At 39.1% G+C, this 113,950-nt stretch overlaps 3 protein-coding genes across 5 annotated transcripts; 2 read left to right on the top strand and 1 right to left on the bottom strand.

Moving 5' to 3' along the window:
• Positions 1-13,295: 13,295 nt before the first annotated feature.
• Positions 13,296-75,038, bottom strand: NCKAP1 (NCK associated protein 1). 3 transcript variants are annotated; one of them, XM_064452084.1, is made up of 31 exons: positions 74,817-75,038; positions 62,295-62,405; positions 51,786-51,878; positions 51,552-51,608; positions 50,429-50,571; positions 50,255-50,345; positions 47,944-48,081; positions 47,156-47,204; positions 46,539-46,695; positions 45,872-45,928; positions 45,255-45,351; positions 44,918-45,024; positions 43,665-43,797; positions 42,112-42,193; positions 41,605-41,663; positions 40,679-40,824; positions 40,057-40,189; positions 38,197-38,316; positions 37,751-37,890; positions 36,408-36,539; positions 33,604-33,822; positions 33,161-33,291; positions 32,665-32,762; positions 28,721-28,814; positions 27,920-28,002; positions 27,393-27,473; positions 23,325-23,418; positions 21,689-21,805; positions 17,773-17,882; positions 14,996-15,085; positions 13,296-14,369 (listed from the first exon to the last, which is right to left on the bottom strand). In XM_064452084.1, exons 1-31 carry the CDS (start codon positions 74,922-74,924, stop codon positions 14,253-14,255), a joined length of 3,387 nt encoding a protein of 1,128 aa, XP_064308154.1. In that variant the 5' UTR covers positions 74,925-75,038; the 3' UTR covers positions 13,296-14,252. The 3 variants fall into 3 exon arrangements, with proteins under 3 accessions (XP_064308154.1, XP_064308155.1, XP_064308156.1); XM_064452085.1 differs by having other exon boundaries at positions 51,786-51,872; XM_064452086.1 differs by lacking the exon at positions 74,817-75,038 and adding an exon at positions 74,183-74,197.
• Positions 75,039-91,461: 16,423 nt separating this feature from the next.
• Positions 91,462-98,341, top strand: DUSP19 (dual specificity phosphatase 19). Its single transcript, XM_064452053.1, has 4 exons — positions 91,462-91,748; positions 91,871-91,917; positions 93,278-93,430; positions 97,680-98,341. The coding sequence occupies exons 1-4, from the start codon at positions 91,523-91,525 to the stop codon at positions 97,899-97,901; spliced, it is 648 nt and encodes a 215-aa protein (XP_064308123.1). The 5' UTR covers positions 91,462-91,522; the 3' UTR covers positions 97,902-98,341.
• Positions 98,342-100,314: 1,973 nt separating this feature from the next.
• NUP35 (nucleoporin 35) lies at positions 100,315-111,392 on the top strand. The gene is made up of 9 exons (XM_064452051.1): positions 100,315-100,473; positions 101,154-101,324; positions 103,894-104,021; positions 105,702-105,762; positions 106,362-106,503; positions 106,883-106,952; positions 107,043-107,171; positions 109,239-109,406; positions 109,762-111,392. Exons 1-9 carry the CDS (start codon positions 100,440-100,442, stop codon positions 109,837-109,839), a joined length of 981 nt encoding a protein of 326 aa, XP_064308121.1. The 5' UTR covers positions 100,315-100,439; the 3' UTR covers positions 109,840-111,392.
• The last annotated feature ends 2,558 nt before the right edge of the window (positions 111,393-113,950 follow it).

Here is a 113,950-nt window from a genome sequence, read left to right as displayed (position 1 = left end):
GCGGTGCAATAGCGGGAGGAGAAGGGGTATGTGCGAGAAGTCGCCTTCAAATGGTCATGGGTGAAGCCTGTAAGAATGCCGAGAGGCTTCAAAAAAGAAGATTAATTCAGCTGGGCTGCTAGAGGTACTTCCCCTTCATCAGGTTAAAAGAAAAACCCAACCATACACTGATGTTTCAGAAGCTCGCAGAGCAATGGCACGACCAAAAGTGTCCTCGCTGAGCTGAAGACAGAGCCTTGACGTAAACGAACTAACATTTATTAACTGAATAAATTCTTCCAAGTTACAAAGGTATCAAGCAACTGCTTGATCATGTGTTTGGTTTGGGTTTACTGAAGCATTAGCGGGTTTATTATTTCAGTTTCTACCACTAATTCAAACCTGGGGGTAGACAGACACCTGCCAGAAGCCAGAGCTTGGAAACCAGTCCAAAAATCAGAAAGGGTTATGAAAGCAACCACGGATACAGACTCAGAAACACAGGGTCCTCAGCCTGGGAAGGCTTTTTTGCATTTTTTAACTTTATCACTGCAGATGAAACCTTGATCCCTTTAACTCAGCTGCAAAAGTCCTGTGAAGCTCCAGCGAAGGCACACACCAAGGGAACGGGGAGCTGTGATAAAGCCCACGGACTGGAAGTACCGTGTGCCTGTTTCAGCATCTCTGCACAAGCAGTCAGCCTTTTATTTGCCCACCTCCACAGTCAGGTGCTAATTTAAAGGACTGAATTGTTCCCCGTGCTTCCAGAAAAAAACTTTGGGCCCCAGAGACAAGTAGACACATCCACGCATGTGTGACAGCCTCAGGAGCCTTCAGCCTCAGCCCGCGCCCCTGAGCCTGCATCCGGGTTTGCAAAATAGCCACGAGGGTAAGCAACGGGGAGCCTGTTCATCTGCAGGGGGAATTAGAGAGATCTGGTTTGACTCACCCGCTCAGCTCCTCAAATTAAGTCATAGCAAAGTCTGAGGCTTGAATTTCCTCTTGTAGTGTAAGATACGTGTTTAAAAAGTATGCGGTGTAATAAAAACCTTACCCAGCTGGTTGGGAACTGGGTACGGTGGCTTCCTCTGCGGGACCTTACCTGGGAGCAGTGATGGGTGTGGGAGCGGCGCATCCTGGGGTATCCGAGTTGAGTGAGATGAGCCAGAGCGATGCAGAGAACCAGCAACGTGAATGACCTCTAGGTCCTATTTTTCCTCTTCAGCATGAAATTTTCTGACCTCTGTGTTTTATTTCTGGAAATAATCTTTCAGATATCTCCAATCTGTTTTAGAATCCATACTTAGACAGAACAGCTTTAAAATAATTTCCTATGCTTTGGAGGAAAAAGCATCGATGTGTTGAACATTTCTATGTGTGCTATAAGGCTACCACTCAAATACGTTTAATTTTTTAACCCCAAGTCATGATCTACATGAGATGAGCTTGCACATCTTTTTTTTAAACAGTAAAAATACTGCAGCTACCTTCTCAGTACAGCAAATGCTGACATCCCACAAACCCACAAGCACTAACACACATTCCCATGAGATTTGGCTTTAGAACTTCCAGCGTCGGTGTGAAGGTACCTCCTATGCATTTAGCTGGCAGAGGATCACCCAGCGCCCTGCTCCACTGGCAAGCCCTTTGTGCTGTTGCACTGGGGGAAGCAGCCAGTGCCAGTGCCCAGGCAAGGGTGCAGGCTGGCCCGGCTGTCAGCGTTAATTACCCCTCAGCATTTCTAGTACAAATCAGCTTCTATCTGGTGGCAAAAATTCACCTTGGCTGAAACTTGGCAAAGGCAATCTGGTCACTGCCCTGAAACACTGTGATTTTTACAGAACATCTATACCCCAAGGTCAGCTATACAGAAGCAACAGCCCCATTTGCGCTATAGCCAGTCTCAACACCTTTGGAGGAAGAGAGCAAAGCAACAACCTGCTCTCTGTCTTTACATGTGGTTGCTGCAAAACACTGAGACTGCTAATTGAAACTAAAGTACATGTGCGTACTTAAACTGAGGAAGGTGGAGTTCATATGTTAGCTGAACAAAGTAAGCACTGTGGTATCTAGAATTTGCCACCATCCTCAAAGTACGGTATAAGAGAGGTTGAAACCATCACGCAGAGGGAGGACCGCGATGGGAGAGGCGGACAAGATCTGCTCACCCCTCCCCAGGCTGTCTGTGCTCGCACCACGCAGCCCCGAGGGTGCACGCTTCCCAGATGACAATGCTGAAAGGGCTTAGTCAAATTACTGTATGATCGGTGTATCAGCTTGATGTCACAGATGACTGGCAGGAATTTCTTTATAAAAGCGTGCCCAGGCAGCAGTCTGGGATCACCACTGCCTGCCCGTGAGTCTCCTGGTGGGCTTTGAGGGGTTGGTACAGACTTAGAAGTCTAAAGAACAACACTACAGCTCAAAGTATCACCCAAAGTAATTCCCTAGAATAAGTAAGCCCTCAGTGGGGCTGAGGCCTAAGGTGAGGATTTGCTCCTGGAGTAGCTCATATGAAAGTTACAGAAAAAAAATTGTTATTGTTATTACACCCTGCAAGAATCACAGTAACCCACAACAGTGCAAAATGCAGCCCAAGGCCAGACTGCCCTCAGTTACTCTTTTTTTTTTAAAATGGGATCATAGATACCTTGGTGGCCTTGTGGTGCCGTGAGGATGGATTTCAGCGGGAGGCAGCTGGATAACCCTCACAGCTCCAGGGATGGCGGAGTGACTTTATTTGGGTACAGAAATGTAGCAGCACGAGGAGGGCTGCAGAGAACATGAAAAGGGATTGAGGGCTTTGTTCCTCCACACTTCCCCAAAAGGAAGCTGAGTAAGGAACTGCTTCCAGACGGCTGGCATTAATTTATTCCTTTGTTGGTTCTTTCCTTACATAGTGTCTATTCCCTCCTCCCCACTCCCACCCTCCCCCAGCTTGTTTTTTTCTCGTGGGAGTCAGATAAACAGCAATGGGCTTAAGAAGCAAGAGCTGGCTTTCTGAGGTGCTCTGATGTCCAGCTCAGCTCTCAGGCCTGTACAATAGCAAAACTTCATGGCTAAAAATATGTAAACGTACATACTTTAAGTTTAAGCTGGAAGAACTAAATTATTGAATAGAAATATTACCTTATTAAAAATAAAACTGAAGTTCAAAGCCTTCTTTGCAAGAGTAAGAAATGCATAGGGGTTTGGCCAAGATGGACAGGTTGTAGCCAAGGCACTCCTGAGTGCATTTGTTAGCATCAGTTCTATCCTAAAGTGCTATAGTCTCCCTTTAGGTATAGAAAACATCCCCGTACATACATCCCAGCAGCTTACCTTTATGAGGCAGGGGGTGTTTATAGGCCAGAGGAGGCACAAGGAGGACAAGAGCCCAGCTCAAACTGGGTAGCGTCTACTCTGGCTTGGGGCAGAGTTCAGCAGATCAACTGTCCTGGTTTCAGCCAGGATAGAGTTTATTTTCTTCGTAGCAGCTAGTGTGGGGCTATGCTTTGGATTTGTGCTGGAAACAGTGGTGATAATGTGGAGATGTTTTAGTTGTTGCCAAGCAGCGCTTACACTGGTGTTTCCATTTCTAAGATGAATGATATTAAATAAATACCATGGATGCAAATAACTCCATGGTCTTTTACAACCTGTTGAGAAATGAGTACCTGTCTAAAACTAACATGGAAGAGGTGAAATTCAGGAAGGGAAAATTAGAACAAAGATCACGAAAAAATGCAGAACAGAGGTGTCATTTTTCCCGGTCTGACAACTACCCTGATGATGACGGGCCCGTGTTGTATGGCACATTTATATTTTAGACCCCATAAACCCCACTGGCACTGTAGGGAACAGCTTGTGCCGGGCTGTATGCTATAGGTGACATGATTATAAGTCACCTTTTCCCTTTCAGTTTGCATGTTCTGCCAGACCCTTCAGACCAGCAACCTGTGACAGCGTTCTCAGAGAAGACAAGGCCAACCCGCTGCTTGGTGGGCTTCCCATTGTCATACTGGTTCAGGCTGCCCAAGTGCCCAGTGGGCTAATGTTTTATGTAGGTACTATGTTTTATGGTCTGCTTCTGCCCATTCCAGCTGGAAAAAAGTGCAAGCATGACCGTGCCTACTCAGGTTGTTCCTAAGAAGAAAACTAGCTGAGAGAAAAACTTTTTCGGAACAGTTTTTGCTTTCCTGAACCTTTCTATAGCAATCTCAGGGTTACATACACTTTAATTTGCTTATAGCCACTGCCTTGAAAAAACAAACACAAAATCACAAAGCAGAAACAATCAAGAAACTCACCAAAACCAAACCCCTAAAATACTTCTTACATGGTTGTTACTAAAACCATAAAATCATTGACTTACAGAGTCATAAAAACAGGATTTATTGTACATTTCCTGTTCCAGCCAGGGTCTTGTTTCAGCTCCCTCAGGTAGACAAAACACAAGGGACTGTTAACTTATTTTAATAAACTTTCAAGCCTCTACATAGATGACTTGGATGTAGCGAGGAAGAAGAAAAGGTTCTTTTAATGCAGTCTCTTTCAGACTTGTAATTTTGGGGGCTGTTTTTATTAGAGAGCTCATTATTAACTATCCCATGCCCTCAGGGTCTGCATGCCTCTTAGAATAAATTTCTTCATATTAATATTTGCTCACATTACCTGTCTTCCTGAGGTCCCAGCAAAAAAACCCTGTTCACCCCGTGTTTTGCATCCTATGGTATTGGTAAAATTAATAGTAGAGCTAGAAAAATATGCTGCTTTATCTTTAAACCCCAAGAAGCCCAACTAACATGCATGTCAAAGACAAAATGATGCCAATAGCAATTCTGTTTAATATTGCCTACTGTATGCTTTCAGTCTATCAACATAGACACACGCTCATATACCTCTCCCATAGAAGTCTCATTTTGCAGGGTGATTTTGTTTGCTGCTTGGGATTTTCCCAGATTTTTGTAGCCATGTCAGGGCTTACATCTTCTTGATAATGAAGTTTGCTACCTGCAATGCTGATTTTCCACCTGGACAGTGTTCCTGCAGAAAAAGCACAGCCAGATTTATTGCAAGTAATTTATCGCTTTTCAAAGCACGCAGCCACACTGAAGAGACTTCGAGCAGAAGACAAAAAGCTGAACCTCCTGACGTGGCTTTGCAATCCTCCTCTGACAATCCTCCCAGCTCATTTTAAGTGTAATAGTAGATATATCGTGCAAATCTGAGCACAAGAGGTGTCAGTGGAAAGATAAATGCTCCTGTTTCTTGTTTAGCTGGAATTGTGATGCCCACAGCTTTCCTCATCCCCGGGTTGTGCATGCATTAAGTGCACACTCAAGTAAAGCAGTGGATGGAATGTCCATGCTTTCCTTTGGGAGAGCACATCTTAAATTCAGAGGCAATAAATGCTATAATCTAGAGCTGCTCAAATCTGTGTCCATGACCACTGCACAAAACCTAAAATTAGTATCAGAGTGCTTTTTGTTGTTCCTAATCTTTAAAGTTATCCAAATATAATTTCCACTGTAATTCTCTCTTCTTTGTAGAAGAATTGCCTAAAGCCTGTGATCACATTCAGAACAATGTTTTCACATTTCAGAATAGAGAAAAGCAGAAGTACTTCTTCTGATGCATCACCATACATACAGCACTCAGTTTCCATTGAAGAGCTCATACGAAGATACCTGAATGTTTTCTCGGTCACGCAAGTTTATCACCAAAAGTATAGGAAAATAAGCCAAAACTGTCGGACAGGTAGTAAGAAATGTGAGAAGAGCCTATTTTTCACATGCATTAAGAACAGAAACATAGTCCCCAGTTCCACAAACGTCCGCCTTCAGATAACAGATAGCAGTACTGCGAGTGCTATAAGACTACCATGTTTGTCTAAATACTTGCAAAATCAACTTAGGTTGTGGAAAATATTAAGAAAGCAGAAGAAGGGAGCTGAGCTGATCACACGCCCAAAGCACAGTTGGCTTGGATAGCACTCAGGCTTGTAGACTTAAGACTGGGAAAGCATTTGTCTGCATTTTGGAGCAAAGTAGTTTCTGTTCCACTGTTCCTCATCAGTCTGTGTTAATACAGCAATTGCCCAATGCAAAGATGAAGAACAATCATCTATGGTCACTTAACTGTACTGACTGAAACATAGTTAGTGTCCTGAAGGCAGTTCTTACTTCGGTGGTGGAAACCTGCTGCTGCACCAGAGGTGACACCAGGGAGGATGCTCCTGTGCTTCATTTCCCAGCATACAGATTTTTCTTTATTTTTAAACTATTGCTGAAGTATTTATGAATGCCTGCTAACCTCTGTGGTAGTATTAGGTACAGACGTTCAGTTTAAATATGCATTGAGTTCATTATTCTAATGCGACAAATTACTATACCCTATTACGATGACCACACAGATAATGAAAGTTACATCCTTCCCTCTCACTGTGGCCATTCTAGAGACACAACAGAATCCGCTGAACGCTCTCTGAGTTATAATCGCCTTCAGATGGAGCATTTAAGGCACAAAAACCTGCAAAGCTCTGTAATACCACATACATTACGCAGCATTTCTAGTCTGGCCCCTGCAGAAATAATTTGAGATGCCTAGCTTAACAGCCCTAACAACTCAGAATTTAATTTCGTTAAACCATAAATTTACTATTTCAGATTTACAGCCTCTCCGCTTGCACAGCCTGAGCCTGCCTCTGCTCCTGCTTGCCCAGATTTATTAGCAGCACCCAGCAGCATTAAGTACCAAAATCACACCCGTGCCTAAAAATAAGCCCTGCACAAACAGTTGAGTTTTACAGTAACAGCCTAATATTGCCAGGTGTTGAAACAGACTCACCGCTGATTTCAGTGGGAGCAGATTGGGTTTGACATACCCTAGGATCAAGTATGACCTATAAATAGAAGCCAACAGAGTTTGTGTGTATTTTACTCATGTTTTTAGCAGTTACTGGTGGGATGACAAAGGGCTTTGTGTGGGAACCTCAGCAAGTTTAGGGAAAGAAACATCACTTTTCCTGAGAGCTTTTACTAACACACCTGCGAGCCACACAAACAGCAGATGCTCTAAAAGCCAAAAACTATGACACCTAATCCTGTAAAACCAATTTCATTTTAGGAAGGCAACCCATGTGCACAGAAGTTTTTAACTCTACCAGCTTAAGATCCCCAGTTCCCTCACATGCGAGCCTCGATTGCACCCTTGCTCCAACAGACCCCTTACAGCAGCAAGCATGCACAGCCGGCGATGCTTTCCAGATGAGTAGCTCCTCAATGCTTATTTTTAACTTTACCACTCAGTTTCTTGTCCCATTTCTGATTTACTGAGAAGCTTTAAAATTGGCAGAGGTGTTGGGGCTGCAGGCGCTGCTGCGACTTCGCAAGGGTGTGCATGTTTTGCCACTTCGCTGTTACTTCTGTGAAAGACGGTAATGAAGGTAGAAAAAAAAGGTATAGGAAGATTCACAAAAATTAAGGAAGAGCTGGTGGTCTGTAAGTGCAAAGACCACAATGTTATTTAAGTGTGAAACATACTTCAGGCTAGGCTGGGGATTAAGCACCCACTCTTATATTTCTGCAGAACCTTTTTCTTCCTCACCAGACCTTTTAGCCCTTTGCAGCAGTCCTCCGCGTTCAGCACCTCCAGTGATTTACGATCATTTCAAAGTATGCACTGGGCCATGCTAGAGCTCTCCCTCCTCAAAAAAAAAAAAAAAAGAATGATTTGGAGGATATTTTGGGAACTTTGGGAATTTCAGATCATAGTTCTTAATCCCACGCATACTTTGGGGGTGGCAGAATAAAAATCACGCCTAGGAAATTATTAACATGTTTCTTAATATCAGGCAACTGGAAGAAGATAATGGTTTTTTTAACTAAAAAATAATAATTTAAAAAAAAAAGGTGAAATAATGGCGTGACAGTGTTGGTTACTAAATGTTTTAAAGTTATTTCTCTACTCAAACTTCCATAGTTCAACTAATACCAAGGGAAAAAACTAGTGGCATTTTTCCAGAAAATATTTATAGATTTTAAGTGTGGCCATTTCGCTATGCCTCCCCTAGTAATTCTTTAACAAGAGCCATAAAACTAACCGCCCAACAAGCTTTTCTCAGGCTAGGGTCGTCCCCCACCCCCCACCCCATTTATAGACTGTTCATCCAACAATGCTGCTTTTTCCTCTCCCCGAAGCCACAGGCTTGCTTGCTAAAATTGGAAACACTAATCCTTTTTTAGCAGTATAGCTCACAAGCATACACACAAATATTCACCAGTTTAACTGGACAGGAATAAACTTGATCAAGGTTTTGGACTTAGAAAAGCTTGCGTATTTTACCTGCTTGCTAAGGACTAATTAGATACCTGATGAGCCCATCCTTTATTCGCAGGGCTGTCGGTCACCATGCTGGAATCATTAGAATACAAGTTTAGAAGACAATATTTTCCAATACCACAGGATTTTTATTGGTAGCTTTCCTTAGGGAGAAGGCAGCAGGGGTTTCGCCTGCTTTACATCTCAGCTCAAATGCTTTGGCACACTAACCACACTCTCACAGCCCTGTCCCACTTGGTTCAAGCAGTGTATATGGGGGTTTTAAAATGGTCCTCAGCGGTGATCACCGGTGTTAATTTCATTCTGCCCCTCACACTAGGGTCACTGGGTGCTTAACAGCATGTAGACTTAGGAGTTGAGGCCCAGGTACCTCAACGTCATGCTGGAGGCTGTGTCCTTCTTCACTGTTCTCCATCACCATCACCTGCCTGCAAAACTATAATATTGATATGCAATGTTTTTTGCTGCTTGGCTCTTCTGCCACTAACTGGGATTTTGAGAAGCTCCAAGGTGATGTTGGTTTGAAATGCTCCAGGATCTTTCTTTAAAGGCATGCGATACCTATTCCAACTATGCCAAGTGTCAGCTCGGCCAACAAAACCCATGAGACGGTGTCCATTTCCACCAGCTGAAGAGACCATTATGTAAACCCAAGTGAACTGTGATTCCACGCACCCCTTCGCAAAAGATTGTGACCACTTTCAACCGGTGCCTGTGCCACCACGAATTAGCCAGCAAACAATTAGTATTATATGATAAGATTCCAATGCATATATATTACTGTCGTGCTGCTACGGGTTCCCTCTGAGCTTCTACTAGATAGAAGCTTACATATTTTTTTGGCATTCAAACAAAAATCGTTATGAAAATAGTGGTGCAATTATTTCCCTGCTAAAGTTGCCTCTAAAGCAAGCGTCACAGGCTCAGCCCGTTTTCTCAGCTGCTTTTTGGCCCTTTGAAGTGCTCTCTTACCCAAAAAAATAACCTGCCGAGATGAACTCTCTCACTTACCTGATCTCATTGTAACACTAAACATCATTCCTGACATCTTCCACTTTAAAGACATAAACGGAACTAAATCCAAACAGCACAGACTGTCTTTAGTGTTTCACTGTAACAGACGTAAGAGAACGTTCGTACCCAGTTCTGCTGTCTTGGGCTTGGCAAACACACGCTCATACTAAGATGACTCCGAGTTTTATACTTTCAAGCAGCCTTTATTTACAAATGATCCTAAAGCTGGACAGGTTTGCATCATGTACAGAGTGGAAAACACATGACACCACAGTTGAGGTTTTTAAATACAATTCTGAAGTCGGAGACACACAATCTAGCCTTAATCCATGAAGCATCAAATAAGACTTGAGTTACAAAATGAACTCGAGTAACTGAGCAACATCTTTCCCAACTTCTCTGACCACTCTGTGATCACCGCTTTCAACTCGCCTCTTACCTCAGTTTTCTTTTCACTCCTCCTATCATCATAATTAGCATAAGATCAATTTACACTGCATTCTTAGTTTTACTTTTCTTTTGTGTGCCTGTGCAAGGAATGGTTTCATTGTTCTTGGTATTGTCTCCTTGCTGTTACTGAACAGATTATAATTTAATTTATTTAAATTATGTAGAAATAACACTGTTCTTGCCAAACGCAAATCTTCTGTTCTCTGCACTTGCTGCCCATTGAGTTTACCTCAAATTTAGCCAAACTCAGAGGCTAATGACAAGGGCCAAGAGGGCAAAAGCAGGGGAGTTTGAGGCGACCTGTGATAACACCTTCCCCATCTTCCGGTCACAACCTGAAGTGAGTGCTGACAAGATACGAAATTATGTTGTTAACGGACGAAGAACTGGATTTACTAGCATCAGGGTTTTAAACATTAAGCTGTAATAGTTCTGCAGCTTGCATGTCTACTTACACAGGTGTCAGTATGATTTTTTTATTATTTACCTTCATTATTTGTGAGAAGGCACTTCTTCAGATTACAGTTATCGTGAACAAGGCAATAGCCTGAAAGACTACACGAGAATCTCGTCAAATCCCCTTGCTTTATGCTAAGCTCAACATACGCTTTTCATTCTGATTTTAAAACCAACATTTTCTATTACTGAATTGTATAAGACACACTGACACTATATCCAGTGAGCAGGTCGTTTTGACCTAGTAGTGCTAGAAACAGCATGACTAATAGCAAATTAGATACGGTTTTGGACACAGGTCAGGGGGCCGTTTTGATTTTGTTATGTGTTAGTACAAATATTTACAGACTTTATAACATGACAAATAGCAAAAGCATACCAGGAGTGGTCAATTCAAGTAGAAAACTTTTGTCATTTCAGGGGAAGATTTACCTTTATCATGAAAATGATTCAAAGATTGCACTTGAAAAAAAAAAAACCCAGACACAACTTCAAAAAAACACCAAACCCAAACCAGTTATTTGACAACACTGAAAACAGTGGTCCTCATCCATGAAACCAAATTGAATGTGTGTAGCTGTCATTTAAATTGCTTTGCTTTGCACAGCCAGCTGTGTCAGTGTTTCAGGGCCAGCCACAAGGATTGAAATGAAAGCAGTTTCCCTGTATTCACTCAGTCCTTAATTTATCAGCCAAGTTTAGTAGTGAATACAACTACAAGAAATTACTTCTATAATATCCAAAATGTGTTAGAGTTAAAAGATGCTTGAATTTGAACATAAAAACAATTTGAGGCCTATGTCTAAAAAACTCCTTTATTGATTGATTCAGTGGCGTAATCAGCTACACCTATAAACCTGGCTCTGAGTTTGGTGTAGCTTGACAGAGCAGTTCACCTAAAAAAATGTTACAGCATTAGTTCAGACATAGCCGTACTTACAGTATTTATGTTACTGGTAAGTAACTGGAGTTCACGCTCTAGTATGAATCACAATGCTGAACCCCAGGACCGGGGAAACTTCTGGCAAAAATACAGTTTAGAGGCAAGGCATATTTACTTATGGTCGAGAATTCTTGAATCTGGAATGAATAAGCTCTGAAGTCATACCAGCCCATGATGACCTGCTGAAGGCAGCTGATATCTTTCCTCAAATCACCGGCCTCATTTCAACATTTTCTGGGGAGAATGCCATGATAGTTTTGATGCACTGGAGAATACCCCAAGTGTCAAGTTTGCTTACCAATTCCTTTTCCTATCTAGAAAACCAATTGCTACGGCAAGAAAGGTTCAACAGTAGCCCTTGTTATCAACGGTAATCTTTTATCCTGATGGACACATCTTTAAGTTATAAAAATAGTTTTCTGGGCAGCAACAGGACATTCCTCTTCATGCTCTCTCTCATACGAGGCGGAGCCCTCCCCCGCAGATTAGACATTTGATCCAAATGGGCTCCATGTGGGACCAGCTCAGCCGTCTGTGCTTCACGCTCCAGGAATTACAACCACTTCTGGAAATGCACAAAAGGCCACCTGAGATGACTCAATATACAATGTCAAGAGTTGAACTTACTACGGTGTGGACACGGTGTTGCCGGCTCCAGAAGAACAATTCCTTCTCTGCCTTCTTCCCCAACAAACTCTGTTCGACAGACTTACTACAGTTTGTCTAATGCCTGGACACAGGTTGCCTTGAGGACTATGCTTGATGTGCTCTGCCTTCCACGAGCAGGCTGAACCCTAAATAGTGTTGCCGTAGCTCAGCTGAAACCAGAAGTAATAGAAATACAGCAAGCAAGAACAAAGCAAGGACTCCCTCCCACCCCCCATCCAAAACCCCTCCAAAACCCAACCAATACATGGATGAGGCCACATAATTCTTGCCCAGTTTCCCTGTTCTTTGGTTTGGTTCTGAGCTTGCTCTGGGTTCTTGCAGGAAGGGTAGTTAAAAAGACATCATCTCAGGCATTTGCATGCCAGACAGCACAGCACACTCATGTAAGGGCGCCCACAGAAACTACCGAGTCTAAAGGGTTCATGACAACCTAACGCAACCGTGTCAGAAGCAGCTTCTTGCAGAGATACTGCACTCGTTATCTGTTTGTCAGATATTACCTATTTTCTAGGCCTGGTTCAGTAACACATCAGACAGTGGAAAGCTGACAGGGATCCGAGGTAAACAACCAAATACAATTGCTTTGTACTTAAAAAGATTAAAGACACAAAATAGGTTATTTCTTAAATTTGAGTTTTTCAAGAGTCAGTCTTGAAAACAGGCATTATTTTTTCTACAAAAGGCTACATTACAATCAAAATCTTAATTAAAATCAAGACATTTGAATGTATTAGCTTATAAATATTACAGAATAGAACTCTAAGTCTCGTGTTTGACCTAACTTCTTTATGAACAAACTTATTCACTATGGTACTAAATTATCAATTTAAAAACAGTTCCATGGTTATAACATGAAATGCGTAATTAGAAAAAATATAGATGTACTGTCTTACTTCCTTAGGACAATTTTATTCCAGTACTTTTTTCCTCTGGACAGAGGAAGCTATTGTAACTGAGCACACAACAGCTCTTTCATAATAGAAAAAGTTACCAGCATGCACATAAGTTGCATCAAGAACAGGGGCTCTATACAATGTCCAGAGCCTGTTGAGAAACACATAGCTTTTATATGCTGTGGATTAAAGAGCACAACCATCTGGTCAGCTTTCAGGCTAAATGAGCCAACGCTATCCTGCATGCCAATTTGCACGATTGATTAAAAAGGCCTATTATACATCTGTCTCAGTAATGTCTGATGTTACGGTTTTCGCAACACTCCTGTTTTATGATTATTTCAAGTTTTATACTTTAACAATACACTTATTTCTATGGGTACAACCGGCTTTGCTATGTGCTATATAAATGCTTTTCTCGCTTTATTAGGTAAAATTAAGATTTAAAGGATAATGGCACTAAACTGACACTTTTTACATTGTTTTTAATTCCTTTTTCCAACTTTTTACAAGATTCACTATCGCAGAACCAAGAGGTGAAGGATTGAAAGAAGTCTTCACATAAAAGCTCTAAGGATTGATATTTAATGAACTGTGAGATGTAAATCAATGCACAACAGCACAGTTTAAGCTTAAAATACCAGGATAACATTTATATTAAAAATAATTCACCTACAGATAATACAGTCTAGTGTTTATTGTATGTTATGGAAGGTACACTTGAATTTCAAAAATTTAAAACATATAAAAAGTGGTTAAGGGCTAACATTTTATCAACATGTGATAAATGTGTAAGAATGTTTATTATACAGCAGGGTACGATGGTAGTGTTAATGCCAACAGGGCACCACAGAAGTTAGTTTAAAAAAAATTTCCACTATGCTTTATACAAACAACACCACTTGCTGTTGTTTAAGGGTATCGGGAGAGGATCGCTCTCTGAAGGGTAAGCAGTCCTATAACATTTTTAATGTTAGATAGTGTCATAGTACATAGATCGGTGAACGTTTCTTCCAAAATAAAACTAGAAATGCTGTAATTACTTCACAGAAATGCACATCCAATATTTGTTTTCAATAAGAACAATAGGTACAAGATTATAACTCTCCCTATATGAAATAATTTACACACAGATGAAAGCTACACTATCTAAAATAATCACTAAATACATTTTTCTTCTGGGAAATAAACAAGCAGTTTTTGTTTTGCATGATCAATATCAAAAAACATATAGCAGAAGTAGTATTTTTTTTAAACATAACTGATGCTCTAAAGTAAAACAAAAAGGAAAAAAAAGAAATGAGAAAAAAGAGATTTTCCATGAATGTGCAACCTAAAATCAACCAAGCTTATATTTGTAGTACAACCATATTAAGAAACCACTGATCAGAAATACAACTTTATGGAAAAAGTTTATAATCCACAAAACTGTTCATCAGGCCATAAAGTAAAATAGCTCCACAGTTTACAGATAAAACTGAGGCCACATAGATGCGTGCTATGTCTTATCTCCAGTAAGTAGATACTTAGGCAGAGGATGTGACACTTTGTTTGTAGACAGCATGGTATGCATTTCTCAGCAAGACGTAAGGGAAACAAGACTCCAAGAGATCCATTGTCAGGAATGGGGACTCTTGCACAATCTGAAAAATACCAGAAACACAAAGTTTTGCAGAACACCTCCTACTGCCTGCTGCTGCTAATCTATTTCACGGAGATAATTCTGGTCTGTACCACACCACCTCTCACATATTTCATTGCAAAAAGAAAAAATACAAAGTATAAACGTTGGGAAGAAACATCTTGCCCTAAACTCACCACTTCTCAAAGCTAGTCATTTAGCTTTCAGATAGGTAGATAGATACAGTCATATAGCACTCCTGCCACTTCCAAAAGATACAGAATACTGCAAGGAAAACCTCTGAGCAGAGAGGATTTTCCCACACACACTCTGAACAGGGCTTCTTAAATGTAAAATTTCATTTTAATATTGTATATACTAAATGATCAATGAAAATCATCTGAACAATGCTATACAATGTTGTAGGCAACAAAGGGCAAGGGCAAAAATATGTGTGTGTGTGTGTTGGGGGAATGAAAAAAAGTTTCCAACATTAGAATGCCAGGAAGAATAAAAAAAAATAAAAATTATTTCCACTGGTTGATGAGCTACACCATGCAAAGGTGCCACCCAAAACCCCTCTGTTGAATGATGTAACATGGAATCTATTCCTTAAGTTAGTAACACATAAAATAAACAAAAGCTTACCATGTCTAGTAGTAGGTAAACAGATTCTCTGTTCCTTGTAGTAGTTTTGTCCGTCTCCTGGCCAATCTTCAGTAGACTAGACGATGCAAGCTACATAAAAATGAGTATTTCAAAGCAATAAATAAAACAATGCGTTGATCGACTTCTGCTATTTTGCTACACACACACACACACACACACACACACACACACACACACAAAACCTTTCTGAAAGAATCAGTATCCTAGCCGACAGACACTGTGGTGTACTAACAACTACAAAGTAGATAATCCTGAATACAGGAACCATTGCTGGGCTTTAGTCTCCGTGAGCCAGTTCTGTTTATTTCTAGCAGTGTTTAATAAGCAAAATGTGCTATTTTTAATCAAAAAGTGAATTAATTAATTGCAAATAACTTTTGGTTGTAATTATTGCTTCACCATTATGAAGTCTACTGAAACTAATGACAGGGCTTCCATGGGATAAAGATCTCACTTTCTCTGTCCTTCACAAAATGCAGATAAACTTATTGCATTTCGGTAAAATTTAAAGTGATTGGAGTTTTTATTGTTTGAACTCATACCCATTTTGCAACACAAGGACAAATTAAGTTTTACTTCCAATTAAAAATATAATTTAGGAGAAATGTCATCCTAAATGTAGGTTAATAATATTCTATGAGACCACGAGCAACCCTACAATACTAGTTTTAAAAAATATACTAGGAACTTGTAACACCTATTTAGGTATTCACAAGCTCAGGATGACAGAATACAGTAAAATACTTAATTTGCAGGTGTATCGATAACCGATGTTATCATGCCTTACAGAAATCTGAAAAAACCTTTTCAACTTTCAGATAGACAATCATCAGCTGTGCCCTCACAACAAGCAGTGGCAATGTGCCCAAACCACTTGTTTACCAGAAACGGATTGTAACTTCAAATATTAACTTTAAAATCTAAATCAAGACTCCTCTTGAACAAATTCCGTCATTAATCAATTTCCACTATAAACTGAATGGGCATACTTCAAAATAATCTCAGTGCATACTTGTCAGTATTAAATAACCTAAGTAAGTTTTTTTCATATTTAACTAACTTTGACAGGAAAGCAGATCATCCCCAGCAGTACATTTTCTTCTTAAGAGAAATGTTTTTCTTTCAGACTAACAGTAAGTGATATATAAAAGGTGTTAGAAAAGAAAGATTATAAGAATATCTGAACCATCAAGTCATGGTCTGTGCAGTAAAAGCAGTGGTCTGAAACCAGTTCATCAACACTGAAAAAAATGCAAACCTCATACCAAAAGTGTTTTTATCACATGAAACTATACTGGTTTCCTTCACTTGTCAAATGCATGCAACTTGACACAACCATTTCTCTTTCATCTTTTACAGCCAGCAGTTGCATTAGACAAGGTCAGTGGCCAAAGTTTTTTTCTGCTTTACAAAATGCAATGAACTTCCAGAAATGAAACGTCCTTTTAAGGAAAAAATAAAATAAAATAGTTTCTGTGGACTTCTAATTACAGAAAGTTACCATTATCCCAGCCCCGTAAGTATGGCACCTAAAATAAGGGGGGAAGAAGTATTTTTTCATAATTCAAGGACAAAGAGGAAAAAAATTATCAAGAACCACTCCAGATCAGTAGTAATTTTTAAAAATTAAAGTGAAGTGTCTCTTTTAGCCTTTAGTTTTCCTTCAAGTGTCAGCTAATTAAGAGACACTTCAAAATTCTATTTCTACTTGGGCTGCACACCAAAACGTATTTAAAATGCATCACCGCCACCTAAGGGCTTTTGATTTTTTTTCTAAGCATCACTAAGGATTTCAGAAGCTTTGATCTTCAACCTACTCTGAAGCATAAAAAATCCCCTTGCCACATATCCCTGGAACATACTGCTATCAGACAGTTACTGTTTAAAAAGGGCAAACATGTCAAAAGGTACAACTCAAAAGCAACTCTGCAGTTACCCTCTCTGAAAAATTGGAATAAATCAGACAGTCCAATACGTCACGGGGAAAATCTGCTAGGCAGAATCTTGATTTTATGTGCACTGCTCATTTCTTTTTCTAGTCATGGGCCACACCACGTAGGAGATGGTATATGCTAAAATACTAAAGATTATACTGAGAAAAAAAATTTATGATGCTTGCACTGATTTGCTATTGTTCCTTTCCAACACCTCACACAGCTGACTACTGCTAAAAGAGTACTACTAAATTTAATCTACATATCTAGACTTGCATTAACAATATGCTTTTCTCTCTTGTGCACCAAAACCAGGTTTATATGAGATCCATTGCATTGCATCCCAACTTAATATTACATTTTCCACCTGAATTTGAAAAAAAAACTTCCTGAAGTCAGTAGATACTTTTCTTGTCAAGGCACAAATTTTAACCTATTACTAGACTTCAGAAAGTAACTTACCCATACCTGGTTTTCTCCTTATCAAAATCAACACTCTATTATACAATAACTTTAGTTTCTCTGCAGTCTATAATTAAACGAAAATAGATAACACTGCAAGCAATATTGCTTTTGGAATAAATGGTGGTTAATCAATACTCATCCATACTAATCTAAATCTTTATAATGTGCCCTTGTGATTAAGATTACTCATGGCTGATTGCTGCTGTAAAGGTAACACTTGCAATGACGAACACATTAATAATTTAATGACAGCACTGCACAAGCTAGACTATGTATAAAAACGGACTGAGGGGCATTAGGGGGTGAGAGCTCCCCTCTTTTCAGAGGAGCTAGCTCTAGAAATGAGGTTATACATACGGCCAAAAATTCTTTAAGACGGTCTTCAATGCTTCCCTTGTGGATGGTAAATAAAGCTGCAGCAATCTGGTTGATAGCTTTTGCCAAGCAATGAATGTTGTTGCAATGCCCTAAATGAAAACATATACAAATTACCTCAGCATCATCCTTGAAAATATGACAGTATTCTTTGGAAAATATCACCAAAGAGTAAACAGACTTGTCACAATGAAAGCCCAACTTCTAGCATCTTACACAATGGGAGCGAAGTACTGGTACTTTCAACTTGGCATAAGGAAAGACACACCAGAAGAACAGATCTCCCTTTTGAATGCTGTAATGGTGACAACAACCTGACAAAGATCCCCATGGATTTTTGAAATAAGGAAAAATAATATACTGGAAGTTTATTTGGCTTCTACAAAACTTGAGTATTACCAGGTGACTACGCTAAAAACACACATGTAAACAGGACATTTTCAAGCTAATTGGCTATTTTCCTTTCCTCTGTGTAAATGAACAAGTCGTCATGCCCAGACGGCGTTCACCCGAGAGATCTACAGGAACTCAAGAACAAAACTGTCAAATTGCTAATTGGTGTACATAACATCTTGCCTAAAATTCACCCAGGCTTCAGAGGCCTGGAGGGTGATTAAATGACACCAGTTTTCAGAGAGAACAGAAGAACTGCTCCTCAGTATGCCTGTTATTTCTTCTAGGCAAATTAAGTCAAATCTACCACTTGAGAACAAAACCTGGGCAAACATGTTGGGAAGAAGTAGCATATGAAAAGCAGGTGGTCTTTGAAGGAGCTAAGAAGTATACAAGCATGCAAACACTACTGATTCTTATCAATTCTTTTTGGCCATTGCTGAGCACTGAGCTCATTCTTTCATTCAGTCTATTTATCATAACTCCCAGATCATGCCTGAATGCTAAGGTCAGCTAGACCCCATCACTCCACATGAGAAAAAATAAAATTTTCCCCCTATGCATATCACTAGTCTTACTTAAAATGAATGTTATCTGTCATTTTATTGCATAATTTAGTCAGTGTCATAGTATCTATCTGTAGCTCTTTACTCCTCTAATATCCTCAATAACTTCACATGGTATGAAAATTTTCTCACCTCACTCTTCACCTTCCTTCTGGGTGGTCTATGAATATGCTGACAAAGATCCTTGTGGATCTTCACCAGCAGGCCCTCCAGAGTTGAGACGCCTACTTTGTCTCCTATTTTTTAGCCAAATATTGCTGCATGAATCTGCTAGTCCAAAAAAAGAATGGATCACCATTTTCCTTAAACATCAGTCAAGAACATCTGTTCTGCTTAATTCTGCTGATTTGAGGTTGGTTTTGAAGTGGCTTGATTTTTTGAAGTGATTTCATTTTTATGTCTCAGAGAATATAGAAAAAGCATCAGCAAAGGAATTCAGCTGATGAATTGTTGTCTTCCAACCTGCGACAAATTCCAAGTTTTTAGAAAAGAATGTGTCTCTTGCAGACCAGGGTTCTATTCTAGCTGCTAGATGACAAATTAGTCCTGTAGGCTGGTATTTGACTAACAGTTCAGATTTCTTACTGGGAACAAAAGTAAAGGTCTGTTAGAGTCTGAGCCTTTATCTGGAGCTAGTGGAAGAAACAGGCTTGACCTTGAAGTAGGCAGAGAGAACGCAGACATTCCTAAAGCTGCCCAAGAACTGTCTGTATTTGGGAGGTATGTCTTGCCAGATTAGAAAGCTGACATTCTTTCAAATCTGTGACTTGTTGATGGATAAATTCAGGATTTGTCCAGAGAATTTACTTCATAAAAAAGCAGCATTTATTAAATTCTCATTCTGGAAATAGCATCTCTATTAAGTGTCTAAAGCCAGATGTTTTACAATAAGGACAGAACACAGGAAAAAGTAATATTATGCAAGGAAGGCAGAACTGACAAAGTCGATTCTGTTTATTCAGTTATTTTTGTAGGGTGAACACATTTTATGTACTCCTTTTGCCGGACTCTTTTCCTCTCAATAAAAAAGACCCCCACTCAGTAAAGAATTACATAATACAGAGGCCACATCTCATAAAATCAGTAGCAACTCCTAATACGGGCTTATTTGTGTTCTAGATGTAACTTCTCTCCAGTCAGTTTTATGAGGTCTTATTACTGAACTTACTTTAAGAACCCACTTAAAAAAAAAGAAACAGGCTTTGTGTGACTTCATGTTAAGAGTTACTGAATGTAAATGAATTCACAGGAACTGGAATATTTAAGCTACATGATATAAAACAGGCAGAAGACAGAATTATCTGTTGTTTCATCCTGCTAAGACCCTGAGGACTAAGAGAGTCTTTGGAAGAGAGGGGAGTGTGCGGAAGGCAAACCTGCATGAGCTCTACCCTGCTAGAGAAACTCTAGCCAGCCTGACTCACGTTCTTAGAAATAAATTTACAGAGGGGTGAATATGAATATAACAACTGTTAAAAACTTTTAATACTACCCCCCTGGCAAGCAGTACAAAGTTTTGAGATTCCACAGCAGGTATGGTGCTTTCGAATGAGACAGGGCTTCCAGAGGGTTTCTTTTACAAAACTAGAAGCAAGTAGTGTTTAAGAGATGTGGTCTTAAACACGCATAAGCAAGTTCATTTGGACTGAGTTAAAAGAAGCAGCTTGATTGTCCTGCAACAAGGAAGTTTCTACTCGTGCCCCTCACCAATCACATTTGATATTCCCTGCTCTTGCCAATATTCTCTGCAGGTTACAGATTGTTCTCCCTATTCATCAGAAAAAGCTGTTAACTTTAAAATCTATAACTTTTCAAATCAATGTTCAAGTTCTACTCATTGCGTTAGAGATTTATCCAACTTTTTCACAACTGGCCAAAGGGTACGCTATCTGTTTAAAAGGAAACTAGAGTTAACAAATCCTTAATCTCTCAAAACTGAAGAAAACATTAATTAACCCAATTTAAAACAACAATCTCAGGTCTCAAAAAATGTGATCTGCATACTATACTAAGTGATACAGAAGGCTTTCAGAATTTTTAGTCTTTTCCTAGTACTTTAAGTTTTCAGAAGTCAGTTTAGACATTCTTTGTGAGTTAAATTTTCCCAGGTTAAAAATAAGGCAACTTAAAAAAAAAAAAGAAAAAAGAAAAAACCACACTGTACCCTGTAAATGGATGCAGAATCATAAAAGTTGGAAAAGACCTCTAGGATTATCAAGTCCAACTGTCAACTGAATAAATGTGGTCTTTTATGTGAGCCATGCTACACATGTCAAAGGAAATAGCTTGAACAACTGAAAGGTGACTTTTGTGTGTGTTGGGACAGTTTTGTCAAGTCTTTTTTATTTTTTCAACTTAACTGTCTGAAAGAGAACTTTTTTTTCTTTGTGGATTACATGCAAAGAATTTCCTTGAAGCAAAGATTTTGATAACTTATTTTAAAAAAAAGAAAACTACTGCATAGGATTTAATTCTGTTCACAGCTGACACCTTCCAGACTCTGTTTTCAAAATTTTATGCTTAGTGATATTAACAGCATATTAAATATAGAAAACACACTTTGTATGAGTGGCCCAAAGCCAATGTAAAGATTACCAAAACATCTATACAATTACATACTGAGTCTCACACTAATTAATGCAGAATGTGTGCTCTGGCAATTCCACATACTAGGACGAGACTGCCCCCTACAGTACCCAAACTTCTCCTAAAATACTCAAGTAGAAGACACATTTTTCACAGCAAAATTTATCTCAAACAGGAGTTAAGTAAATGCTGTCTAAAGTAACTTTCAGAAGAACGTTCCTGGATTAGGGCTGTTTTTTAATTTTGTTCCCTGCAAAACATAAATTACTATTTAAAGCAAAAGTATTACAGAAACTACCAGGACTATTATGAAGAAAGCATTCACAGCAAATGTTTAGCTGACTTTACGTTACCTTCAATGGCGGGGCTATACTGAGACATCACATTACTAGCCAAAGTCGGCAAGGAGACTGCCACGAAGACCATGAGAAGGCAGGCAATTTTATATTCTTCTTCTGGACTAATGTTTTCTAAAAACAAAGCCAATATTCTTTAATTAAAGAAGTAATCTTAAAATATTTCCTTTCAACTGCAGGTAGCTTCAAATATGAAATGTTTGACCAAACTGAAATTTAAACCCAACAACAAACTCAATGTTCATATCGTGACAGGAGGAACACTATGTCAGTCTTGCCAAAAGACACAGGGTGTAGTTTCAAAACACCCAGTTTGTTATCTACAAGAATGAAGGCAAGCCGCTGCCACCCTATCACTTCCAACCATTTAGTTCTTAAGAATTCAATATGCTGAGCAGAATAGTATTTTTACATGCTGGTGAAAATCCAGTTATTGCTCTGAGGTGAGGAGAGCTTCTCTTGCACTCAAAAATAGCAGCATCACCACACATTAGCATGAGATTAGTTTAAAAAAAGACAACAGTCAGTGAAATACAGTACTTACCTGAATTACAAACTGAATTACTAAAAGGAAAATATTTCAAACTGCAAAGGTAAGAATCAAAATACAAGATCCTAACCAACCATGAAAATATAAGGAATTCTCTGTTTTGTTCACCAAGCTTAAATATTTCACATCTGCACCCCAATGAGAAGAATCTATTTAAAATGCCATTTCAGATACTAGCTATCTTCCAAAGAGATACCTACATATATTATACACATAATGGATGTAAAACAAATGCCCTTTTTAATTTTTTTAAGGTATACAAAGAAATCACGGTTGACACTTAAGTTTGAATATTAAAATGCACCTTGGAATTAGTTGTATTTTCCCCTCCCAAGCTAACTACTATTAAAGCAAGAAAAACCAACATGGGTAGCATTTAAAATACTAGTGATCTGATTATAACTTTAACTGTCCATTACACACAGGCTAAAAAAGCAATAAAATGCTCAGTAAGGAAAATGAGGAACAAAACTGAAGACTGGCAAAAAGCACTTGAGTCTTAATTCATGCCTTCAAACCTGCCAGTGCAAACAAAACTGAAACACTTAAGACAGTGGTGCTGCAAATAAGAGGAAACACTATACATGTTAGAACATTAACATGTTTATTTTACATGTTTCCCCTTGGAAGCTCCACGTTAACACTTGTATAACACACCAGTAACACAATGTTGTGAAATTCACAAAGTGCATTCAGCTGGTGTGTCAGCTCCAAACGCCTACTTACGTGACACAGATTTGTTACGGACCTGTACAACTGAACTGATCATGTCTGTAGTTGTTCACAACAGAGTCCTACTTTCATTGTCCTCAAATTACAGCAGTTTTCACCATTAGCCATTAAACTCCTCCAACATCTACTCGTTACCCTTTTCTAGGTCAACAACTTAATTCATATGTGGTTGAAAAGATCTCAAGCCAATACATCAGTAGGCAGCAGGCACAAATAATTCGTGTTCTTATGCCATTTAGGAAGTTCATCGAACTCCTAGCACCTTAAACACTTCCATGCCTGGTTGCATTTCTTCTTTTGCTCACCTATTTTCTTATTTTCACTTGTATCTTTTAAGTTATAACTTCCTACCTGATTTTTGGGAAGACAGTGCTACGACCAAGGCAGGATCAATCTCACAAGGCAATCCAGCAGCTGATGACAGTTCATATACATTCATTGCCACCTGATGACCACAAGAAAGATAATTACAACAAAAGACAACAATGAATGCTTTTTGTGAAAACAAGATGAAGCACAGTTTTGCTGTCACGTTTAAAATGTTCGTATTAGAGTCTAAAGCACTAAGGAATTTCAGAGACTTGGCTCAAACAAGATAAAGAGACTCTAGATTTTTGTTTGTTTCTAACCTACATTGAACAGCTGGGTCAGTACTTTGTGTGCTAGATTATAATTTCTTTTTGTCCAGCCAAACAAAGCTTGTATACTTTTCTACATTACCTCCAAAGCAAACATCCTGACTTCCAATTAGCTGTTTCTACATCTTTCTTTACTGTTCAAAAGAAACTAACAGATTTTCTCTACCATATCTAAAGTAACAGCTATGATACTTATCCATATGCATACCTACATATGCATATGCAAATATAGCATTTCAAAATAAAAGCCAAAAGTGACGATCTGGTGAAATACTAGAGTAAGGCAGAAAAGAAATCTTACATCCGTCAAATTTGATATAGATTCAATGACCAGTGATTCCAAGTGCCAAGAATTAGGCTCTAAGTAGCCCTAACACTTGGAGGAACTAAGAACATCTTGAAAGGTATTCCATTTTCCATCCTGTCCCAGGCTGTATCTTTTATTGCCATTAGCAAACTTTCAACACTGTCCAAAATGTAAACTGGGGAAAGATAAGAACTAAGTATCTGAAGCTGTAGTTCAGATGCATCTCTGCAAAAGCAGGTTTATACCAGACATAAAGGGCCACTGGAAATGCCAGCAACGTGTCTTACTGCTATTAACATTTGAGAAGTGTTATACTTTGCCCATAAATTCTCACACATAGTTGCCCAGCTGCAAGCCAGGGATGTTGTGCAGATTATCCTTATTCACGTGCTCCAGCCTGGCTACCTCAGGGCAAGTTCTGATACGAAAAGCATACAATTTTCTTCACACCAAGCTATGTGAGTGGAAATGGCCTCAAGCTGCGCCAGGGGAAGTTTAGGTTGGACATTAGGAAAAACTTCTTCAACCAAAGGGTTGTCAGGCATTGGAACAGGCTGCCCAGGGAGGTAGTTGACTCTCCATCCCTGGAGGTATTTAAAAGAAGGGTGGATGTGGTGCTCGAGGATATTTTTTAGTGGTGGACTTGGCAGTGATAGGTTAGCGGTTGGACTCGATGATATTAAGGGTCTTTTCCAACCTTAACGATTCTGTGATTCTATGCTGTCAGCAGGACATATGATATTCATTTGAATACAGTCCTGCATCAGAAGGATTACCAGAGTATCTGGATGGGAGCTGGTTCACAATACATTGGTTAAGGTGCAACAGTGGAAGAAATGCAAGCTTGTTTCTAAAATCCTGTATACACATCCCAACAATTTAATATTTTAAAAAAACAACCAACCAAATAAAAGGAGAACAAACCCCCGTTTTGCCAGTCACCCCAAATCATAAGTTTCATGGATACTAAAATAACATTTCATAACAAGTACTTATTTCATCAACAGCTTTAAAGCTATTTATGCTTTGTTTGGTAAATTCTGTACATAGGAAATTACTATGTTGTTCTATCCTAAAATATGCCCAATTGGACAACTGTCCCAACCAGTTGTACAAAGCCATGTAAAGATCTGTCGACATGCCTTCATTTGAGAAAAAGTAGTCTGCTTTATTGTCCAGAAGAAGCCTTTTTTGTCTGCCATTGCACTGCCGTATGTGACACGGCCAGGAGAAAGCTCAGACAGCAAGCTGCTGATTGTCCACAGGGCTTATTTGTTAGCAGGCTCATAGCACAAGTTCTGGCCCTTCCAACAAGTTGTTTTCAAGACAAAGCTCTGGCAGAGTTACAGGTAGCACATGTCAGAGTTCCCAGTATTCCCAGCAGGCACTATGGACAAGACTACACAGGTCTGGCTCCTTCTCCATGCACAGACCTCCAACGTTATCCAGGCAAGCTATGTACTCTCAAGCAAGCCTACATGGCATCACGCCACACCACAAAACGCAACGTCTGCAGTTGGTATCACGCAAACACCAGCCTGATGGACTGTACCACAGCACTCAGTTTATTTTAGACGCTTTGAACTAGAAAAAAAGACACACACAAAATAGGTGTATTTAAGAATCACAGCAGAACTACAGCGGGAGCAACCAAATATTAGGCAACTAGGTGCTACATGGCATGAGCCAGAGAACAGTCCTCAGCATCGTTTTATTTAGCAGTAGATAGTTTTTTTCTTGCCATCCAATTATTCCAGGAACTCCAAATTACTCCAGTGACTTCCAGAAGAGAAGCAGCAAGTACTATGCTTTCTTGTACCTGCTGACACAAATGAGTTCAGTGATGTCTTTAGAGATCCACTGAGATGTTTAAAATGATCTGTTATCATCAGCTTAAAAATATCAATCGTAAAATACTGTCTTCAATGATTACTGTTGCAGCCTTAAGACTACCCTATTTTTTCAGGACCCCTTTGATACCAGGGGCTGTAAGATGCTTTCTGAAAAGGTCAGGCAAAGTAAGCAGTGAACTTCCCTTCTCATGTCTCCTGTATGCCGATACCTCAAGTTCAATAATCATAGAATCATAGAATGGTTTAGGTTGGAAGGGACCTGTCTCCTGTATGCCGATTCCTCAAGTTCAATAATCATAGAATGGTTTAGGTTGGAAGGGACCTTTAAAGGTCATCGAGTCCAACACCCAATGGAACATGATACTTTGGTGATCGATGATTGTCTCTGTAACTATAGGTGAGAATTTTAGAAAGGCTCTTCTTGAGAGGTGCAAAGGGAACTTGCATCATTTCAATGTAATTTATCATAAGCCAGTATCCTTGAAGGTAATTTTCCATAGCATTTTCACAGAACTCCCCCTATTGTGGTATCAATTTCAAAGTTTTCTGGGACATCAAACATTCATGTCTGGTTTATCAGCATTGCAAGTTGCAGAGAGCGTATGATTATACTTTGCAGCGAAATAGCATACTTGTGAAATTTCAGTAATTTATCATATCCTTCATGCAATCTCTGACTCATTTTCAGACAGACTGCTACACTGTCTTCTGAAATCATGAGGCCCACCATAATGGACTCTGAACTGTTCTTCTAATATACTTCTAAAAAGGAAAAGGATTTTTTTTTAATTTAGTGAATCTTCATAGACAACAGAACTTAAGTTTCTTTCCTCAAGAGTAAATGGCAAAATGTAAACATCAAGTTCAGGAATAACAAAGTATTCCGGCCCTCAAAACCCATACTTCGCTCAAGAGCAAATTCCTAAGAATTGTTTCTGCAACAGTGAAGAGTTGCACAACGTATATCTCACTACGAATTTTCTGCAAATCAAATTGCCACAATACCATTAAGAAGACTGCAAACCTTTGTAGGCTCCAAGCTGCAATGAGAGACTAAAAAAACCACCTAGGCTGCAGCTGCTGTGCGTTTGTGTCCAGAAACCACGTGATATACTGACAAGGGTTTTTGGATAGAAACATACTACCATTCAGAAGCAAGGCACCCTATTTAAGCTGCTAACTTTTTTCCCAAGCATTTCAGACACTGGGTTCACAAGAATTTTCAATTTAAGGTCAAAATCAGACCTGTAGCTATTACATGCATAGAACTCCAACTATGTACACAGAGAAATATTTTGTTTTCACTCTATGAGGCAGCTCAATATTCATCCCTTTATTTCTTAGCCATGTTTTAACACTTGATCAAAATTTTGTTCTTAATTCTTTCCATGAAAATTCTCAAATGTGACCACTGGCAGATAGACACTTATGCTTATCCTATCAGTTGTCTGGGTTTTTTTCTTCAGTACATTAGGAGGCTGCCAATGCACAACTGTTTAGCTCTTCAGAAAAAAATGGTGTTTGATACTGGATTCTTCACACTAAGCATGAATGTCTTGCCTCTTACATATTTTCAGTAAGCTCCAAAAATGACTCCATCACCCGTTGGGACAAACATTACCTTCATGTCAGTCTCTCTTGGAATGTGATCTTTAAAGTCCTCGATGGAACTTACAAGGAAAGGAATGTGGTAGGATAAGACCTAAGAGACAGAAACACATACAAAATGAGAGAAAATACTTGCCATGTTTATGATCACTTAGACGCTACTATTATTTCACTGGACTTATTTTTTTTAGAATAAATTTTTATTCTATGCATATGAATTACAGCCTAATAAACTGAAAATCCAGCTGCTTGCAAACAAAGTGAAATGAAAGCTTTCAAAAATGTACTGAACAGAAAACATTGAGAGGCACGCTCAAACTAAAACCTGTATGTTTTAGTAAAACATTTCTCTGAACAGTACTTAAAAAGCCGATCCCCCACCAACTTGCAATTCAAACTTCAGTTATGACTGAGTATTGCCATTTTACCCACATGCCAACCTTTTAAGAGGTAGCACTTCTAAACAGTGAAGCTTCAAATACCATATAATCCCATTAAATTAAATAAAAATTATTTGGAAGATATTCGGTTATTTCTTACATCTCTAAGTGCTTCCTGGGCCAAGGACCGAAAAGACAAGATAACACCAATAATCGTCATTCTCTTCAAAACACTGTCAACAGCTGAAGAGAAACAAAAACATAGTGAACAAGAACCTGTTGATATTTATAAGCTCAATTCTTTAAAAAAGAGAAAACTTTAACAAAATACTGAAAAACACAAGACACAAACAATGGCATTCCTTAGAAGAGCCAAAATAAACACTGCTTAAGCAGGTTTTTATAGCTGAGTTGACAACGGGTTTTCAGTAGAAAACATATCCTGTTAACCACTTCGTGAAATTAACCCCATTAACACCGCTGACAAATCTGGATGCTAACACTAGTTCTGTGTTTTCCTGAGGCCAAAAATGTCTCTTTATAATAATGATTTTTTTGAAAATAATTACCTACGTTAGTCACATGTAAAAATCCTTCCCAAGAATGCATATAACTTACACTGTGATGGAATCAAATCAGAAACGTGTGAAACACCTGTGTTTTCTTTTCTACAGCTACGCACCTGGTTGTTATAGCTATGCGTTATCATCCCTGAAGAGAAAAGATGCTCAAAGCCTTTCAATACTATAGTGCCCATGCAGTAATTAACACTGAAATCTCATTTTGCCCATACATGAGAAGACTGGAAAATTTATTTTGAAAAGGTGCATCAGTTTATACGAGCTCAAATACATCTTGCTGCTTCTGTATACTTAATACAGAGAAATTATTTTTTCTCATTTTCTTTACAAAGATTAAGATAAAATTGTGTATATTTAGTAGGACTTTGCTAGTTACCCACATGATAATCTTTTAAACAGTGCTGCCATCTGGTCTGGCTTGTCAAAGCTGGTCCTCATTTGTGTTAGAACTTCAACGTTCTCCACCACAAGTTTCTAAAAAGAAGCAAGGATTCAGGTCAGCTATAGATTTCTGTATGTTAATAGGATAAATGCACAGTTTAGGATATTTCAGTCTGGCAGAGAGGGAACTAAACTTATGGAATACAGATATATCCACTTTTTTCTTAATGAAACTACAATATCAGTGTTACCAGCAGGCACCACTCCACACAAAGACTAGCTCTGAATGAAAAAGCAGAAGATGAGGTACCCCTTGGAACGTGCTTCTTATATTCAGCAATGTGTATAACTTCTTAAAACAAGGGAATGAAACTCAGTAGAAACCAGACAGTAGCTCTTCATGCTATTCAGCTCTTTATAAGAAAAGTATACACATATCAATAAAAATGTAGATTCACAAAGTAATCCATTATTTTTGGTTGCTCCTTTCGTTAGTTATGCTGTAAGGATTAGAAATTAAATGTTGGTAAAGTTGAAAAATAGAATGAAGAGTGTAAGAGTCAGATTGTTAAATCTTAGTGCAGTTTACTTGAAATTTTCTTCCATTATAATATAAAATAAAAACATTCGTTCAAGTCCCAACACCTTAGCCTGAGACAGTTAAACTCAAGTGCAATATTTTTCATGTCAGTTTGACCAAAAGAAGAGAAAATGTGTGTCTGTTTCTAATTTGTAACAGCTCTCAAACATGCAACTTGTAGCATTAGGGTAAAAGTAATAACTTTCCTGAAATCATTCTCCAAATATGTATCAGATTTAAATTTAAATTACAGAGATTGCATAATCACATCTATAAAATGTCAGATCCAAAAAAGGTTTCTTGCTAGCTGAGGAACTTATGTTGTGCCAAGTAGTATTTTTAAACTCTCTTCAAGCAAGAAATAGGTACTTCTTACAAAAAATATTTTTGCTGTTTGAATGCAAAGTCGCCTATTTCAGAAATGGAAAACATGAGTGTCTCTCTTTACGTAGAGGATAACCAGCGGCTAAGAAAATTTAGGTATCTTGCGTGCTTGTGCACATAAATGAAGAAAGCATTTCCCTTCTTTTAAAAAAAGACTTAATTTAGTGTTTTGTATACTAAACAGTATCAAGGTAGGAAAGAACTGAAAGATGGAGGAATAAAACAAGATATTCTGGATTGGGGGTGGTCTTCCAAAATGATTATTAACAGTTCTATTTCTCAAGTGGATGCATCCCAATCCCCCTTATTTACTAGGCAGCACAGACACAAGGAGCAACGAGGAGAGACCAGGAAAAATTACTATTTATCAAAGACATAGGCCATTACAAGCCTCGAACGTAATTTAAGATATATCATATAAAATCTAAGAAGAGACATACCTGCAGGAACCTACTGCTAAGGATTCGGGAACATTTCACCTGTTGACAGTTCTGCTAACTACTTTAATAGTTCAACCCACACTGAAAACAGGACAAAATGTTGCAGCTGGCAAGCAGGGAAATTAAATTTCAGAGTAAATATTCCTGTGCCCACAGGAGGAGGAAAAAAACCAACACAAATTAAACTATAATGCTGCTATGAAATAAATGGTGGTTGGTGTTTACTCCCACCCAGCTAAGGAACCTGTGCAAAGCAAATCTGTCCAACAGCTTAGACCTCTCAGATTCAAATTACATTGTGTCATGGTCCTGCTTTTTCCATAACCTCAAGTCTATCCATAATCCACTCAGTCTTCTCACTTTCATTCTTATCTTCAGTGAGAAGCAAGGAAAGAAAGAAGCTATATAAGATGTAGCAAACTAACAACCTCCAAGAACATCCGCACATGTGCACGCACACAGACACACGAGATGTACTTCTATGCTGAAAGCCAAAGCAAGACTGGTTTGCACTGAAATAAAGATGGGCAATTTTAAACCAACCGATGTATCAGAACTTGGCAGATGTGTAACATTTTAATTTAAATCCCTCAAAGCTCTCCAGAATGCAAGATTGAAGGCAATAGCCCACGCACATTGTTACTGAGTCAAGCTTTCAGCTCTACAAAAAATAATGAGCATATTAATTTAATATTTAAAAGGAACAGGCTGGAATACAGTTCAAATAGTTATTTCAATGAGGCAAACTTCCCCTCCTTGCCCCAGCCTTAAACTTCAGATATAAAACCAACACCTGGTCCCACTGCGGGAAGCAAAGCAAGCATGTTGAACCCTACTCTTAATAATTTCCCCATTCTATCCCTCTTGTTGCTTACTTCCCCCAAGCACAGATGTTTCTCAGGGCTCTCTTACTAAGCCAACTGCACCTCAGCCAAAGAGACGAACATTTTATTACTTTATTTTTTTCCTCCAAATATGTGGCCATGTGCATGTGGACCTACATTATGTTCTGCTTATCCTTAGCAGTATCAGAAAACAACAGATCTCAGAGACAATTTAAAGTTGCTTTTTAAAAAAATACAGACCTACAGTATCAACCATGCTGACTTTGAGGAAGTACAACAACGCCACAGTAAGTGGACAAAGACAGCAGCAACCAACAAACACCTGCCCTACAGCTGTGTTTTACTTGAAATGTAACAGATGTCACTTTGTGCATAGCCAGGAGTTACATAAATTTAACCTTAAAACCATAGCATTCTCACCTAGAAAGTCTCATCCTAAAACTCAAAAATTGGAATGGGCATAAGGAATCAACTACACCCTCTGGCTGGTCACTCAGGCCAGGGTTGCTTCATGCTCTTGTGTCAGCTGGGAAAGCATGAGCGGCCCCTCTCCTTAAGCTGTGACACTGAATAAAAGGCTTCAAATCTTTTAGGATATCATACATCCTAGCAACTTGGCAGCGCCGAAATTCACAGTGTTTACAGGGAGAACAAGACCTTCCCAATTGTAATATAGGACATATCAACACACACTTTTAAAGGCCTGGCATGCTAATAATAATAAATTGTTGTTAAAAAAACCATGAAAGTTCCTTAGGTCTCTTAAGTATTCATGCGCATTTTTAAGAACACAACATGCGTGAATAGTTACAAAAGAATCCTTATTGTAATTAGCAATTAAATATATTGAAGATGATGTAATAACAACTTGGAATTAAATCTGGAAGTGACACTAAAAGAGTAAGTCATAGGAAAAGCAAATATATGCCAATTAGTGGCATTTTAATAGTATGACTATCCTGGGAAAGAGTACACATTATTAAATTTCTTAAAACCTCCTTCCAGAAAGAGTTAATTACATAGGCACCGAGTGCTTCCCCTGTCATTGTTCACTGTTTTGAATATACATGCAGCTAGCTTCCTTGAGATGCCCATATTTCCAACCTATTTCACAGCACCAACTTTGTTTGTGTTGCTGTAGGTAGTGGGTTTATTTATCAGAATACAGACATTTATAATAAATGGATACTGTTCAGCCAGAGAGAAAGATATGTCTAAAACCAAGGCACACTAACAAAGAAAAAGGACCTGAAGTCTCCCATCCCTGTAAACTGAACAATAGATGCTAACACAAGTTAAATCCTTACAGGCAACTAAGATACACTTGAGATTTTCATGTTAAGTTTTGAGAGTCAGACTTGGGTTAGCACTTTGCAAGCACCTGGAGATCTTGAAAAACATTCCTCCCATTGATGATAAAAAGAGACTTGACTCCTAACTTAGGGTATCTAACATCAAAATCAACAAAGCCTGCATAAAGTCGTGCCCATTCAGATATTGAAGCATGTGGGATACACATGTACTACATGTGCAGATGTACTACAAAATAAGAGTAAATTTCACAGTTTTGTCAGTTAGTTTGATGCAATCATTTCAAGAAGATGGCATGCAGAAGCACAGCTATTAAATATCCTAAAGGAAGCTTGAACAGAAAACAACCCCCGCCTTCCCACCCACCAGTTTCCCAAGGTTACCTTAAGCTCAGCAACCTGTGAAGAAATGTGCCACATCAGACTTTCACTTAGGAACTTCATGCCATATGGTCCCAGAAGTTCAGAAAGGGCTCTCATTTCTGAGAAATAAAACAAACTGTTCTACTTCAAACATTCCTTCTTCAGTTATTTGATGCCCATCATGTATCTAGCAGTAGCATTTTAATTGCAAAAATATTTTACCACAAAATAGAATTTTAGATATGAGAACCTGTATCGTAATAGAACTGAAGCAGCACTCACCAACACATTACACTCCTTCTGTAGCTTAAATGCAACAACCCTGCTTTGACCAAAAATAGGAAAAACAAGCCCTTTCAAGGCATAGAAGCAGCACAAATAACAAGTACGTGAAATACTACTGAGGGTTAACAAATGCTGTCTTTAGTAGAACACTCTAAAAGTTGCTGTTACTCCAATTACTTAAGCATACAATAACTATTCCTCACAAACATTCAGCAGAAACATCAAAGTTTACCTGATATGTCAGAGTACTCCTCAGCATTAAATGTCAATTCATTTTCTGTAGGCAAATTCACAAATGCCTTCATGGCTGGAAAATAGGCTATGTGACCATTGCTGACTTGCCGTAGCAAAGTTTCCAAATACCTTATCAGAAAGGGGAAAAAAATTAGATTAAAAGACAGTGTCATAGATACTCTATGCAGATGAAGTATACTTGTGTGACAAAGGGCAGCAAAGCTTGTTGTAGTTCAACTGATATCTGTATCTTCTTATAAGTCTCTCCCCATAAAAAGTGAATTTCACAATAGGCAAACTTTAAAGTGCTCTTAACAGGTACTATTAAACTTGCAAAGTTGGAAACTTACAAAAAATTTCAAACACTTCTCCAATTCCAGATTTTTAATTAAATAAAAAAATATTTAAAAAATTGTAACAAGTGTTAATTCAATTACTTACCAATTTGTATACAGACTGGTAATGGTTGGCTCACCATGACTATCTAAATGCTGGGTTTGCTGAAGCAGAACATTGTTAAATACTCGTGTAATGTCGATCTGTACATAATTTTCTATTGACTGGAGGACTGTCATATAGGCTCTTACACTGGTTAACAGCTCTGAAGGCTTTGCAATCTCTTGCGTTGCTTGATTATACATAGTCATTCCAACAATTGACCTTTTAGAAACAAACAACATTGGAAACAAATAAATTGCATTTATTAGTAAAGAGACAAAGAAGCTATAAAAATAACTTGATATTCAAAGCTTTTCTCTGAATACTTTTCCAATCTGCAAGTGTAAAACTCTAATCGATGGATATACTACACCAGCACTTTTAAAAGTAGTTCTAGATGCCAATGACAACTGTGTTCATGGTTCCAGAGAACTTTCATTAGACTGTAAGAATACTCACTGACTATTTTTAAAATAAAGCTTCCCCTCCTGCTATATATAAGGGCAATCCACAATGTGGACGACTTGCATCACAACTACTTTGGTAGATAAATTAGTCTCTTAAAATGTAAAACTCCTGGGAAATGCAAGAGCAATGATGTATTAAAGTGTTCAAAGCATATTAACTACAGCAAAAATTTTTGACCAAAGTGCTGTCAGTTTTAGTTTGAAATATCTATAAAAAATCATGTAGCTATAATTAAGTATTAATCTAAATTATTCAAAGCAAAACTATTTTGTGTTGCTTTGCTTAAAGGCACATCTGATTACCTCGTGATATTAACTATGCCAACTGTATTTGAGTGCATAAATTTTGCAAGACACAGACCATACCACTTAATCGCTCTTCCTTCTACCACAGCTCATGCAGTAATAAAATCTCAAAGTTATCTTGAAAGATCTAATCTCTTTTGCAATATATATTAAAAATAAAGTATGCTCTAAGAAAACTGACACTTCAACTGTTTTAAATAAATTTTCAAGAAAGTTATCAGAAGGTCTGCCTTCAACAGCTACTGCCTCTCAACAACCACCTCGTACGCAGATGAAAGTATATGTTTTTACATCATTTGGTAGGCAAGCTTCAGTTATATTTGTATATACAATTTTAAAAATTTGTGTAGATGTTAAGTAAATAAATAGGAATCTTATTCATTAAAAAATTGTCTTTGTCACAGTGATGTCTATCTTTAATCAAAAAGTAAAGAAATTGTAAGACATGCTTTGACTTGTCCAAATTCTCACTATAAATAAAACTAGGCTTCTAATAATGGATGTCCTATACATCAGGCTAGTTTCCAAGCTAGATCAGAACTGCACAAAGGACTGTATATTCCCTTTTAACAGGGAATATATAATTAATAAATGGACATGAACTTTACCCAGTATCTCACTGAAACCAGGCCCTCAAGCAAACTGTACCAGGGTGCCCTTAAAGCAAACAAAGTCTTCTTAGTAAACAAACACTTGTTGTAAGTTTTTGAGTGGTATGTACTTTTCAAAGGCAGAAAAACAAAACAAAACAAAAGGGTAAGAAATCAGTAGATTACTACCTTCATCAGAGGTAAATGGGATGGGTTATTCTGGAGAACATCAGCTTGTTTAAGTAACATTTTTGTTGTTGCTTGCAAATGTGCAAATAAGCCTATTTTCACAGGTTTACTTGTGAGACAGTCTCTTGTTTTAAAACCAATTCAAAATTTGTATTATTACAAGGTTAAGTGGCATAGTAATAATAAGGTCTAGTCCAATCATACATGAAACAGAACAGGTTAAAACAGTAAACAAAAAACCTAACACAAACACTAACACTCTATTTAAAGGTAAACTGAAAACCTCTGGAAAAAATGCCACTTAAATATCTGAGAAATAATGAAAAATTGAACATTTATTCTGTTTGGTGAACAAGTCGCATTTCTTTCATGAGGCAAGAAAAAGGAAAGTAGACTCTGAAAGACATCTGCCTGTGGCTTCAGCCCCAGCCCACAAGCCAACCCTCCCCAAAGTTTATAAACAAACAAACAAGAGAGGCAAGCATGTCCTGCACTGGTCTAGGATAATAAACCTGAAGATTACAGTTCACTTCTTATAAAGTCATGAAGTATTCTTTACTTTTATGCCACCTTGTCTTACTTTAGAGACGGAGGGCTCTAGAGACCTAGTATTGTGTCTTGATGAGTAAAAGTCTTTTATCTTGTATGGAATGTATAATTAGTAATCATTAGCATAAAATACAACCAGGATAGCTGGCTGTTTTAATTCAATGTCCGCTCCAGAAGTTGCCATTTGCCTATTTCTGTAAACAATGATGGGAAGATCAAGGTAGGAACAGACAGGAATATCAAGTGGCAATTCTTAATATTTTAAGAAAGAAGCTAATTAAAGTATCTTTTTAGTTGGCTTTGTCAGGTCGTGAGTTCTTATTTTTAGATTTCCCTTTCAGCAAGCCAATGAACTCAAACAGTTGAGAACAATCCAGCACTGCGCAGAAGAATGGGAAGAGTCTTTATAAATGCCTAAAAACAGGCGTCATCGACTCCTACAAAATACACAGGACTAGGAATGCAGGATCAGGCTGTTAAATAGGTGATACTCATTTCAATATATTTTTGTTTTAAAATAGGAACTAACAATTGTGTATGTCTCCACATATAACTTAATTGTCATTTTAGTCAGAATTTGACTTACAAATTTTGCAATCTGCCTTTAAAAACTAGTTTTATGTAGTAAGGATACAATATTTCCAATACCAAATCAGCAAAGACTTATCTTGTATATGGATACTTCTAACTTTACAATATTTCTTACTTGGTGAAGCGGATTTCCAGGTGAGACGTTAAATATTCTCTTGGGGTAAACGTGTGTTCCCAAACCACCATGTTGGGTACATAATTGATTGAGAAGCAGAGCTCAGAAAGTGCAGTGTGCAGTTTGTCCAGGCTTTAAGAACAGTCAACAAGAAATTAAAAAAAAAACATTTAATGCAACATAAGGATGTATTATCATGGAAAGCACGCACTGGATGGAATACGCCTCCTGAGCAGGTACAGCTCTAATTCTTCCTTTCATCATCTTTTTCTGCTTTGAGGCACTTTTCTCGCTTATTTAAAAACAGTATTCTGGGTAAGAACACATCCTACAACTGCATACTGATCTGCATCACACGCAGCTATGTGAGAGCTATACATATTTTTACATATACATAATTTTTTTCCTCCTCGAGAAGAACACTCTTTTAAGGTGATTCTTTACTGACGGAACTAAGCAACTTAAGTAATGCATGCTACGAGCTGGTACTAAAAATCTAAAAATACTGGGGAAGGGAATCGTAAGCTACAGGTAAAGTTCTCCCTCAACTTCTTTAGTCTTTACAGTTCTCTGATGTTTGGTTGTTGCAACTGTCACAAAACAACTTTCCTTTCAGCAGTGTTTGTGTTTAGCCACTCCCAGCCACAACACTAAACATGTATTGTTTCCTTTTCTTAGCTTCCTTCCTCTTCATACTTTTATCACTCTACCATCTTGTCCTGTGACCTTTCCTAACAATTATCTTCTACCTTTTTCTCCCTTATCATCTCTTATACCCCAAACTGTATTTATTAGTCTTTGTTTTCCTCTTTCAAGTGAGGTTTTTTACTTATTTATTTGCTGTCGCTTTCGATTTTTCTGTAGCCACTGACAAGGAAACCTTCCTAGGTTGGTACAGGCACTGAAGCCTCAACTCTGTCCCAGTAGCTGCAGGCAGCAAACAGCCCTTCGACAGCAAGAACTTCCAGTCCAGCCTGTACTTCCCCTAGTTAACAGTGTTAAAGGCAGGCAGAATCGAAGATGCCACCTACTCCTTGGACTCCCACTTCCATAACAATTAAGATGACTACACAGGAAACCTAGCTACAGCACAGGGATCCTTTCCGCTCAGGGAAGGAAACAGCCGAGGGGGTAAGTTCAAGAGATACACATTCCTATTGCTCTACGTAACAGAATTCAGTCTCTATACAAGCCACAGAAGTATTACATGCTCACAAACTACAAAGCTGTCATATTTACAATCAGTTAAACCTACTCAGATAAATTAAGCATGAAGCATTCAATATGTGAAACACATGTGTTTTGACTTAGGATTCTAGGTGAAAGGAATAGAAGAGGCTTACTTTGTCACAACCAATCTGTTTTTCCTCATGCTTTCTACTCCTGGTTTCTCCCTTTCAGGTTCTCCTTTCTTTCCAGTCTGTTTTTTTGACTTTTTGTTCACTGCTTGACTGATGGTTTTGGCACAATGCTTTGGCAGCAACTAGTAGAGGAAAAAAATAGCCTCCCAGATTAAAATCCAACTTCTCAGCAGCCATGAGATACAAAATCATTTTATGGTCCAGGTGGAGACTTCATCACACAAATAACACAGTCTTCCTTTAACTACTAACCACACAATTCTAATATAAAAAGTTTTCCTCAAACCACATTCCATTTTATAAACAGAAAACTTCACCAAAACAGGTGAAAAAAGGTAAACAGAAAATAGAATCATAAAAATTCAGAAAGTTGAACAACCTACAAAATCTCGAAGGAGAAATAAAAGAATAGACACAACCACACTCACCTGATCACTCAGCGTACACTGTTCTGTGCAAATGTCTGTGATAAGATTTCGAGCTTGCTTAGCCATTTCATCCAAGAACATGTTACACAAGGAAAGACTACGATCTCCAATATGATGTCGCTGTTAAAAAGGAGAATAAAGGAAGTATTATTTTCAGTTTCCTGTTAGTCCTACAATATTCAGACAACACACATGCTGTACTGAAGTTAATGGTTCACTAAGTCATAGTACTGGGGTACAAGAGATCAAAATTCTTTAGTCCTTAATAGTCTCAGCTCCAGGATTTTATTTTTTGTTGGAAACAACCTGAACCATGAAGTGTTTGAAGTCAAAATGGCATATTAACATTAAAAATATTTTGCTTACTATATTTTGCAAAACATTTTCTGTAGGAGTCAAAGTAAATATTGAAAATTAGATTTTCATGTTTAATTTTGGAACGAATCTACCTAAAAGCATCCAATGCTCAAGGTTTCTGTGAATCTCCTCTTGATTAATTTGTACCAGTACTAAATCTAAGAGGGGAAAAAAGCACACAACTCAAGCTATAGAGAAAGCACAGTGTCATTCATACCGCTGAAAAAGTCAACAGTGAAGCTCTACTGCATTAATTTCTGGATTCAGTTCCTTTGTCACTGGATCTGCACAAGCATAGCCTTCTGTCTCAATGAAATCATTCTTTCACCACTAATGTTTACTTTCTAACAGCCACACTACCACACATTGTACACAGTACAGCAAAGATTATTTTTCCAAAATTATAATAGTTACCAAGTCATACAATTCAGATATTGAATTCAGTGTTCTGCTGGCTGTGGCAAAATGTGCTTGCTGCAGCTGAATTCACAGTAAGTAGTGCACAGTGAACACTGGCTACTGATTCCTTACTGTTACTATAATTGTCCTGAAAGACATCTCTTATCCTGAAAGAAAGCTTTCCTGGAAGCTTTATAGTGGTTGTCTAGTATAAATAGAGTTTGCAGCTGTTTAAAGCAAAGTATACAGGGAAAATAATGATATAGATATATATTGAGATGAAGTTCAGCAGAAGAGGATTTAATGTTTAAGTAAGAAAAACCGACATGGTGCATATTACAATACATCTTATCTAATTGTTTCAGATGAGTACTGTTAAGAATGAAAATCCACTTTCATAAACACTACACAAAATTGGCTAAGTTAATCCCCAGAGTAATTCCAAAGTCAATGGACACACAGGAAAGGAAATGTACTAAAGGATTTATTATTTCATTACAACAAAAAGAGAAAGAATTTCCTCAGAATCAAACTACTTCCATTAACAAAGGATCCATTTCTTTAAGCAACATTCTGCATTTTTTAATTTCTAATTCTAACCAAAGAGGGCTTGCATTACCCAGTTCTGACCAAAACAAATGCTAGCATTTCACTGTGTATCACTTAGGATTTTCTTTTTTAATCTTACTGAAGAACCACTGTTTAGAGCAAATCATACAGAACTGCCAACTTCCTATTTCCTTTTTCTAACTATGAAATTATAAACTATTTGAAAGAAATACTGTTGCTTGTAAATTTTAATAAGCATACAGGATTTATTAGCATCTAAGCCTGAATGACCCCAGAAAAGTAATCTAATATTTGTACCTTAGTTTAACATCTCTTTAGACCAAAGATAATACTACTCACTTCAGAAGATGATTTTGGGATCTATGGGTGAAGAAGCACATCAGAAGGTTCCTACTTGTTTTACTTCCCTTTTTACTACTCTCCTTCCTTCAATCTTATATTGCTATAGACAAAAGCCTTCTTGCAGTGTTGAGCTCTAGTCCTCACTACTTTAAATTAGATGAAGATAACTAAGACAATATATTTAAAAATTACCTCTTCTGGGCATAGTTCATGGGTGCAGCTCATAAAATGAGTACAAAGCAGTGGGAATGCAATTGAGTATCTTGACTGAGAGGGAAGCTCCAAACACTGCTGAAACATCTTCTCAAAAGCACGACTATAAAAACTGATCAGAAATAGACATTTAAATGGAATACATACATACTTTTGCCGCAAATAAACTCTACCTCACACAAATAAAATATGCTATTAGTGTTAGATTTGTAGTTAATTTATACAAAAAATTGCATCATGTTTTCAAAGTTGTTTATCTTCTGCATTCACTCCTTATGGATTTTATTTGCATCTCTCGTTATTATTACTACCATATTTTTATTCTGATGTCTGCCACATAGGCACTGCAAAAACTTACACCTTTTGCAAAAATGTAACAAGGAAGAATTTGCAAATGGACCCAGATCAATTATTTGACTGCTTGAAGAATATGACAGATCTTCAGAAATAACTTTATCTAATTCTGATGGAAACCAGAAATTCCAATTGATTCTCATACTAGCCTATCTTCCTAAAAAGTTTGCTATTTAAAAATTACACCTGCAAGGGCAAACCCAACAATAAATAATAAACAGCTCCTACAGTCAGGTTAGTAACATACCAAAATATAGAAAGATCCGAGGTTTCGACCAACATCTCCACCAAAGAATCTACCATTTTTGTGTGGAAAATTATTGTATTCATCATTTTTCCTAGTTCTCTATGGTCTGCAAGACTAAGTGAAGCTTTAGAAACACTGGTGTATGCCTGAAAAGACACAAGCAAAGTTTTACATTATATCTACAACTGCTTTTTTGCAAAAGCCATTGCTATTCCCCAGTATAAAGATTAAATACTGATTACGCTACGTGTAGGACCTGTGTAAATACCGCGGATAGACTATTTTATCTTTCCACTATAGCTTAAGAAAAGTGCCTTTCAATAAAGCTTCCAAATATCATTTGAATATGACACCAATTCACAGATAAACTGCAGACCAAATGTATTGAACAAAACACACAAATACACTTGTAAGCCCCCCTTTAACAATCAGGTTTTGGAAAGCAAGAAAAAGAATGCATATTAGGAAAATATCAAAACAACATGTCTACCTAATCTTGAGACAATTGATTTACAGTCTAAACAGTACTCCCCTTTTTATTAAGTCAATTGAAGATACTATCATTGCAATGCACAGGAGTGATCTCGCTGAACCTGATTTCCTCTCTGAACAGTCTCTGCCTTCTCTTGGCTGGGCAGGCTGAATCACACTGCACAGCCACCAACAAACTGCTCATCCTCAACACATTCTATTTCTGAACTGTTATAAACACCCCAAAGAATGATTTGCAAAAAGCGTGCAATGCAAAGTTACATCAAAACGTAGCAAATTTTTTGCTTGAGTATTTGTTTGATTTTAAGAAAGCACGTTATTCTTAGATAGCCTGTCATCCACTTGCAGTGTAAGAATAACCTAGAAGACCAGCAATTTATTAAACATTTTGGTTCTCAGTTAGTAAAGTGTCATGCATATTTTCAAAGTCTTACCTGCAATCTAAACCAATCTAATCTCATTCCTCTGAAGTCAAATACCTCTCCGTCTTCAACTGTACAGGGAAAAATACAGAACATAAAACCTTTAGGAAAACGACTATGAATTCAGATATACTATGTCAGACCTCCTAAAAAACCCCAAAGTACTCAAGAATTAGTTGGGTACTGAACCTCATGCTTTTACTGAAGAATTTCAATCCAGCACAGCCACACTAATAGGAATTAAAATATCTAGATGAAAATGTGCCTAATATACTTTCTAAACTGAAAGGTAGGATTATGTCCCAATAGTATTCCTCAAAAGCTCGATCTGTATAGAGCTGCCCTGGAAAATGGACACACAACAAGAAGCAGATACTGTAATGAAAGAGAAACAAGGGAACAAATTCAGTTTCTGCAAGTAATCTGCTTCTACTGACTGCATGAAACAAAAAGTGATGAAGCTTTCCAGAGGAATCCATACCATTCTGTCACAATTTTTCCAAGTTCATTTAAACTTACCTTGTTTCACACTTAGTGAAGTCATCGTGTTTACAAAAGAGGACATGATGATTGATTCATCCTCTGGGCACACTGAAAGATTCTAAAATGAATGTTGTTGCTATTATTATTTCAAACTTGGTTTAAGAAACAATGTCAATACTCATGCCCAATTTTCAGCTATACTCTGAAATGTACAAGAATTTACAAAAGCTAACTTAATCAAAGGAATATTTCTAGGCGTTATTTAACAATTTTCACTTTTTAATTCATTGGTTGATGACAAATGCCTAGAGAAGCTTGCTTGCAAACCAACAACTGCTCAAAACGAAAAAATCTGTCAGTAAATGTGGCCATGCGTTTTCAGGCTGTAGTCATCTACAAAATTAACACCAAACGTTTTCCTGTTATACAACAGACATCCAACATTTTTCTGACCTGATCTATCTGCACAGAAAATCTGGCCATGACAGGATATAATGGCGCCTACATCAGCATCGCTTTGCTTCCCATAAAACCCTCCCTCAACAGGTTTTTTGGGTTTGTTTTGTTTTTTTTTTACTAATATTGATTTGAGTGATTTATAGCACCCAAAAGACACACTATCAAGTTTTCAAATTTTACAAAATGCAACGGTTCATGAAAAAGCAGTTTCAGCCACTGATTAAGATCATGTTTCTACTAAATAATACAATACAGAAGTTTCTTATAATTCCAGCTATGACTGACGTACATTTTAACCCTAAGTCTGAAAAACCCTACCACTCAACTGTTTGTCTAGTCTTGTGCTTGATACCTGTTATAAATTTAAAAAATTTGGCTTGATTTTTAGTTGTAATAATCTTATTTCAGTTTTACCCTAAGGATTATCCTATCTAAACACAGAACATTCATGCCATTTGTACAGCATTTAGAAGTCATTCACCAAATCTAGGAAATCATCTCCCATGAATCGATGATAGATCTCAAAAATATTTCATTCTGTCACACTAACAAATCTGTTAATGTGTAAGTATATAGAGTTATAAGCAAGGATTACCACAACAGTGATATGAACTGATATTTACACTATTTAAATAGTTAATTTAAATAAAAAGTAAAGGATGTCAGTTCTGCCTTTGGGTAACTGACATAATACTTGAAGTGTGAAGGTAATTTCTGAAAACAAAACAAAACAAAAGCTTAAAATACAAACATGTCAAGTTTTAGTAGCTGACCTACTCACAAAATTTGGGCTCCATCTAGTGGTCACTAGGGAATAAAACCAAAACAGTTCAGAAAGCCTATCATTTCTTTGTCAGCCTAAATAAGGAAAATAATTTCAACAATGCTCCTTCAGTGGCAGTACCCGTTTCATTGACTCCAAACATAACATTGTTTAATAACATTTAAGTATTCATATAGCAACCAAAAGTAAAACACTAAATCCCAGAATTAAACAGCAACTTAAGTTGCCTTATTCCATCATGTTCTTCAAACTCCATGAACCAGGATGCACTTCATAAAGTCATTTTGGACAAAAATCCCTTTTTAAAGTGTACGTTTGAGAACCCAAAACCACACTCTTGCCATACCTGAACAAGCTCGTTTAAGACCACTGCATCAAAGCCAGAGAGATACTGTACATAGTATCTCTGCATCACAGGTCCATATTTTCTCACATGTGCTCTGAGCTCTTCCATGTAGAATATTAGCTCAGCTATGTGTCTAGGCAAGAAGACAAGGAAAATCTTACAAATATGAAACACCCAAAATATTAAATCTCATTTCTATCAGTGGAATGCTTCTCAAGGGGATTTCCTCCTATAAATTGCTTTTAGAACTATTGTTAACAGGCAATTTCTGCATGAAAATATTTGTTCACATTGTAAAATGAGTTTACACAGATAATTTTCTCTGCAAGGTAAAATCCACTCAACAGGAGATAAATTAGGATGCCCTCACAGTAATCCTCAAAGGCTTGCATACCTATCCACTTGTTTTTTGAAGAAGCATTATAATTGAGCAATTAAAAAAAAAATTCTCAGAAAGTGGTTATATCTGAAAAAATACACGTGCAATAACTGCTTCTTTGTTAGGTTAGCTTTGGTTGGTTTGTTTGGTTTTTTTAAAACCACGAGGATGGATGAATACTTGCACAGGTTGTTTCAGAGAGGCTATAGGACCTCCTTCCCTAGCACCTAGTACAGTGAAAAAAACGCAAGGTCTTCCTACTCCAGCTGTAGAAATAGGAGTGTCATTGTCACCTGTTGTTTAAACTCCTGTATTGACACAGACTTTCAGTTCAATCTTGTGTTCAATAACCTTGAGAACAACTCAAAGACAACTAGTGCCTTTTTGCCTATCCGTATTCACAAGTCTCTTAAACCCTTTTCTTATTTTTCCCTTGTTCATGACGACACCAATGCTGTATTATATAAATAAATATTATCTGATTTAAAAGACAGCGTTGCTACAATACAGCAGAAATTCTACAGATCTACAGATCAAGCTTTTTGACAGTTTCCTTCCCCCTGCCACTAATTTGTTCAATGCAAATCAGTAACACTGAAAGCGCATGATAAATCTTTTTTTGGTTTGCTTTCTCAAAGGAAAAAGATGCATAAAACTCTTATAAAATATGTTTATTTTATAAATACGTTTGCTAGAGAGAACAAACTTTCACCGATGTGCTTCAGTTTCTGGGATTCCCAGGTAAAGATTTTCTGAACTGTCCCAATGCTTCCATATAGCCATCATTTCCCAAGATTCCCTTGCCCTTAAATGCATTTCATCTGTGAAATTCCCATAAATATTTAAGGTATCACATTAAGAACTGTTAACATACTTATCTATGAAATCATCTGCACTCTTCTTTGGCATATTATCTGCATGACGAAGAAGCCAAATAATTTCATCACGAGCAAAGGATAATGCCATAAATACAAAAAGTGCCTGAAAAAGAATTGTTCACAAGCCTGTAGATATATACCAGTTGGACACCTTGTGCATACTAAGAGGCAACTAGTCTCTAAAACCAAAGAATCTTAAAATCTAAGTAGGTTTTCTCTCAGAATAAAGTGTGGGCTTCCCCCCCACCCCCCACTCCCCCAACAAGCCAGATGTCAGATTATCACTGAGAAACAAAAAGTTGCATAAATGCAAAACATAAGAACTGTAATTACCTTGGGACCCAATAGGCCTGGCTGATCAGACAGGACAGTAGCCAGTTCTTTGAGTGCAGAACGTAAAAACTTGCGCCTCTCTCTATGCATCGAGCCACTGCATCAAAAGAACAAACTGAATCATCATCCACTATGCTAACCACAGTACATTTGATTTTTCCTAACACTTAAGTCCAAGCGTAGGCAGCTCATATCATACCAACTTCAGCATCTCAAAGTATGTCGTTCAATTAAAACTGGCATCCCCATGACCAATGCTGTGTATTGCTGAAGTACAGTTAAATTTAAAACCCAAGTTCTCTGACCCTGCTCTGTGATTTGCATGACTCCACTGAAACATTTATATTTAATTTGTAATCACGTTAAGTAATTAGACAAAGAGAAACCAGAGTGTAAACTAAATGCTTCCATCCTGAAAATCTGAAAAATAATCTAAAACTTGGGAAGTTAAATTGATAATCGCATTAAGCAAATTCAGATCTAAAAGAACAGTCAGTACCTCATCTCATTTGAATATGCACAACTAATTCAGGATTCACCAAATCCTGTTTGTAGTCTTTATAACTTTAAGGAAAACAACACTAAAATCTGTCAGGAAAACTTTGAAAGAGACTTACGCATGTGAAACAGCAGCTTCTTTGCACTCTCTGATGTCATTAATACGCTTATTGTAGCTGCAAAGTGACAAACAATTGAATATGGTAAGTAGCAGCACAATTCAGCAAAAACTGAGTGGGACTTGAGAGGAGCTGCAATGCCGTAGCAAGCAGGATACAGTAAAAAGCTCACAGAAGGCTCATTTCCCTGATCAGAGCTAAATGTTAAAACTGGATACCCAAACTGGAAATACTGTCTACTGAAGTGCTCCCGGTGTTCACCAGTAGACATCTCAACTTTGTTTCTGCCTGTGTTTTCATATGATATATTGCAGAAACAGTGGCAGACACGCAATTTTTCCAGCAAACTCTGCATTCATGACATCATTTCTCTTCACTAGACTAAGATTTGTGGGCGAGATCATTGATTTTACCTTTTGCAATTTTAGAGACTGATTCATCAGACTTTTTCAGAACCAAGATAAAAATGGCGTGGATGGTTATGAAATCAGGTTTCTGCAAGTTATGCATTGAAGAAACATTCAAGATATTAAGCAAAAATGTTTGTGTACTGACTATCCTCAAGCAGAACTTATATGAAGTAGAAGTAACATTTTCCGAAACAGTTCTTCAAGAAATTATACTTTAAGACAGGTTCTGAAAGGAGAAAAAGAGAACAAAAACTTACCCTCGTATGTTTACAAACAAGTCTTCTGCAGCTTTGTGAATATGGAATACTTCATCTCGAAACAGAGCCAAACAAGAGCTGCTTTGAAGTGCAAGTTTCCAAAGGCTCAAAGCTGCAGCATCACTATTTAGGATTCCATGGCACAAAATAAATCCAACTTCAAATGTTTACATTGATGCATGTCACAAACAAGATGCACAAAGACAGTAAGAGACAGTGAGGTCATTATGCGTTTTCTCTTAAGTAGTTCACTGATAAACTCTTTAATAGATAACATAATTTTATATCTAAAAAAACCCCCACACCATTCTAGTGGAGGTATTTTCTGTAATGTGAATTCCTTAATCCTGATACTACTCAGCTATTTTCATCGGAATTACTAAACCCCTCATTTTTAGTCAAAGTCTGGAATAAATTGATGACAACTCCACCCAGCATATGTTGAATTCCAACTTCACTGTAGGTAAAAGTATGATACCTACATATGAGATTTAACAAGGTCTTCAGAATCTAATTTGAATACAACAGCTTTTATACTGTACGGAAAAACAAGCAGTCTTTTAAGCTTTAACTTTTTTTTAATACAATCATGAGCTGTTTCAGAAAATTTTACTCACAAATGATCCATTTTTCCATTGCATCCAGAGAGAGGTATTCACACGGCATCTGTTGAAAAAAACAGTAATTTGTAGCAAACTAATTATATAAAAGACAATACATTTCAGGAGAAGTACTTTTTAGAAAAAAGGTACAAATAAAGCCTTAAACTCTGATGAATCATGGAAGACTGCTTCTAGTTACTAACAGGGCATTGTTTCATCCCTCTAGAAACCGAGGGTTTGAACATTAAATGAGCTTCCATACCCTCTGATACCTTGAACAAACCAGTGAGCAATTTTTGACAAACATTTAGCTTCAACAAAAATTGTATTTAAGAATATTAAAGACGTAAGGCTTTTGATGTATACTAATTGCAACCTGACAGATGTTAATGCTTGAATTTTTTCAGAAAGATGACCATTCATATCACAACTGAGAGAGCAAATGCAAATAGTAAAATTTTTAAAGGTAGTATCAGTTCTGATTTTCAGTCTGTTGGCCCACAAACATCTGAGGCAGTACACAGGATTCCTTCCTTCTATGCTGCAGACATTAACATTGCTTCACTTCATCTTTTGATTATCAAATACTGGAAATGAAGGCATGAGCTAACCAACAGAAGCTTTAATTAATATAAGAACTCCTCTTCCCCCGTACTAAAGTATTCAGCTCTTGCAATTAACCTATTTATCTATCTGATTAAAAGCCACATAAAGGTAACCAAATAGAAAACAAAACATCCCTACATTATTTTATGGAAAACCTCGCTTAACTTTATCATATAAGGCACATTAAAATGCCATACTGTGTCAGACTGTGCAGGATTAAGCATTGTACTGGGGGCACTGATGAGGCTCAGTAGTTGTGCGTTTCTCCACTGGTCAGCTGAGAGATTTCTTCGAGGATAGACCATCTGGAGTGAAATCAGAGCATCTGAAAGGGACTAAAAATGAGACCAGTGATTAGCTTGAAAATGTCCTCAAGGTTGAGTCTTGAGTAAATAACCAAATTCTTTACTTCATGTTATGAACTGTGTATTGACACTGCCGTACTCCAAGCCTGAGAGACATTAAGTACTATTTCATCAGTAGTGCTGTTTTCTCAGCATTATTACTAACAGCAATGAGAACATCTTGCTGAACTAGTCCTGAAATTAAACTTGAGGTTAAAACCAACTGCATCTAGTTTATCTCACATATAAAAGACTATTCCAGGCTAAGGGAGGGATTAAGCAAAGCAGAAGGTTTTGTTTTGGGGTTTTTGGGTTGTTTTTTAATCTATTATTTTTAGAGTTATAAAACTCTGTGTTCAGAGTTCGAGGAGGTAGAAAAAAAATCAACAGGGGACCACAAATCTGTCATGTACAACTGAAAGCTGTTCATTATTTATTCAAGCATCCTAACTACTGCGTTATTCCCTTCTCTGCCACTTCATTTAGTATGTCTTTCCCTCTTCACTAGCAAATTATGATTATTTTGAGCAGATACTATCTACAGGAGCATCTTCATAGCAGATTAAGCTTATCCATTAAGATGATGTCTTTTGCATCAATACTGGTGCTTGTATGAGGCCTCAAGAGCCAGGTCTAAGTGTTACACCAGCAAAGAAGGTCACTGGGGCAGTGGGGGGTGGGGTGGGGAAGTAATATGAAGCTAATTTAAAGGACTAAACAACTGTCAGGTTTACTGCAAGCAGTGAGATGATGGAAGGACAACTTAAGTGTGCAGTTCCACGACAGCGTAATGTAAGTATCTGTTTCTATAGCATGGTGCCTGAAGGGATCCCTGACCCCAATTTATACCTCTAGTACCAAATAAGCAGAAGAGCAAAAAAATCAGACCGGAAAATGGCTTTACAAAACATTAAGGGAAAGGATTTGCCCACTATTAAATACTAAAGCATAAACAAAAATAATACTGAAAAGTAAAACACCTTTCCTAAAATGTGTACAAGAAAAGATTAGTTGCAAATGAGATCCCTAGCTAAGCAAGTCTTAACCATACAGGAATCGGGCAGAAGAAAATATAATAAAAATAAGATCACAGATTATTTAGACAAATGAGAAGTATTCAAAACTATTTAACTTCAGAGCACTTAGAGAAGTAGCTGAAAAACTCTCTGAGCTTCTAGTGACTATCTTCAAAAGTTTAAGTAAATAAAAAAAAACTCTCAAGAGGACTAGAAGGGAAACACACACAGTACCTAGACTTCAAAACAGGGAAAAAAACCCAAACCTTAAAAATGTCAGGTAATAACTTAGTATTTAACTTAAATTCCTGCCAAAGATTCCAAAATAAGTTGTTAGGCAATGAATTTGCAAGCACCTAGAAAATAACACCTTTAAAATTACAGCCGGTCAGTACCGATCAAACAAATCTAGTTTCCTTTGATGGAGGAGCTAGCTTAGTTGACAAACAGGAAGTGATAAACAGGATATACATTGACTTTGGTGAGGCTTTTGTCACTTTTCCATGGTATTCTTACATGAAAATACAGCCTAGATAAATCATCACAGATCTGCAGCACAACCAGCTTTGTAAAAATAAGAGCTTAAAAGCATTTGTACAGAAAAGGCTAAAGGACTTGGGTTCATTTAACTTAGCGAAGTCAACTGAACAGGGTATACAATGTCAGCTTTTGAGTATAGAAGATATTACTGAAGAGGCAAAGGTGATTTCCAGCATCCCCATTTAAGGGCAATCCAAAGGAAAAACCCTTGGTTACAAAATAGAAAACCCCATTCATCTAGGATGGTCGGGATGCTGGAATGAAACCAGCAAAAAAATGGTTCCATAGAAACATTAGTAATCTCAATTTCAAGCTGCAAACCAAAACAAAACACAGGCGTAGCTATTCTCAGATGAACTACAACTGATTTTTAATCAATTTCTAATCCTTAGTGAATAAAATGGAGCCTTACGAATGGGTCCTCACATTCCTGTAGGTTCTGTTATCGAATAGACTATCAACCCCCAGCCCCAGACATCTACTCTAAGTAATATCTCCTGTAAAATTTGTACCTAGTGGCTTTTGACAAAACAAACGCTTGCATATATACTTTATCTCTGCTTCTCTCTATTAAGGTTACTGTGTTCCTGTGAGAAGTAGTTACATACTTTACTGTGAGGTACAAATTCCTCCATCATTTTCTTTAAAGGATTTTCATAATCCACAATCATCTGGCCAAGGCGTGGATATTCTCTGTCACTAAAAGCAACAAACAAACAATTCACTCAGGTGTAGTTGATGTTGTTATTATTATGCACACTTCCTACACAACTGATTTTTACCTTGCTCCATGTGTCATTTCATGGGCATAGTTATACAATCCAATGATGGCCTTCCTTTCTTCAATTCGAGACAGCAATATCATTAGAGTTGTGTAGGTTATAATCAAATCTAGGTAGTTCTTTGTTAAATCGAAGTTTACAGTCTAGAGATTAAAAACAGTAAATTATATTTCTAAAACTTCCAGAAACAAGTATAAAACTTTTTCCTTAACTTTCCACCCGTTTTCAACTTTGTTTAAATACAATGGACTATCTGGATCAAAGTTTTTGTTCTAGTTGCATGCAGAGTTCGTACAATCTTAATTTGTTCACTCAAATCCCCAGAACCATTTGTATTCATGAAAGCAAGCATGCAAATAAATCTTTCCAGGCTCAAGTGTCACAGGTTAACTGACAGATAGGAAAACTTTTCTTGGATGTTACTAAGCAGTCAGCAAGTGCCTTTGGCCTAATGAATTATATTTTAATAAGACCCTGTAATGTAAAAAAATCCAGCACATATCCCACTGGCCTGGTGAGATCGTTCCACAGACTATATACCTGCTCCTCTTTCATAGTATGAAACTAAGTTAGCCAAAATTTAGAATAATGACTAAAACTAGTAAGTGACATCATGAACATTAGAAAAGAAAGCTGAAACCAAAAAGAAAATGTATCTGAGTTGTGGTTTTTTGTGTTTTGGTGTTGTTTTTTTTAACGTAACACTTTTAACTACTTTTGTACTTGCTTTAGCCAACACCAGAAGTGACCTCCTCACATATCTCTTAGGTGGACAGCATTAATATTCCTGTTTTGTAAGCCTAACCAGCTTAAGTAAGTAGACAACAGTAAACCTCTAAGAATAAACTTGCAGATACAATAAAGCAAAAATTACAGAAAGATTTTTATGTCTGGTAACGGACAATGCTGTCCATAAGTAGCCTGCTTAAAATGCTCTATCTTCTGATTTCAAGCTATTTGTAAAAAGTTAAAGATCTGACAATTACAGTGTTTTTATTTCTCTTGCATTTATAACTAGAGATCTCATGTTTCTTGGGCTAACATAAGCAAGTCATAATTCTCCGCACAGAACTATCAGAAACATTTTTAAGTGGCATTTGAAAATTTAAACCCATAAACTTACAATATCAAAGAAGACTTGGCAAACATCGATAGTGTTCAGCAGCTCACAAACATGGTCCTTGAAAAAACAAACAAATAACTTCAGTTTAAAAAGATGTAAGTAAATCTCTTTACTATGCTTAGTGGTGGAGATGGCTGGTGTTTTAAAGGACAGAGCTACAAGTTCAGCTATTTCATTATATAGCGTTATTTCATAATTGGAAGGACAGAACAACTGACGTTTTCAATACCTTACCTTAAATTCCATAACATCAACAAATGTGAAGTAGTATAATGCCAGGTTCTTCAGAATCTCTGATTTTTCTTTCTGGAGCTGAGCAAGCTGTTGCTAAAAAAGAAACATAAACATGCACACTGTTCTTAGAAGATCTTGAGAAGACTGCTGAAAAATAATACCTGTGAAGTGCAGAGTAATCACCAGGCTATGCAAAGAAGCCTTAACATGGTTTTCTAAGACTGAGGTTCTGTGTGTCTCAAACACACACAGAGTTCTCAGTTTAACAGCTGCCGACTATACTTTGAAGATAAAAGTCAAGTTAGTACACATTAGTACCAAAGTCATATTGTTTAGCTCAGCTAGAGATGAAAATGGGTAATTAGGAAAAGTGTTATCATATCTAAGTTAGCAAAAGCAGAACAGTATGTGAGCACAAATCAGTATGACAAAAAAATAATGACGTTACTTGAGGTGGGAGAAAAGCAGGTGGCAGGTTACAAACTTTACTACAGAAAAACATTATGCTTTTAAATTCTGAACTTACCAAAAAGAATATCCAGGCAAAGCCACGTTAAGCATGCAAAATAAAATGTAGATACAAACATAAAATACAGTAACGGTTCTTTGACCAGTTCCATATAAACACAATAATACATTCAAACAAAAACAACAAAATAAAGAAACAAAAAAAGAAGCAAAACACTAGCTTTAGACACTGGTGGATAAAATGGAAGAGGCAAATGTGAATACAAAGGCCTGAAATAGTTCACATGGATTTTATTTATTTATTTATTTTTAAACAGTGAAATGTCATTTATTTTCTGCCTTTTTCAAAATGTTTCTGGAGGAACCAGACCAATCACCTAATTACAATTAAGAACACACAAAAAAGCAGTTGTTACTGAACAGCCACTCTGTTTATCTCACAGTCTCACAGAACTGCAAGAATCCAATTATTTACCTTGCAATATCCAGCTACTAATTAAGTCTCTTTACTGATACATGAATTGAAATTAAAGCAGTCATAACACTCAATATGAAAAAGTGCCTTCCAAAAAGCTGCATGATTATAAAGACTGATCAAGTTAAATAGGATTTTCTTCTCAGCAAGAGCAATCAATTATAAGAAAGATTAAATAAAGTGTTTCAAATTGGTTAGCTTATTTTCATAGGAGAGGTTAGAACTGAATACACTTCATGTCCCTCTTTACAGAGCTGTGCTCTGTGTTCTTCGTTTTATGTAAAGCACTAAAATTCCTCTAAATTAAAAAAATAGACTGCCTGGACCACTCCTGGACCACTGTATCATATATAAGATAATTTTTGTTTCATTCCTCTTAATTTTTAAAGGTGATTTTGATTTTTAGAAGAAGCCTCGAGCCATTAAGACTTCCATTATAGCCAAGGAAGACAGGCATGGAATGGCTACATTATAAAATACTCCTGCCTGCTCTTACACCAAAGCAAAGGATTTAACTTCGATGGTCTGACTTTGAATGCCTGCCCTATATAATAGTTAAGTTTCTTTCACATAGTCATCAGCTGGGACTTAAATCAAAAATGGGTGCAAGTACATGTGTTTATTCTCTAACTTCTCCTGATCGTCTCATGCACTAGGAAATAAGTTATTTCCATGTAAACAGCTGCTGTACAACATCTGTTTTCAAGTGTAAGTCCTACGAGTTGTATTTTGAACCTCAGCCTGAATTTGCCACTACCTTCACCAGTGTATACACCTTAAACTTTAGCTGCCTTGTGCTCAGAGAGCAAAGCATCCAGCATCACCACACGTGGAGTCTGGAGCTCGTGCAGGTCTGCACAGCTCCAGTACACCTTCAGGCCAACTTGCATCTATACTCAGGACCTCCCCAGAGGAAAGAGTGCTTTGTACTTTCAGGGCTGCTTCATCAGTCAACAGTTCTTACACAATGAACAATGATCACCTAAGATGCATGGTTTTAGTCTTCATCCTGACCCTGTCATTTAAGCTATTTTTTCCAAATGATTTGTTTTTAGAACACCAAGCAGAAGTAGGCTTTGTTTCTGTGCAACTAACACAAGCATGAACTGGATGAATTTGAGGAGCTGTTGCATGATTTTTCAGGAATAGACCACATGCTATTGCTCAGATGTAGGAATAATTCTAGTGCAGAAAGACAACAAAACCAAAACTAGCATTACAACGGCTCATACGCTTTAACTGCAATCCTAACTCACACTAAACAAGGTGCAATGCTAAGGTAAACTATCAAGATGATAGGCTGTTGTACACAACAACTATGTTTGGTATAAGAAATAGCAACTGAGTGTCCATTTCTGGAAGACACGACCATTTCAAAGCCACAGCACATCTGGGCCACAATACATGAAGTGGGGAGATACGGCAAAAAGGGAGATGGTGCTGAGAACTATGCCTGCAAATTAATTTTTTTTTTTCAGAGATTCTGTGAAGCTGTATTTTAAATATGGGGATATAGGGAGGTATTCAGTACACTCAACCAAGAACTAGGGAATCACTGCTGTACACTGTTAACTAGTCATCTGTACCCCCAGAAATACTTAAATGATGCTAAAGCTTTCTTACAGAGTTAAGGAGATCATTCTGTGAACTCCAAGTGTTGAGGGTGCAAGCAAACTTTTATTTAAAATACTAGTATCAAAGTAAAACAATATATCAACTGCAATCACTGTTAAATCAGTATTGTGCAAACAGTTCAATTCATAGAGCACAGTCTGATCAGTGATGTTTAAGAGTACAGCTCACAGCATGTAGGGTCTTGGATGTTTAGATACATTTTTGTCACTCAGGAATGTGGGTGTAGCTCTTTCCACGCCCATTGCAACAAAATTTTCCATTACTAATTTCCTAACAGCTGTTAAGAAATAGCTGATGCTACACTGTTTTGTATTTGGTTTGAGGCTTTTTTTCCTTAGCCTGCAATTCCATTTATCAGCAAACGCTTGCTTGCAATATTCAATGTAAGTCTTAAAATAGGATAAGCAGAAGTAACAACTCTTAAAACATTACTAGCATTGAAAGATTATTTTCAGTATAGCTAACCATGCCTTGTTAATTGGTTAGACGTGTTTTATTTATTCTTAAAGAATTTGAAGTACAAATTATATGAACAAGGACAGCAGTATTTTTGTCGAAGCAGTTGAATTAGATTTAAGACATATGAAAAGCTGTAGAAAGTTTAGCATAATAAATGGTTTCAGTTTTTTTGATCTTGCTATATCTGAAATAACTTCTTTTGTCTATTAGCAAAATACCACATCTCCAATCATATTTTAATATTATTTATAAATCGGGATTTTAAATACCAGAGAGTGAAGCTGACACTTTGTCGAGTACACTATCCACAAGAGAAGGAACTGATCTTTACCAAGGTGTCTTGTGCTTTTTCCTTCTTCATATTAAACACCCAAAATCCTTACACAACTGATTATTTACACAGAAAAAGCACATTAAAAGAAGTGAAAAACAAATCAGGAAGTGCAAGGAGACAGCCTCATTTAAAGCTCACATGAACACAATGGCTCAGAGACAAGAAAGTAATGACACAGATGCTGGCACATTAACAATGTGAATAAATACAAATTTAATATGAAGGCAAAAGAAAAACACGAGACAACTAGAAAAGTTTGTTCCAAGAGTTTTAAGTGTGGAAAACCCGAGGATAACTGTAGTTCTGTAACTATTTTGTCATATTTATTTGACTGGTAGCAGTAGTAGGTGAATAAATGTCTTAATTCACAACCCATGAACAGACACTAGGTAAAGGAATTTTCCCCTTCTTATATCAGTGTGGTATTTTTCCTGCAAGTATGACCATTAAACACTTGTATTTTTTTTTCTACAAATTGACACCACAGATATTACAACGTCCTCAGACAAAACACCATCAACTTAATCTTACCAGCTGGAATATAAGCCCCAAAAAGAAGTATTACAAATTCTGACAGTTAAAATTCTGGGGATGGGGGTAAATAATCACTGTCAGTATTCTTACTGCCATTTATTATGCTCATTATGCTTGCCACCTCTAGAGTCTTTAGATGAAGATTTTAAAAATTCAACTTGTAAACAAAGTTGTGTGTCTACAAAACCCATAGCAGAATGGTGGGGAGAGACAGAGGATCTAATCAGATAAAGAACATTAGTTTTAAATTCTATACATTAACTGTAAAATTATGGATGTGTCCTTGGTTTTGTTATTTCCAATTAAAAGCAGCCTCTGAAGTGATACACTCCATATAGAAAGATGCAATAGAATATTTATCATGTTTACTAACTAATGTTTCTTCTGCAAGATCTATTTTTGGTTTGTTTTCAAGCCTCTAGCACTAAGTTAACTCTTCTGTAAAGGAAATAGCCACCATGACCATCCACAACTGTTGCCATCCCCAGGGTTGACCATTTTATTAATAAAGTCACACAATCAGAGCAGTGAGGCTCCTCTTTAAAAACTGATCTACCTGTCAGTCATAAGGAATCGTTTGCCCCATTTTCTCAGTTTCTTTTACATAAATTCATATAGTAATTCCTACACTAGGCTTATTACATGTTATTGTTTCATACAAGCTTTGGCCACAGGTCTTGACTTCTCCAAGGCAATTATTTACAGAATAAAAGTCTCATCTGTGCTATTCTGTGATAAAAATGTTTTGGACGTATGCCTCTAGCTGCCTGTGTACTTAGATTTACGTCATGAAATCATGAAAGAACTATTAATTTAAAATGCATGAAAACTAATTACAGAATGCCATCTCAGTAACACTGCTTAACTAAAATACCGTTTAGGTATTAATGAGGGGGTTTGGTTTCTTTGGTTTTTAATGGCCAAGCCCTTACGTTGTCAATCATCAAATCAAAAGAGGATTTCAGTTTTAATGGATGAAGAAAACAGGTTAAGCATTACCAACATTCACTCCTTTGCAGTTATTGCATACACTACTAAGCGACAAGAGCAAGTACGTGACTAGTTTGTCTACCTTGGCAAGTGACTCCTATGGACTATTTGACTTACAGCAGTGTACTACAATAATTATTACAAATAATGATAAAAATTATATTGGTTTTGGATGCTATTCCATCTCGAATTCATGTACAATCAAGGGTAATGCTATAAATATAAACATTGCCGCTGATAGCGCTTACGATTTTGAAAAGAGTTAAGTTACATTACAACTGTTCTGTTTGGTGAAACATTTTAAAGATATTTCAAGTTTTCACATTATCTTTTGGAATTGCTATGAAAAATGCTCACCTTCAAAAAACTTTTAATCTGAAAAGTTTTACATATTATTCTCTGATTATATTATAGAATAAGTAATTTAAAGCCGTGAAGTCACTCTTATGCAGGCAACAACTGAAGACAGCAGACATGCTACTGCATACGAAACCAGAGCAGTAGGTATGGTTGTATGGCAGTAGCAGAGCAATTTTAATTCTGACTGATTTTTAGTAAAAATGTAGATAAAATTTATTTGTTGCAGATATTTTGCAGATTCTTCTGAAATAAACTTAGTACATCCCATTCTCAAGCATAAGAAATCTCAACTGCTTGTACAAAGGTGAACAGAGACTGGTTACTCATCGGCTGGCTTTACTCATGCAGCGGGATCTCCCATAAACTACCACCCCGGTGAGTTTTGGAAAACCAATCTTATCTGCAACCCCTTCAGCATTTTAAGTTCCTTAAGCAGCAGTGAGCAGAGTTGAACAGGCAGGTGTGTAAAGAAAGCATGGCACCCTTTTAGCTGGAAAATATTTCAGTCTTCATGGCCAGGAACCCAGTTAGCTTTATGGTGGAATATAGTGAGTTGGGTATATTAACTCCCCTAAGTTACTATTCCTTAAGTAAGCAATCAGGTGTCTGAAAAATCGAGTCTGCCAGACAAGAGATCCAGAACTCCAAAAAGCTGGGGAAAAATATTTAAGTTTAGTGAATTTGGGGATTTAAGTTAGTTTGCTTAAGTTAACCTTAAGAAATCAGTGGTCGTAGGTGTTAAGTTACCCTATCATTTTGAAAAAAGAATTATCATTACATGAGGCAGCATGGCTGAGACACCGATTCTTCCTTGGGAGAGAATTTCTAAATTACCTTCACTAGCACTGTGCAAACTACAATATTAAAAGCTTCATTAAAAACAAGCAAACGAATGACATTTCCCTTTTGGCACTGTACCCCTTACAGGCGCTGCAAGGAGTACTTCAAAAAGCAAATTATTATTTGTATTTAGTTAAGTGTTTTGAAAAAGACTAATTACTAGAAGCACCTATCACAACTTAAAAATCAAGATCGGTTATGAAGAGCGTATTTCAATAATTTTATTATAGAAGAAAGCATTTAGTAAAAGCATGCATTAATGTCTTCTAATAAGCTTTGGCCAAGGAGGTCTAGCCACACTGTGCCCACAACACCTCTCCCACATCCAGCTAATTTGCCATGCAACCAGCTCACTATGAAGTGAAACTGTGAAAGGCACAGTAAGCAGGCCAAACATATATATTGGGATCTAAAAGAAAAAAGCCAACACACCCATGAAGAAGTAGTAAATAAAATGTAAAGTGAACTAATTTGTATCTACAGATCCTAACCCAGGCAGGCTGGAAATGCTCGTGCCACTTGTACTCTACTCTCATATGATCTTATTTCTAGTCCCTGCTGACATAATACAGCAGAAAATTATTACAAGTCGATCAGGGAAATAACCTCCCAAAATACTATCTCTTAAGAAACTGAAAGTGTAGTCAATACAAAACACAATGGACTGATACGAACAATACTGGGAAGGTAGCTACTAAAAGATGAAGATTAGCAGTATGTGGAAAACAGACATTTCTCCCACTAACTATACACTTACAAACCTCTGAGTAACGTTGCACTGGTCTGCTTACGGCTAAGCAATGACTAAGCCTCAGCTTCTCCAGCAGACATTAAAAATATGGGAAGTTTTTCTACAGGAAAATTGCTGAGGAGCAATCTGAGTAAAAGAAAAACATATGTTCAAGAAAGAAGGCAGATATTGTCACCACTTCACATATGTGGTGTTCTGGAAAGCAGAAAGAAGGCTGGCTCCATCACACAGAAACACAGAGCTTTACCTGTGCAGGCAGCAGATTTTTCAGACCCCATCCACAATCTATGGAAAATCTACATCTTTTCTTCCTGCGCCTCCAGTTCCCCATCATGAAGTATTTTCTTCTGGTTTTACAATGGCATTAAATGTTAGCATTGACTGAGAAAAAGAGTAATTTTTGGGTCCTACTACATTTCTTGGGAGTTTGGTATATTCTCTTTCGATGTCTCGGTGGTAAGAACCTTGCCTGCATGCCTTGTAAGAGGATGAAGTCTAAAAAACCTTCAGAAAGATCAGGCTGCTTCTGCACTCCTTACTTTGGAACTTTTTTTCTGAAGCAAGTCAAGGAAATTTAGTAAAAATAAATGCTACCCTGAGTCAATACTAGCACAATCAGATCACTGATCTGACCAAGAATGATGGTGCTAATAAAGCTTTTTGGAAGGCTTCTCCAATTTAGAAGTCTTTCAAAGGAAAGCTTTAGTCAATTTAAAAGTAAATACTAAGGTTTCCCAATCACAAAAGATAGATACTTTTTATTATTATATAGTTTCCTTTTCAAGTAGGACTCTAAAATGTTTGTTTCTCACTTTGTTAACCCTTCAAATTTTTTGTTTACGTACACTCCCTCCCTTGCAGGTATTTAATACACAATTAAACAGTACTACATTGCTGGCCAAGATCCTTAACAGTTCATTTAAGAGCTCAGCCTTCAAACTGCACATTTTCAAGATTATGTGGCTCACAGTGGTGACTGGAGAAGACAGGGCAAGTGTAAGAGATCACAGGGACTGCCCTTGGGCAATGGGACAGAGTGAATTATGAACTGATGAGGTCCAGAGCTATCTATAATCCATCCTTTGGAAGATGAACTACTCTTATTTTTCAGCCTGGTCAGCACAGATTCATTAGGCATTTCATTTTTTGTTTGAACTGCTCATAAACTTTCACTCTTGCTACAATGCTGAAAATCAGCAACTGTCGGACATCACTCTAGCCTGACTCAGCATGTCAAACACTGAAGGAGGAATTAAAGCAGGAGCTGTATTTTTTGTGAATAAAGATGTAAAAGCTATCAGTAGCAAACGTAACATAATCACTTGTTTCCAAAAAGACTAAAGACGCAGACTTTTCAAGACCAGGCGCTTATCTGATTACAGCAGAGACTGTTCATACTCTTAAATAAAATGTGTTGTTGACCTCTGAGGCACAAAACACTAAATGATGGTACACAAGAAGAATAAACTAGCAGCTAAGAATAGGTCAAAAAAACCAAACAGCAGACACCACTGCTTCTCTCACTGAATGCAAGCAACATTAGAGTTAGTAATACCTATTGACGTGTCAGTAGGTAGAGATGCACAATGCTAAGCTATGGCAACTGTTGCAGTTCAACACAAAATCCAAAACGCCTTTGTTAAAGGCTGTCCTGGAATATTCACTGCAAGGAGGAAGCACAGGTTACGATTTCTCAACTACTTCTCCTGCAATAATCCTTCCTAAATATTTCATTAATTGATGTGTCCTTGTTCCAATCAGCTTTTTGCCCTTTTAAATCTCTGATCACCTGTTTCCCTGCCAAAGGAACTCACACATGGTGAGCTCGTTGTCAGCCAGCTCCCAGGAGGGAGACAAAGAAAGAGCAAGGATGGGAACATCCTCCTGACCAGGATGTAGATGCTTATGCCTTTTTGAAGCTAACGTTCATAAACAAAAATTTGTCTTACATCAAACTGGAAGTTTCTCTGCACATGACACAGCTTTTGTCTCATTAGGTATCTGTTATGGGAAAAGGTTTCTTTTGGGAGATACAACACTCTACAGGAAAACATCTGTAAATAACTAAGACAAGCAAACTGCCATCAGCTCTGACTGCAGGGAGGGAAACCCCAGCTGTCTATCACTAGAACTCAAAATCCCTACTTCAAACTGGGCTCATACATAGAGAGGGTAGGCTTTTGATAACTATGCTTAAACACAGGCCTGGTTGGCTTATGGTAAACAAACACAAGGCAATGACAAAACATCAAGAGCATGTCCTGTTTTAGAAACCACGATTGTCAAAATATGTCAAGTTAGCTTTGATCTCTTTCCATAAACTGCACCGTATCAAATTCTTAAATATCTATTATCAGTTAAGCTCCAAATGCATAGCCCACAGCCGGAAGACATATATAGCATACATACAACTGCATTAAACAAATTCCACGTATGTAATCTTTTACTTTTAATAGTAGATCTGCCACTAAAGTTTAAAGCATACAGAGGCATTGACCAAACATGGTTTACAGTGTTTACTATTTTTACGTAACTTTGATAAAGAACTTGCCATATTGGTTACTAACACAATCAAATTCAATACAAAGATGAGCAATATTAAACAGTACAAAATATGTACAAATTTTAAAGTGAGAAAGCATTGTTACTAACATAGTTTCCTCCACAAGGGAAAGTTTTTCTGATTTTTTTTTCCATTGGTATTACTGGAGACATTACATAGAAATTCTAGATGGCATTGTAAAAAGAAACTCATTATTCCCACTGCTATTACCAATACCATTCTGCAGAACCCTGAATGCTTGTAGCAAGCCTAAACCTCTCAAGCACACATGCAAGTAGTTGCATGCAGGGAACATGCAAACCCAACACCTACCTCCACTTTCCACCTTTGGAAAGAAGTCTAAGCAGGCAAAATAAAAATCCTTCCCTTGACTTTCAAATTGAAACAGTGAAACAAGTCTACATCACCTGCCAAAAAGCCTACCTGTAATCTGAATTATCTCTAGAATGCTACAAAGTCAAATTCAGCAATAATGGATCACTCAGAAGGGTGTAAAATAATTTCCTACTGCAACTGAACTCACTACACCTGAAGAGAAAACAATTATATTTCTGTATTTTTGTACTTCACAAGGTTTCCCCTTACATACTAAAGCATTCTTTATTCCCGCAGGGACTGACCCCATAGGCAAGGGCACCTGTAAGGTATGAGCACCTGTAAAGTACAAACACATTTTCCCACTCTGCAGTCAGGTGCCTCTTATTCACCTGCTGGTCAGGTCTCATCACAAAGTTATGCAAATTCCACCGTCTGCAATCAGTCTGGTCACCAAGAATTTCTGCTGTCAAAGGCAGGCGTGTTTGTTTTGAGCATTACTTCCCATTGGCAATTCTTTGAAATGGAAGAGAAGAGAGTAGGCAAAGAGAAAACCAGAAAGTGCCCTAGCCCAACAAAACCAATTGAGAATTAAAGTCTGATACTCTCTCTTTGGAGACAGTTCTTTCTAAAGCATCCTGCCAGACATTTCAATCAACAACTATATTCCAATTGCAACCGTCCGCATCAGATGCTTTATAGGAACACATAAAACCTCACAGATTTGAGCAACAAGTGCTGAAGGGTATTGAGAAAAACACTTATATAGCCATTTAGTTACTTACATTGTTGTTGCGTGTTTCTACTGCTGGAAACTTCCTGACTATGAATTTGACGGCAGATTCCAGGTTTTTGTCAATAAGATAGGATGGTTTGGCTTTTGGGTCACCGCATGCCTATAAAAAAAATACAATAAAAAAATGAAGTAAAAACACAATCATCCATCTAAAGCTAAGTGACAGTTGCAAATCTGACGACAAAGTAGAAAGATTCTTTTTTTGTTTGTTTGTTTTTAGTGAGCAGGTGATAAAATGAAAGGCAAAGTGCAGGGACTGTCACAGCTGAAATATGCAATGGGAACAGTACAGAGATGCTCTTCTACTGAAAAAGATGCATGGAAGTATCAAAGCAGTTAGTGCAGAACAGCAGTGAGGGGGGGAAAAAATCAGTCCTAAAAGGAGAAAAAAAATTGTTTCCTTTTAATGCTATTCCTGGTTTGAGGTAGTGTTGTATTCATCTGGAGTTAATAAACTGTTAGAAAATTCAATCATGTCATCATCTGTGGAGGACAGTGCTGGGTACATTAAATGATTAAACTACCCTTTGTGAAACAAAACTAAAAGCCCCACCACCAATCTGCATTTAATTTTTCTTTAAATTGTTAACTGCAAGACAGTTTTCCATCCCGCAATATAACCACCAGTACTTGCCTGAAGTATCCTATTTCCTTAGATTAAGGACTCAAGTTTTGCTCATTTTCTTTACTCCTACAGTAGCATAGGCTGTGCTTTAAAAGCAGCAATCAAGAAATTTCATTAAATTTTGGTTTGAACAGAAGTCACAACTAAGTGTTAAGTCTCTTAAATAACTTACATAGACATATCAGAACAGCTTCTGTGGACAAACGACTGACGAAGCACCTACTTTTGCCAGCTACAGTGCATGCTGTCAGACACATTACTTCTCAACTACTCTGACTAGCGAGCCATGCTATACCATTTAGTTTGGAGAAACACACTAAAAGCAGCATTATTTACATGACAAAATTTGTGCTCAAATTGTATTTTCTCTCAAATATTCATTTAGTTTTACAGTCCTCATACGGATTTGCAAAGGAATTTCGTGTCTCATGCAAAACTAAATTACATGCTAGGCGTTTCTACGCAACATAGTGAACTCAAATGACAGCTCATTTAAAAAAACTTTTCCACATTGATTTCTATGACTGAGTTGTGGACTGTAGAGACAAAAGTCATGGAGTATGAGACCGATTCTGAAAGCGGGCAAGCGGGCAAAGGGAAGGTGAAAAGCTTTGCAAACCTTCCAAACTTGTCCTTGCTGGGAAAGCAGTGTAATAAAAAGAGAGAGAAATTACATATAAACAAATTACTCTTAAAGTCTAAAATACATTACATTTAAGTGAAGTAATATACTATTACCTACATCCAAGAGAACATTACGATCATCTGTTACTCTAGGCAGCATACTTTCTACTGGATGATGATTATTCTAATACTCACAAACAGCTTTACATGTACTTACTAGAATTTTACTACTGTGCAAAGTGCTGCTTATATGCTGAAACATGTAACTTCTAATAGTATTTCCAAACTAAGTTCAGGTAGGGAGAGGAAGAAAAAGGAGTTAACAAACATCACATGCAACTACAGGGAAAAAAAAGGAGAGAAACTCAGTGAAGTTTTACATACCTGAAAAAGAAACGGTAGCCAAGAAAAAAAAACAACAAAAGAGTCATTATTGTAAGTTTCTAAAACTCCTACCAGCAGTACATAACCATCATGATGTATGCTAATGTACTACTCTTATACCAAAACTCTTATTTTTCCACAAAAATACTAAGTTTTATTAAAATATCACATCTATAATACTCCAAGAGGAATTTATAATGAAAATAAATGCAGCAACATCCACATTATCAATTAGATATTAAATAGTTGCTTTGATATTCTTACAGCAGCAAACATGTGCCACAGAAGATCTATTCTATATACATGAGTCTTTACACAATTTCAAAAGTAAAAATTATGCTGTAAATAGGCGTCAAAAAAGTAAACAATGCACTTCAAATTTACAAAGTCTTAACTAACCAGATGCCATATGTTTGTCAAAATCTGTGTCAGGCTGTTTCAATTTTCTGTCCTTGCCACACATTATACAAAACTTTCTCTACTGAAATAAGAATTGCAAGCTACAAAAACAGCTTAATGGACAACATGCATTTGTGGCCTGTTAAAATCTATTATGGTTGCTCTTATATAGCAGATATCTACCACCACTGACTTCCTGATGTTTTTGTTCTGAATTGAAACATCACTTCCACATACACTCCTTATTCTTCCTAGCAACAGATGTTTTTCCTCCAATAAATCAGCTCTCCAAAATGTTTACTAAAAATTATGTTCTACCCAAGCCCTTACACACAGATCATACACATGGAAACAGACATCTGAAAACACTAACATGCACATCCTCACGTGGCTTCAGAAATTCACTTCCCAGAGATGATGAATATTATACTCAGTCCAACTGGCTATGCTCTCAATATATCTGAATATACAAGAGAGCTTTGCTCCTTCCCATTGCTGGTTTGCCAACATCACACTTAAAGCAACTGTAATTCTTCCTACTCATAAACTACACAAGACTGAAGCATAGATAAGAAAGAAAATTGCTGCTAGATATAAAAGGTTAAAGGTATCCTTCATACATTTCAAAATTCCAGCTTCTGAAGAGCTGTACAAGCCAACCTATGTGGACTGAATAGGAAGTGTACAGCAGACACTACCAAACAAGGGGGGTCACACCTTTTCCTTCCAACTCCCATATCCCACAGCAGCTCAGCTCCTTTCTAAGAACCGATATTATTTGATTTTAGCTTTTGTTGCATTAATACAGTTTTCATCCATATTGTTACCTTCATTCAACATCACATGTAAAACAGCCTACATAAGCTAAACCTCTCCTAAAATGGCACATAGACCTATGAAGTTCAAGCTCACTACAGTTTACTCTAAAAAACATAAAAGAATGAAAATACAAACGCAAATCCTAGCATTTCTGCACAAGTGTGAAAGTGTGGTAAGGTAGTTAACCAGTTTTGCACTGTAGAAAGAACAAAGGCATTGAGGGCAATGGCCTTAGAATATAGGTAAGAAAGGTAGCTTTCGCTTTTAATAGTTGTGTTAGTCAATGCAAAATCTCTTGTTAGTACTGTAATAGGCAGCAACATCGAGGTACAACATACAAAGATCACTTTGCCATATACAGCCCTTCGGCATTCAAATAGAATTTTGAGAATTAGCCAAATGCAGTAGCCCTTTCTCATCAGCCTCAGATAGAACTTTTTCTTTTAGTGGGCTGCGATAACCTTTTTTTTAAAAACAAAACAAAAACAAAAACACCAAATCAAAACAAAAAACCCAAAACACCAGAATGGCTACATCTTTTGAGCATTAAAAAGAAATCCAAGGATTTAAAATGTTCTTACTCATGCAGCATTCATGGAACACAGCTCTGAAGCTATGGGATTCCAGCTGCTTCAGCCCCGAAATATTATACTGAAAGAATCTCCCAGCAGTCATCTCTAAATTCCTTTGTACATTACTAAACAGCTGTCAAGCAGTTATGCTGAAAAAGATGATGCAAAGCTACCATTAGAAACTAATCTAAAGGACTTAGACACTGGATTTCTATTAAGTTACATAGCATTTCTGTCCACAGCCCTTTAGAATGGTACCCTGCTATAAGCTCTCAACTAACTGAGCATATTTTCCTGATCTGACTCTGTGCATCCAACTCTATCGAGAACAACATGATTTCTGTAGCTAGGAGACTCATTATTCAGAATATACCTTTGCTGTTATATGCACAGGCCATCAAACTTCAGATAAGACAGATCAGACTACATGTACTGTTTAGAGATGCTTCACTATGCCATACGTTTTGAATTAAAGCAGCATTTTCCTACCTACCCTAATAACCTAGATTATTAAATGAAAATCAGAAATTCAGGCTATTCTTCACTTGGTGGTTTTAGGTTCTTCTATACTACTTCCACTTCGAAAATGAAGAATACTGCAGAGCTTCACTTTCTAGGTTGTACTCACTGAGAAGCAGCCATTCAGAGGCAGCCAACAATAAAATATCTAACAACAAAAACCTGCTTAAGGTCTACACTTAAGATAAGTAGTTTCTAAAGAAGAACACAGAATCCAGTACAACTGCCTTTGGCCCAGAGTACACCAACATTAAGAGGTACAGTAAAGAGACCCTCTACCCAAATGTAGTTACAGCTATCACTGCAAAAGTCGAAGCCTAACGTTTTACTTCCTACTTGAGGACAGAGGATGTTGGGTGAGAACAAAACAAAAATAAAATCCATAAAAATTACTGCATATATCCAGCTGATGTGACATGAATAAAGAGAAGTTTATGTTCAGTTACAATCATTGTCAAAAGCCAGAGCCACAGCACAGTATACACAGGGTGCAAAGCCGCATTTAGAAAACCTAAACTTCACTTGTGCTTTTTACCTAAACCTGTCAAGTGTCCTTGAATAAGAACATTGGCATGTATTACTTGAGTTACATGGTGTAGGATGATTAAAAAAGCCTAAATATATTACTGTATTACGGAAATACCTTTTATATCCTCCTGTTTGATGCTAAGCCAAACCTATTCCAAACAATTACTAGGGCTGTTTCCCAATAGACAAGAAACAGCACCTTTTGAATCAATAATTTCCTATTTTCATACAGAAGATGATAATAATAAAACCAAGTCATATTTTGCAATAATTTTACATGTTTTTATTACTTAAGAGATCTTGATTTACTGTTACTGCAGACTTGAGATAAAACACTGCTGAGCACAGTTCCACTGGACTGTGACAAAATACACTGAAAGAAATATTAGTAAACAAATCACCTCACCTTCAAGTTTCATTTACAAATAAATCTGCACTAAAAAACTCTGATTTTAATGAACAAATAGATAGAATTTCAATAACAGCAAAAAAAAAGCGCCATCCCCTGAGCTAGTAACTTTCATTAGTAAATGGATATATGCTAAGATTTATTAGTTATTTCAAAAAATGGGAAAAACTCCTGTACCTATCATTTACAGTTTACTACAGCACATTCTCCTGACACACAAGAAAGGCATGCACAGGAAAACTGTTGTTCTTCCTTTGTAATAGCTGCTGACATTGAAGACTTCACCCTAAAAGGTTATCTTCAAGTTTGAATGCCTGGTTTGCAGCTATGCATCCTATAAATTACACTAAATAATATACGGCAAGGAAACACTTAGGGAGAAACATTCATCATTAACTCTAGATTTCTGTAGGATAAAAATTATTATTTGTTCTTTGTTTCTGTCATGCATTTAAAATAATAAGATTACAAATTTACAATCTCTAATTGTGAAAAAGCAAAACTCCTGAGAAGAGAGGGGTGAATAATCAGTAAAGCGCTGCTTTGAATGGTGAATACATAAGGAAACAGTTCACACTACATATGCCTTAATATCTCTGATGAAGCCTACCGCAACTCCTTTGCTGTGGTTTTAGGTTTTGTGGAAGCCTAAGTTTATTTTCAAACAGGCTGGCCCCAGATAAGCTTTGTGAATGAAGCCTTGTCCCTTTCAAGAGCAACGAACACAGATGCAAAAATTAGTCGCGCATGGACAAATTAAGAGTATAGTTTAATACTTTTGATGGCTAAATTTTAACTGTCCTACACCAGTAACACTAGGATAATCTCATACCAAGTAAATTACATTACTGATGTTTGCAGTTACATAAATGATCCTTATACAAAAGGTAAACCTGTATTTTTTACATATATCAGCTATGCTAATAGATTCAAGCAGAACTGTAGTGTTCCCATTATCCAGTCAGGATCTGGAATCAGAAGAAAGTCTCTAGTTAACTGATTTTTGGACAGTCTCTGTAAGCCTCAGACATATCCAAAATATGGCTCAAAAAAAATTAAATAGCTATTGTACTTTTCATGCACAGCTGTTCAGAAGTTTGAAACTTCTGTATCAATTCAAAATTACAATTAAAGGTGTTAAAAGTCAGTCCAATTTTTCCTAGAGCTAAGTGTCCTCCCCACCATTATTCATTATTTAGTGTGTCCTGAACCCCAAAGTATATACTTCATTTTAAATCCTACTGTAACTCTACTCGGAGAGCCAACCCATTAAAATGTAAACTCACAGGAAATCAGAAGAAAAGGCTAGAACAGACCTTGAGAAATTGCCTACCCTACTTTCCTGTTCCAAAGCAGGATCAACTCTTTCTACATTGCTCCTGGGAGATGTCTGCCAAATCTTTACTTACAGGTCTCCAACAGGCTACATTCAAAAACATTCTCATAGTCTTTTCCGATATTTAACGATCTTTTTCATTGGAAAGTTCTAAGATCTAAACTGAACTTCTCTCGCTACAATTTAATCTGTTACTTCTTGATCTCTGTGGCCATGTTGAATTGCACAAACTATTTTGCTTCTCTCTACAGCAGTCCTAAAAAAAATGTGTATTGCTTATTAATTTTCTTTTTTAAAAAAATCTTTCCATTTTCCAAACGGGTGAAATTTTCTACACCACTGGTCTTTCTTATTATTCTGCTCTGGATTTCTGCCATTTTGCCCACATCCTTCTTGAAAAACGTGCCGAATCGGATACATTTTGGATGAGTCTCAATGTAGAGCAGAAGGATTACTTCCTTTGTTTTCAGACTATCTTGCTCACACATTTATAAAACCTTATGTTGTCCCTGACTTTTTGCAGCGAAACTTAGTTGGCTCACGTTTGCCCTGGCATGTCCCTAACCCCTCCTGTCTATTTCCTGCAGACCTGCTGTCTCGTTACCTTTCATTTTGTATTTTAAATTTCACTAAGTACAAAGTAGCTTACAATCACACTCGCTCAGCCACCTCCAAGTTTGTTAGACCATACCTACAATTTATTAAGTGCAAACTGAATTCCAATTAGGTTATTCATTATTTCTGTAGCTTCTCCCAGTTTTCTACTGACAAATTTATTGAGCACACTGTAGTCATTATCTAGCTTGCTAATACAAAGAGTGACTGGAAACAGAGGTAAGATGCATCCCAACGAGACCCTGCTGAACCGCAGTCTGACAAGATCTTCATAACTGTTCCCTAATATGGTTATCCATCTGCCTTCATCATTACAATTTCATCCAGACTGTACTTCCTTAGACTGTTCTTGAGAACAATCGGATGAGGTAATGTCAGCAACCTTCCTAAGGTCACTATGTAAAACCTCTACAAGCTGTCCATACTAGAGCAACCTGTCACCTCGCCGATGAAAGTAGTATGCTTGGTTTGACACTATCTGTACAGTGATAAATTCACATTGTCCTCTTGTGTTTGTAGCACCTGTTTAAGTAAGCACTTGGTTCTATTAATCAAATATGGGGCAGGTGAAACACAAAGGAAAGAAAGTGAAGTTTCACTGCCACAAAACTTTCCCTAAATGTAATTTATAAAGTAACATCCTAATAAAAGAAAGCAAGGCAATGGGAACACCCTGTCTATTCTAAAATCTAAAACGTGCACTGTCAAGACTTTATCTGAATCTCCTCTGCACACTATCTTAAAAATCTCTTGCAGCTAAAACTGGATTTGTTTTTTTGTCCTGCCATGGCAGGACAAATGAACAGGAATTGGGGGGGCAAGTAATTCACATATGTAAACAAGGACACAATGCAAGATAATTCTGGGTGTCTTGACTTGATGCAAATGGATAAATCCACCTGCCTTTCTGTATATTTTAGAAGATATCACGGGGTATTTTTATATCGTATTAGAAAGTCTCATTGTTTCTTTACAAAATAAGTTGCTTTTCTGAGTTAAAAAAACCCAACGTGACATGGTATCATCAGTTTGTGTTTGCTTCCTGATCAAAGGAATTTATTTTTTTGAATTGCCAGCACTAACTGTAAGTTTGTTAGGGATTTCCTCCTCTTCTTATCAGTGGGACAGTATTCTGAGCCATTCCTCCACGATGACAGACACAAATAGACGAACATATACTGTGATCTTAACCTCTGAAGAGCTGCTGACATCTATCAAGCACTGGAAGCAATACTGCTCCACCCTAAGACACTTCCTCATGACCTGAAGATATTATCTGTTCTTTCCAATACCAAACTTAGAATTCAAAAGAAGGTAATTTGTGAGCTTTTTCCTTTGAGCTCAAAGCTCTGCACTCCAGTACAGAGCTCAAAAGGGTGATCTAATCCTACACCCTTCCAAATTTCAGACTGGAAACTTCTCCATGTCCTGCCAGTTCCTAAAACCTGTCCTACATTTTCCTGAAGAACTGCCCTAGGGCCCAAGCAAAACAGTACACTATCAACTGACTTTCACAACTGTCCCCTGCAACGTTTAGACTTGCCAAGTCCTCTCCAGTCCAGTTCCGGAGCCTTTGGGATCTTTTTCTTCACCACAATCTCACAAGTGGCCTAAAAGCCTGATGAAGTAAGATTTAACCTCTATTCAGTCTTGGCTGATCTGGTCAACTTGTAATCATTTTACCACAGAAGGCTTGATGCAGTCCTCCTCCTTCCCTTACAGCATAAGCCTTCTCTTGCTCTTTTGAAAAGATTACATGCTTTGCTGCAGAAGAGAAAATAAATACTCAGTCTTTAAAATGGTTAAAAATTAACATGCTCAATACAGGTAAAAAACCAATATTCCCACTATTGCATCTTTAAAAAACTGGCAATTAATCACCTGCTAAATGATTTTAAATCTGGCTTCATACTAAGCTATGTGGTGCTCACAATAGGACTGGGTCCACGTTTTTAGTCTGGAACTGCGAAGTCAGCTAAAGCCCCTGCAAATATTTATTCTGTTCCTTATCTATGACTTCAGTTTGCTTATGCAGTTAATATCTAAGAATTGGTTTAAGATTCTAATTTTTCAGATGCTATGTAATCATCAGGGTTGTGAAAGTCAAAAGACTTTGTTTTGTTAATGACATTTTAAGAAAAAAATTTGCACATAAACGTAAAACCTGTACCGTGAAGAACAACAGAACATTGCTAGCAAAGCAATTAATGCTGAAAAACAGACTCATCATGTCTGAATAGCATATACTCTAAATAATTCAAAACCTTAACTTTTATCCCTAGCAGTTCTGTTGGCAGAAGCACTGCTTTGACATCCATCAAATCCACTTGATTTGCTCTGGCTAAAGCTATACTTCAGGTATTTTAAGATGAAATCTCTTATTGCAAATACCTCCTGGTATCCAAGGGCTTTATAAACAAACAAAAGACAGGCCCACAGGAAACAAGATTATTTCTCTGCCACCACTCTTGAACAATACACTTATTTGACAGTACTGGCAGCATTACAGAAAGCTTACCAACAGAGTCTTGGCCTGCTCTGAAAGGTAACCACAAAATCCAAGCTTCACCTGAGCAAGGATGGCATGAAAAACACCCTGCTGTCTCTGATTTATAGAGGTTTAGTTGTAGGCAATTAGTAACAAGAGAGTTAAACGGAAAACAATAATACAATTGCTAAGATAATTGAGGATAAGTTCTTAAAAAGTAGAAGGAACAAGCCAGGAAAGAAACCATAACAGCAGCAAAGGGTCATCCCTCAGGATAACAGCAACACAAAAATCCACCTCTGTACAGCTCAAATGCAAGTTTGTCTCATCATCCACTAATACCTTAGCAACTTCACTTTTGACATCTTCTGTGACATTCTTAGAGGCAAAAAACCCCATACATTCACATATTCTACCTTAAAACCAACAAGCTTTAAACTATTCAGAAGACAACAGCAGCACAGGTGGTCAGTAAAAAGGAAACAATGAAAAATTAACAGCTATACATGCAAGGACATCAAAGCTGAAATTTATGTAAGAAGATATAGTATAAATATCAAAATCAAACTGCTAAATATCAAAATCTAACTTCTCTAATTCCTTGGGAAGTAAAGTTTTCCTCCTTTGTTTCTAACGAACAAAGAGAAAATTCTTAATCCTTTAACATCTCTACTCCCTAGACAGCATCTACAGCAATCTGTAAGGCAGCTACGGATACTTCACCTCTCACTTCCTCTTATTAAAAAAAGTCTTAACCATTTCCTTTAACCGCAATACCACACATTGTGTGGTTATGTCTAATAACTCAAGTTTCGATATTCCTTTAACAGAGGAAGCTATGAGAATCTTAAACAGCAGTTTTGGAATCGACTGTTTTCAGAGAGGGAAAAAGTAAAAAAAGGGGGAGGGGGGGAGAGAGAAAGAAACACAGTGTTCCAAGCAGCCAGCTATGCTGCAGCTGGGCTGAAAAGAGATCCACAATAAAACACAGTAATCAATCCCCAGACTTCTGGCGCTCACCATCAAAGCTAGCCAGTTACCACTGTCAAGCAGCACTGACTGCAGCTTAAGAAAACAACTATTTGAATCACAGATCACTATATGAATATACAGAGTTGTGTCTGGGACGTCTCCAGATTTGCACAACTACACGTCACACAATAATCAAGCCACTCGGTCATGCCTCCTCTCTCTGTGTAAGACCTATGCGATTTTGGACTCAGTTCATGGCATTTGCAGGAAAAACTGGTGTCACCTCTACTGCTGATGCTCCCCTACCGAGAACCTAGCCATTTGTACGATTTCACTAACACGAGTAACGGCAGAAGCTACCACCATATGGGCAAACATGCCCAAGGCTCTGCCATCTAAACATGCCAGCAGAAACCTGTCTGTAGGCACTGGACCGCTTAACATGGATAAGTGTCCCCAAATCAGAACACCAGTAATGAAAACTGAGTCCGCGCTCACAGGGGTTAAGGCATAGCTGTATGTCAAGACAAGGTTTAATTTTTCCTGTCTCATTTCCTGCCTTCTCCCCCCAAAGCAGAGCTATGGTCAGGCGAAATTCCCCTAGCCTATTTGTCACCTGGTATATTTCTCTCAAAGCATAACAAGCTCACGCACAAATGACTTCCCCATTTTGAGGCTTTCCCCCATAGCAGGGAATTTCTGTTCTGTGTTAGAAGTGTGATTATATTGTTACAATTATTATTTTGAAGCACTTTTCCAATGTACAAAACTTCAAACTAAAAGAAACCTCATTTCTATTTCGGAAAGATCGGAATCCACAGTAATTTAGTTAGAATGCTTTATTTATGTCAGTGAAGATTTCCAGAAACACTCAAGTGTGCATCAACTACTGCCGTTGCTTTGGATCAGCATCAACTTCTGAATACTTCAGTCATTCAGGTTTTTTTCCGTGGAAACACCACCTTAATTAGAATCAGCGCTGTACTTGGTATAGCCAAGTAGCCCTTACTACTTCTGGAGTACAAGTCTCCCACATGAGCAAAACGATTTGACAAAATACATCCTTTAGCTCAGATCTGAGACGCAGGATCGCTCCTGACAGAAACCAGGACTCAGAAGTCGGAGTGATTGAGTAAGCACCTAAAACCCTCTAACTCCCTCTGTTATTGCTGCAGCACAGGCCAGCCGAACGCAGCATGCAAAGGCACAGACATTTTAACATGCTAAACGTGCAAAGACAAGCTCATCGCTTGAACGTAGTAACTAAGATTTCCTTTGAAATAAGAAAAAAAACCTCTCAGAAAGAACTATGTTCAAAGCAAAACAATAAAATCCTAACTAATATTTGTTACTGGAAGTGGATTGAGCAGCCATACATGTTCAGATGATGTATCGCACGGTAGGAAAATTGAAGCTGGTAAGGATACGGGAAGCACCCGGAGCAGGGGATGGCCGTGAACTACGTTCTTCCATACAGGAAAGCAAAGCGATTTCTCCAGAAGAGAAGCTAACCAAGGAGAGAGGCGTAACCCATCCTTTCCCTCAACACCGAGACCTGCAGCTCCCTGCCCCGCCGCACCACCTCACCTATGCCAACACCGATTTGTTCCGTGCCGGGAAGGCGGGGTGCAGCCCCGGCACCCTCGGCGGCTCCAAACATCTCCTCCATCTCACGCCGGGAGCTGCTAAGCAACCGTACGCCTCGAACTTATTGAAATTAAAACTTACTAATTTTACCCCAAACCCTTCTTTTCAGTAACGATGGGTTTCGCAACTCGGCGTGGGAAAAGCTCTGGGTTAGAGCAGCCCACTCCCGGCTCCCGTGACTCACTCACGCACACGGCGGGGCGGGAGCGGCTGCGGGCGGTACCGGCTGCAGCGGGGGCCTCGCCGGGCCTAGGCCCCGTGGCGGGGGGCGCCGGGCCTTCGGCGACCGACCCACCGACGGGTAAGCGGGGCCGGGGGGCGGCGGGGGAGCCGGGGCTGCCCGGAGGGCAGCCGCCGCCCGAGCAGCCCCGGCCCCCGCCTCCCCCGGGCCGGAGCTCCCGCCGCCTCCCCTGACCCGCAGCTAGGCCGCAGCGCGGCCCGGTGAGCCGCACACCGAGGGGCGGAGCGGGCGCGGCCCGGTGGGACGAGGCGGCGGGGATCGCGCCGGGGCGGTTCCTCTCACACCCCCCCCTCCCCCCCGCCGCCACCGCCTCCCCGCCGGGGCCCCCCGCACCTTCTTGATGTTGTAAAGCCGGGTGAGCATGCCGACGCCCCGGTCGTTAAGGATGGTGAGCTTCTCCGCCAGCTTCTGCTGGCTCGGCTGCAGCACCGACCGCGACATCCTGCCCCGCTGCCGCCCACCGGACCGGGCCCCGCCACTCGCCGCACCGCGGCCGCCGCCGCCGGCCTCGCTCGCTGCTGCCTCCGCGGGGCGTGGCCACGGCGGCGCGGAGCGGCGCGGCACGGCGTCACGTGGGGCGGCGCTCGGCCGCCCCCTGCCGGCCGGCGGGCGGGGCTCGGGGCTGAGGTGAGAGCCGGGCTGCAGCGCTGCGTCCGGCGCTCGGGTCCTCGGCACAAGGACGCGGACCTGCTGGGGCGGGTCCAGAGGCGGCCACAAAAATGGTCCGAGGGCTGGAGCACCTCTGCTACAAGGACAGGCTGAGAGATCTGGGGTTGTTCAGTCTGGAGAAGCGAAGGCTGCGGGGAGACCTTATTGCAGCCTTTCAGTACTTGAAGGGGGACTATAGGAAAGATGGGGGCAACCTCTTCAGCAAAGCCTGCTGTGACAGGACAAGGGGTAATGGTTTTAAACTAGAAGCGGATAGATTCAGACTAGATATAAAGAAGTGATTTTTTACAGTGAGGGTGGTGAAACACTGGCATGGGTTGCCCAGGGAGGTGGTGGATGCCCCGTCCCTGGAAACATCCAAGGCCAGTTTGGGCAGGGCTCTGAGCAACCTGATCTAGCTGAAGATGTCCCTGCTCACTGCAGGGGGGTTGGACTGGATGACCTCTAAAGGTCCCTTCCAACCCAAACCATTCTATGATTCATTTTTCTTCAAGGTTTATAACAAAACCTGCTATTCTTTTTACTTAATGGACTGAAATCAAGAACAGAAGCTCAGAAAAGCATCACACAGCGTGTATTGACACAACTACCATCCCCGGTGACCCCGACTTTCTGAGGGTGCTTCTGTTGGCAGCACAGAGCCCCACCTGCGACGGGATGCGGGAAGCAGAAGGAGCCGGGGACGTCCAGGAGCGGGGCTGTGAGGAGCCAGCGGCCCCTGCCACTGCGGAGGCCGCCCCTGCTGCCCTGGGCCGCTGCTCTACCCGACCTACAGCACATTCAGAGAAATACCGTTTCACCAATTAGATGAGTCACATCACCACTACTTTTTTCTCTTGTAGCCACGGGAATTAAAAGCATATATTTTTAAGGTACTGTGAGATTTCCACGCTGTGAATGTCAACGAGAGGCTTCCATGGAGCTATCTCTTACCGCAACCTGCTGCTGAGGCGGCTGCACTGCTGGGCAGGAGCACGGCCAGCTGGGATGCAGGGCTCCCGAGGCTGCTTAACGGGAGGCAGGCTTAAGAGTTAACCTTCTAATATAGTTTTTTTTATAACGGCTCCACCATCTGTGCCTTTTTTGCGTATTAATACTGCTATTTAATTTTCAGTTTGCATTTTCACATTAGAAATCAGAATCAGACGATCTCGGTTTTAAACTAATTAGCGGTTTTAAACTAATAGATTTTTAGAAAGCATAGAAATGAATGTGAGAAGCCCAAATGTAATTAAATTGTTACTGACCTCCTTCTTCACTTTAGCAGTTACAGGATAACTTATGATTCAGAATGAAACCAGGAAGCAAGAACTTAGAGTTCCAATCTTAAGTCTGCTACTGACTCATTCTTTGGCCTTTATCAGATGGTTTTCTGCCTCAGCTTTGTGTCCAAGAGTCGGGAATACCTAGCAACAATGTTGTAATGATTAATTACGTTAGACCTGACCTTTCACTACTGGAGTCTGTGGAAAACATCAGAAATATTCAAATCTGTGTTTAAATATGTAAAGAATAAAATGCTATGTAATTTCAAAGTATTTAATGGATAATATCTATAGTAATATTTCTACACAAAGCATCTTCCTTCCGTAATTAATTTCTTTAAAAATCAAATATAATATTTCTAGTTGCAATAAAGATGTTTCCCATGTAGTAAGAACAAATACTATTGCTGTGAGCAATTCTTTTGTTTCTCACCTGCAGTTAAAACAGCAGTAGCCAATTTTTAATTCCGTATTCAGTTATTTCTCAGCCACATTTAGTCTTCTGAAAGTTTCAGACATTAACAATCTCATAACTTGTAATTTATATATAGCCAAGCAAGCGGAATGATAGCAACATCGTGACAGTTCGTTGGGAGGTTTTGTGCGTTATATTGAATCTTCTATGGTCTAATATTACAACCTTTCTTCCTCTGGAATTAGTAGAAAAACTGTGGATTACCATGGAGTCGAAGACACTTGGTTTTGATAAAGCTTGCTCTTGTAGAGCTTGCTGGAGAGCTTTCAAGCTCTCTGTAACTACTAATGTAGTTTTCAACATGAGAGCAATCACAGTTGCTCCCCACACTGCACAGGTAACAGGTTGAGGCACAGCAGGGAAAAAGGACTGACTCTTCCTCCTTTGTAGTAATGGCAGAGCATCCTGGTTTGAAACTCCCACAGTGCTCATGAGGCTGTTTACAAGACCCTATTATAAGGAGCACCTCCAGTTGCTATGAATTTCTTTAAAGCAAATGGTGCTGAGTTAGCTGCATTTCTTGAACACAAACTGAGTGTTGGAATAGGGAAGGATCAATATCAGTTGCTCGTATTCATATGAACATGAACAAGATATGAATTCCTGTTCATAACAACATGAACAAGAACTGATACAAGGAATTTTCACTGCGATGCAGCCAAACAGACCTAATATCCAATAGATTATCTGAATTATCACTGTAACGTGATTAGTCACAGACTTCTAACAATATTCTTCTAGCATCCAAGCAGATACATTAAAATGAAAAAATAATCTCCCCTTTAAGTAAAGCCTGACAGAGTAGACTAGATGTTTTCAACTACAGAGTGTCCATTACCACCCTCCACAAAATGGGGGCTTTTCAGCAAAGGTATCAGCAAAGTGCCAAGATCTGATTAGGAAAAGGTGTACCATATCTCAAGACAGAAAATTACATGAAAGGCAGGTTCAAACCTCAGAGACAGAAGATGATACTGCCCACGCAGACACAAGATGGTGCTGATCACATAATTGGCAGCATCTTCCTAACCTGAGTGTCAGGACTGGTGTCAAGGTTGGAACCTCAAAGCATGCATTTTGTTCCTCTTGCTTTTAAACATTTACTGCTTATTAGAAGGACAAGATGTGCACATGTAGGGAAGATACGGTATAGCTGAAAAGGTAGGATTCATAGAAACCACATCAAAAAAACTTTGAAACCTTTGCTATGTGTGAATGGAGGATTCACAATAACAGAAAGCAGATGTCACCAGGATCAAGCTTGGTTAATGTGAATGCATGTACTTCAGTCAACAGTTTTTCATCGCTTTTAATGGCGGCAGGGTAAAGCCCACGGTGTCGTACTACTTTCGCTGCAACTTTTTGTAGAAACTGCAGGAATATGTATAGGTTTTTGGAAGGAAGTTTTATTGCATAGAAGGCTATAAAAATGTCTGCACTGTACAATCTGGGTTCACCAGTCTAACAGCAAGCATAACAATAAAGTGGAAATACAAGCTTTGTCAGTAACAGCGTTAGCTCTCACAGGTGTGGCAAAATGAAATGAAGGAACGAATAAGGCTAACAATTGTTTTTAAAACACACAACTATGATTTGCTTGATGATTTCTTAATTATTAACATTTAAACAGCTTTCTATATTTTTTCCAAAATTACAAGTTTAGGGCAAGTTTCAAACAGCACTTTAGATTTGGCTTGGGCTCAGCTCTGGTCCTTTTAAAGTAAACTTTCTGTTCAGTTCAGGGTTTAATTGTGCTATTCACGGTGGGTCTTTCAGACAGTAATGAAAGCATTGTTTGAGAAGCTTCAGAAGAATAATCACCAAGTAACTCCATAGCTACCAACTCCACCTGGTGTTCAGTGAAGCATGTAAATGATACGTATACTTTTCTAGCATTGCTACCTTAAAACATGTAACGGACAATTTACTGCTGCAGAGTAGACTGTATTGACACCTAAGTCTTTTCTACATTTCTGTAGAAGTATTTATATATATATATATATATATTTCCTTTCCTGTCTGCATTTTTTTTCCTTGGTTTCACTTCTTCTGACTTGGGGACTATTCACAACTCTGTGTTGCGGAGTTTCAATGAAATGGTAGCCATCATTCTCCCCATGAGCAATCTGGCATGGTCCACTGCATGACTTCTGCCCATTTGGCCACCAGAAGCCAATAAGCAATTTTTACAGACTCATTTCATTCAATATTTCCTTTTCAGGTAGAAACACTTCAAAACACAAAGCCAAACTGTTATTTGAACAGACCAGAATTTTAAAATGGTCATCATCCTCCCAGTTATTTGGGTCATGCCACAGTATTTATTTGTTAAAAATACATAAATATTTATTACATTGTTAAATTTGTATTTAAAGGCACACAAGCTGAAAACTTTACCATACAAAGACTATACAATTTTTTAGATAACCTATAGAAATAATAAATAACATTGAACAAACAGTTGCCTTTATCAGACAGACTTTTAATCTTATTGGAAGGAGCAACAAGTTCAAAAGACCTATCGTCCTCACTAAAGCAAGCTGAAAGATTAATTATATTTTAGTCTACAATTTTCTTGATAAATCCAAACCTTTTTCATTTTTTAATCTGTCACAAAGCCAACATGTCTGCAATCTCCCATGTTCTCTTTTCTTTCCTCTCTCTAAAGGTATTTGGGCATTATTTTAGTCTATTCTCTCATTAACATGCAAGCCTGTATGTGTGCCAGCTCCCTGTTCAGTTTTGTGCATGTCCTCCTAGCTGGGGTTGTATGTGACATACAGCAGCTGCTCAGAGATACCAGGTCTTTGAACTTAAAATAAAAGAACATGAACATTGGATGGGGGGGGGTATAAAAGAGGTGTGCAAAGCCAGTTTCAAACAGATGATGAATACTATAGCAGCTGCAGAAACCTGCCAGTTTGAGAATACATGAGTACTTGTGCTCATACTGGAGGGACAAGTATGATGAGCCTGCTCTAGAACTTCTAGTCTGATGCTATGCAAACGAGCCTTAATCGGCAGAGAAGCAGGTTGTTATCAACATTTGAGAGGTAGCTTTCTCAGCGTGTCCCGGGTCCATGACTAACCAGTAATGCTTAACTGGCAAATCAAACATCACCTGGTGGCTATGGAAGTTTGTGACAGCAGGAGGAAAATCAGTTACGTGTGAGCTATCAGCATGGCTGAACAGAATGACCTTAGAAAGTATTGGTGGGCTAAGATTTGACTTGTTTCAGCCTGAAGCACTGATGACTTTTGCAACAGAGGTGGAATCGAGATGGTAGGTTAGATCCAACTGTGCAGTTTCAGAGTTAGGATTACAGTTAACTCTTGCAGCAACCATTGGGCAAATGGATTAAACAGTTTTCTCACTGGCTATCAAACAAAGCTTAGGAGGGCTGTCAGAGCGAGTCACCAAACTAAAGGTCTTGAACTGATGTGGGCGTAGACCTTAACTTAGGTTTCTAGGCAGGGGTTACATCACCAGCTTTAAAAACATCCTGGTAACTACTGAAATCAGAAAGGGCAGTGGATTAGGAGTCCACCTAGATTAGAAAGGGTATTTTATTTGCAGTTTCCTTACAGGCTGAAGAGTCAAGAAGAACCAGCCATGATCTCAGATGTCTGTGAGGCCACTAAATAGTGGCAGAATGCCTAATGGGCTTGCAAATCTTTATCACAAAGATGAGTTAGCTTATGCTAACTGGCCACTGGCCAGAATAAATCACAAGTGACGAGTTTTCAAAGAATGATCTCCGTCCTCTTTGAAACTAGGATGTGGCCAGAAAGTTGTGCATTGATGCTGGAATACAGACACCAGCTACTCAAACAGGACCCATCAAGGTGGTCCTGCACAGAGAAAAATTGTCGGGCTTCTGTTGACTCCACATTTTTTCAGTATTTTTTCTCCCTACAGAGCCTTCTTTGGCAGGCACATACAAGCTCGTGTACTCTGACCTACTTTCATTAGCCTCTGTTACACTTCTCCTTCTGTCCTAGATAAATGGGGTAGCACCAGGGCTTAATGTGTGGCCACAGTTATAAAAGTACAAAAATATCCTACTAGAGGTTTCTTTGTCTCCTCTTGCTTTCTCTCACGAGGAGAAAATTCCAGGGGAATAGCACGTACTTCTTTAAATACAATGGCTTTTACAGTCCATCCAGCAAAGACTAAGAAAGAAGCCCTCTGCCTTAAACTTATCCTACGTTTAATGGAGGAAAATTTTAGGCAAGGAACACCCAAAGAAGGAAGGGGTTTTCCCCACTGTTTCTAGGAATCACATTTACCAGTCAGCGGGGATCTTGAATACTGATTATAGTAAAAATCAAACTGAAACGTTCCCTTTAGAAGTTTGAGGTTTATGTATGACAGAACAGTCCAACTGTAGATTTTTATAGGCAAAATCACTGAATCACAGGCTGGTAGAGGTTGGAAGGGACCTCTGGAGATCATCTCGTCCAACCCCCCTGCTTGAGCAGGCACACCCAGAGCAGGGGGCACAGGAACGCATCCAGGTGGGGTTTGAATGTCTCCAGGGAAGGAGACTCCACAGCCTCCCTGGGCAGCCTGTGCCACTGCTCTGACACCCTCACAGGAAAGAAGGTTTTTCTCATGTTGAGGTGGTAGTTCCTATGTTTCACCAATGTGTGGAAAAAAGCAAGCTAGTGGAGAAGGATGACACAAGCATCACCCAAGTTGTCACACCCATGAAGAAAAAAAATTTGAAAAACTACAAGTAATCTTCCACATTTCCATCTGTAATGTTTTCTCCATTTGACAAAGAAATATGAATCATTTGAGGATACAAAAAAACATAACGTGTTTCACACAGCACAGAAATACACAGCTTAAAACAGAAGTGGAAACAATACTGTGATAGATATGACAAAAGTCTATCTCAGGTATGTAGTGTGAATCCCTAGGAGTGGAGAAGGGTAGCAGGACAAGATAAGGCTGTGGACACTAAGGAGTGCTCATACTTCAAATAATTGTAGCTCAGAACTGAAGTTCAATGGTTATTAAGATTGCCACAATAAAAATTATATGTATTCATCACTTCAAATTTACATCACTTGAAAAAACAGACGGATTACTCTGATCTTAGCATTTACCATTCAAATAGCCTAGTTTGTTGAGCTCTTCTTTGAAATAAGATGCAGAAAATTTTGCTTATGGGGAAACCAGGTAGGGTAATTTTACTACAGGGAGCATAAGTGCTTCAAAAATACTTATTTCCTAATGATTTATTCTCTAGGAAAATACTGCATGACTGCTTTCACTGAAGTAGAGGACTAGATATCAAAGAATTTCCTTTGTTGAACAACTAATGTTTTCTGTATTTTTAAATATTTTTTCAATTTGAGTAATACTTTTAAGAGTTATAAAGCAGAATGTGAAATAATACAAAACAATTTTAAGGATGTCTAAAAGGTGATAAAATCATTAATTATGAGACCTATACCAATTTTTCCTGGTGGATGTCCTTAGATTAATTCTACTGTATTTAGGACTTTTCACATACATTTCTTCTTTGGTGGTAAAACTTCCAGGTTTTCTGTTGTTGTAGTGGTTGGGTTTTTTTAATTTTTTTTTTTTTAAAGGATGTTCCCCTACAAACTTTTTAAAATATTAGAAAAAAGTTTGGCTCATAGGTATAACTCATTACATATACTTTCCAGTGTTGGGTTTGGGTTTTGTTTTCCCTGCAATATTCTGTGCCGTTGATAACAAAACTGTTAATGACTGAGCATGTGGTACTCAAAAAAAATAATAATCTCTAATCCAGGAAAATCTTTTCCCTTCATAGATAGTGGTCATGTCAGAAACAGTCTCTCATTCAGCTTGCTGAGTTATGTTCCAGTAACAAGGGATGACATTAGCAAAGTAGCATCAGAGATTTCATCTGCTTGAATTAACGAAGCTCATTGTTTAGGGTTGGACAGAAAACAGTTATTCCATCTTCTGAAAAACTGTGAAGTTTAGAAATTAAGGTGAGGCCAAGAACTCTCGGTGCTGCTCACAAAAAGTCATTGGCTGGTCCTCGAAATACTAAACAGCCTTTTTGTAGGACATTTGTCCTCACAATCAAACTTGAATGGAAATCTTTCACATTCGAGGACAGCGTTATGCAGGAAGCTTCTGGTAATTTTGAAAGAGTGGATAAAACATGTTGGGGAGAAAGGAAGAAAGAGAAATACTGGTTATGACTTGTTTTGACAAGATAGTCCCAAAGGTAAGAAATCTCCTCAATTAAGATGTCATCAAAATAGCAAATTAATTACATCAAAGGTATTCATATTGACATCCATTTGTAATTTTCTACCCTTAGTCTAAATGAATTACACGTTTTTTCTGAAGTAAATCAGACAACATTGCTACATTATCTTGAACTTAATTTATGGTCTACATGTAAAAATGAATTCCACATAAAAATAAATAAATAAATAATCAACTATTTTAATAACCAAACATAATGGAAGCTTTTAGCTACTTTAAAAGTAATGATTAAATAAGATAAATTTAGGAGTAAGTTTTGAGTTGAAGCAAAATGATTCTGTACTTTACTGAAATACTCAAAGAAAAGACACAGTTAAAAACCCCTGACCTTTCAGTCTGTCTACTTATTCAAGAAGAAAAGAAAAATGTTAAGTGCTAAGAGACAGTTTAGGTCAATCTGGGTCATTCTTTGACTCTGCAGCGTATCAAAAATTATTAGTTTTTTCTGAGTGTGTGTGCGTGCATGTATGCATGTAGTCCAGGATGTCACCTCTCTTTCTAGAAATGTCTTTCCTTTAAGTTATCAGTTTTATTCTTATTTTTGAAGCCCTGGTTTTCAAATGCTTTCAGCTATACCCCAGATATTGATAGATGCATCTATCTCAGTCCTCATGGAAAAAATAAATCCCAGCAGTATCGCTTTCTTTGCTGACATGTGCAATATCACATTACAAATTGAGTTATGACGGTCGGTTTTATGCAATCAATGCTATTGACTAGTACAGCTGTACTCTGTCACCTGCAGCTTGTATTCTTTTACAGGTCATAGATAAAGCCTCTGGTGTCCAGGATTTTATGTAATTAAAATATTAAGTGATTTTATGGAATTTTAAAACTTTATAAGGCTAAGCTTACTCTTTTTTATTATTCACTTTACCAGAAAGAAAATAAAAACATGAGAACTTGGTCGGACCAAAAGCCCCTCCAGCTCAGTATCCTGCCTCTAACCCGTGGCCAAAGAATGGAGCACTAAGGAAGAGTGCAAGAACAGACATGTACCACTGCTTCTGCAGAATATGCTCCCAGAGTCCGAGAGTTTGTGGCTCAGGGACTTTATGAGCCAGAGGAACTGTCTTGCATTTAATACCTGTTGATCTACTTCTCTTCTGTGAATGTGTCCATGACCTTCAGAACCCACACAAATTTTTAGGATTCTGCAGCAAAGGCTCACTTAGCTTAACTCTGTTTTTTGTATAGGAATTTGAAGAAATACCATAGGCCAGCTCCTGCCTGAATATATTTGTATTTTGAGAGGGAAAGGAAAATTAGATCTCTCCTTGTCAGTGGGATGGAAGTTATTAAAAAGCTCTGGGTTGGCTAGATGGAGCTATAGATGTAGAATTAGATAGGGCACAGACAGCATCATTTTCCTTCTCTGCCTGCAGGGAACTGCTTCCCACACACAAGCATGCATGCACAATGCAATGTTAGCAATATGCTAAGGCAAGAAAAGGGCTTGCAGAGGAACCGTATTCTCCAATTATTTTTTTTTTTCAGGAAGTGAGATGCAATGCTTGTGCATGTTCAACTTCACCTTAACCCCTACTTATAGAAGGCATCCCTTCACGGTAAACAGTAAGAATAGGTCCTACTTCCATGTCTGACTAATCTAATCTACAAAATAATTCTTCTCCTGCATTCGGTTTGTGATCCTGGCTAGAACCTTTAATGATTTCCTTCTTGAACTCTGTGAAGCTAGAATAACTTGCTACGCATCCTGATACAATTTGATTAATGTTTTATTACGCCTGTGGAAGCTACACATAAACAAAACCTACACATAAGATGCTACAAGAACTCTGAAATGAACTTTGATTTTACCTTCTTCAATTTTAACAGGCTGTAGGCTTGTTCTTTGCTGCAGGAGAATCTTTTGGGGACTTTTGTTCTAAAGTAGCTCTCATGTATTTGAATGACCACTGAAATAAACCTGTAGAGAAATAGGAAGTTTGGGAGACAGATTAGTTGCATTTATGCAGAAGTAGGCTGCTAGAAGATGAAATCAGAAGGGAAATTCATCTTTTGAGTGTCCTGATAAAAAATAAATTGTGAGTAGTCATATGAGTCAGCCACTGAAAAAAATCATAATTTTACTGTTTCCTTCACCCCTGCCGCCTAAAATGGAGAAAGAAAACCATGCTTCGGATTTCAAAGGACTTGAAAACATTCCAGAAGCTCACCTATGTTAACATCATTTCTCTTGCAAAGCTGAGGTGTTTTCTTCTTTTTTTTTTTTGAAGGTCCTGACCCTTACAGGTTCTTTTCAGGCCTTACTTCAAAGTTAACTTCTCTTAAACCATTTTTCCTGAAGTGAAGGTATTCTTAAAATAAAATAACACACAAATGGTTGTATTTCACACAAACTGCCTTGGTGACTGATGGTCTGTGCTAACTGTATAGTCAACCACCACTCCTTTGCAGAGCAGCTAGCCTGAATGGAAGGTGTTTTGCATGTATACACTTCTGTTAAAATGGGTCACAGTTTGTAGTCTCTTAATAGACTGTTCCTTTCCCTGATTATCTTTGCCTGTGTCTCTACTGCTGAGCTAACATACCCAGTTTTTCACTAAGGTTCATCAAGACATTAACATTTTATAAATATGTGTGTGTGTATATGTATCTATATAAATCTTTGCTCACACATGACTGCACTGAAGCAAGTTGAAGTGCTCCTGGAAATGAGAAACCTGAGTGCAAATGGGAGTGGAATTCAGATCCTACTTACGTAACACAACATGAGTTATGCCAGATCTTCCTCACACCAACAAGTGCCCAGGGATACACCCTATGGCTATTAAACATTTCAGCTTTGCATTCTACCCTGTTCCTCAGTGCTCATTATTCAGCATAATCTGTGACACACTATAAAAACATACATCTTTAGATCAGTGAATCAACCTGCTTATTTGCATAGACTGCTCACAAAGTGTGGTGAGAGCAGAGAAGAATGCTCTGATAAGTGTTTGTAGGGCCATACCTTTGGTTATGGGCATGGCTTTGCTTCTGGGGAAATTTCCCTTCAGCAACATGAGGAGATATGACAGCGGAAACACCACTGGTTCAGGCTAGCTTTATGAAAACCAGCAAACAATGCTGCTTGAAATAAATAAAATAAAGAGAAGCTGCCTACCCTTCAGGCCAGGGCTAGAAGGTAGTGTTTGGATGAGGTCCACAAACTTACTAAGATTAGGAGCAACCACTGGGCCTCTGATTGTTCACAGCATTTTGCAGCGTGGACTGAGCTTTCATATGCATGTTGTCAGAGTCAAACCACCACTGACTCAAGGAACTGGCTCTGTTTCCAGGCTTGACCAAGATGCATCCTCTGCCCTCACATCAAGAATCACGACATAGGTAACGTTGGTCAAGAATTAGAAGCATAGCTCTAATGGATGTTTTGATTTGTATGTTAAAGGAGTATAGGGAGAGAGTGTATGTAAATGTGCACTCAGGATATATACCTGCCCCTACAATGGGAAACCCTCTGCGTCAGTAAATGAGCACAACAATTACGTAGAGCCAAACCACAAAAAAATGTTGAGAAGACTCCCACCGCCTCTGGCCTCACCCCATTCCCTCACACAGGTAACTGCCCATTGTTTAGCCAATAGGGTTTAGGGCTTCTAATGCGTTACAAACTGGCAGAATCCAGAAACTAACGCCTTACACCAAAGCTTGTTGTTGTTGCTCACTAACAACGAGGCCACAGTACGTGTAACTGCAGCAGTACATGCAGGAATGCCCTGTCAACTTTTTGTCTTGATAAACTTCTGTTCGCAGCCTTCAGCCTTGTCCTCTTTCCCATGACTTTCGCCATTTGGACCAATTACTATGCAACACTTTTAAAATGCCATATACTTAACAACCTGCCCCTGCCTCCACCCCTTCTTCCTGCCATCCTAGAAGGAAAAAACCATCAATAATTGGCAAACTTAGAGTTTCTAAGGCCTATGTGGCTCACTTCAGTGATCTCAGTACACAAAACTGAGAATCCCTGCAGACTTTGCACTCTTCACTTTTTCAGTTCCAGAAGACGCCTTGCTACAAATTCATTCTTCCCCATAAAATGACATTTCGAGTTTTTGTCTACACTTCAGTAGCTTTGAAGGTCATATGTTTCACTTTCCAGTCACAATCCCACTTAATATAGATTTTGTAGGCATGTTACTGGATATGAGGACAAAAGAGGTTAGTATCTGCACCCTCTTTCAGGATATGGGACAAAGGTACACAACTAGGCTGGAGAAGAGGACAAGTCATTCTCCATCAACACCACTCTCACTTTTCTGGGACTCTAGTTTTCTTCCAGAATATTCTTTCCATGCCTCCCAGACGTACTCAAGTATAAAGGATGGAAAACAAATGGATGAGAACAAACGAGTGGCCGTCCCTCAGCCAAAACCTCTCTACATGAGGGAAGTGGGATGGAGCACAGACATGTGCCAAAGCAAATGCCTCTGAAGGGAAAAGTGATCTTTTTCTCCCCTCTAGCATGTCATGCTCCAGCCATCCTCCCATGTACCATCTTGCCCTGTTGCTTAGGGTGTGAAGGATCCTGAGCGTGTGCCTCCAAACTGCTCGCTTCTTCAGAAATAGGAAAGACAGCAGGAGTAGGCATCAGGCCATGAGAACTTTGTGAAGCTGAAACCGAGACTCTGCATCAGGTAAGGGCCTCCACGCGGTGTCGGGAACACCGTTCTGGACTGTGTGAGGCGGAGAGGTCATTGCTAGATGTGCTTAATTGTGCATTCGCACAAATGGTGGTGAAGTAGTTACGATGCCAGGGCAGAGGGCTACTCCCCCTCAAGTCAGTATGGACAGGAGCTGCCTGTCCCAAGGGGTCCAAGTACCATAGAGTGCTTTGATGAGAGTCTAACACATATTGTGCAATTTAAGCTTTAAGCTATTTGTTGCACTTATTTCAAGCATGAGATCATCTTTTTTTGGATACGGTCATTCCCAAATAGCACAATGCACTTCTGAAAAGGCTTATTAGGACTTTATACAATAGCATGATTATTTCCCTCTCTCTATTTTAAATACCTTCTGATACATTCTACGGTCACGCTTGCCTTTCTCATCACCACACTACATTCATGATTCACAGTCATACTGTGACCAACTGATGCATACAGTTCTTTCCAACTTCACTGTTATTTTCAACTCATGAACATACAGTCTGCAGCAGATGCTTGTATTTTTAGATATTAGCTGACAATGTTTTGATTTTTGACCCATTTCTCCTATTCCTCAAAGTCACCTGGTTATTGCAGTTTGAAATGTGATGTAATTAGCATACTAATTAGGGTTCGATTCTCTGCTTCAGTTAAATTACTGAGATAAGCAATTGATTCTCAATTTTTGGTGCATTTTACAATCAAGTTCAACCCTCTAACAAATGCATTCTTCAGAGTGCAAGTATGGTTTCTCAGAGCCAGCTATCTGGAATGTCTGGTTGTAATTTCTCTCACAGAAGCTGGCTCTTTTGCATTGATAAGTACAGGCAGTACCTAGACCAAAAGTAATAGTGGAAGGAAACAAATACAACAGGGAGGTGACATGTAGTCGTATGAGCTTTCTGAATACATACAAGCTGCTTTGCGTAATAAGTAGTGTCTACGTTACACATTTCTTAGGTTATACCCACTAGAACTGAATTTCTTGACAGACAAAACAGAAGAACCATGAGCTTAAAACTCTACTGCATTTGCATTGGTAGGTAGCTTATTCAACACGTGAACATCCAGCAATACCATAAATGCATTCAACGAATAAAGCGGAGACAGCATCCAGCTCCTGCCATATCTTCAGAGAAGTCCTCTATCCTCAGCAAAGCATGCAAGAGGCAGTGTTCATCTGTGAACGGAGGTCCCAATTTGAAACTCTAACCTCATGATTATCTTCTTTCTTGTAATGGAAAGTATGAATGACTTGCCAGCAGCAGGTAAATGCCTGCATCACAATAAACAGTGTCTATGAATACTCAGGCTAGATCTAATGCTTATAATATGGATACACTAATTAAATAATAATATACTAATTCTGCACATAAACATCTGCAGAATATTTAGATTTCAGATAGATTTTATGTCCAGTAGTGACCCCTGGTGTTTAAGGTAGTTATAACAATGATAAACATTCCTAGCAGAATATGATTACTTCAGAATCAGCTGCCTTTCTGTGTCCACGCATGTTGCAGACTCTTCCGCAGAGTCTGCTGAAAAACGTGTAGTTGTATTATTAATTTTAACTGTAAGTGTCTTACAGATCTGTCACAGCTTAGTCTTGCAAACGCTCAGGCAGCCTGCCCCATACGTGTACAGGGCAGAAATTGGTTATGGAGCACATCCTACAGCCCTGCTGCTCTGATGGCAGGCTTCTGGGTCTAGACTGCAAGCAAATTTTGCTCAGGCCTTGCCAATTTCCTGACACATGAGGCTCTCCGCATGCTTGCAGGATACCCTACTGTTCTTGGACTTTCACATGGGCAGCTGTAGCAAGCCAATGCAGCTTGAAAAACAGCCATGGACACTCTGCAATTGCTGGCTTAACCCACAGACCTAAAGCTCTCCATTGCTTTCTTCTGATCAATAGCATCAAAATTATTTAATAGACTACAACAAAAGTGAATAACTTAACTGCTAAGAGCCACCGTCCACTTCCAGAGAGGCTACTGAATGCACATCTACCATGCAGAACGTTACAAAACCTCCTCTTTGTATTTAAAATATAATTTTTATTGCAGAAAGTGAGACTTATGTTTTGTCCTGGAGCCTTCTTTTTGGCACCTTTGTTACCTTGATCTCTGATCCAGCCTAGACTTCTCTTCTGTTCCTATCCCTGTCTTAAGCATCTTCCTTGATTTTATCTCTTGGTTTAGACTCTTGCTTTTCCAGACAGCATGTGGGGTATTCTGATTTTATGTCTAATTCCTGTCAGAAGATTGCCACTGGCATTCCTGGAAGTAATTTATGCTCTTGCAGGTCCTAGCACCGTTCTCTGCTTCTTGAATTGACACGGTGTTTGTAGACCTCTTTACACAGAACTAAGTTGCCTTCATTCTGTACTGCATTCAAGGGAACTACCAGAGGGATTTGTTTCGGAGTCATCATATCCTGCTGGCATAGGTTTGAGGAATATTCTGACGTCAGAGGGGAAGCACTGTAGTAATACATCAGTATTCTACAAACCAGCACAGAGGATCGTTAAAAACCTGCAATGTATTTCTGGCACAATTCAATTTAACAGTGTTACCATTTAACTTCACACACAAAATTTCACACATTTAGGTACTAGCTGTGTAACATTACAAATAGTCCTCTATAGAGAATCCATGAAAACATGGGCATTAAGTAGCTTGGGAATAAGGGAAAAAAACGGCCTCACCTTGCCTACCTTTTCTTCCTATTTGGCCTCTGATTTGGTCACTAGCTCAATGACTCGGGGGTGTGTGTGCGCGTGTAGTTAATTCTAATATTTTCCATTTAACAGCTGACAATATTTTTCCCATGCTTCCCATGAAGCAAGTCCTAATTACAGTCAGGCAGGCATTACTGTATGATTTGTTTTTCAAAACGGCAGCACTTATTTCAAAAACAGGCATTTTTCCATTGAAAGGCTGCTTTAATTACACTTGCTGCACTCTTCACTGGCAGACCAAAGCCCTGTAAATAATAATTAATAAAAAATAATTAAAACCCCAAAGTTTTAGGTGGACCCAAACCTTTCTCTCAGGCTTGTAAGCACCAGAGAAAAAGCATTGGCAAATCTTCCGTGAGTGACCCCACCACCGACCAGAGCACTCCCGGCTCCCCAGGGCCACCCGAAGGCCTGGCAGGGAGCTACGGCCCACGCCTGTCGTTCCATCGGGCGGGGGGGGGGCCCCGGTGCCCAACCCCGGTAACGGCCGGCCGAGCCCACCTTCCCACGGCGAAACGGGGCGGGACGAGACCTGCCGGGGCGGGACGAGCCGAGCCGAGCCGAGCCGAGCCGAGCCGAGCCGAGCCCCTGCCCCTGCCCCTGCCCCTGCCGCCGCCGCCGCCGCCCTCGGCGGGGGCCCTCTATCGCGCGCCCCCGCCACTGCGCGCCGAGGCACCGCCCCCGAGAGACCGGCAGCCAATGGCGGCCGCCTGGCGCAGAGGCCGGAGGAAGGCAAGGGGGGCCGGCGGGAGGAGCGGGGCCGGCCTGTGGGCGGGGCGAAGTCTATGGGCGGGGCGAAGTCTGGGGCGGGGCGAAGTCTGGGGCGGGGCGAAGTCTGGGGCGGGGCGAAGTCTGGGGCGGGGCGGGGCCGGGCCGGCGGTCCGGCGGCGGCGGGTGGAGCGGCGGCGCCCGGAGCGGCGGCGCCCGGGCCATGCACTCCCTCGCCCAGGAGATCCGCAGCTTCTCCCGGGCCAACCTGCGGAAGCAGCGCACCCGCGTAACGACGCTGAGCGGCAGGAGGATCATCGAGACGTGGCGCGGCGCCTGCCTGCAGGTGGAGGAGGAGGAGGGGGCGGCGGCGGCGCCCGGCGGCGGCTACGTGCAGGACCTCAGCGCCGACCTCCAGGTCGGCGTCGTGAAGCCCTGGTTGCTGCTGGGTGAGTGGGGCCGGGGGCGGCGGGGCCGGGAGCCCCCCCCAGCGGCAGGGCTGGCGGCGCGGAGCTGCCCCCTCGCCCCGGGGAAGGGCTGCAGCCTGGCGAGCGGCTGGCTTTCTCTGCAGGGTCGCAGGATGCTGCTCACGACTTGGAGACGATGAAAAAGTATAAGGTAACGTTCCACAGAAATAAAAACGCATCTTGCATAGTGCTTGCTAAAGTTAAAAAGTCTAAAGTACTCTCAAATAACTTTGAGAAGAATTGTATTACATTTGCACTTTTAAAAGGCTGCTCCATTTGCAGATGGATGGATGCCTTTGAGCTTCGCAAGAAGCTGAAATACTTTGCTTGCAAGACTAATGACTGTTTAGAGCGGTTTTCTGGAACAGATTCCTGCATTGCCATATGCGTTTCCGTTTCAGACACTAAGCGGCATCAGGCCTCCTTGCCATCGGTGAAATGATCGATGAAACAAAAGCAAAGCAGCAGCTCTAAGTCTGTCACGAACTTCGGTCTTTTTACTCTGCCCTGTTACAGGAATGGGGGGATAAGGCCTTAGAATCATAGAATCACAGGATCATTAAGGTTGGAAAAGACCTCTAAGATCATCAGGTCCAACTGTCAACCCAACACCCCCAACGCCTCCTAAACCATGCCCTGAAGTGCCACGTCTGCGTGTTTGTTTAACACCTTGAGGGATGGTGACTCCATCACCTCTCTGGGCAGCCTGTTCCAATGCCTGACCACTCTTTCAGTAAAGAGATTTTTCCTAATCTCCAACCTAAACCTCCCGTGACGCAGCTTGAGGCCATTTCCTCTCATCCTATCACTAGTAACTTGGGAGAAGAGACCAACACCCTCCTCACTACGACCCCCTTCCAGGAGGTTGCCTTCGGACAGCTATGCTTCTGCAGGACAGGGTGTGCACCAGTCTGGCATCTGGTGCCATCTAAATGGCACTTCAGTGAAAGTTAAAATAACCCACAACCTGGCCATAGCCTGAACAGAGCAGTGACAGCAGGAGGCCAGAGGTGGTCTCGCCTGCTAAGTGCAGGTATAGCTCACTCTGAAATCCTCCTGCTCCAGTAAATGGTGTTGGTAACTCAGTAAGAGGAATGTTAAGCTGGTGGGTTAGGGCAGGCTTGAAGTTTGGGGGATTGTTGGGTGGTCTGCGCTCTCATTCCTACTGCTGTCTCTTAGATTTTCCATCTGTGCACTGAAAACTCCCTTTTCTGTTGAAAATCCTTACTTTAGTCTGTGTTTGGTGAGCACAGATCTTTTCATTTCCTCTCAAAAATCTAAGGAAATTGAAATTTATCACAGTATATTTTAACATGCATTAAAACTTTGCCTGGAGAAAAGCGTACCATCGACAGCATACGTAAGTTAAACTGAACATTGCAGTTGTGTAAGGTATAGTCTCTCTATGCCTAAAGAATAATTCACCTGTGCTACTGCTCATTTTGCTTGCTGTCTTCAGAAAATACCGCTGGGTTTTGGTTTTTTGGTTTTTTTTTTTTTTTTTGACTTAGGTTACTCATGTTCTAAATGTGGCCTACGGAGTTCAAAACGCCTTCCTCAATGACTTTATATACAAGACCATTTCTATTCTGGACCTCCCAGAAACTGATATTACCTCCTATTTCCCAGAATGTTTTGAGTTTATTGAGAAAGCCAAGATCCAGGTACAGTATATCAATAATTAATGTTAGTAGTTATCCCATTTAGATTATTTGTTATGCTTTTTGAAATCTAAAGCAGTTTCTTTTGTCAAAAGAAAGTATGGTACCAAATGAATTGTTTTGCCATTGTTTTTTTTAATTCTAAATAGAGAATCCAACCAATTTCTAAGCATTGCTAGAGGCATGGCACTGCTGTTAATACCCATTCCTTCCAGTATTGTTTTGTCAGAATGACTGTCTTGCATGTTTTAGAGAAATGCTTCATTAATACATTAATACAGTTGGACCAGTGGCTGACTTTAGATCAAAAAGTCTCCATCCCATCGTAAGTCCAAGTCACTACATCTGACAGAGGGAAAAGGAGAAACTTTACTTTCTATAATTTATCCATTGGGGATGTTCTTTTGGATTGGAAGCAAGCCTAACAGTGCTTTTACAGATCTGTGTGGTTTGTGCGCAACAGTCCACCGTCCCTATGCTTTTCCTTGACCGTTCATTGAAGATGCAACACATTGAGCTATGAATCCACATGCAGTTATGTACCAAGACTGTCGGAGAACGTGCTACTAGTCTTGGAGCCAACCAGTGATTTTAACTGCTAAGAAAATCCTGAAAAAGACATGATGTAGGAAATAGGGTGAAGTGACTCCTTCTGGATTGCTTGGCAGCCTTGTCTGTAACCAAGACCATCCGTGACTCCTATTTGTTAAACTCAGGCTTGAGTGTGTAATTCATGACAACCATTGCTTTGTCTATCCAGACAATGACTTCACAACCAAACCTCATTGCATGTTATTCCATCATATCTACCATATTCATTATTTACATAGCTTGGGATAAAAGGAGATAATCTTGCCCCAGCTTTCTTTGTGTCACACAATGTTCTTTCCTTCTCTCATTTATTATTTACAAGCTATGTGATACACATTGTCACTTAACGACCTTTTTGAGATATCTAGTTACAGTTTCCACCTCATTTCTAAACAAGACTTGCCATTCATAACTGCAGTATTGCTTTCTGCCTCTGCTGTTTATGTTCCAGTTACTATTGGGTAAGCTGAGGAGTCTTCCTGAAAACTTTTGCAGCAATATTAATAGTTTTTTAATGGGAGAGTTGGGTAAAAGAGCAGGTAATTGACGGAATAGATGTTCTCCAGGATCAGTTCATGCAGCATGTGATAGCAGTATGTGGAGACAGATCTCTGGATGGTTTGAATCGCTTTATTTGCTTTGCCAAAGTAGTGTTAAAAGAGCTTATGATAAATTGTATCATGAAGTGCTCTCCTCTTTAAGTAATCACAAAGAGATACTACATTTCTTCTCCTAATGTGGGGGTGGGAGAGATGCTCACTGGTGAGAGAGCGTGATATATGAGAAATTATTAGTAGAACACGGTTAACTTAATGAAGTACTATGAGAGCACTTGAATTTGAGAGCCTGTACCTGTACTGGTCAGTAAGCCACTGCCAGCTGGTACTTGTAACAGGACTGACTCTTCTAAAACTGTAACTGCTCAAGTCTGTAGACATCATGGTACAAATTCTGATACTGATCACAGCTCACCATTTCTTCTAGGCTCCAAATCAGCCAGCAGATTTTCCATGACACGTTAGGTGACCCATGTCAGATCACAGTGCTATGAACAAGGGATATTTTTTTTTATCTTTCATATCTAATTATACAACCTCGAAAATCTTGTCCTTCCAGGGAGGAAATCTTAGCTCATTCATGAACATCTCTTGTTATTGCTCTCTCTGTCCCTCCTAAAGAAAAAGCCCCGGCAGCACTGCAAACTAAAGTGGATCCCTAAGGAATTACATTGGTCCGTGGCTCTTCACCAAAAGCTTTATGCTTCTTTTTCATTTCTTTCCTCAGTGAGGCTTTTTGCCCACTGTGTACAACCACCTTTTCTCTTGGTGGAAGGTGACTTCGCTTCCCTCTGTATAAAAATTGAAAAACAACCCCACAACTTGGTCTTGAATCTTCAGAGGTTCTTGCAAGACCATGGACTGCTTCTGGGTAGGCGAAGGTTAGGCTATCAGGACCAGAGCATGGAGTTCTTGGTAAACAGAGATTAATTTCATATCTGCAGTCTGTTTCTCATTTCTATTCTGTATTCAGAGCTGATACAAAATTAGGTAAGAATTACATGCCAAATTCATCATTGTATAAAGAAACAATGGAGTTTAGCAAGGAAAGATAAATGTTCTCAATATTAAATTTGGTTTAATATTATTGCCCACGTTCATTCAGGTTCAGTATTTTTCACAACTGTTCCGTGGATATCACTATATAATTTTTGGCAATGTACAACAGAACAGTCATTAAAAAGAAAAACAAAACCACAAACCTTCAAAGAAATGTAAAGAGGAAAATAAAGCATGAACTGTACAAACAAACAAAAAAAGATCAATTTCAGTGCTTATTTTTTACCCTCAGTGCTGCTGATAGATATTGATCTTGATTATGGTACGTTATGTCTGAAATAACTCCCATTAAATCAGTAAAAACTACTCCAGATCTACAGTGGATAAGCTTCAGTCATTGCTTCATTAGCAGGGGCATAAATATAATTTTTAATGTCATAATTTTAATGTCATTATTATAAAGGAGATAGTGGATTTACAGGTCACCACTGGCACTTCCTCGTGTAGTTGAAATACACGTATGAGTCTGCTTTGCAATCTGCTGTAGTCTGTGTGATGAGGAAGCACGCCCCCGTGAATGTGAGAAAGGGGGTGAAGATTACAATTTCCAGCAGGCAATGCCAAGGGGATGTGATTTCCATTGCAAAAAAGGGTGATATTGTGATTCATTGTGCTGGGATGCAGGAGCTTAGATTCAGTTCCTAGCTCTGCCATAATCTTGTTGTGTTAACTTGAGCAAGTCATTCTTCTACTCTCAGCTTGGCATTTCTTCAACATGGATAATAATACTCAGCTTCATACTTCTTTGTCTTATTATTTAAACTGGAAGATTTTTAGAGCAGGAACCATTTTCTGCTCTGTGTGCATATTAATATACCAGATAATTGCAACTCCCAGGTCTGTAACATAAGCCATCATGTTCCTGGAAAGGTCTTTTTTTTCCTCTGGGTAAAATACCCATTGAATAATTTGTGCCTGTTAAAAGGGCAGACAGAGCAGGCTGTTCGTACGTAGAATGTATTTGCTTAGCCTCGAGTACCAGAGCACATTGTGTTGTGTTTCAGTACCTTTATCCAGAAGATGGAGATGCTAGGGGTTTGGTGGGTTTTTTGGGAAAGTGGCATTTGGCAGAGAGTTTGGACCGAGCGTTTTCCAGGCTGTAGCCTGATGTACAAACATGACGACATCACAAAGCCTGGGCCTCGCAAATGTCACCTAAGCCGCACTAGATTATCTAGTTGCCTTTGTGTTAGCTCATGCCTGTTATTTCTTAACAAAACTTGCAGTGTCTTTTTAAAGAGTCATTCAGGTGTCTCAAAGATTCTGTGGGAAATGTTTAAGTAGGATAAAAACATTAATTTTATAGACAATTCAGGATAAGCCTGAATTTAAACCCCAGGAGAAACATTTGTGAGTTTATGGGAAGATCAGTAGTTTTGGATTTTGCACCTTAGTCCCCCAGTTACGGGACCTTAGTTGTACCAGCTGTACCGGCCGCTACGGTTGTACTACCAATGTGATGTTGCAAATCACACGATACCTTTTCTGACTTTTCTGTTCCTATGCATGATCCTACTTACCCAGAATCTTCTCTGAAGAACTCCAGAGTACGCAAGGAGCGTGCAGCTGAAACCCCAAGATGTTCTAAAGCCTGCTTCTTGTGCCTAGCTGTTTGCTGCCTTGCTATGTTTTTAACCTGGTAACAAGATGCAGTCAAGTTCCTTTTCATATTGCAAATAAAATCTATTTTAAAATTGGCACCCAGTTAGATCAGGTATCTTGGCATCCCAGGTGTCTGTGATTTGGTTTTTACATGAGAGGGCTGCGGCAGGGTCATGGGGAAAGGGACAGAGGAATGTTTTTTTAGATCTAAGGTATCACTTAGTTTTGAAGTATTTGATAATTATAATGTGGCTTTGGCTGGAAAAATATTAAATTTTGGGCTTATATATCTGTGTTTGTAGTTACTTTTAGGTGTAAATATTTGCTTTGAGCTCAACAAGGAGCTTTTAATAAGTTCTAATAGATTTTTGTATAAAGTTTCTAAAACTTGTTGCTATCTACTTAATGAATATCCCAACTTATGTTTCATTTGTTTCTTGAAGGATGGTGTAGTTCTGGTCCACTGTAATGCAGGAGTCTCCCGTGCAGCGGCAGTAGTCATCGGTTTTCTAATGTATTCAGAAAGACTGAATTTTGCTACAGCCTTTTCCATGGTGAAAAATGCAAGGCCTGCAGCTTGTCCAAATCCTGGCTTCATGGAACAGCTTCACAAGTACCAAGAACAGAATATAAAGGCAAATGGAAGCATAAATGATCATGACTGATCGAAAGGGAGAAGTGACATGATCTGTTTTGACTATACAGTAGCAGATGTTGTATGTACTTTGATCTGTCATTTTGCAGTCCCCTTTCACATGCGCTTTTTAAAGTCTTTCCATACTTTTTTTCTTACCCCGCTTTGACCCTCTTTTTTTTCAGCATGTAGTCCAAATGCCAAATGGTATTCCACTGACTACCGAGATGATTTTGCCCAAGAACAAGCTCTTCCTAGAATGCTAATAAACCCATAAATTTCAATTTTCCTTGAAATACTAGGGAAAACCAGAATGGTGTTTTTTTTATTGAACCGTCAGAAAATACAGGCAATAGAGAAGGGAAATAAAGTAAGTGAGATAAGTTGCCCTGTTTACTTTAATACTAAACCAAATCTGTGCATTCTAGTTGTTGTAAAATCTAGATAATAAAATGTACTAAACTACTTTGATATTGGATTTTAAATTTATATTACAATGAAAGAGGGGTTTACTGAACTTTGTGGGCTAGCCAGCCATTAAATATGTTTGGAAATTAAAATAGATGGTCTTTTGAGGATGCTTAAAACATGTAGGATGCTTTAATGCTTCGTGTCTTTCTACTGTTTCTCATCAAGTAGTGATTCAAAGTGCACTAACATGTTTTCAAAGTGCGGGAACCAGGCTCTCAGGGGTTTTTTTGTAGATCACAACCTATCTCTGAGTTGCTGCTACTGCCTTTTCTTTGCATTCTGCCCACAAATTTGCATTTGTTGTCCTCTCACACCATTCCACATCATGTTGTCGCAAATGGGTGATTTGGAACACTTAAGGAATCACCAACAAAGGTATTAGCAAAAGTGGTTTTAATATGATGTTGTAAAAGTGTGCCTTAACAAAGTTCGATGGCAAGGTTCCCTCTATTAATTACTGCATGCACGGAAGGAGCATACAAAGGAAAATTGAGTTACACTTGAGTTAAAATGATTCATAGAGAGACCATGGATTCAAAAGGGAATGGAGGACCCTCCCGTTGAGTCATGAGGTTAAGAGAAGACCCCCTTGCTTTCTAAACTGATGGAGCTTAGGTGTGGCTGGGTCCAATCTTAGTCTCAGACTTTTACAACGGTTGATGTCTAAGGGATTGTACGCACAAAGTTTATGTAATGTTTTATTAGCATCAATTCAGTATGCAATCAAAGTTACCATACTGCAAGGTCACTTACCAAAGATTTGCTGTTGGTAAAAGGTCTCTCTGCCTTGAGGAGCAACCTTGAGGGGTGTCCCAGCTCAAGGGGAGGTCGCAGCCATGCTGCCTAGCAGGGAGAGCTTAGAGAAGGATTGCTTAGGCTGTCATATTTAAGGGATAAAGTGGTTGGCTCATAGTCAGATTATAGGCGATGGAAAAGGTATGCAGGAGACTCCTTGTACCCACAGCTTTCTTTGTTCCTTGGTAAATGATTCTTGGAGAAGCCACAGGCTATGCATGTGTCAGTCACATGATGGGTGTTCTAAGCTCATATGCCCTGATGCTCTCCGTGCCACTTGGCTCCTTTGTGGGATCTCAGAGAACAGATGGAAACTAGAGGAGTTCATGGCCCAACTACAGATCAGGCCTTTGACTTTGGAGCCTGTACCAAATCACCACCAGTCTGGTCAGGGGTTTGAGCGCATCCAGTACACATGTATAAAGAACAGATAGCACAGGCAACTTTGACCCTCCTCACAGATCTCAGGCTGGATTTACTGTCTTAAGATGGCATTAAAAAAAAAAAATCTGTATAAGATTTTAATAGGTTTTTTGTGGCCTTCATGCCAGTTCTAAATGGTTAGGTATATACACTGTGTTTGGATAAATTTTGTGCGAAAGTGATCTGAAAGGTTTGGTTTCAAGAACTGATGCAGCAGTCTCTCCTTGTTGCACTAGTTTGAACTGCAGCATATCAGTGTGTATGAACTACACTGTGTCTTGTTCCCAATATTAATTGCTCACGCTAAATGCTCATGCAAGGTTTAGGTTACACCCCCCACCCCCCAACTGATTGCTGTTCTGTGGTCATTGTTTCCCCACGATTTCCGTGGGGGAACTGGTCACTGCATTTCCATTTCAGATGTGATGGCTGTGTGTGCTGTCAACCTTGGAAATGACTGACAGTCTTTTCCCTAGCGAGTAAGCTCTCCCACTTCATCTCAGTGGAAGGTTTATGAGCTCTTAGCCCACTGAAAGAATCCAGGACACGCACTTGTAATGATAGCTATGGTTCTTTAAGTCGTGTGTGTAACGATCACAGCTGAGCCTCCGTATGCGAGGCGGCAGCGGCGCCCAGTCAGGAGGAGACACTTCTGCCAAGGCGCGTTACCCCGGCGGCCCGGCTGAGAGTGAGAGGGGCGCTTTGGGGGAGGGGAGAGGCGCGGCCGCCGTGAGGTAACACCTTCCACCCCGTGACGTCACAACCCTCCCTCACAAGATGGCGGGAGGGCGGGTCGGAAGTGACAGCAACGGGAGTTTCCGTCCCGTTTGAAAGCGCCCGGCGGAGGCATCGGTGCTCTTTTCCCGCCGCCCGGGCCGACATGGCCACCTTCGCCATGGAGCCGCCGCCCGCAGGTGAGCCGGGCCTGCCCTGCCCTGCCCTGCCCCGGTCCCCTCTCCCCCCCCCCCTCCCCCCCCCTTTCATTCCTGGCATCGTGGCCCCATCGGCTTCGCGCCGTTCTGTGCGGCGGTTGGGCGCGCGCGAGGCCCCTCAGAGGTGGCCGCACCCGGGCCGCGGCTGCCCCGGCGCTGCTCCTCGGGGCCGGTGAGGGGGTGGGGGCCGGGGCTGGTCCTTGCTCCGGGCCGGGATGGGCGCCTTCCCCCGAGGTAACGCGGAAGGGGGCGTGGGGTGCTCCGCCGTGTGGGATCCGTACCTGCAACACACCCCCCTCCTCCTCCCACCTCCCCCCCCTCCCCCCCGGCAGGGGAGGCGAACCCGGCCTTGGTGTTATTGCCTTTACGTAAGAAACGTCTCTAAAACAAACCAGCCCCACTAATTACCCTCGAAACCCGAAATCCAGCCGTAAACAAAGTGGTATATTTTAAGAACAGAGTCTCAGCGTGGCAGTTCTTGTTGCAAAAAATGCAAGGCTGTGATAAACTTTGATTCCTTAGCAAATAAACGGTTAGAACACTCTTAGTCACTTACTGCATGTTGTTTTACGTTTCTTTAATAGAACTACTATTCGAGCAATGGAAAAGGGTAGATCACTTGTCTTCCTCCATGTTTTTAAATTTTGTTTTCATTAATGCAGGAGCTGAGCCAATGACTCTGGGCTCCCCGACATCTCCAAAACCAGGAACTAGCGCTCAGTTTCTTCCTGGATTCTTGATGGGCGATTTACCTGCGCCAGTGACTCCACAACCTCGTGCTTTAAGTGGCCCTTCGGTTGGTGTAATGGAAATGAGGTCTCCGCTTCTTGCAGGTCTGAATTTGTTAATTGCTGAAAAATTGTTCTGAAAGTAAATATTTGGTTTGTATTATTGCTCTACATGACTGTTGCAGACTTGAATTCTTATAGGTTTATAACTTGCAGTAAGTGAAGTCAAGTCAATGAATAAATGGTGAACTCAAGTGTTTTCAATGGAGTTTGGCTAAATTCCTCAAAATAGACTTAAGTTTAATAAATGTTTTAAACATGGCAGTTCTGGTACCAGGAAAGGTTGCTTTTACAGGGAGGGTAATATGAAACTCTTCTAATAGAAAATCAGTTTATATAGCTCTTTGTAAGTCAACTGCACATACAACCATCAATGTTTTTCTTTGTTTAAAACAAAGGTTCCTGCTGGCAAACTAAATGCAGCTTGTGCAAGCTGCTGGTTTCTTTGGAATGAATTCTAAAAAGTCACTTGCAGATTGTCAGACTTCTGAAACTGGATGGAGAAAACAAAAAAAATACTTCTTTCTTAGTATCTAGAGGTAATTACAGCGTTGATGACTGCTGTAATTGGGCTAGGGTAGTGACCTTTCCTAGCTGTAGATGCTCATCTCTTTCCAACCACCAAACAGAAAATGTCCTTACCTGTCTTTCTAAGATGGTGGTATTAATGTTGTGGTTGTGTTTTTTTCCTGTGAGAAGTATCAGTGAATAGTTAAGAACTTCATTGATGATCTTGGGTTTTGTATTAAATTAGTTGGTATAATCTAAATATCCGATTGATGTGGTTTAACCCCAGCTGGCAACTAAACACCACACAGCCACTTGCTCACTTCTTCCTCTCCCCACTCAGTGGGATGGGGCAGTAAAAGAAGAGTAAAATTAGAACACTTACGGGTTGAGATAAGAACAGTTTAATAATTGAAATAAATTAATGTAATAATAATTTTTAAAATGTCATGAAAAGGAAAATAAAATGGGAGAGAAACAGAACCCAAGAAAGACAAGGGATGCAAATGAAGACCAACTGCTTACCACCAACTGACTGATGCCCAGCCTGTCCCTGAGCAGTGGCCCCCCAGCCAGCTTTATATACTGAGCATGGCACCATGTGGTATGGAATATCCATTTGGCCAGTTTGGGTCAGCTGTCCCAGCTGTGCCCCCTCCCATCTTCTTGTGCATCTCCAGCCTTCTCAGTCGGTAGAGCAGAAGAAGCTCAATAGTCCTTGACTAGTGTAAGCACTACTTAGCAACAACTAAAACATCAGTGTGTGATCAACATTGTTCCCACCCTAATAGAAAATACAGCACTGTACCAGCTACTAGGAATAAAATTAACTCTATCCCAGCTGAAACCACGACACTGATGGTGTGTGCTAGTCATTTTGAAGGAGAAACTGAAGATTCGAGTACTGCAGGATAATTGTAGATATTCTGCCTGAAATTGAAAGAAAAAAATTGGACTCAGTGATCCTTATGGGTCTGTTCCAGCTTGAGATATTCTATGTTTGGTGGTCTGTTGGTCTCCTGCTTCTTGCTCTTGTTGCCCCCCCCCCCCCCCCCCCCCCCCGACTCTTGGGGAAATATTTATGAAATTGAAAATAGTAATGTGAATACCCTTGTAAAAGGATTTGTTACAGCCTCAGAATATCAATTCTAGAAAAGGGACAACCAGTAAGATACCAACACAGGCATCCCAAAATGAGTGCTCAAGTATATCACTAAAACTGAAAACCTTGATGGGAGAGTGCTTTATGTCATGTGCTGTAACAGTTCTTGGATGTGCTAAACAGTTCAGAGAGGAGTCTTCAAGCTCAGAATTTAGGATTGAATAGTACTTTGAAAAAGCTTAATTTCCAAATGTTTTGCAAGTGAGAACTGTTAAGTCAAATTACTTTTTTTTTTTATCCTGGGGTAAACCCATGCAAAGTGTTCAGAGATATGTCAAGATCTTTCAGTCAGTTTAATTCTCAGTTATATTTGGGGGGGGCGGGGTGGGGAGAGGAGCTGGGGAGGCATGGGACTCTTGTCCCAAAGTTTTCAAAACGGGAGAGCAGCTGGCTTAACTTCATCCTGTCTAAATACAAGCTAGTCCCTGCTCTCAAGCGCTTATGTTTTTATTTAATATGAAATTACATGGGAAGGAAATGTGACAGTGTATGCAATGTCTGTGGACATTTTGGTATGATTCTTTAGCATGTACAATGTCTTCAGTCTTAAAGACCTTGCTTTTGCATCTCTGCTACAGGGAAGTTAGTCTCTGAAACTATTAAAATACACTACTAACCTGCCTTAAAATAGCAAGATGTAGCTATGCTCAGAACTTCATAAAAATAACAAGTGCATGCAAGTAGTGAATATACTGGGTTAATAACAGGCCTAAAAGTTTTAGATGGTACTTGTGTAAGGCGGCAGTTTCTGACACATAGGTGGTATTCTTATGTGGAATGTTGAAACCTGAACAGTTTGATAGGCCAGATGGCATTGCAAACCCCCAGTGAAACACTCAACAGTCAGAATTTAGCAGAATTTACTCTTGAAGTTTCAAGAACAAGTAGCAGTGGAGTAAAATTACAAGTTTTCTCATGGTCTTCAGTTGTTCCTTTTAATTGCAGGAGGATCTCCCCCACAACCGGTAGTCCCTACGCATAAAGATAAAGGCGGTGCTCCACCAGTTAGAAGCATATATGATGAATTATCTAGTCCTGGACTTGGATCAACGCCTCTAACTTCAAGAAGACCAGTAAGTGGCTTAGGTACTGGCCTGTTCTTAGCAGAAGATGTGAGGTAGCTTTCAGCTTCAGTGAATTCTTTAACTCAGTTGTATAAACTGCTGTAGCAAAAGGACTGGTGAGTCTTCAGATCATGCTGTTGCTTAGTCTGTGTGTTTGGTGTGCCTGTTCCTGTGTGGTCTAAATGAGAGCTGCAGTTGTGGAGCCATCTCCAATCGTTTACTGATTTTCCATACTGTAGAGAAAGAAAAATGCAAATCATGCCTCTGGTATGCTTTGTACATGACAAATGTAGACTTGTCGCAGCTTTTTACCTTCTTGTAAATTTATTGGGCTGTTGATTACCAGAAGGGTCCAAATATGTGTTATCTTTTCTTTTAGTGGGCAATAGAGGCACTTAATGAAATAGAAGGAATTTTGTGCTGAGTAAAATATCTAATCAAAATTTGGGCATGGAGATGGGGTTAATTTTGAAAGAGTTACAGTAAAATTTCGAGAAGGCCACTCTAATAATAAGCTCCACTACTTCTTCAACTGAGCAGTCAAGCGTTAGTGGGTTCTTTTTCAGTGAACATGATTCTTTTGATGCAAGGAGAAGGCCTTCCTTTCACTGAATGAGCAGTCTTTTTATTGAGTGCTGCCTTCTGAAAAGCTTATTCTGAAAGTTCCAAGTTCTCTGTGAAGGACAGAATCCAATACTTAAAGGACTAGGTATATTAAAAGTAATGAACAGCTATCAGAATGCATGTAGCTAGGTCTGCAAGTGCTCCAGTTTGATCTGGTATCTAAGAAATACCATAATTCTGTCTAAAATGCACTAAAATTGTTTTGGATATTGAAATCCTTCCATGGTAAAAAGAAAATAACTACTAGCAGCTAAAACTCAAAGTATACTTCCCTTCAGTGCAGTTGCACTAAGCAGTTGAGAGGGAAAGTAAGTCTAGCGATGAGGAAGAGAAGTGGGGGTTATGCTCCCATGATTTCTAAGCCCTTTAGACAGTGAAAAACAGATGCCGGTAACTTTTGATACCGGCATCCTTTCCATCAGGATGCATGTGAATGTGTGAATTACTATACTACAGCAATAGTGAGATGCCTATTTTGAAAAAGTTAAACTATAAGGTTTCTGAGTATTGATACCTAAAGCTACTTGGTTTCACAAAGCATGTGTGATTGGTGTTAGGTAATGGATTTTTCAGTTTGTGTTACCTAAAGCTCACCCTAAGCTTAAGCTTTCTTCTTATTAGATGATAAAAGTAGCTCTTCCTTGTTAGATGATAAAGTATTATAGACAGACCCTGAATTGTGGTGCTTCCCTTCTGTAGTTTACTCTAAGCTCCCATACTATCTCTGATACTTGCATTTAAGCCTCTGACCAGGAAAGCTAACTGACTTCTCTTCTGAGGCTTAGTAATCAGCTAGAAATTCCAGAATGTAATACTTGAGGCCTACTGGATGACCAAGCTATCTGCTGGGCTGTGTGCTAGAATTTAAAAACACTGTCAAATGATGTTTCATTAATAACTTTTAATAGTATTAAATGTACATGTAAATGTTCTTGCTCTTCAAAGGAGTAACTTAAAGCAAACAGTAAATATTCTTGCCTGATGCTTAAGTTACCTGAAAATGATCTCTTATGATCCGAGAAGTGTACCTGTAAGAATGATTCACTTTCTGTATTTTTAACGCAGGCCAGCTTTTCTCTAACACAGAGCCCATTGGTTGGAACTATGACATCAACTCCTGGAACAGGTAGATGTCCTGTCAAAATACATAATCTACTTTCTTACTGCTTTCCTTAATACACAAAAATCGTCACTGCTCAAGCTACATCAATTCCTTGCTAATTTGCAAAGGAGTTGCATTTTTATTTACTAGCTTTTTCAAAAGGCATGTGGATGTGAATAGGAAATACTTTTCCACTCTGAAACTGATTAGATTTCAATCAACTTTATTCATTCCTTATGCAATACTGGTTGTTGAACTGAGCATAGAGGTGGTTGTACTTGAGTGAAGCAGCCAAGATTGATGCATTGCCTTCCATCTTCGTAAGGTTTCCTAACTTGTGTATGAACCCGTGGCTTCTTGCTAAGCTTAATTCTGCTGACTTGTTCCTATTTGGCTTTTGTATTAAGCTGCTGGTGTTTAGAGGTCAAGGAGAAAGCTAGGTTGCTAGTCATAAAACTTACTAGCATGCCTGCAGATGTGAAGTTTGGACTGACTTATTGTTTATCTGTGTCTGGAAATAAATCTCCATCAAACTCTTCTATATACAAGTGAAATGCTTGATGCTCAATTCTTATCTGTCTTGCAAAAGTAATTTGTTAAACAATGCCATTTCAATTTGACAGCTTCTGCTGTGTTCAGTCCTGCAAGTATTGGGCAGCCTAGGAAGACCACTCTATCCCCTGCTCAGCTAGATCCTTTTTATACTCAGGGTGATTCCCTGACTTCAGAAGATCAACTTGATGACACATGGGTAACTGTATTTGGGTAAGCTGATTTCCAAGTGTTAAGAAAAAACCATGGGTGAAGTCTTGGCAGCATATGGAAGGAAGTACTTGGGCATTGCTGTTGTCTGACATTCCTAGGTTCTGCAGGAAAGACAACTGTGGTTAAAGCCAGCAAATGCATATATTTTGGAGAAGTACCTTAACTTAATTTTTTCAGTTAAAAAGGCAGCGTTCTACCATTGCAGTGTGTGGTGAAGTAAAAATGTCTAGAAGATAATATTCCTCAAGTCACTCCTTCTATAATGGCATTAACACACTAGTGTCTTTTGGATTTCTAAAAGCAATTAATAGGGTTGTATTTTAGCACCAGAATTCTTAAACTACTCCTCATAATTTTTTGAGTATTTTTTGTCTTTCAGATTTCCTCAAGCATCAGCTTCATATATTCTTCTACAGTTTGCTCAGTATGGAAACATATTAAAGCATGTGGTATGTCTTCATTTGAGACTTATTTCTGAAAACATTCTGGTTCATTCTTTAAAAGGTTAAATTTCACAATTCTCCCTTAATGTCATACAGATGTCCAACACAGGAAACTGGATGCATATTCGATACCAGTCTAAGCTTCAAGCCCGGAAAGCCTTAAGCAAAGACGGAAGAATTTTTGGTGAATCTATCATGATTGGTGTCAAGCCATGTATAGATAAAGTAAGTTAACAGTTGCTTTTATTTAAATATAGGGCACTCTGCTTTTGTGCTTCCTATTTATTTTCCCTGACCTCCTTAATTATTTTATTTTTGAAGTGCAAAGCACAGGTAGCTGTTCTATAGGTATAGTCTGTTATATCTTACATGAGTTTCTCTTAAGTATTTGACAAAATTTCCTGCTGAGAAGGATCATGATGGGAAATCTCTGTGCTTGGAAGTTGCAATGCACAGATTAAGATTGCTGTACAAGATACAAAGTAAAACCATAATGTAAGAGTCAACTGAGATAAGAGTTTCCCAGACTTGGGAACTTGGAACTTGGGGCATTTAGGGTCTGCAATAAATATGTGATGGCAGATTAAGACTGTTATCGCTCCTAATTGTCCCTCTGTGATGTGACTATTTATCTGATTCTGGCTTTTCAGTTTATCTTAGTACATCAGACTGAAAATTCGTTAGCAAGACAGTCCTGATCCTATTCTCCCACCTGCCCCCATAAAACCACGTCCCTTTCTTGTAAGTAGTGGTTGGGGTGGGTGTGGCTGTATTTCTATGTCTAATTTTATCATCAGCCGTTAGTTTCTAGGCATCAATGTCCTGACCATTAATTCTTGCAGTACTTTGCACTGGGTACTGTACATTAGCTTGAGCAAAGGGCAGTCATCCTTATATAGTTCACAGATTTTTTTTTTTTTTGTCTCCTCTAAGGATAAGTGATGCTAAAGAGTGATGTAAGCTTTCAAACATAAACCATCTGAGAAAGCAGCCCTAGAAATTAAGCTTGCAATTACTTCAATTTTTATCAGTTCAAAATATTTCTTATACTGATTAAATTCAGAAACAAATGTATTTCAGTGCCCCTTTCTTCTTTGGGCTGCTGGTGGTAGGGCTTCCTGTCTCTTCTTACAAACTGGACACCAAAATAGTAAATAAGGTAGCAGTGACTGAATCGCCTATAAGCTGAAACTCTGGAAGTAACGATCTATGATATTTCATTGTCAGGCATCTGTTCTTTGTTGCTTTTGAATTCTCATTATGTCTTTTGTGGATAGTGTGCACTTTCAAATATCAATAAATTAACTCATCATTACCCTGCATTTTTGGAGGCAAGAGATTTCTGGAGACTAATCCATTGAGGGCTTGGCATTAACCTGTAAAACTACTCCTTGCAACTGCAAACTAGATAAGATGGATTTGACATCAGTGCTTAGGCTTCTGATTTAAAATTAGCAGTTAGTTCCAGGGTTCCCCTCGTGCTGAGCAGAGGGTCATCTGCCACCCACACTGGTGTCCAATCCTATCCTGTATTTTTGGATAGCTGTTTCCTGCCAGATGTGCTTTGCAATTTCTGCAAATTTCTGTGTCTTTAGGCTGGCTGAATGCTGTGCTCCACTGAGCCTAACACAGCAAATCGGGTCTCCCCAGGCTGGTTGTCATTTCCCATCTTGTTTTTTCCAGGTTCTTGTGGAACTCATGGTTCCCATGAACTCACTTGCTGCCTCTTCCATTCTGCATGCATTCCTTCCTAAACATAAGCTTACAAAATGGAGCCTTCTGACTCCTTTTCTAGCATTTCCTAAGGGGACTGAGTGAAACTCCTTGGCAAGTTGACTTGGAGCAAAAAGCTGGAGTTGGTAAAAGCTTGGAGACTGTCCTGTATGGATCAGGTAGAATATTTTAGATCTTTTTAGAAAGAGGATGTTATGCTTCTTAGTTCAACAGCCTGAAAAAAGTTACCAATTGAAGACTGTTGCAAGTCTTACAATTTATTTTCTTTATATTATTTCAAACTTGGCTGCCATTTAGTACATACAGTGGACAGATTACAAGCTTCCACTACTTTGCAATGGCGTAATCCAACATATAAATGATTGCAATGGGGAAAATGCTTGGTGGTGGTATGTACTTGCGTGCTCTGTACTGACAGGTAATTTACGTGTGGTCTTTGCTTACTTTGAGATCTGAACATATTTAGTCAAACAATTCTAGATAACAGATAATTCTAGATAATCAAGGTTGAAATACTGCTTTTCAGTATTTGTTTACATTATATTAACCCTCTTTAAGAGTGTGATGGAAAACTTTGAAAGAAGCTCTACACCCTCAATGTCTTCAGTTTTCACTCCACCTACAAAATCTGTTGGCACACCGGTACAACCTGCAAATAATACTACAAGGATTTCTACAATGAGACCTCTTGCAACAGCGTATAAAGCTTCCACTAGTGACTACCAGGTATTATGAGGGAAACAGAAGCGTGTGTGTTTGTGCTCTCTCCCCTTAGTCGTATGAGGCTGTACACATGTAAACTTCAATGTGACCTTAGCCTTCATCTTCTCCTGGCATTTCTTTAAAGATGTTGTTCAAGTACAAACTCAGTCTGTTCAGTCTTTAAAATGATAATAAAAAATAATAAACAAATGACTTGTCACTTCTTTAGAGGTTAAGGGCTTGTTTTGAAATTTTTTCAAATATATTTTGTCAAAGACAGTAGCACTTAAGAAAAAAAAAGCCAGGTTAATATAAAAAGAATTAACTATATGTTGACTGATTCTCTTTTTCTCTGTTCCTGTTTCCCCCTGCCTTCTAGGTGGTTTCTGACAGACAAACTCCTAGGAAAGATGAAAGTATTGTATCTAAAGCAATGGAATATGTGTTCGGCTGGTAATATACGAGAGGAAGTAACACACTAAATTGGGTTTCAGGGTTTGAAATATTCTACTGGCATCTGTGGTTAGTTGTATAACTACTGGTGGCAGCATTTTAACTTACATCTCACCTGTTATGCCTTCAGTTAATTCAGCAGACATGTAGCTTGCACTTTAAATGATGGCAATGTACGCACGGTTTTATAAACTGAATAAGTATAAATAGAAGTGCTTTTTTCCCATTTGTGCTCTGATTGCATGATTGTAGAAAAAATATCAGCACTGACTTTTCTTCCTCTGGAATTCCTTTCTGTGAATTACTTCCCAGTAAGTTGGAAATGTTTAAAATGGCAGCTTTATTTACTGATGCCTTTTTTTGTCTTCTGGAAATATGATGGGCTACTTGCAGGAAGACCTCTATGCACAGCTGGCTCCCAGGGACAGGGACTGTTCTTAGTATATGTGATTTTTTTAATCAGGATTCATTGCTGTTCTATAGTTATCTCCGGCATCATGTTCTAAATGTCATAGCACCCTTTTAACTCTTTATTAATAAAGCTAAATAAAGTTAAGTTTTTCTTAGGTTGTTTTTTAAACAAGTATGAGTTCTGTTAGGAAAAACTATTTGCAGTACTCTTAACTGTTAAGCATGATGCTGCCTAACGTTTATTAAAGTGCTATCAGCAGAGCAGACACTGCCAACTTTTTCTGAAGTACTACCTACCAGTGTTATAACTAGCTAATGTTGTCTCCCTGGGTGTTTTATAGCAGCGTGCACTTAACAGGTAACAAACTGTAGCATTCTGAGCTGTAAAATGAGGAGCTGAAATAGCTGAATAGAAAATGCAGTCTCTGGTGTCAGTTACCAGGGCTGCTTTTGTTTCAAGAATCTTCTAAGAAATTTTCTGTAAGGTATGGGCTGAATGATGTTTGTTTGTTGTTTTTTTTTTTTAAATTGGGCTTTCCTCCCTTGAAGTTCTCTTTTGGAGGTGGGCCTCTCAGGTAATCATGTGTGTCATGTAAACTTATAATCTTCAAGATAAAGGTCTCTTTAATCAGGGAAGAGAGGAATTTTTTTTTCCAATAATTGGGAAACTACAAGCAACTATTACTTTTTTTTGATTTTGTGGCTGTGTTATATGGGTGAACATCAGCATTTTAGTTTGGGTCAATATTGTGTTGGTCAGGTGAGTATCCAGTCATGCCCATTTCCATGCTTTGCTTCACACTGCGGTGTGGTCTCAAAGTTCAGCTGCAGTTCTCTGATGAAATTAGATTGAAATATTAGTCCAGGAGCATGCCTAATGTCCCTCAGATGCTAATGGGCATCCATTAAGCTAGAGATAGTCCTGAGTAAAATCCCCAAAGCATTTAGTAAGAAGTCAGGTTTCTACCTTAGGGGACTTTATGCTTCATTGTATGCTTTAAAAGTAACCTATATGCGGGCAGATTCAGAGATTTGAGATGCATTTTACTGTATTTGCTAGCTGTTGCTTTTGGAATATTGTTTGCTACTCATCCATTTGCCTTTGATCAACGGGAGATGCTCAAACCTAATAAATATCTGAACATATTTTCTCAGAATACATCTGGCTTTTTCTTAGTGAAAAATATTTGTAATGCCGTTGACTTCAGAAAGAAAATTGGTAGTTCAGCTAAACTCTTGCTTTACTAGTTGATTTGCAAAATACACTTCTGGTGTGCTTCAGACTTGTAGTGATGTGTATAGGATTTAGTTTAGTGAAGTGATGAAGAAAAAGATTGAACTTGGACCAAATAAGTCTGAAGCTAAATACATAAGGAAGGAGTTGGAGCCAAAGTCAGTAATTTGGCTGACCTATTTTACCAATAAGTACCAGATTTAAAACTGCTATGTTGGGTTTTTTTTCCCAGTTGTTCACCTTAGTCTCTTGTTTCTCATAGCTTTAGGAATTATTTTACTAATAGGTCATTGCAGGTTCCTGTAGAGTAAAAGCACTTGGGAGTAGCAAATGTTATTTGCTTTGCTCTGGAGGTAGTAAACAGAAGAAGAAAGTTTAGAACATATAAATCTGGACTTCTGGACAGTATCATTAAGAAATTATCTTCATATGGCTTCTGGTAAAGACTGCTGGCAAGACTTAATAAGTTGTCTTTGTGTTGAGCACTAGTTAAACCTTGGTGTCAATGATTTTGTCTTATTCATTGAATATATGTATATAAAATTATACATGTGTTCCTTTTCCAGGTTAAGTATAGGTGGCCTGTCCATCTTGGTAAAGACCAGTGATAACTGTCTCTTTTGGCAGGAACAGTAACATGTCAGGATACCAAGCCCCAGTTTGTCCCTACTTACTCCTGCCCTCATTATCTAAGCTTTTGTCGCCCTCAGCAACCTCCTGGGGCCAAGGTCTAGCTCCCACCTTAGATAGAGAGGAAAGGTCAGTTTGACTATAAATATGTTATATGATGATTTATAAATAAACGTGAAGATGTTAAAATGGTTCTTACTTTACTAGCAAACACATGCATGATGTCCACTGAAGCGAATAGTGCTTGAATTGATAACTGACAAGTTAACTTTTCCTGCTGGAACTAGAGTCCGAGTTGTTTCAGTAATACATAGTTCCCCTGGTACCATTTTCCACATGTGCCTAGCGGAAATCTCATTAGTTTAACAATATTAACATCAGTTATTTTCTGCACTTGATATTTTAGGTGTTTGTATTTCTTAACCTTTTCTGCCACTGCATCTGCCAAAGATGTTAATTTACTTTCACACCTAACTGATGCTGACAACCAGGGCTTGGTCATCTTTAACGAATACCAGGTCTGGTTTATGTAGTTAATTCTGTTTGTCTCTCAGCAGTGGCTCTTGGAATACTACCCAGTCCTCCTTTTTTGCCTCCTCAGCCAACAATTCACATAAGTGATTGTGCCTTTTAATCCTGGTATCCTGCACTGCTGGGAAGTATCCAGTAATATGTGCGCAGGACTCAATCTCTGCTTGACAGTGTCAACAAGATTTAATTTGGCTTTTCTGTCTACCCCGTGCTAGACATTCTCTCGTTGGGTAGACATTGGCTCGCAGCAATGATGAGCTTTCTGTGGGGAATGCCCCTATAAAACTCTTAACTAGTTGTCACTGATCTGTCCTTGAAGTTGGAAATACCACTGCCGTGGGAAACCAGCTTGGTCCAGTTTTCAAATTCCTGTTTCCTCCAGTTACAGGGCCTTGGAAGGATGACTTTTGGAGCAGGTATCTCCCATTCTCAGACTGGTTCCTCACTGCTGGGCTCCTCGGATATCACCATTGCTGGTCTTGGGTCCCAGATAGGTGGAACTTTTCCCTTGTCCCCTCCTGCTGCAGCCCATAGCTTTTCAAATTCTTTCTGAAGTCCCTCTTCTCAAGTCACTGCTTCTACTATCTCATCTGAAGACTGCGCAGTTCTGTGTAGCCTCTGGACCTGCATGCTGGGAATCAGTCCCAAGAGCCTGGTGGTACCTAGGCCTCCACCCAGAGTGCTGGAGTATAGGATGGCATCACACGTACTTACTGGGAGATGTAGCCATTCCTCGACAGCCACTCGAATCGCCAAGTCAAGGGTTTCCAGGTGTTTTACCAAAAGTGTGTGTGTTCACCTGGTGTGCAAAATGCCAAAATCCACACAGAGTGGAGGTATTCTATTCATTTCATATTTGCGCAAAGATAGGTGCTAGGTGGTAACTCCGCAAAGCTAGCGCACTGCACCAAGACACTACAAGGAATTTGTACTGTTCAGTGTGTCAGTAACAGCTGATATTCCTGCCCTGCCCCCAGCTGATCATTGATTAGTTTCTTTCTCATTTCATCTTAAAGGTACAGCTTCCTTTAAATTTGCCGTGCGTGCTCAGAGGCTAAGGGGCTTATTCTGAGTGGGGGGCTTTCTGACCTATGAGTGTGATTTTTTTTTTTTTTTAGTATTATAATGAGGATAGTTCACCTAAAGGACACTTAGTTCTTATCCACATGCAGAAAACATCCCAATTAGTTGTCCTCTTTGACTTCATACTTTATCACTCTGCTTTCAGCATCTTCTGAGGCGGGATGTTCCCTTTTATCAGTCTCTGAGTTCTTCAAGGATAGAGTTGTAAAACAAATGCTTCCCTGTC

Source organism: Phalacrocorax carbo, chromosome 5 (genome assembly GCF_963921805.1).
Source record: "Phalacrocorax carbo chromosome 5, bPhaCar2.1, whole genome shotgun sequence".
NCBI lineage: Eukaryota > Metazoa > Chordata > Aves > Suliformes > Phalacrocoracidae > Phalacrocorax > Phalacrocorax carbo.
This window is presented reverse-complemented; position numbering and strand designations above follow the sequence as displayed.

Bases quoted from the DNA above. Each gene is read 5' to 3' on its own strand.
- NCKAP1 (XM_064452084.1), bottom strand. From the start codon at position 74,924: ATGTCGCGGTCGGTGCTGCAGCCGAGCCAGCAGAAGCTGGCGGAGAAG. The intron at 32,763-33,160 runs GTAAACTTTGAT...TTTATTTCTCAG, and splicing joins GGAGTACTCTGACATATCAG to AAATGAGAGCCCTTTCTGAA. The intron at 28,815-32,664 runs GTAACCTTGGGA...GCTTCTTTTTAG, and splicing joins CACAGGTTGCTGAGCTTAAG to AAACTTGTGGTGGAGAACGT.
- DUSP19 (XM_064452053.1), top strand. From the start codon at position 91,523: ATGCACTCCCTCGCCCAGGAGATCCGCAGCTTCTCCCGGGCCAACCTG. The intron at 91,918-93,277 runs GTAACGTTCCAC...TTTTTGACTTAG, and splicing joins AGACGATGAAAAAGTATAAG to GTTACTCATGTTCTAAATGT. The intron at 93,431-97,679 runs GTACAGTATATC...TGTTTCTTGAAG, and splicing joins TTGAGAAAGCCAAGATCCAG to GATGGTGTAGTTCTGGTCCA.
- NUP35 (XM_064452051.1), top strand. From the start codon at position 100,440: ATGGCCACCTTCGCCATGGAGCCGCCGCCCGCAG. The intron at 100,474-101,153 runs GTGAGCCGGGCC...TCATTAATGCAG, and splicing joins CATGGAGCCGCCGCCCGCAG to GAGCTGAGCCAATGACTCTG. The intron at 106,953-107,042 runs GTATGTCTTCAT...AATGTCATACAG, and splicing joins GAAACATATTAAAGCATGTG to ATGTCCAACACAGGAAACTG.